Here is a 144,179-nt window from a genome sequence, read left to right as displayed (position 1 = left end):
GTGTACCTGTGGATGTATTTCAAGGCCTACCTTCAAACTCAGTGCCTCTTTGCTTGACATCATGGGAAAATCTAAAGAAATCAGCCAAGACTTCAGAGAAAAAAAATTGCAGACCTCCACAAGTCTGGTTCATCCTTGGGAGCAATTTCCAAATGCCTGAAGGTACCACGTTCATCTGTACAAACATCTGTACAAACAATAGTACGCAAGTAAAAACACCATGGGACCACACAGCCGTCATACCGCTCAGGAAGGAGACGCGTTCTGTCTCCTAGAGATGAACGTACTTTGGTGTGAAAAGTGCAAATCAATCCCAGAACAACAGCAAAGGACCTTGTGAAGATACTGGAGGAACAGGTACAAAAGTATCTATATCCACATTAAAACGTTAATATCGACATAACCTGAAAGGCCGCTCAGCAAGGAAGAAGCCACTGTTCCAAACCGCCATAAAAAGCCAGACTAAGGTTTGCAACTGCACATAGGGACAAAGATTGTACTTTTTTGGAGAAATGTCCTCTGTTCTAATGAAACAAAAATAGAACTGTTTGGCCATAATGACCATCATGTTAGGAGGAAAAAGGGGGAGGCTTGCAAGCCTCCGAACACCATCCCAACCGTGAAGCACAGGGTGGCAGCACAGGGTGGCAGCATCATGTTATGGGGGTGCTTTGCTGCAGGAGGGACTGGTGCACTTCACAAAATAGATGGCGTCATGAGGAGGAAAAGTATATGGATATATTGAAGCAACATCTCAAGACATCAGTCAGGAAGTTAAAGCTTGGTCGTGAATGGATCTTCCAAATGGACAATGACCCCAAGCATACTTCCAAAGTTCCAAAGTTGTGGCAAATGGCTTAAGGACAACAAAGTCACGGTATTGAAGTGGCCATCACAAAGCTCTGACCTCAATCCTATAGAAAATTTGTGGGCAGAACTGAAAAAGCGTGTGTGAGCAAGGAGGCTTACAAACCTGACTCAGTTACACCAGCTCTGTCAGGAGGAATGGGCCAAAATTCACCCAACTTATTGTGGGAAGCTTGTGGAAGGCTACCTGAAACGTATGACCGAAGTTAAACAATTTAAAGGCAATGCTACCAAATACGAATTGAGTGTATGTAAACTTCTGACCCACTGGGAATGTGATGAAAGAAATAAAAGCTGAAATAAATCATTCTCTCTACTACTATTCTGACATTTCACATTCTTAAAATAAAGTGCTGATCTTAACTGACCTAAGACAGGGAATTTTTACTAGGATTAAATGTCAGGAATTGTGAAAAACTGAGTTTAAATCTATTTGGCTAAGGTGTATGTAAACTTCGGACTTCAACTGTATCTGATGCTACAGAGAATAATGTTATCTGTTTTATTTAATGCTAATGCAATGTAAGTCTATGTATTTTACACATAGATAATCCATCCACCTGACAGATGTGGCAAATCAAGATGCTGATTAAACAGCATGATCACTACACGGGTGCACCTTGTGCTGCGATCAATAAAAGGCCACTCTAAAATGTGCAGTTTTGTCACACAACACAATGTCACAGTTGTCTCAAGTTTTAATGGAGCGTTTAATTGGCATGCTGACTGCAGGAATGTTCACCAGAGCTGTTGCCAGATAACGTTGTTTTAGAGAATTTGGCAGTACTTCCAACTGGCCTCACAACCGCAGACCACGTGTAACCACGCCAGCACAGGACTGCCACATCCAGCTTCTTCACCTGCGGGATGATCTGAGACAAGCCACCCGTACAGCTGATGAAACTGGATTTCCATAACCGAATAATTTCTTATGCTCATCTGTATGCTTATCGTCCTTATCAGGGTCTTGACCTGACTGCAGTTCGTAGCCATAACCGACTTCATTGGGCTAACCTTCGATGGCCACTGGCACACTGGATAGGTGTGCTCTTCGCAGATGAAACCCGATTTCAACTGTTCTGGGCAGTTGGCATACAACATGTATGGCGTCGAGGGCTAGCGATTTGCTGATGTCAACATTGTGAACAGAATGCCCCATGGTGGCAGTGGGGTTATGGTCTGGACAGGCGTAAATGACGGACAACACAATTGTATTTTATCGATGGCAATTTGAAGGCACAGAGACCGTGGCGAGATCCTAAGGCCCATTCGTCCGCCACCATCACCTTATGTTTCAGCATGATAATGCATGGCCCCATGTCACAATGATCTGTACACAATTCCTGCACGCTGAAAATGTCCCAGTTCTTCCATGGCCTGCATACTCACTAGACATGTCACCCATTGAGCATGCTCTGGATCGACGTTTACAACAGCGTGTTCTAGAGGTCGACCGATTAATCGGCATGGCCGATTAATTAGGGCCGATTTTTCAAGTTTTCATAACAATCAGTAATCTGCCTTTTTGGATGCTGATTATGGCCGCTTCCATTGCAATCCACGAGGAGACTGCGGGGCAGGCTGACTACCGGTTACAGGAGTGCAGCATCAAAAGGACCTTGTGGCTGCAAGGAGCCAAGGTAAGTTGGTAGCTAGCATAAAACTTATCTTATAAAAAACAATCAATCTTCACATAATCACTAGTTAACTACACATGGTTGATATTACTAGGTTAACTAGTTTGTCCTGCGTAGCATATAATCTAAGCAAAGTGTTAATTTATTATCGAATCACAGCCTACTTCAATTTCACCAAACGGGTGATGATTTAACAAAAGGGCATTCGTGAAAAAAACACAATCATTGCACAAATGTACCTAACCATAAACATCAATGCCTTTCTTAAAATCAATAAACAGAAGCATATTTTTTTTAACCTACATATTTAGTTAAAACCTCTTGGCGCATAGATCCCTTTAGCGGGATCATTTTCATCAACAACCGCTGAATTGCAGAGCGCCAAATGTTTTCAAAATTACTAAAAATATTTATATTCATGAAATCACAAGTGCAATATACCAAAACACAGCTTAGCTTGTTGTTAATCCACCTGTCACGTCAGATTTTGAAAATATGCTTTACAGCGAAAGCAATGCAAGCGTTTGTGTGAGTTTATCGATCACTAGACAAAACATTACAAACACCTAGCAGCAATGTAGATTGGTCACGAAAGTCAGAAAAGCAATAAAATGAATCGCTTACCTTTGATGATTTTCGGATGTTTGCACTCACGAGACTCCCAGTTACACAATAAATGTTCCTTTTGTTCGATAAAGATTATTTTTATAACCAAAAACCTCCATTTGGTTGGCGCGTTATGTTAAGAAATCCACAGGCTCGAGCGGTCATGAAGGGCAGACGAAAATTCCAAATAGTATCCGTAAAGTTCGTAGAAACATGTCAAATGTTTTTTATAATCAATCCTCAGGTTGTTTTTAAAATAAATTAATGTTAGCAGGCAATATTAACGAGGGAAATTGTGTCACTTCTCTTGTGTTCAGTGCAAGCAGAGTCAGGGTATATGCAGCAGTTTGGTCTGCCTGGCTCGTTGTGAACTGTGTCAAGACCATTTCTTCCTAACAAAGACCGTATTTTATTTGCCAGAATTATGACATATATAAATCTGGCAATTAATCGGTATCGTCTTTTTTTGGTCCTCCAATAATCGGTATAGGCATCAGCGTTGAAAAATCATAATCGGTCAACCTCTAGCATGTTCCAGGTCCCTCCAATATCCAGCAATTTCACACAGCCATTGAAGGGAAGTGGGACAACATTCCACAGGCCAGAATCAACAGCCTGATCACCTCTATGTGAAGGAGATGTGTTGCACAGCATGAGGAAAATGGTGGTTACACCATATACTGACTGGTTTTCTGATCCATGCCCCTACTTTCAAATATGTTTAACCAACAGATACATATCTGTATTCCCAGTCCTGTGAAATCCATAGATTAGCGCCAAATTAATATATTTCCATTGACTGATTTCCTTATAGAAACTGTAACTCTGTAGAGACTTTGAAATTGTTGCATGTTGCCTTTATATTTTTGTTCAGTGTACTATGATGTCTTACGAGGGTCCTGAACCTCCCTATTTGTAACATTTCTACTGATATTCCCCTAAATGATATTTCCCACTGGTTGACCGTGGTTTTTTAGATCCCCCTGACAATACAGTTTGGACCTTGGTCAGGGAGGTGACCAAGAACCCAAGGTCACTTTGACAGAGCTACAGAGTTCCTCTGTGGAGATGGGCAAACCTCCAGAATGACAACGGGTAGGGTTTCAGACGGAAGCCAATCCTCAGTAAAAGGCACATGACATCCCGCTTGGAGTTTGCCAAAAGGCACCTAAAGGACTCTCAGACCATTAGAAACAAAGATTCTCTGGTTTGATGAAACCAAGATTGAACTCTTTGGCCTGAATGCCAAGCGTCACGTGTGGAGGAAACCTGGCACCATACCTACGGTGAAGCAAGGTGGTGGCAGCATCATGCTGTGATGATGTTATTCAGTGGCAGGGACTTGTCAGGATCGTGGTGAAGATGAACGGAGCAAAGTGCAGATGAAAACCTGCTCCAGAGCGCTCAGAACCTCAGACTGGGGCAAAGGTTCACCTTCTAACAGGACACTAAGCACACAGCCAGACAACGCTGGAGTGGCTTTGGGACAAGTCTCAATGTCCTTGAGTGGCCCAGCCAGACACCGGACTTGAACCCAATCTAACTCTCTGGAGAAACCTGAAAATAGCTGTGCAGCAACGCACCCCATCCAACATGACAGAGTTTGAGAGGATCTCCAGAGAAGAATGGGAGAAACTCCCCAAATACAGGTTTGCCAAGCTTGTAGCTTCATACCCAAGAAGACAACTTGTTTTTTATTTGTCATTATGTGACATTGTGCGAAGATTGATAATAGGGAAAAAACTATTCAATCTATTTTAGAATAAGGCTGTAACGTAGCAAAATGTGGAAAAGTCAAGGGATCTGAATACTTTCCGAATGCACTGTATGTACATATGGGTAGGATTAAAGAGACTAGGCAACAGGATAGATAATAAACAGTAACAGCAGTGTATGCAATGCAGCCAGTCAAGATGCTCTCAATGGTGCAGCTGTAAACTTCTTGAGTATCTGAGGGCCCATGCCGAATCTTTCCAACCTCCTGAGGGTGAAGTGTTGTCATGCCCTCTTCACAACTGTGTTGGTGTGTGTGGACCATGATAATTCCTTCGTGATGTGGACACCGAGGAGCTTGAAGCTCTCGACCTGATCCACTTCAGCCCGGTGGATGTGGATGGTGGCATGCATGGTCCTCCGTTTCCTGTAGTGCACGATCAACTCCTTTGTCTTGCTGACATTGAGGGAGAGCTTGTTGTCTTGGCACCACACTGACAGGTCTCTGACCTTCTCCCTGTAGAAGAGAAGTGTTGTCAGTGATCAGGCCTACCACCGGCAAACTTAATGATGGTGTTGGAGTAGTGCGTGGCCATACAATCGAGGGTGAACAGGGAGTACAGGAAGGGACTAAGTACGCATCCCTAAGGGGCCTCCATGTTTAGGCCGGCCCGTCAGGAAGTCCAGGATCCAGTTGCAGAGGAAGGTGTTTAATTCCAGGGTCCTTAGCATAGTTTTGAGCTTGGAGGGAACTATGGTGTTGAACGCTGAGCTGTAGTCAATAGAGATTGCTCATCTGTGGATCTGTTGGGGCGGTATGCGAATTGGAGTTGGTCCAGGCTTTCTGGGATGATGGTGTTGACGTAAGCCATGACCAGCCTTTCAAAGCGTTCCATGGCTACAGATGTGAGTGCTATGGAGCGATAGTAATTAAGACAGGTTACCTTGGTGTTCTTAGGCACAGGGATTATGGTGGTCTGCTTGAAACATGTAGGTATTACAGATTGGGTCAGTGAGAGGTTGAAAATGGCAGTGAAGACACTTGCCAGCTGGTCAGCGCATACTCTGAGTACGCGTCCTGGTAATCCGCCTGGCCCTGCCGCCTTGTGAAATTTAACCTGTTTAAAGGTCCTTCTCACATTGGCTACGGAGAGCATGATCACACAGTCGTCTGAAACAGCTGGTGCTCTCATGCATGGTTCAGTGTTGCTAGCCTCGAAGCGAGCATAGAAGGTATTTAAGCTCGTCTGGTAGGCACACGTCACTGAAAATGTTAATATCATCCATTATTTTCAATGTGCAACTTGTTATGGCACTTGGGTTGCTATGACATTTGGTTTGAAGTGACTGAGAATTTAGTCATGCTTTTTAAAGCATTCTTCCATAGGCCCTTCCACTGTTTCACTAGCAGAGATGCTATTGCTGACTGTGGGGTAATTAAATAAATAATATTGTTGGTCATTTTCTCTCAAGATCAATGGATGAGTCACTTTTTGTTAATAGAAATAGCCATATTTCAAAGGTTGATGTACCGCCCCTTTAAATGGCAGTCGTTTTTACCACATAAAATAGTCCAGAATTAGTATTTACTTCAACATTTAAAAAAACTGAATGGTACTACAATATAATGGTACTACAATACAGTACAATGGTACTACTTAACAAGTGTGTTTTTTATTTACAACTACAGTACAATCAAACATTTTTTTTTTTGCGTGTGCTAGTGATTATGTTTTCAGCCATTTTGCACATGGTGATATGCATGTTCATGGTCTTTTTATAAGGTTGAAGGGACCAATCATTGGTAGTGGTGAAAATAGGGGAAGGGCTCAGTGCTTGTCATTTTGATCAGTCTGTTGAGAGTCTCAGTCCCAAAGCATCTTCATAGCTCCTTCATACAATGTCCATGCCTAAGGAATAGTATACACAGCTCACCTACTACAATTTCCACCTTTTATATAGCACCTTCATTATTATTACTCACTATTACTAAGCCTGCACCTGTGAAACTGAACACAGACATTTTTTTATCAGTTGTTAGTGAATGACTGTGAAGTAGTGTACTCTTCTAGTAAAGTGTTCCTCAGGGCTCTGTTCTTATTCCTATACCATTTGGTTCATTATGGCGATCAGGGGCCCCAGGAGGAGGCTGTAAGAGCCCAACAGGGCTGCGGTGCATCCATGAGGTGTGGGCGACATATCGATGGCAGCAGTTATATTGTTCTGGTTTGCTGTGGTATAATCAGTGGTCTGCAGGGACACATTGGTTGTGGTAGTCGTGGCGGTTACTGGAGTAGAGTGTGCGGACTGCGTACCAAGGGTTGTGGCGGTCGTTGTTGTATGGTTGGAGACAGATCTGGTAGGAGGTCCCATGGTGACGTTACTGCTGATGTTGTGATTGGAGGTTGTCATTGGAAACGTGGTGTTCTCTGAGGGTTGGTTGCTGACTGGGTTTGATGAGATGGTTGCTGGTACTGTCATAATGTTTGATGGGGTAACAGTTGTGCTGGTAGTTATGTTGGTAGCCTGTCAAAGATCATAGGAGAAAGATATATTCGATAACATATTTTATCTCATGAAACAAACGAGCAAAAAGCTAATTGAAATGCTCTGCTATAATACCCTTATATTCAGTATGTCCTGATACATGAACGGTCATGTATCTAAATGTAATGTCAGTCATGTATCTAAATGTAATGTCAGCCATGTATCTAAATGTAATGTCAGTCATGTATCTAAATGTAATGTCAGCCATGTATCTAAATGTAATGTCAGTCATGTATCTAAATGTAATGTCAGTCGTCATATGGCGTAACATACCTCATGGCCAATAGACGTGAAATCTACAAATGTTGATTGACTATGTCATTAATTATTACGGCGATTCATTCCAAGAAAAGACGTACTGATGAAAGTGTATTAAACTATTTCCCACGTGAATCATTCATTATTCCTGACTGTATCATAACCGGCCGTAATTGGGAGTCCCATAGGGCGGCGCACATTTGGACTAGTGTCGTCCGAGTTAGGGTTTGGCCGGGGTAGGCCGTCATTGTAAATAAGAATTTTGGTCTTAACTGACTTGCTTAGTTAAATAAAGGTTAAATAAAGCATTTTTTTTTTTTAAATCCACTATGGTGATGTGTGAGACAGGGTTGGACTGTGTTAAGACCACTACACACTTCGTGGAAATAGAGCGAATGAGTGTCGTATATATGGTCCGTTCCCAAATTGCAAACAGAGCGAAGGAGCGTCGTCTTCCCCTGCAAAACACTGTGTGAAAACGATGCTCCGTCGCTGTGTTTGCGTAGTTTGTGTAAAGTGGCCTTTAGCCAATGATTGACTCCAATTGTCTGATAGCAGAGATTAAGTCCTCCCACACTGTTTCCGAGAGCTCGACAATGACTCATGGCCATGCCACAAAAGGTCAACCACCCATGACTCTACTTAACTGCACCAGCCACACTTACTTTGCATATGGCTTCAGTTCTAGTGGCTGATATTTGCAGTCTGTACTCTGTGTTACATAAGTGTTCCCTGTCTCCTCGGCTTTTCATCTGGTCTAATCTAGTAGTCGGTTTTGTTTTTGCAGATAAGTCCTATCTCTTTGTTCCCCTCACCGGAGCTTTCCCATACACGAACAGACACCAGAGGGAGAGGATAGATTGTTGACAGGGAATTGTTGTCTTGATTGGTTATTAATAGCGTTTAATCCTTCAGAGCTATCAATTATTTAGCGATCATGCAGAGGCCTAGATTTGTTCATTCTTTCTGATTGATTAGAATCCCTTAAATGCTATAGTTACCAAATACTGTTAATTGTATAAATAACAGAACAAGCACTAGTGTCCAGAGTTCTTTTTATGTGCTGTCTAGCTCTGGGTTGAACACATATCTCTATGGGATGAACACATGTTTACTGCAACCCAGATCATTAGGTAACCTAAATATTGCTGATATGCATGATATTAATATTGTCATGTTTATTTACAGTGCATTCGGAAAATATAAAGACCCCTTCACCTTTTCCACATTTTGTTACATTAAAACCTTATTCTAAAATTGATTAAATAGTAAAAAAAAATCTACATCATTCGGCACCCAATACTCCATGATGACAAAGCGTAAAAAGGTTTTTAGAAATGTTTGCAAATTTATAAAAAATCAAAAACAGAAACCTTATTTACATAAGTATTCAGACCCTTTGCTATGAGACTCAAAATTGAGGTCAGGTACATCCTGTTTCCATTGATCATCCTGTTTCTACAACTTGATTGGTGTCCACCTGTGGTCAATTCAAATGATTACACATGATTTGGAAAGGGACACACCTGTCTATATAAGGTACCACAGTTGACAGTCCATGTCAGAGCAAAAACCAAGCCATGAGGACGAAGGAATTGTCTGTAGAGGCTAAGATCTGGGGAAGGGTACCAAAAAAAATTCTCCAGCATTGAAGGTCCCCAAGAACACAGTTGCCTCCTTCATTCTTAAATGGAAGAAGTTTGGAATCACCAAGACTCTTCCTCGAGCTGGACACATGACCAAACTGAGCAATCTGGGCAGAAGGGCCTTGGTCAGGGATGTGACCAAGAACGCAATGGTGACATTTTGACAGAGCTACAGAGTTCCTCTGTGGAAATGGGAGAACCTTCCAGAAGGACAACTATCTCTTTAGCACTCCACCAATCAGGCCTTTATGATAGAGAGGCCAGACGGAAGCATCTCCACAGTAAAAGGCACAGGACAGCCCGCTCTGAGTTTTCCAAAAGACACCTAAAGGACTCTCAGACCAAGAAAAACAAGATTCTCTAGTCTGAGGAAACCAAGATTGAACTCTTTGGCCTGAATGCCAAGCGTCACGTGTGGAGGAAACCTGGCACCATCACTATGGTGAAGCATGTTCGATGGCAGCATCATGATGTGGGGCTGTTTTTCAGCGGCAGGGACTGGGAGACTAGTCAGGATCGGGGGGAAGATGAACGGAACAAAGTACAGAGAGATCCTTGATGAAAACCTGCTCCAGAGTGCTCAGGACCTCAGACTGGGGCAAAGGACCCTAAGCACACAGCCAATACAATGCAGGAGTGGCTTCGGGACAAGCCTCTGAATGTCCTTGAGTGGCCCAGCCAGAGCAGGACTTGAACCTGATCAAACATCTCTGGAGAGACTTGAAAATAGCTGTGCAGCCACGCTTCCCATCCAACCTGACAGATCTTGAGAGGATCTGCAGAGAAGAATGGGAGAAACTCCCCAAATACAGGTGTGCCAAGCTTGTAGCGTCATGTCCAAGAAGACTCGAGGCTGTAATCGCTGCCATAGGTGCTCAACAAAGTACAGAGTAAAGGGTCTGAATACGTATGTAAATGTGATATTTCAATTTTTGATTTGTAATAAATTTGCTATGGGGTATTGTGTGTAGATTTTGGCAATGATCATGCTAGCACATACCCGTAGACTGCCAGTCATTGCATTGGCTCGAGAAACTACCTCTAACTTACGTCATATTTGAAAAAATATGTTATTTGTCCTTTATTTAACTAGGCAAGTCAGTTAAAAACCAATTCTTATTTACAATGACGTCCTAGGAACAGTGGGTTAACTGCCTTGTTCAGGGGCAGAACGACAGACTTTTACCTTGTCAGCTCGGGGATTCGATCTAGCAACCTTTCGGTTGCTGGCCCAACGACATTAAAAGGGTATCCACGAGTTCATCTGACTCTGGGGAAGTAGGTAAAGGGGCCTCATTGCCAAGAATCCCAAAGTGTCATTGAATAAGTAGGGTCAGTAGGACTTAGTATATATTTATGCTGTCATGTCATTCATCAACATTATCTATAATAATACATTTTTGGCTACTGAACACATTGGCCCTCTGTATCTCTGTCTTGCCTGGACAGGATTCTGGGTATGATTTCCAGGACAAACCTTACGTAAAATGTGTGCTCACATGACTGTAAGTCACTTTGGATAAAAACATCTGTCATATACAGTGGGGAGAACAAGTATTTGATACACTGCCGATTTTGCAGGTTTTCCTACTTACAAAGCATGTAGAGGTCTGTCATTTTTATCATAGGTACACTTCAACTGTGAGAGACGGAATCTAAAACAAAAATCCAGAAAATCACATTGTATGATTTTTAAGTAATTTATTAGCATTTTATTTCATGACATAAGTATTTGATACATCAAAAAGCAGAACTTAATATTTGGTACAGAAACCTTTGTTTGAAATTACAGAGATCATACGTTTCCTGTAGTTCTTGACCAGGTTTGCACACACTGCAGCAGGGATTTGGCCCACTCCTCCATACAGACCTTCTCCAGATCCTTCAGGTTTCGGGGCTGTCGCTGTGCAATACGGACTTTCAGCTCCCTCCAAAGATTTTCTATTGGGTTCAGGTCTGGAGACTGGCTAGGCCACTCCAGGATCTTGAGATGCTTCTTACGGAGCCACTCCTTAGTTGCCCTGGCTGTGTGTTTTGGGTCGTTGTCATGCTGAAAGACCCAGCCACGACCCATCTTCAATGCTCTTACTGAGGGAAGGAGGTTGTTGGCCAAGATCTCGCGATATGGCCCCATCCATCCTCCCCTCAATACGGTGCAGTCGTCCTGTCCCCTTTTCAGAAAAGCATCCCCAAAGAATGATGTTTCCACCTCCATGCTTCACGGTTGGGATGGTGTTCTTGGGGTTGTACTCATCCTTCTTCTTCCTCCAAACACGGCGAGTGGAGTTTAGACCAAAAAGCTCTATTTTTGTCTCATCAGACCAAATTACCTTCTCCCATTCCTCCTCTGGATCCAGATGGTCATTGGCAAACTTCAGATGGACCTGGACATGCGCTGGCTTGAGCAGGGGGACCTTGCGTGCGCTGCAGGATTTTAATCCATGACGGCGTAGTGTGTTACAAATGGTTTTCTTTGAGACTGTGGTCCCAGCTCTCTTCAGGTCATTGACCAGGTCCTGCCGTGTAGTTCTGGGCTGATCCCTCACCTTCCTCATGATCATTGATGCCCCACGAGGTGAGATCTTGCATGGAGCCCCAGACCGAGGGTGATTGACCTTCATCTTGAACTTCTTCCATTTTCTAATAATTGCGCCAACAGTTGTTGCTTTCTCACCAAGCTGCTTGCCTATTGTCCTGTAGCCCATCCCAGCCTTGTGCAGGTCTACAATTTTATCCCTGATGTCCTTACACAGCTCTCTGGTCTTGGCCATTGTGGAGAGGTTGGAGTCTGTTTGATTGAGTGTGTGGACAGGTGTCTTTTATACAGGTAACGAGTTCAAACAGGTGCAGTTAATACAGGTAATGAGTGGAGAACAGGAGTGCTTCTTAAAGAAACACTAACAGGTCTGTGAGAGCTGGAATTCTTACTGGTTGGTAGGTGATCAAATACTTATTTCATGCAATAAAATGCAAATGAATTACTTAAAAATCATACAATGTGATTTTCTGGATTTTTGTTTTAGATTCCGTTTCTCACAGTTGAAATGTACCTATGATAAAAAATTACAGACCTCTACATGCTTTGTAAGTAGGCAGTGTATCAAATACTTGTTCTCCCCACTGTAGTATTATTATTATATACTACATTTGGGTTTGTAATATAATACTGTAGCCTTCATTGTGATTAAAAATTAAAACAGAACACATTTGACTAAGCAAAGAAACATCAGCTCGTGGACAGCTCATTTTTGTTTGCCTTGTTTTACATAAGCAAAGTCAATGTGAATTGAAAAGGATTATGGTTAGCTACTGCAAACATACATTTAAATAGACAAATTCCATATATTTTGCTACGTAATAGAATAGCCCTTGCTTGAATCTGTGTGCCCAACCAGTGCCTTTAAAGGAGAACAAAGATACAGTACACAGCATCACCTACCTCAATGAAAACCAATGGCAGAAAGGCCAGAGAGGCAAACAGTACAAACTTCCCCATCTCTCTCCCAGTTGGTCTTCAGTGGTTTCTCTCTGGCTATGTGGCAGAGTCTGACCTTCTCTCTGGCTTTTTATACTGCTACCAGTTTCCCAAAAGTAATAATGTTTCATAGTCACGGACGGAGAGGCAATTGGGGACGTCTAGCGTCACGATAATCAAGTAGTAATTGGACTGACGCCAGTTCGCTCCATTAGGGTTTGGATACAGAGAGAGCAGATACTGAAATGTGCCTGATATGTAAAAAAAAGTAAGCAAATGAGTGATGTGTCGTGAACATAACATGGCATAGCCCAGGGGGGTAGCTGAGGTTGAGGACACTAAAGAAGATGAATGTGATTTGACTAGATAAGCAGCATCTCCCCTTCTACACGGTGAGCATCTGTACCACAGTTTTAGTCAGACCTGGGTCTCTCTCTTGCAGTCATGAAACTTTCTGTGGACTGAAGAGGACATAACAGTATATATGGAGTTATTGTTTTGGTGGTAGTGGAGGTTCGGATGAGACAACTGTTAGATTTGGACTTATACCCCTTTCATACACAGACAAAGTTTCCACAAATGTACCGTGCTTGCTTCTTTTTACCTTCTTTTTGGTATATCTGAAAGAGGTAGGGGATAATAAAAAAAACATGTCAAATTAAAATCCACATAAAGAACTAGTCATGATTCCTGCATTTTCACAGACCCTGTAACCAAAAAACAGGTATCGGGTCTGTGTGAATGGTTCCTAGCTTTTTTGCAGGTATATTCATTAACACTTATATTGTTTAACAGCGCCCTAATTTTAACTGCAAACAGCCCCCGTGGTTTAACCACACCCCCCACCCTTCCCAATTTGCCAGTTACCCACCGATATGTTTTAAATGGGTATACATACCGGCAAGAAAGGGGTAAATAAGAGGCTGTTTGAAAGCGGGTCATATAAACATTGGCGCCTTACATTTTTCTACAGGTAATACAGCACATCTTCTGTCTGAAATGGGAATTAGACTCGGATGTATGTAATACCTGTTTCCAGAGAAGCCACAGTTCTTCGTGCACACCGCCAGGTGTTACTTATTGTTGTGCCAGGCAGGGAAGCGGGCCCCTACTGTGCAGGCCAACAATCTGTCTGATGTGTTCGACCTCTAATAAAAAGTCGGCAAACTCCATCACTGACCGACCTCTGTTCTCTTTCTATTCAGTGTTTAACCTTAAATCACCTCCATGAAAAACCAACAATGACTGAGCCTGGATTTGAGAGAGTAGATCAGATAAGCCAGACCACATGAACTGGAATGTGACCACAAAAACAAGTAATTAAAGAGCAGCAGTAAAATAACAATAGCGAGACTATGTACAGGAGGGTAACGGTACTGGTTAGTTGAGGTAATATGTACATGTAGATAGAGTTATTAAAGTGACTATGATAACAACAGAGAGTTGCAGCGGTGTAAAAGAGGGGGAGAGGGGGGGGAGGCAATGCAAATAGTCTGGGTAGCCATTTGATTAGGTGTTCAGGAGTCTTATGGCTTGGGGGTAGAAGCTGTTTAGAAGTCTCTTTGACCTAGACTTGGCGCTCCGGTACCGCTTGCCGTGCGGTAGCAGAGAGAACAGTCTATGACTAGGGTGGCTGGAGTCTTTGACTATTTTTGGGGCCTTCCTCTGACACCGCCTGGTATAGAGGTCCTGGATGGTAGGAAGCTTTGGCCCAGTGATGTACTGGGCCGTAAGCACTACCCTCTGTAGTGCCTTGCGGTCGGAGGGCGAGCAGTTACCATACCAGGCAGTGATGTAACCAGTCAGGATGCTCTCAATGGTGCAGCTGTAGAACCTTTTGAGGATCTGAGGACCCATGCCAAATCATTTCAGTCTCCTGAGGGGGAATAGGTTTCGTCGTGCCCTCTTCACGACTGTCTTGGTGTGCTTGGACCATGTTAGTTTGTAGAGGGGTAAGGGGACTAGGCAACAGGATATAAGATTGACCGAGTAGCAGCAGCTTGCATGTGAGTGGGTGTACGGGTGTGTAGACTCAGTATACATGTGTGTGCATATTATGGGTGTGTGAGCAAATGTTGGCATGAGTGTTTTTGTGTGTGTTGGAGTGACATTGTGTGTGAGTGTGTAGGGCCCTGTGAGTGGGGATAGAGACAGTCCAAAGATTGAAATAAAAGGTCAGTAAAGATACATGGTTAACTCAGTCTGTGTAGCTATTTTTTTTATCTATTTATCAGTCGTATTGTTTGGGGATAGAAGCTGATCAAGACCCTGTTGGTGTCAGACTTGAAGCTCTTCCGTGTCATTTCTTTTTTTTTAATTTTCTATTTTTTAAAATATTTTTTTACCCCTTTTTTCTCCCCAATTTCGTGGTATCCAATTAGTAGTAGTTACAGTCTTGTCTCATCGCTGCAACTCCCGTACGGACTCGTGAGAGGCGAATGTCGAGAACACAACCCAACCAGCACAACCCAACCAAGCCGCACTCCTTCTTGACACAATGCCCATCGAATCCAGCCGCACCAATGTGTCGGAGGAAACACCGTACACCTGGTGACCTGGTCAGTGTGCACTGTGCCCGGCTCGACACAGGAGTCGCTAGTGCGCGATGAGACAAGAATATCCCTGCCGGCTAAACCCTCCCTAAACCGGACGACGCTGGGCCAATTGTGTGCCTGGTCACGAACCCAGAATCTCTGGTGGCACAGCTAGCAATGCGATGCAGTGCCTTAGACCACTGCGCCACCCGGGAGGCCCCTCTTCCATGTCATTTCAATGAAATTACGTTGAACCAACGTGGAATAGACGTTGAATTGACTTCTGTGCACAGTGGGCAAAGCCTTTGTAGGTGAGCCTTATCACCTGTCTTATCATACCACACACATTTCCTGTTATAGGGCACTTTTAAGTCTATCAGAGGGATAAGCCACTGCTCGTACCATATTATTGGTAGCCATTGCTACTGGTAATATGCCACTGATTATACTACAGTAGATGTCAATCGGTTAGTGTAAATCACAGTTTTATTTTAAAATATACAGCGTTAAAATGTTTGTGTGAATTGACCATTGTATCTAGTACTCTCTGTAGCTATTTCATATATTGGATTCTCTATTGACGGCAGATGAATACCGGGTTTATCCTGTCAATAAGCATCAGAATCAGAATTTACTGTAATTGAAACAACTTCTGCTCTTTGCTCTGGTAGAGAGGGGAGGGATTGGTACATTAACTTTTGTTTCTTCCATAAATGAAACTTCACCATGTGAAAACACCCCCAGCAATAAGAAAGAAGATGCCAAATGATAATGCAACAAGTACATTGTTAACTTAATAGAGTCATAAAGACTGGTTGGTTTGTCTTAGATCTGACAGATTAGAGTAAGTTTCGTTTCATCAAGAACAATCCCCAAAGCTTCCCTAAAGGTGTGGCACTAGAGTTCCCTCTACATGGACATGCTGCAGGTAACTCACATGAAACACGAACAAATATCACTTGAGGCATTTTCAAAATGTACATGTACCTTTAAGTCATTTAGCAGACACTCTTATCCAGAGCAACTTACAATTAGAACGTTATGTATTATTTTAAAAGCATAATATTAGAACAACACTACAAACATATTTTACATACATGGACTACCAATTGGGATCATTTTGACCTCGAGAAGAAACAAAAAGCCACAATCATAGCAAAAATAGCAACTTAATTCTCACCAAAACATCATTAGACATGTGCATAATGTTATCTGTGTTTTTCTTTTAGTAAAAAGAGGAGGTTGACATGAAATGAACTGTGACTTGGCAAACCGAACGTCGCTCCTGACCAGTAACTCTCATTACTCTGCATTAAATATAGGTTCAGGCTTGGATAAGCAGGAAGTTCTTCAGGATACGTCCTTGCTTTTGTGATGTTTCGCACTGATAAGAAACATGTCACCTACAGTAGGGTATAGTCTAAGTACCTGGAAAGTCAACAACTCAAGACTTGTGTCCTTAGCCACAGTTTAGCATTAGAATTGTTTGACTGGAAACCAGTGGTTTAAAGTACTACTTAAGTCGTTTTTTTAGGGATATGTACTGTACTTTACTGTTTATATTTCTGGCAACTTTTACTCTTATTTCACTACATTCCTAACACAAATATTTACTTTTTACTCCATAAATTTCCCCTGACACCCAAAGTACTTGTTACATTTTGACAGGAAAATGGTCCAATTCACACACTTTATCAAGAGAACATCACTAGTCATCCCCTACTGCCTCTGATCTGGCCGATTCACTAAACACAAATGCTTCGTTTGTAAATTATGTCTGAGTGTTGGAGTGTGCCCCTGGCTATCCATAAATAATAATAAAAAAATAAAAAATTGTCTGGTTTGCTTAATATAAGGAAGTTGAAATGATTTTTACTTTTGATACTTTTAGACTTTTAATCTAATATTTTACTAGGTGACTTTTACTTTTACTTGAGTCATTTTCTATTAAGTTATCTTCACTTTTACTCAAGTATGACAATTGAGTACTTTTCCAACCACTGCTGGAAACCAATGAGAGTGGTAAGAACTGGCGTAGATGGCTGCCATTTTACGATCCCCTAAACAATTGTGCTATTGTGTGTATGTTTTTCGCGTTATTTGTAACTTAGTTTGTACATAAAGTTTCTGCCACCGTGTCTTATGACCAAAAAGAGCTTCTAGATATCAGGACAGAGATTACTCACCTCGTACTGTAGGAATACTTGTTCTTTAACGAGTTGGATGGGAAGGATTTACTTCAGGCACCCGACAAGGCCCTCATCCCCGTCATTCGCAGGAAAACGAGACAGAGATATCGGGGGACGAAGGTCTGGGTGCCTTGTAAAGATCCGACGGTGAGTGGGTAATCTTCCTTTACCATCGGTCCTATTAGCCAATGTACAATCAATGGATAATAAAATAAACTAACTAAGATCACGTATATCCAACAGGACATTCAAAACTGTAATATCTTATGTTTCACCGAGTCGTGGCTGAATGACGACATGAATAACATACAGCTGGCGGGTTTTACACTTTTTCGGCAGGATAGAACAGCGGCCTCTGGTAAGACAAGGGTTGGCGGTCTATGTATACTTGTAAACAACAGCTGGTGCATGAAATCTAAGGAAGTCTCAAGGTTTTGCTCGCCTGAGATAGAGTACCTCATGATAAGCTGTAGACCACACTTTACCAAGGGAGTTTTCATCTATATTTTTTGTAGCTGTCTATTTACCAACACAAACCGATGCTTGCACTAAGATCACACTCAATGAGCTGTATACGGCCATAACTTAAATCAGTTTTATCTCATTTCTACCAGCATGTTAAATGTGCAACCAGAGGGGGAAAAAAACTCTAGACCTCCTTTACTCCACACACACAGAGACGCATACAAAGCTCTCCCTCGCCCTCCATTTGGCAAATCCGACCATAATTCTTTCCTCCTGATTGCTGTTTACATGCAAAAACTAAAGCAGGAAGCAAAAGTGACTCGGTCAATAAAAAAGTGGTCAGATGAAGCAGCTGCTAAGCTACAGGACTGATTTACTAGCACAGACTGGAGTATGTTCCGGGATTCTTCTGATGGCATTGAGGAGTACACCACATCAGTCATGGGCTTCATCAATAAGTGCGTCGACGATGTCGCCCAAAGTGACCGTACGTACATACCCCAACCAGAAGCCATGAATTACAGGCAACATCCACACTGAGCTAAAGGGTAGAGTTGCTGCTTTCAAGGAGCAGGACTCTAACCCGAAAGCCTATAAGAAATCCCGCTATGCCCTCCGACGAACAATCAAACAGGCAAAGCGTCAATACAGGACTAAGATTGAATCGTACTACAACGGCTCCTGTTGCTCGTTGGATGTGGCAGGGCTTGCAAACTGTTACAGACTACAAAGGGAAGCACAGCCGCGAGCTGCCCAGTGACACGAGCCTAACAGACAAGCCAAATTGCTTCTACGCTCGCTTCGATGCAAGTAACACTGAAACATGCATGAGAACACCAGCTGTTCCAGACGACTCTATGATCATGCTCTCCGTAGCCGATGTGAGTAAGACCTTTAAACAGGTCAACATTCACAGACCGAGCCTCCCGGGTGGCGCAGTGGTCTAGGGCACTGCATCGCAGTGCTAACTGCGCCACCAGAGTCTCTGGGTTCGCGCCCAGGCTCTGTCGCAGCCGGCCGCGACCGGGAGGTCCGTGGGGCGACGCACAATTGGCATAGCGTCGTCCGGGGTAGGGAGGGTTTGGCCGGTAGGGATATCCTTGTCTCATCGCGCTCCAGCGACTCCTGTGGCGGGCCGGGCGCAGTGCGCGCCAACCAAGGGGGCCAGGTACACGGTGTTTCCTCCGACACATTGGTGCGGCTGGCTTCCGGGTTGGAGGCGCGCTGTGTTAAAGAAGCAGTACGGCTGGTTGGGTTGTGCTTAGGAGGACGCATGGCTTTCGACCTTCGTCTCTCCCGAGCCCGTACGGGAGTTGTAGCGATGAGACAAGGTAGTAATTACTAGCGATTGGATACCACGAAAATTGGGGAGAAAATGGGATAAAAAAAAATAATAATAAATAAAAAAAACATTCACAGACCGCAGGGCCAGATGGATTACCAGGACCTGTACTCCGAGCATGCTCTGACCAACTGGGAAGTGTCTTCACTGACATTTTCAACCTGTCCCTGACTGAGTCTGTAATATCGACATGTTTCAAGCAGACCACCATAGTCCCTGTGCCCAAGAACACCAAGGTAACATGCCTAAATGACTACCGACCCGTAGCACTCACGTCTGTAGCCATGAAGTGCTTTGATAGGCTGGTTATGGCTCACATCAACACCATCATCCCAGAAACCCTAAACCCACTCCAATATGCATACTGCCCCAACAGATCCACAGATGATGTAATCTCTTCAATTGCCTTGACACCGGTGCCCCCACACATTGACTCTGTACCGGTAGCCCCTGTATATACTGCTGCTTTTAATTAGTTGTTATTTTTATCTCTTACTTTTTTAGGTATTTTCTTAAAACTGCATTGTTGGTAAAATAAAATGTGATTTTGATTTATTACACCCAACACTGATCTTTCCCACCTGGACAAAATGAAGACCTATGTGAGAATGCTATTCATTGACTACAGCTCAGCGTTCAACACCATAGTGCCCTCAAAGCTCATCACTAAGCTAAGGACCCTGGGACTAAACACCTCACTCTGCAACTGGATCCTGGACTTCCTGAAGGGCTGCCCCCAGGTGGTAAGGGTAGGTAACAACACATCCGCCACGCTGATCCTCAACACAGGGGCAGTCAGGGGTGCGTGCTCAGTCCCCTCCTGTACTCCCTGTTCACTCATGACTGCATGGCCAGGCACGACTCCAACACCATCATCAAGTTTGCCGATGACACAACAGTGGTAGGCCTGATCATCGATGAGACGGCCTATAGGGAGGAGGTCAGAGACCTGGTCGTGTGGTGCCAGGATAACAGCCTCTCCCTCAATGTGATCAAGAGAAAGGAGATGATTGTCGACTACAGGAAAAGGAGGACCGAGCACATCCCCATTCTCATCGACGGGGCTGTAGTGGAGCAGGTTGAAAGCTTCAAGTTCCTTGGTGTCCACATCACCAACAAACTATCATGGTCCAAACACACTAAGACAGTTGTGAAGAGGGAACGACAAAGCCTATTCCCCCTCAGGAGACTGAAAAGACATGGCATGGGTCCCCAGATCCTCAAAAAGTTCTACAGCTGCACCATCGAAACCATCCTGACTGGTTGCATCACTGCCCGGTATGGCAACTGCTCTGCCTCCGACCGCAAGGCACTACAGAGGGTAGTGCTTACGGCCCAGTACATCACTGGGGCCAAGCTTCCTGCCATCCAGGAACTCTATACCAGGTGATGTCAGAGGAAGGCCCTAAAAAGTGTCAAAGACTCCAGTCACCAAAGTCATAGACTGTTCTCTCTGCTACTGCACGGCAAGCGGTACCAGAGCGCCAAGTCTATGTCCAAAAGGCTTCTTAAATATCATATAATATAATTTCATGAAATCACAAGTCCAATACAGCAAATGAAAGATAAACATCTTGTGAATCCAGCCAACATTTCCGATTTTTAAAATGTTTTACAGCGAAAACACAATATATATTTATGTTAGCTCACCACAATAGCCAAACACAAAACACCATTTTTTCACCGCATACATAGCTTTCACAAAACCCACAAATAGAGATAAAATGAATCACTAACCTTTGAACAACTTCATCAGATGACAGTCTTATAACATCATGTTATACAATACATTTATGTTTTGTTCGAAAATGTGCATATTTATAGCTACAAATCTGGGTTTTACAACGCAGCCATCGTCACAAATAACACCAAATTGTCCGGAGAAATTTTACACAGCGACGTAATCTAACCAAAAAACTCATCATAAACTTTGCTGAAAAATACATGTTGTACAGCAAATGAAAGATACACTTGTTTTTAATGCAACCGCTGTGTTAGATTTAAAAATAATAACTTTAGTACAAACCACAGCATGCAATAATCTGAGACAGCGCCCAGCCATTCTCCGCCATGTTGGAGCCAACATATTCCACAAAAATATGAAATAACATCATAAATATTCTCTTAACTTTGATGATCTTCCATCAGAATGCAGTGCAAGGAGTCCTAGTTCCACAATAAATCGTTGGTTTGTTTTAGAATGTCCATTTCTTCTGTCGAATTAGCAACTTTGGCTAGCATGGTGGAGCGTACATGTCCATGAACGCTTGGCGCATGGAACGAAAAATTCCAAAAGTCATAATAAAAGTCGAACAAACTGGTCAAACTCAGTTGAAAATCCATCTTTATGATGTTTTTCTCATATGTATCCAATAACGTCCAAGACGGAGCAATTCGTCGTGTCTACCTAACGCATTGCAGAAAATAATATGGTGCTCCCAAGTGCGCAGCAAAATACTGCCAATATGGTGGACCTGTCACTCCAAAAGCTCTCATTTGGTCTCACATCAAGCTAGACACCCCATTCAACATTCTACTGCCTGTTGACATCTAGTGGAAGGCGTATGAAGTGCATACAGATCCATAAATATAAGGCAATTGAATAGGCAAGGCCTTACACAGAGACCCATTTTTCAGAATTTTCACTTCCTGTTTGGAAGTTTGCTGCCAAATGAGTTCTGTTTTACTCACAGATATAATTCAAACAGTTTTAGAAACTTCAAAGTGTTTTCTATCCAATAGTAATAATAATATGCATATCGTATGATCTAGAACAGAGTACGAGGACGTTTAATTTGGGCACGATTTTTTCCCAAAGTGAAAACAGCGCCCCCTATTAACAAGAGGTTAACAGCTTCTACCCCCAAGCCTTAAGACTCCTGAACAGCTAATCAAAGGGCTACCCAGACCCCTCTTTTACACTGCTGCCACTTTCTGTTTATTATCTATGCATAGTCACTTTAACTCTACATACATGTACATATTACCTCAATTACCTCGACTAACCGGTGCCCCCGCACATTGACTCTGTACCGGTACCCCCTGTATATAGCCTTGTTATTGTTATTTTACTGCTGCTGTTTGATTATTTGTTACTTTTATTTTCTATTTTTTATTTTTTACTTATCTATTTTTTACTTAACGCTTATTTTTCTTAAAACTGCCTTGTTGGTTAAGGGCTTGTAAGTAAGCATTTCACTGTAAGATCTACACCTGTTGTATTAGGCGCACGTGACAAATAACATTTTATTTGGTTTGATTTGATTTGAAGACCCCTGTTAATATGCCCCAAATATCATGCATATTAATTAAGAGAGTGGGAGATTAAACTTGGTTTGGTCCATGGAGAAATCATTACAACTCATTTCCCTCCATTTCTCACCTGTCGCGGTGGAACACCCAACTGCCCCAAGGACACAGCAGAGTCAAAGAGGGAAATGCCTTTTTTTCCGGTAACACCCTGTACTTACACCAAGTGTGAAGGCACTGTTGGACAATGCAAAGGCTTTGTAAGAGATCCTTATCACCTGCCTTATCATCCCACACATTTCCTGTTCTAGGCCACTTTTATGTCTATGAGAGAGATAAGCCAAGGCTCCTATCATAGTAGAAGCAATAATTGTAGCAATTGAAATAGCCACGGGTGCTACTACTGATACAGTAGATTTCTAATGGGTTAGTGTAGATCATGGTGCTAATTTGAAATGTCTTCTTTTTGAGTAAATGGGTAAAATTGTAGTAGCCTACTGTCTGCATCTATGTTATATTTTTGATTCTCTGCCCTACACGCTCCTATTTACAGCGTATGAATGGTAGGTTTATCATGTCAATAAAGCTATCAGAATCTAGCCTAATTAAAACAATGTACTGCTCTTTGCTCTGACGCAGTGAAATGCAGAAAGAAGTTTCTTCCATAAACACAACTTCACCTTGTGGAGAAAAAAAAAACTAGGAAACATGGAAAAATGCCAAATGCAATAAGTACATTGTAAACTGAATAGGATCATATTGGTTTGTTTGTCTTAGATGTGGCAGATTGCTCGGAGTAAGTTTCGCTTTATCATGAACAAGCCCTAAAGCTTCCCTAAAGGTGTGGTAGAGCTCCTTTTACAAAGATACGTTGCATGAACTCAAGTGAAATACAAACAATATCACTTGAAGCATTCTCAAAATGTGTGTCACTTGATGTGATTTGTGTGCACAAGTTCCTGCAAACCGTGAGAGTGGTGGGGCAGGTCAAATGCAAATTCTGCCTTTTTAAAGTGCTGATTTGCATGGCTAACTATTGTTACTAACAAGGTTAATGTTTTATTTAACTAGGCAAGTCAGTTAAGAACAAATTATTATTTACAATGGAGGCCTACCAAAAGGCAAAAGGCCTCCTGCGGGGACAGGGGCTGGGATTAAAAATAAAATAAAAATATAGGACAAAACACACATCATGACAAGAGAGACACCACAACACTACATAAAGAGAGACCTAAGACAACAACACAGCATGGCAGCAACACATAAACACAGCATGGTAGCAACACAACATGGTAGCAGCACAAGGCATGTTACAAACATTATTGGGCACAGACAACAGCACAAAGGTCAAGAAGGTAGAGACAACCATACATCACGCGAAGCAGCCACAACTGTCAAATCAAATCAAAGTTTACTGTTGTTGCCAAATACAACAGGTGTAGACCTTACAGTGAACTGCTTACTTACAGGCTCTAACCAACAGTGCAAAAATGGTATTAGGTGAGCAATAGGTAAGTAAAGAAATAAAAACAACAGTGAAAAATAACAGTAGGGAGGCTATATACAGGCACCAGTTAGTCAGGCTGATTGAGGTAGTATGTACATGTAGATATGGTTAAAGTGACTATGCATATATGATGAACAGAGAGTAGCAGTAGCGCAAAAGAGGGGTTGGCAGGTGGTGGGTGGCTGGACACAATGCAGATGCCTTTTTGTCAGTAAGAGTGTCCATGATTGAGTCTTTAAATTAAGAGATGGAGATAAAACGGTCCAGTTTGAGTGTTTTTTTGCAGCTCGTTCCAGTCGCTAGCTGCAGCGAACTGAAAAAAGGAGCAACCCAGGGATGTGTTTGCTTTGGGGACCTTTAACAGAATGTGACTGGCAGAACGGGTGTTGTATGTGGAGGATGAGGGCTGCAGTAGGTATCTCAGATAGGGGGGAGTGAGGCCTAAGAGGGTTTTATAAATAAGCATCAACCAGTGGGTCTTGCGACGTGTATACAGAGATGACCAGTTTACAGAGTATGGAGTGCAGTGATGTGTCCTATAAGGAGCATTGGTTGCAATGCTGATGGCCAATGGTAATCTGTTTATAGTCACTGTGAACACTTTCTGTGCACTTGCAATGGTTTCTCTATTGTACTTAGTTAAATCTAAAGAAGTAAAAAGTAGAACAAGTTCTATTTTATTTTGAGAATGTATTTCCAGTTGAAGTCGGAAGTTTACATACATACACCTTAGCCAAATCCATTTAAACTCAGTTTTTCACAATTCCTGACATTTAATCTTAGTAAAAAATTCCCTGTCTTATGTCAGTTAGGATCACCACCTTTTTTTAAGAATGTGAAATGTCAGAATAATAGTTGAGAGAATTATTCATTTCAGCTTTTACTTCTTTCATCACATTCCCAGTGGGTAAGAAGTTTACATATACTCAATTAGTATTTGGTGGCATATCCTTTAAATTGTTTTACTTGGGTCAAACGTTTTGGGTAGCCTTCCACAAGCTTCCCACAATCATTTGTGTGAATTTTGGCCTGTTCCTCCTGACAGCTGGTGTAACTGAGTCAGATTTGCAGGACTACTTGCTCGCACATGCTTTTTCAGTTCTGCCCACAAATGTTCTATATGATTGAGGTCAGGGCTTTGTGATGGCCACTCCAGTACCTTGACTTTGTTGTCCTTAAAACCTGTTTGGGATGCAAGCCCGACCTCGGACCGAAAATGACACCCCTGCAGGGCGCGAAATTCAAAATCTATTTTTTAAAAATATTTAACTTTTACACATTAACAAGTCCAATACAGCATTTGAAAGATAAACATCTTGTCAATCCAGCCAACATGTCCGATTTTTTTTATGTTTTACAGAGAAAACACCACATATATTTATGTTAGCTCACCACCAAATACAAAAGTGGACAGACACGTATGAATTATGATTATGAAGTATGAATTATGATTGAAGTAGCATGCACAACCAACCGAAATAAACTAAAACCAACCTAAAGAGCCCAGAAAAAACGACCTCAGATGACAGTCATATAACATGTTACACAATAAATCTATGTTTTGTTCATAAAAAGTGCATATTTTAGCTATAAATCAGTTTTACATTGATGCTACCCAAAAATGCTAATACATAGCTACAGTCTGAATCCAGCCGGGAGTAGCCAGAGAAAATACATACACCAACGTCGGCTACTAATTACACCTCATAAAACATTTCAGAAAAACATATGGTGGATAACTAATGAAAGACAGATATCTTGTGAATACAGACAACATTTCCGATTTTTGAAGTGTTTTACAGCGAAAACACAATATATCGTTATATTAGCTAACATCATAAGCTAGCATAAGGCAGCATTGATTCTAGTCAAGCGCTAGCCTAGCACAGTTAGCAGAGTTAGCATTCAACAGTTCGACATATATATGAAAAAGCATCCCAAATTGGGTCTTATCTTTCTTGGTACTCCATCAGAATGTTGTAACGGGGTCCAATGTCCAGTAGAGTCTTTAGTTGGGTTCCAGAACGAATTATTTCCCTCTTTGGTTAGCTAGCACGATAGCATTGCTGCGCTAGAAAGCTTTTCTTCAAAAAATTCTTCCGTCGTTTCACATCTAAAGTCCAGAATAAATTGCAATAATATAATTAAAGTATATTGAAAAAACATACTTTAGGATGATTTTGTGACATGTATCAAATAATATCGTAGTCAGGCATCATATTCAACGTTATCTACCTTGTTCCAGAAGCCGAGATCAAATTATCCTTCGCGCCCGGATTTTTATTTTAACTGCGCAGGTCTCACAAGAAGTTGTGTTATTCAGTCCAGGGACGAGATATTCGACTCCTTTCAATTCTCACTTCCGCATTACAGTCTGACGAACGCCTCTGACGTGTCCCTATGGTCACAAGTCAAATGGCCTTTTATAGAGAAGGTCTTAAAGAGACACATCGCATTTTACTACCTCATGATGCCATCTATTTTGTGAAGTGCACTAGTCCCTCGTGCAACAAAGCACTCTCACAACATGATGCTGCCACCCCCGTGCTTCACGGTTGGGATGGTGTTCTTTGGCTTGCAAGCGTCCCCCTTTATCCTCCAAACATAACGATGGTCATTATGGCCAAACAGTTCTACTTTTGTTTCAGACCAGAGGACATTTCTCCAAAAAGTACAATCTTTGTCCCCATGTGCAGTTGCAAACCGTAGTCTGGCTTTTTTATGGCAATTTTGGAGCAGTGGCTTCTTCCTTGCTGAGCGGCTTTTCAGGTTATGTCGATATATGACTTATTTTACTGTGGATATAGATACCTTTGTACCTGTTTCCTCTAGCATCTTCACAAGGACCTTTGCTGTTGTTCTGGGATTGATTTGCACTTTTCGCACCAAAGTACGTTCATCTCTAGGAGACAGAATGGGTCTCCTTCCTGAGCGGTATGACGGCTGCATTGTCCATAGGTGTTTATACTTGCTTACTATTGTTTGTACAGATGAACGTGGTACCTTCAGGCGTTTGGAAATTGCTCCCAAGGATGAACCAGACTTGTGGAGGTCTACAATTTTTTCTGAGGTCTTGGCTGATTTCTTTAGATTTTCCCATGATGTCAAGCAAAGATGCACTAAGTTTGAAAGTAGGCCTTGAAATATATCCACAGGTACACCTCCAATTGACTCAAATTATGTCAATTAGCCTATCAGAAGCTTCTAAAGCCATGACATAATTTTAAAGGCACAGCCAACTTAGTGTATGTAAACTTCTGACCCACTGGAATTGTGATACAGTGAATTATAAGTGAAATAATCTGTCTGTAAACAATTGTTGGAAAAATTACACAGAGTAGATGTGTGTGTATGTAAACTTCCGACTTCAACTGTAAATACATTTGAAGTCGGAAGTTTACATACTTAGGTTGGAGACCATTAAAACTAGTTTTTCAACCACTCCACAAATTTCTTGTTAACAACTATAGTTTTGGCAAGTCAGTTAGGACCTCTAATTTGGTGCTTTAGGTGCCAAGGATTCGGACTTGTTGCAGCAGTGTGTAGAAGGGAGATCCCAAGATGTGAGAAAGTTGCAGGAGTGCATAGTCAGAGGGAGTGTACAGTTTGGATAGAGAAAGCACTGTGTGTCAACTGTGGGGATGCCCATGCAGCTGGGGATCCGAAGTGCCCTGTGAGAGAGAGAGAGGTTGAGATTGCCAGAGTTTGAGTGGGGCAGAAAGTTTCCTATGCTCAGGCAGTGAAGAGAGTAGGAGATAGCCCATGGGTGAGTGAGTCGACTGGGAGGCCCCCAGTGAGTATGCCTGAGGGGAGCGAGCCAGAGAGGATGAGTTTTAGTAAAGTTGCATTTCTTGAGTTTATAGCTATGGTGATCAACTGCACTGCACTGATGGAGTGGAAAATCACAGAAGATAGATTATGTAGTTGCAGAGAAATATTTAGATGTGAGATATTTTCGTCTAGAAGATCTACAGGAAGTTTCTTCCTCCCAGGCAGACCGGCCTGGTGTAGGATCGTTTAGGGCCAAAGTAATGGGATATATGCTATAACTTGTGACATTAATAGAATAATCATTTTATTTATGGATAGTACTGCTGAATTTAAGTGTATATGTCTTTATTCCACTGTCTTATTGAATGGGATGACACATTTTTGTAGGACAATTCTGAGCTTGTGAATTATTATGTTAAATTCAAAATATGGACTGCCCCTCCCATCATTGCTCTCTATGCTTTTACTATCCCCTAGTGGATAAATGTACTACTGCAGTACCATAGAAGCCGGAAGTGACGTGTTTGACAAGCTAACGCGGTCGTCTTGTTTGAAAGAGGTTGTTGAGTCGTCTGAACAACACATTTACAAATAAACCAGACACGTAGCTACGATAAATCACAGCGGAAAATTGTAAGGACACCATTTTACACCGTAAGTTGATGTATTTTTATTTCACTTGCATGATTCATAGTATTTCATTCATTCTTTAGCAAGCTAACACGTTAACTAGCTAGCTATGGCTAACATAACAATCACTCCACTTGTTTAATTTAGCTAGGCGGGACTCGACGCTATCCAAGTCGAGACAGTTCATGATCTTCTTTAGTATGCAAGTAATTTACACACGTTTCTATTTCGTGAATAACTAGCTAACGTTAGCTTAGTAGCCCTTTAGTGGGACTGAGAGTCTCAATCCTTTACAAATAAGAGTCGTTGAACTAAGTCGTCTTCGGTACTCAATAGTGTGCAATTGCAGCCAATCGGCAGGAACGCCCCCCCCTCCAACGTTCCATAATGACCCCCCGTCCTCTCCGCGTATATCATTAAAAAAAGGTTAAAACGGTGTGTGTTATGAATTTGTGAGATTATTTTGATGTGATATGAAAGTACAGGGATGTATGTTTCTGGAAAAAGTACCGCATTTGGAATCGAGTCACGTGTAATTTAGATGGAGTATTTGGCTGTTTTGGTTTCCAGAGCCAATTCTCCTTTAAACAGAACATGCAAGGTCCTTGGACCATAATGAGTAACATTAAGCTCATTTAGTCCATTATTGGGCTAGCAAATTAGTAGCTAACGTTAGCATAACAAGGGTGCTGTTATTTACATTGGCATAGTCCTCTTTAAAGGGAACTCTGTGGTAAAAAAAATAGAAGCTTACGCTTATTCTCTTTGTATTCAAGCTGGCCTTGCCTTTAATTGAGGACTCAACTCTTTTTCCAGTTCACTTCACCTATTTTGTGATCCGAGTCATCTTTGCATTCACATTGCTCTGTTTAGAAAGGAACCCAGATCTTTTTCCAACATTCACTCAATACACTGGGTTTTTTACAAAGTGCAGGGCAAGCTATTCCATCAGAATGTGTTATTGGACAGCTAGGTATACCATATACCTACTTACATTTTGAAAGCTAATCGATTGCATTTAGTAGAAAGATGAGTCGTAATTGTAATCAGAAGATATTTTTAACTTGTAAATATTATTGGTAACAGAATAAATAGCAGAAGAATAACTGCAGATTAAATAATGCTGTAATAGAAAATTGTACACCCAATGTAGGCTACCGTCCCTTTAAGAGCTGAAATGGATTTTGTACCCTATTTTGTGATTCTCACCAAATATGTTGTCTTTTCACACTATTCAACCCCCACAATTGAGTAAACAGCTTATGAACCTCTCTTAGCCTATAGATCACATATTGCAAACATAATCTGAACTGAAAACTCCTTGCATTTTAGAATTTCTGTGCATCCTTGACAATTGCTAATCATGTTTTTTCTGCAATACTGCTCATCATAAATTTCTCTCTTTTATTGTGGCACTAACGTGAGGAGCTATGGCAGGGGAACGGTGCTGCAGTAGTCTAGTGTGTGGTGCTATAGCAAGGGAAACAGTGTTGTAGTAGTCTAGTGTGAGGGGTTATGGCAGGGGAAACGGTGTTGTAGTAGTCTAGTATGAGGGGTTATGGCAGGGGAAACGGTGTTGCAGTAGTCTAGTGTGAGGGGTTATGGCAGGGGAAACGGTGGTGTGGTGCTATAGCAGGGGAAACGGAGTTGCAGTAGTCTAGTGTGTGGTGCTATAGCAGGGGAAACGGAGTTGTAGTAGTCTAGTGTGTGGTGCTATAGCAGGGGAAACGGTGTTGCAGTAGTCTAGTGTGAGGGGTTATGGCAGGGGAAACGGTGGTGTGGTGCTATAGCAGGGGAAACGGAGTTGCAGTAGTCTAGTGTGTGGTGCTATAGCAGGGGAAACGGTGTTGCAGTAGTCTAGTGTGTGGTGCTATAGCAGGGGAAACGGAGTTGTAGTAGTCTAGTGTGTGGTGCTATAGCAGGGGAAACGGTGTTGCAGTAGTCTAGTGTGTGGTGCTATAGCAGGGGAAACGGAGTTGTAGTAGTCTAGTGTGTGGTGCTATAGCAGGGGAAACGGTGTTGCAGTAGTCTAGTGTGTGGTGCTATAGCAGGGGAAACGGTGTTGCAGTAGTCTAGTGTGTGGTGCTATAGCAGGGGAAACGGTGTTGCAGTAGTCTAGTGTGAGGGGCTATAGCAGGGGAAACGGTGTTGCAGTAGTCTAGTGTGTGGTGCTATAGCAGGGGAAACGGAGTTGCAGTAGTCTAGTATGAGGGGTTATAGCAGGGGAAACGGTGTTGCAGTAGTCTAGTGTGTGGTGCTATAGCAGGGGAAACGGTGTTGCAGTAGTCTAGTGTGTGGTGCTATAGCAGGGGAAACGGTGTTGCAGTAGTCTAGTGTGAGGGGCTATAGCAGGGGAAACGGTGTTGCAGTAGTCTAGTGTGTGGTGCTATAGCAGGGGAAACGGAGTTGTAGTAGTCTAGTGTGTGGTGCTATAGCAGGGGAAACGGTGTTGCAGTAGTCTAGTGTGTGGTGCTATAGCAGGGGAAACGGTGTTGTAGTAGTCTAGTGTGTGGTGCTATAGCAGGGGAAACGGTGTTGTAGTAGTCTAGTGTGTGGTGCTATAGCAGGGGAAACGGAGTTGTAGTAGTCTAGTATGAGGGGTTATGGCAGGGGAAACGGTGTTGCAGTAGTCTAGTGTGAGGGGTTATGGCAGGGGAAACGGAGTTGTAGTAGTCTAGTGTGTGGTGCTATAGCAGGGGAAACGGTGTTGTAGTAGTCTAGTGTGTGGTGCTATAGCAGGGGAAACGGAGTTGTAGTAGTCTAGTGTGTGGTGCTATAGCAGGGGAAACGGAGTTGTAGTAGTCTAGTGTGTGGTGCTATAGCAGGGGAAACGGTGTTGCAGTAGTCTAGTGTGAGGGGTTATGGCAGGGGAAACGGAGTTGTAGTAGTCTAGTGTGAGGGGCTATAGCAGGGGAAACGGTGTTGCAGTAGTCTAGTGTGTGGTGCTATAGCAGGGGAAACGGTGTTGTAGTAGTCTAGTGTGTGGTGCTATAGCAGGGGAAACGGTGTTGTAGTAGTCTAGTGTGTGGTGCTATAGCAGGGGAAACGGTGTTGTAGTAGTCTAGTGTGTGGTGCTATAGCAGGGGAAACGGTGTTGTAGTAGTCTAGTGTGTGGTGCTATAGCAGGGGAAACGGTGTTGTAGTAGTCTAGTATGAGGGGTTATGGCAGGGGAAACGGTGTTGCAGTAGTCTAGTGTGTGGTGCTATAGCAGGGGAAACGGTGTTGTAGTAGTCTAGTGTGTGGTGCTATAGCAGGGGAAACGGAGTTGTAGTAGTCTAGTATGAGGGGTTATGGCAGGGGAAACGGTGTTGCAGTAGTCTAGTGTGAGGGGTTATGGCAGGGGAAACGGTGTTGTAGTAGTCTAGTGTGAGGGGTTATGGCAGGGGAAACGGTGTTGTAGTAGTCTAGTGTGTGGTGCTATAGCAGGGGAAACGGTGTTGCAGTAGTCTAGTGTGAGGGGTTATGGCAGGGGAAACGGTGTTGTAGTAGTCTAGTATGAGGGGTTATGGCAGGGGAAACGGTGTTGCAGTAGTCTAGTGTGTGGTGCTATAGCAGGGGAAACGGTGTTGTAGTAGTCTAGTGTGAGGGGTTATGGCAGGGGAAACGGTGTTGTAGTAGTCTAGTATGAGGGGTTATGGCAGGGGAAACGGTGTTGCAGTAGTCTAGTGTGTGGTGCTATAGCAGGGGAAACGGTGTTGTAGTAGTCTAGTATGAGGGGTTATGGCAGGGGAAACGGTGTTGCAGTAGTCTAGTGTGTGGTGCTATAGCAGGGGAAACGGTGTTGTAGTAGTCTAGTGTGTGGTGCTATAGCAGGGGAAACGGTGTTGTAGTAGTCTAGTGTGAGGGGTTATGGCAGGGGAAACGGAGTTGTAGTAGTCTAGTGTGTGGTGCTATAGCAGGGGAAACGGTGTTGTAGTAGTCTAGTGTGAGGGGCTATAGCAGGGGAAACGGTGTTGCAGTAGTCTAGTGTGTGGTGCTATAGCAGGGGAAACGGTGTTGTAGTAGTCTAGTGTGAGGGGCTATAGCAGGGGAAACGGAGTTGCAGTAGTCTAGTGTGAGGGGTTATGGCAGGGGAAACGGAGTTGTAGTAGTCTAGTGTGTGGTGCTATAGCAGGGGAAACGGTGTTGTAGTAGTCTAGTGTGTGGTGCTATAGCAGGGGAAACGGAGTTGTAGTAGTCTAGTGTGTGGTGCTATAGCAGGGGAAACGGAGTTGTAGTAGTCTAGTGTGTGGTGCTATAGCAGGGGAAACGGTGTTGCAGTAGTCTAGTGTGTGGTGCTATAGCAGGGGAAACGGTGTTGCAGTAGTCTAGTGTGTGGTGCTATAGCAGGGGAAACGGAGTTGTAGTAGTCTAGTGTGTGGTGCTATAGCAGGGGAAACGGTGTTGCAGTAGTCTAGTGTGTGGTGCTATAGCAGGGGAAACGGTGTTGCAGTAGTCTAGTGTGTGGTGCTATAGCAGGGGAAACGGTGTTGCAGTAGTCTAGTGTGTGGTGCTATAGCAGGGGAAACGGTGTTGTAGTAGTCTAGTGTGTGGTGCTATAGCAGGGGAAACGGTGTTGTAGTAGTCTAGTGTGTGGTGCTATAGCAGGGGAAACGGTGTTGTAGTAGTCTAGTGTGTGGTGCGGGAATAATGACAAGTGAACCTGGGGAGCTTTGTGTTCTAATTGCCCTAAAAAAGAAAACCGTACGGAACTCTGATCCCTGAAAAGAGCTGCAAAAGCAAACCAAAATGAGACCATCTCGAGAGGTGGTCTGAGTTCGGTTCGGTCTGAATTCGGTTCGCTTTTGTGACTCTTTTGAGGGGCCGAGTTCTAACACTGCACAAAAATTAAGCGAACTGTCTGAAAGAGACCAAGTGTGAAAACACCCGTGGTCATATAGCAGACCACACTTATCCAGAGCCCAGTTTCATACTTTATGTACTGGTCCCCCATGGGAATCAAACCCACAACCTTGGCGTTTCAAGTGCCATGCTCTACCAACTGAGCCACACGGGTTAATGCCTCCCCCAAATATCTTTCACTTGGTTTAACAAATCTTTTAAGTAAAGCAGTATCCTTTTGATTTTTATATTTGATAAAAGCTTTTTGTGCAAATGAGTGCTTGCTTACCTGTGAACTCCATTGTGCCACACCCCCTCCCCATTCCCTTCCTCCCCTTTGAGTCCCTCTTCCCCTCCCTAGGTCCCATATGGCTACACCCTTACCTCAAAAGGGGCCTGGTCTGGCTGGTATGCTCTCCCAGCAGCAGCAGTCCCACCTGCCGTCAGGCTTAGGCTCCGGCCAGCCTCCCATGCTCCCTCAGGGAGCCCTGAGAGAGATCTCCCCTGTGTTCCTCTGTCGTATCGGCCAGGAAACCGTCCAGGACATCGTCACACGCACCATGGAGATCTTCCAGATCACACGAGCCACACAGGTAATGCCAGTGTTTCCCAAAGGTTCGACACATTCATTTGATACGTTATGCTTTCACATCATATGTATTCAAATCCGCGTCTCATTTAAATGTCTGCTGTTATGGGGGTTTGGGGAGAAATATTTCGGCTGATGAAATGAAGGTCTGTCAGTCTCATCGAGTGCCCCCCCCCCCCCCCATAGAGATTCAAAATAATACTGTTTATAGTGTGTGTATATATAAATACAGTACCAGTCAAAAGTTTGGACACCCCTACTCATTCAAGGGTTTTTCTTTATTTTTACTATTTTCTACATTGTAGAATAATAGTGACGACATCAAAACTAGGAAATAACACATATGGAATCATGTAGTAACCCCAAAAATATACTTTATATTTGAGATTATTCAAAGTAGGCATCCTTTGCCTTGATGACAGCTTTGCACACACTTGGCATTCTCTCAACCAGCTTCATGAGGTAGTCACCTGGAATGCATTTCAATTACAGGTGTGCCTTGTTAAAAGTACATTTGTGTAATTTATTTATTTCTTAATCTGTTTGAGCCAATCAGTTATTGTGACAAAGGTAGGGGTGGTATACAGAAGATAGCCCTATTTGGTAAAATACCAAGTCCATGTTATAGCAAGAACAGCTCAAAAAACAATGCAAAACGACAGTCCATCATTGCTTTAGGACATGAAGGTCAGTCAATGTTGAACATTTCAAGAACTTTGAAAGTTTCTTCAAATGCAGTCGATAAAACCAAGCACTATGATGAAACTGGCTCTCATGAGGACCGCCACAGGAAAGGAAGACCTCAAGTTACCTCTGCTGCAGAGAATAAGTTCATTAGAATTACTAGCCTCAGAAATTGCAGCGCAAATAAATGCTTCACAGAGTTCAAGTAACAGACACATCTTAACATCAACTGTTCAGAGGAGACTCCGTCAATCAGGCCTTCATGGTCGAATTGCTGCAAAGAAACCACTACTAAAGGACACCAATAATAAGAACAGACTTGCTTGGGTCAAGAAACACAAGCAATGGAAAATAGACCGGTGGAAATCTGTCCTTTGGTCTCAGTCCAAATTAGATTTTTTTGTTCCAACTGCCATGTCTTTGTGAGACGCAGAGAAGGTGAATGGATCATCTCCACATGTGGTGTTCCCACTGTGAAGCATGGAGGAGGAGATGTGATCGTGTGGGGGTGCTTTGCTGCTGACACTGTCTGTGATTTATTTTGAATTCAAGGCACATTTAACCAGCATGGCTTCCACAGCATTCTGCAGCGATACGCCATCCCATCTGGTTTGCGCTTAGTGGGACTGTCATTTGTTTTCAACAGGACAATGACCCAACACACCTCCAGGCTGTGTAAGGGCTATTTGACCAAGAAGGAGAGTGATGGGGTGCTGCATCAGATGACCTGGAATCCACAATCACCCGACCTCAAACCAATTGAGATGAGTTGGATCGCAGAGTGAAGGAAAAGCAGCCAACTCCAAGACTGTTGGAAAAGCATTCCAGGTGAAACTGGTTGAGAGAATGCCAAGAGTGTGCAAAGCTGTCATCAAGGCAAAGGGTGGCTACTTTGAAGAATATAAAAGATATGTTTGTTTTAACTTTCTTGGTTACTACATGATTTCATGTGTGTTATTTCATAGTTTTTATGTCTTAACTATTATTCTACTATGTAGAATATAATAAAAATAAAGAAACCCTTGAATGAGTAGGTGTGTAAACTTTTGACTGGTAGTGTGTGTATGTGATATATACACACAGAACTGTTCAAAAGTTTGGGGTCACTCGTTTTCCATGAAAACATACATGAAATCAGTTGAAAAATGAATAGGAAATATAGTCAAGATGTTGACAAGGTTATAAATAATGATTTTTAATTGAAATAATAATTGTGTCCTTCACACTTTGCCTTCGTCAAAGAATCCTCCATTTGCAGCAATTGCAGCCCTGCAGACCTTTGGCATTCTAGTTGTCAATTTGTTGAGGTAATCTGAAGAGATTTCACCCAGTGCTTCCTGAAGCACCTCCCACAAGTTGGATTGGCTTGATGGGCACTTCTTAGGTACCATGCGGTCTTCCCTAAATAGTTCTTGCATAGTTTGGAGCTGTGCTTTGGGTCATTGTTCTGTTGTAGGAGGAAATTGGCTCCAATTAAGCGCCGTCCACAGGGTATGGCATGGCGTTGCAAAATGGAGTGATAGCCATCAAGATTCCCTTTACCCTGTACAAATCTCCCACTTCGCCACCACCAAAGCACCCCCAGACCATCACATTGCCTCCACCATGCTTGACAGATGGCGTCAAGCACTCCTCCAGCATATTTAAATGTTTTCTGCGTCTCACGAATGATGTTCTTTGTGATCCGAACACCTCAAACTTTGATTCGTCTGTCCATAACACTTTTTCCCAATCTTTCTCTGTCCAGTGTATGTGTTTTTTTGCCCATCTTAATCTTTTCTTTTTATTGGCCAGTCTGAGATATTTATTTTTCTTTGCAACTCTGCCTAGAAGGCCAGCATCCCGGAGTTGACTCTTTACTGTTGACATTGAGACTGGTGTTTTGCGGGTACTATTTAATGAAGCTGCCAGTTGAGGACTTGTGAGGCTTCTGTTTCTCAAACTAGACACTCTAATACTTGCCCTCTTGCTCAGTTGTGCACCGGGGCCTCCCACTCCTCTTTCTATTCTGGTTAGAGACAGTTTGCGCTGTTCTGTGAATGGAGTAGTACACACCGTTGAACAAGATCTTCAGTTTCTTGGCAATTTCTCACATGGAATAGCCTTCATTTCTCAGAACAAGAATAGCCTGACGAGTTTCAGAAGACAGTTATTTGTTTCTGGCCGTTGTGAGCCTGTAATCGAACCCACAAATGCTGATGCTCCAGATACTCAACTAGTCTAAAGAAGGCCAGTTTTATTGCTTCTTTAAATCAGAACAACAGTTTTCAGTTGTGCTAACCTAATTGCAAAAGTGTTTTCTAATGATCAATTAGACTTTTAATATGATAAACTTGGATTAGCTAACACAACGTTCCATTGGAACACAGGAGTGATGGTTGCTGATAATGGGCCTCTGTACACCTAAGTAGATATTCCATAAAGAATCTGCCGTTTTCAGCAACAAAAGTAATTTACAACATTAACAATGTCTACACTCTACTTCTGATCAATATGATGTTATTTTAATGGACAAAAAATTAGCTTTTCTTTCAAAAACATGGAAATTTAAGTGACCCCAAACTTGAATGGTTGTGTGTGTGTGTATTACACACATACATACACACACTGCCGTTCAAAAAGATACACAACTTTTTAGTGTCATTCTGTGTCCCCCCCCCCCCCCCCCCCCCCCCTTTCCCCATCAGTTGCCTAACGGGGTGACCCAGAGCCAGGCTGTGTATCAGGACCGCTTCGGGAAACTCCAGGAGCACCTCCGTCAGCTGGCCCTGCTTTTTCGCAAGCTCCGCCTTCTCTACGAGCGCTGTGTTGAGATGACCTCTGACCTGCAGGAAGAACCCTCAGAGGTAGGGCTCAATTAAATCTATGTTTAAAAAATCCTCCATTACCCTTTCCCTCTACTGAAGCCTATCCAAGCTGTACTGGGCTGGCTTGGTTATGCATTCACTGTAGTTGCTGGAACCATGCTGGTATGGATCAAATGAAATATCCGAGCCAGCACCGTACGATTCGGGTCGGCCCTCTAGTGTGAATCAGGCACGTTTGTCTTTCTGGCTCTACACAAGCTCTACCTGTTTTTCTGTCTGTACTTTGCCACCTTTGCCAGTATATTGTCCTGTAGTTGTTTTGATGTGTGCCAATGATGTGATGAACTTAGTGTGTCACACGTCTGTCTTTCCAGCTGGTGCCATATGTAAGAGAGGAGATGGCCCCTGTGAGAGTCGAGCCCTGCAGTCCGGCTGTAAGCCAGGAGAGACAAGAAGTGCTGGAGGTTTGTGACGTGTCCACTTCGTCTGTATGTCACTGATTCACTATCGTTTGTTGGATGACAACCAATAGTTAGTACAGAGATGTTACAGTTCCTTGATTCTGATTGGGCCCGGTGTGTCATGGTCCCTCCCACAGAAGATGAGGCAGAAAAACCAGGAGATGAAGATTCTGATGGATCAGATGAGGAACCTGCTATGGGACGTCAACGCTATGCTGACACTCAGGAAATGACATCACAGATGAACTCTCCCTCACTGCACTTCACGATGCCCCTCCTACTAGGGGCCGTGGGTTTTTCCTGACCCGGAAAACTAGGCCCTAGTACCTCCAACCATTGTTGTACTTGTGTGAGACAGACTGCTAGAAGCTTTTGGTGATCTACCTTTACAGTATGGTGCTTTCAGAGACATTGAATGAACTGAGTTGACGTAAATGTTTTGTACTGTCAGTATTTTTCTTTTTTTTTACTCCGATATTGTACATTTCCTGCCTTTTTTTGAGTGGTAAGCACTGACTCGGGACCAGCTAAATAAACTTGAATTCAGTGTTGTGAATTTCACTGCACAAAAGGCTGATCTAGTATCAGCTTAATCTGCCCTTATTCTTTGTGTCCCAACTAGTGACTGTCACCTGTAAACTGAGTTGAAGACAATGGGATCTCATCACAACTTAGCCACTGGCAGCTATTTATCTCAGGTCTGAGTGTGTCTCAGCATTGTTATTGAGGTTAGCTTCCTGAGTGCTGGGCAACACCCACCTGCTTACCTCTAGGGTTGAGAGCCTTGCATGCTGACTGCTGAGGAAGTGTCAAGCGTGTGAATCTATTTTTGTACACCGCGCAGGATCTCGGCGAAAGCACAAGCAATAGGTTATGGAGTCTTTTTCTATAAAATAAATACATTGTAAAAACACTTTTTTTTTTTTTGGTTGTTGTGAGAAATGTATGCTTTGCCTTTTGATACTTTTAAGGGTTTGGTGAATGCAGTTGAATGAATGCTTTGTGATGTCAGAAGTCTACATGTGTGTTGAATACTGCCGTTTTTATTGGTCTGACAGTTACGTGATGTGAAATGAACCAATCGCTGTGTGACATTCTCAACTCACCGGTGTACTGTAGAAATACACCAGCTGGAGTGCACTGCACCATTAACTGTCCTCTTGGCGCCTTCCTTTGATATGAAATTCCCTTCCACTCCATTCAAACAGCAATGGGAGTGAGTGACATCTTCAAGTGTTCATTCACCCGTCAATGGAGAACCAATCAGAGGACATAAGGCTTCCTCCATATGTTTACTCCTCCAATAGCCTGTTGTCTCAGACCCCTGGAGGCGGAGTGTCTCTTTGCTTTAGGTCCCCTCCCTCATTGTATCACCAGACCAGGCCTCCACACAGTGTTTCTGTCTCGGTCATGCACGTTCCAGATCCTTGTACTTCTTGCGCAGGACCGACACCTGGTCCTTGAAGAGCAGGGGGTCCAGGCGGAACTGGGAGTGGACCAGGGGCATGTAGCCGAACCATCTGGCAAAGCTGTTCACACACTCCTGTCTCTGGGTAAAGTGCTCTGGGTTGGCCCACGGAGCGCTCATCTTCGTACCCTGGGAGGATGAAAGACGTGGAGAGAGAAGCGGGTGAGTTTGAAACCCAGGTCGTTGTACACACAACATTAATGTACAGACGGGTTGTACAAATGGAATTATGTTTCTGTATACCGTAGACAATTACTGGTGTCACAATTTCTCAATCTTATCTATAGGCTGATAATGATGTTGTACAGTATATTGCCTGTCAAACTATGGAACTGCTACAATTACGATGACAAGTTGATCTCACGTCTGATACAAATAGGCTTGTTATCTCCAGTCTGACAGAGTAGGACGAGATAACCGCCACTGTGACATAGAGGCTGACACCAACGCTCTGGGATAATCTCATCTTTACAAAAATAAAACGGAGCAAGTTATTGTTACGCAGCAATAACCGGCTATCTGTGGCGTGGGATTTAATGATTATTGTTGTGTAAAAATCCATCTTATAATAGGTTGAACTCTGTCTGACCCTTGTTAATAAGCGGTCTATCAAGTCATTCTGGCAGATTTTACAATTTGAGAAAAATGTAATGTAACTAACTTTTTTGGACAAATGTTATGCTTTATACACAGTGTCACAACTACAGCAATAAATAACTCATTGGTCAGACATCTCTGATGGGAGTGGCCTCACCTGTGGGCTGGGCAGCTCATTGGTCAAATTCACCATCGACGGGTGTCTCCTCACCTGTGGGCTGGGCAGCTCCTTGTACTGCTTCCTCTGGGCCACTTTGATTGGTGGCAGGTGGGTGACGGAGGAAACCAGGAAGTTCATGAGGATGTCCTCACAGTTGGACGTGCGGTCCACCAGCGCCCGCAGTGAGGGGGGCAGGTAGTGGGAGAACAGGTAGTGATAGTACCTGATGGAGAGGAAATGGAAGGGTCAGAGGTAACAAAGTGATCACTAAAATGGCAAGGAAATAGTTGTTGGTTGGGATATTGAAACTGTACATTAAGCCTGGTAATGCATTCTTCTAAGGGCAAAATGGATGGGCTTCAAGTAGTAGCCACAGCTCATAGACCATCTGTTTAACGGTCTTCGTTGTTCACTATGTTTTTCTGTTGTGTGTCAGTCGATCAACTGATCAGCTGTACACGGTGGTAGTCATAGAAACAGAATCCATAGAAAGGGCTTGGAACCTCTAACCCTGGCAAATTGACTGGTTGACTTGAAGGGGGAGGCCCGTTCCATGGATTCTATGCTTACAGTACCTGTGGTAGAAGGCTGCTCCCGTCAGAACGATGGAGTACTCGTTAGTCCACTTGGAGGTGTACCCCCACGCATGCTTGGCCGGGTCCCAGAAGTGACTCCTGGGAGGGTAGCCCACGATGCGCTCAGGAAAACTCCTCCACACCAAGAAGGCAAAGTTCACCTGCGGGGAAGAGTGAATACAGTTACATGGGTAAAGGGGCGGCAGGGTAGCCTAGTGGTTAGAGCGTTGGACTAGTAACCGAAAGGTTGCAAGTTGAAATCCCCGAGCTGACAAGGTACAAATCTGTCGTTCTGCCCCTGAACAGGCAGTTAACCCACTGTTCCTAGGCCGTCATTGAAAAATAAGAATTTGTTCTTAACTGACTTGCCTAGTTAAATATAAAGGTAAATTTGTAAGTCGCTCTGGATAAGAGCGTCTGCTAAATGTCTTAAATGTAAATGTAAAGTGTGTGTTTTCTACCACAGTGTGTTGTTGTATAGGAAGGTCATACCTCACTGGTCAGCAGGACTGTATCTTCATCCAGACTCAGTACTGCCTCTGTCTCTATGGCCACGTTGGGCAGGAAACGACTGCTCGTCTGGAGAGAGGGGGATTGAGAGAGAGAGATGGTCATTTCCGTTCCTTGTTAAGTTTGACAGTGGTTGGTTTGTGTTTGGGAAAATGAAGGAATGGCGGGGACACTGTCCGCTCCATTGAGGTCTGTGGTACGGGGAGAGAGAGGATGAGTCAATGTCACGGATGTGTGAATGACAAGCAGTGACAAAGGAAGGATTTTACTCCCATAGATTCAGTGTGTTTGGGGGGGGGGGGGGGGGGGGGGGGGGGGGTAGACCTACAGAGAGAGGCAGACAGGAATGACTTTCATATTGCCCCTCCTGTAGCCCTACTTGGGGTTTGGCGACGTCATTGTCACTCACCTTCCTCCTACCGTCTGTCACAGTGAGGGGGACAGGCATGGGTGGCCATTTACTCCTGTGGGGCGGCGGCTTCTCACTGTTCCACAGGATGATGATCTAGAGGGGGAGGGAATAGAGTGTGACACAATAAGCATAAGGGTTAATAGGCTTAATGAAGCAATATGGAGCGGTCTATTTGCTACCTATGACGCTAAAACACTCACCTGTGAACAGTATTTGGACTTGGAGACCACCTGAAGCAGCTTCATGATTGGCTGAGACTGGGAGACCAATGGAGAGATGGCATGGATGATGGCGGTGAACTCTTGACCTGGACTGACCCCTGCAGGGAGGAGGGAGGAGTATCTACTTTTACTATCTACCCTGTACAGCGTTCCATATTTGAAAGTAACATATTTACTGTAGGAGACAAATATTAGATTTGCTTTATATACTTATGATTATAAACTTTATGAAATGTATATTTTTGTTTTATCCATAGGAGACCCTATAGATGAGATATAATTATATGGATGAGCCAGTCTAGTCAGGTAGGTCTGAACTAGTCGGAACCGGTCCAGTCTGGTGTGGTTCCCTACCTAAGCTCAGGTAGTAGAAGGGGAAGTGGGCCAAGTGAGTGGAGTACTCTGGCAGGACGAGCAGGCCTCCTGGTAAGGCGTTCCACATGTACTTATTTCTGGAGATGTGGGAGAACACCCGGTCTTTGATTATCTGAGAGAGAGAGAGCGATGACAAGGTGAGAACGTTTGACGGGAGAACGCCCTGATGTACCCATTAGTTCAAACCTGAATTATCTATGTCCATATGGGCTGGCCAACTTTGTGTGTGTAAAACTGAAGTAATCACCTCAAGAATACAAACACAGCAATCTTAAGTACATGCACTTCCTCACTTTGACCAGCCGGTGCCAGTATAAGAACAAAACATCCAATCCAAAACAATCCCATACAAATGAACCTGAGGTCAATCCATTCTCCCTTAGTTCCTGGGTCGCGTTCATTAGAGCACATCGCAACAACAACAACAAGCGTTGGACAATGGCCAGGTACTGTTTCAGTCCGTTTTCTACCGTTGGTGCTTAATTAACAGGACTCATCACCTACCTCCAGTGTGGTGAGGACTATCTTGTCCACGGAGGAGAAGTAAGCCTCCCACAGCATCTGGGTCCGCTGCCTCAGAGCTAAGACCCGCTCATTTCCCACCGCACGCACTGTAGACGGGACCTGGGAGAGAGAGAGAGGAAGACGAGGGGGAAGGTGGAAGTTGAGCAAGGAGAGGAGGGAGGGTGCAAGTTGAGAAAGAGGAGGGTTGAGAGAGCAAAGGTGAGCGAGATAGAAAAAGAGAGAGCAGAGCAGGTCGACGTATTCAACACGATAAAACAATCCGAATCTTCAGAATGAAATGTGCTTCATACAACGACACTGCTCTCTACACTGCCTGGTAAAAGAATACCATTTCTTACAGTATAATGTTCCATTCCATAAACCTTTTGAACAGCCCCTAGCAGTTCATACTCGTCTCAACCCACCGACGGTCAATAACCCCTTACTATGGAGGAAGACGGGGAAAGTGGTCAGGAACTAGCTCTGTTATCTCAACCCATCCAGAGTCAATGGTATTGTTCTGCAAGAGGGAGAGCTTGGGTTCAGGAATGGTGCACGGCAGCTATCCTAGCTCACCTACATCTGTGTTATAGCACACGGTTTAGCTGAAACCAACATTTCAGGCAAGTTCCATGTCCCATGATGCTCTAGTAGAGGAAAGTGAAAGGGGTCGCTCCATTGGCACCAAATGAAAATAGCCCAAATTCACCCCGTTCATTCTCCTAAACTAAACACTATGAATGTGTCGGCTAGCTGAGGAAATAGGAAACATACCGAGTAGACTCAGCTGACCTGTAACACCAGGTGATTACTACGGATAAAAAAATCTGCTAAATGGCTATGTGATTTGATTAGAATTAAATCAAGTTATCCTAGCAGGGAAGTCTGCATCTTCTACGGTGATGTTAAAAAGGCCCGTCAGGTAGCTTGTTGACTCCACCTAGAACACCATATAACAGCTCTTCTAATGATAGGGACCTGAGGAAGCAAAGGCCCTCCCGCCTCCTTTCCTATCTCCTATATCCTCTCTCTCACTCGTTCTCTCTCCTCCAACTCTCATCTCTAGATCTGAAAGAGAGATTCACCTCTCGATGGTCTCCTGACTCTCTGATGTGCTTGGACCCATTCAACCTCCTGTCACCAGCTTTATTCACTCAAAACTCAATTTCCACGTCCCTAACCACCGGGGCATGTGTGTGTGATTGCGTGTGAGGAGTGTGTGTACATGTGAGCGCACGTGTTTATGGGCCTAACGTTGTGGTCAATTCCATTTTTAATCTGTCAATTCTATGATTTTAACATGTCCTTTCCAAAATGTATTTTTTTATGGGAGGGGGGGGGGGGTTATTGGTTAGCGGAATGTCAGGTTACTTCCTGTATCAACTGGGTTCAAACAGAATTGATTCCAGACCTGTCGTGAACGTACGAGACGAGCGTGCGTGTGTGTGTTACCTGCAGTAGCAATCGCTCATCTCCTTCTATGACAGCCTGGTTCCACTGGATGACATCAGAGAAGGGCAGCTCCCAACCATTACTGAGCAACACTGGAATGCACGCCGCCTAGAGACGGCGAGAGAGAATAGACGGGATACTCTGTTCTAAGCAGATGTACACGTAAGAGAATCTATCAACTGGGAAATGGGTGGGCCAGTGTGACAAGAACATAAACGAACAGGGTCAGTGGTAATGATACTGTTGTTCCTCTGCTCTGCTTGTGGTCGACGGGCCATTTTTCAATATAAATATGTCTAGATTTCCAGTCTTCGCCTCTGACACATACCACCATAGTAGCAGCTGGTACTTCAATAAGGCAGTCTGAGCAGATAATGAAATCGATGACTTGTGTGTGTGACACTCTCTTGGGGAGGTTGCATGAGTCACAGCTACTATCTTGCCAGTCCCAGGAGCCCCTTAAGGCCCTAGAGAAAAAGAGATCACATTTCTGCTACGTCTCTCACACACACAGATTTAACAGACCCCTAGTCTGCTAATTACCTACACTACACAGAGAGGATGGCGAGAGAGAGAGGAGGGGTATAATACATCATATTTTTTTAAACTGAGTTTGATGTTGCCGTATCCCCTTGTTTACTGACAGCCGGATTTTTGAAGATGTTCTACTTTTCTTTTTTCAGCTCCCTCCTTCAATCTTTCTCCCTCCCTCCCTCTCCAAGCTGCGGTCCTGGGTGTTGATGGTTTTATTTACTTTTCTAATTAAATCACAAGAGAGCAGCCAGAACCCGCTACAGACTAAGATCAGACGACTCCGACTGAGATTCCCCCTCTGGCGGTTTGAAGCTCCGCTAGTTGCCTCACCAGAGACCGGCCCTCACCAAGGCAGCCATGCAGACGACGCTAGGATACGCTAGGCTACGCTCCAGGTAACCGGGTCAAGCCAGATGTTGAGGCCTCCGGAACTGACGTGAAGCCTGGGGCTCGCCTGAGCCACTTCCCCAGAGACATGGTGCTGTGAAGCGGACTGACTAAGAAGTATTCCCCTGCCTAGATCCCAGTGCAGCTCAGCATGTGGGCATATGTGTGTTGTTGTTTCTTGGTTGTTTACATTGGGAGATGAAGAGAGGAGCATCAGGGTTAGTGTGCGTTTGTGTGTGCGCGCACACACCAAGAGTTGGAACGCAGACAATAAGTTTCCTACCACACTGGTAATTGCACGTTCTTTTTTGGGCTGGCACGAAAAGTAAAAGGAGATGTGACCAATCTCAGACTGGCCTGAATGGAAAAGCAAAGGAGAGGGAAGAGAGATGGAGGGAGGGAGAGAGCGGGGTAGGAATGGAGTTAGCTGTGTGAGAGTGAGCTTCCTTGCCAAGCCCTGCGTTCAGTGGATTTGCCCATTCAGCTTAGATCAGCAGTGTGGCAGGCTGGCAACCCTATGAAAGCTTCCGGACCATTGAGAGACTCAGTGAGAGAGAAGGAAAGAGAGGGAGAGAGGGCCAGGGAACACAAGAGTCTGGGAGGTTCATTGGTCGGTAAAACCATGAACACAGCTCCATCACCAAAACATCTACATGGGTGGTAATTCCACACAGTTTGTACCAGATCATTATTTCCTTAACTACATGGTTTATTGAAGCTGAGTTTGATGAAAGATAAACCCTTTCAATGTTATATTTACCAAATACACCCCCCCCCCCTTTTTCTTTTTGCAAATCAGTCAACACCACCATCATGGTTAACGCCTTCAAACCTTAAATTGTACACGTTAGTAGAGCAGTTAAGGATCTTCATACGACAGTGTGGCTATGATACTAATAGTGTGACTGCTAACACAAATACACGTCATTGCATAAGCTTGATAGTTCAGAGGTGTACTCGTAGCTTGGTCCCAGGAGTTATAGGAGTTGGCAAGACAGCACCAACAAATCACACATCTGCGATCCCGCCGGTGTATTTTGAGCAGTATTTGGGCATTCCTCTAGGACGTTGCTAGGGTGTTGAGATCCGTGTTTAGCATCCTACCTGTAGAGACTCTAGGAAGCGAAAGGAGCCCAGGCGACGCCCCCGAGGAACCAGGCAGAAGGTGGAATTGTGGAGCAGCTCCTGGTAATCAAACCTGAGGCGAGAAAGAGAGATGGAGAGTTAGTGTTGGAGGACAAACAAATTCTGCTCGCACTTTTACAGCGGGAACAGCATTCACTTTTACAAAGGCTCCATTTCTACCATGAAGACGAGAGGTTCTAGAGACAAAAGACGATTACGGTAGGGTCAAGAGAGACCTGTTGACATTAGTCTTCTGTTAAAAGACCTACTCAACAGTGTTTGGGCACAATTCTGGCTGGGGAATGAGACACGCACAAGCAAACACGCCCACACTCAATATGCTCTCTTGACCTCGGTTATGAAAAGCCAACTGACATTTACTCCTGAGGTACTGACCTGTTGCACCCTCTACAACCACTGTGATTATTATTTGACCCTGCTGGTCATCTACCGAACAAACATTTGAACATCTTGAAGAACAAGCTGTACTCGTATAAATCAACAGGTAGCGTAGTGGTTAGAGTGTTGGGCCAGTAACCGAAAGGTTGCTGGTTCGAATCCCCGAGCTGACAAGGTAAAAATCAGTTGTTCTGCCCCTGAACAAGGCAGCCAACCCACTGTTCCTTGGGCGCCGATTATGGCAGCCCCCCGCACCTCTCTGACTCAGGGGTTGGTTTAAACGCAGAAGACACATGTCATTTGAATGCATTCAGTTGTACAACTGACTAGGTATCCCCCTTTCCCTATGCAACTGACTAGGTATCCCCCTTTCCTTACCCTAATCTCCATCAGGCTCAGCCAGAATGGGACTGGCCACCCCTCAGAGCCTGGTTCGTTCCTGCCTTTCTAGGTAGTTTTTCCTAGCCACCGTGCTTCTACATCTGAAATGTTTGGAGTTTTATTCTGGGTTTCTGTATAGCCCTGCTGATGTAAAAAGGGCTTTCTAAATACATTTGATTGATTGAATAAGTGGACATGTTACATAATATAATTCGGTATTTGTGTTTGTGTTAGAGAGTCCAACAGGAAGACATGGCCACATTTTAGCTTTGCCATTCCATTGCCACGGACCGTTTGCATGACCTACGTGAACTGTGTTTTGGGAAGTAAAAAACTTCTATGGTTTGTGTTTTAAAAAGGACAGTCGGTCACACTGAAAGACATTCTATCAAATCCAACTGTAACTGCAACTTAACAGTACCCATATTCTGTACACATTCCTCTCAGGACTTGACGTGAGGCTGTTGGTAGAAAACCATGCTATAAAGTGGCAATACTGCCAACTAAGATGACCTGGTACATTTAACTATTTATGTTCATCATTTCCAAGCATAAGTAAGGGTAGATGGTTTACGTTAAGGTTAATGGTTTGTGATTATAATTGAGTTAGTGGTCAAAAAGTGAAATGCGTCGTTCTCTCTGGTATAGGCAGATGGGGAGGATAGCCTTGGAATGGAACGTGTGGCTTTAAATCAGATCCAATCCAACTTTATTTGACGTGCATTATACAGATCTCAAAACATTTGACACAACGAGTTGCTCCATTCCAGCAACGTACACTACATGTTGAACATCTCATTCCAAAGTCATGGGCATTAATATGGAGTTGGTCCCTCCCCCTTTGCTGCTATAACAGCCTCCACTGTTCTGGGAAGGCTTTCCACTTGATGTTGGAACAGGGATTTGCTTCCATTCAGCTACGAGCATTAGTATTATTATTCATTCCAAATGTGTTCGATGGGGTTGAGGTCAGGGCTCTGTGCAGGCCAGGCAAGTTCTTCCACACCGATCGACAAACAATTTCTGCATGGACCTCGCTTTGTGCACGATCAGGAAAGAACCTTCCACAAACTGTTGCCACAAAGTTGGAAGCACAGAATCGTCTAGAATCAATGGAACTGAGGGTCCAAGCCCGAACCATGAAAAACAGCCCCAGACCATTACGTTGCTTCCAGAGGCCGTTTGAAACTCGGTAGGGAGTGTTGTAGTGTATTTGATCTCTATGTATGTTTATACTTGTGGTCATTCTGGCATCTGAATGGGTATCATTCCTACAGTGTTTTGGGTGTGAAAGGTCATGATTTGTTCAGGCACCAGCATCCCCTCCGGGTTCTGGTGAGTGTGGTTTTGTGTTAAGAACTGGTATGGGGCCAGTTGTGTTGTTATGTTCGTAATTAAGATGGTTAGGGCTGTGGGTAGGGCGAATTGATCATAAATCAGTTAAGGGTGGAAATGAACTGTTCAGGTTATGATGGGAGTTGACGGAGTGATCTGAAATCGGTGCACAATAAGCATTAGAAATGCCCCCGGAGCTACCAAAAGAACCCAATGTTCCCAACCAACTGTGGCAAGCTGCCAATGTTTGGAGTGCAGTCTGGTACAAAATGGGTACCGTGCATCACCCAGGTGGGTCCTTCACAGGTCTGAGCAAGGTAGCTCAGGTGACCTCCCCACAAGCCCAACCCTCTAAATGTAAAATACGTTGAACCCCCCCCCCCCCCCCCCAAAAAAAAACTCAGAAATGTGAGCCTTTATCAAGCCAGTGGAACCTTTTTAACGGCCCGCCACGTTGCTCACTGCTCTAAGTAAATAAACATGTTTCTTATGAAAGAGTTCCTATATCCTCGCCTCTCCTGCTCTGTTGGCAACAGTCTTGTTTACACGCTCAAGGGGCGTCAGCACAAAATATGGCCGCCGCTAATCTAGCCCGTCTCCGTCTCGACTGTACCGACCATTGTTTATTTACCACTCTGTGAGGGGTGAGACACAGGCGCTGATGTTAGCATTGATTGGGATCTGGGTGTGAGTTTCTCGGTGAACTGTTGTATGAGTGTCACTATCGAGTTTGTGGTGTATACATACATACAAATCACACACACACACACACGGAAATGTGCACACACAAACTAACACTTGTAGCCCAACACACATTCACATAATGTATGCAAACATCCACCAGCAAGCACACACACACACACACACATACAGTATGGAAGCACATACATACACACAAGATTTCACCCTCACACACAAAAAGCACAAACACAACCACATAATGTACACAAACACCCTAGAGAATTAGGGTAGTGAAAGGGTGCATTGTTTTCCGTTTGCCACTGCAATGTTGTGCTGTTTTCCACCTGTTGACGGAGCTTAGCCAGTTCTGCAGAACTGCAGTGTGTGTGTGTGTGTGTGCGCGTGCATATGTGTGTACGTGCGTCCGATAGTTAGTGGATACGAGCTAATGTTATTTCTCATGCAAGTGTGTATAACGTCTGTTTGGATGTACTTGTATAGGCACTTACCCATTAGAGAGAGACAGAGAGAGCGAGAGCTCTCCCCAGCATGTGGTGGGAGTGGAGTGAGCCTGTCGCTGGCGACCTACTTCATCCCACTCCGGGTCATGCTGATTTGTTCGCTGATGTTTTTTAATGAGGGAATTTACTTAATGCAAGGGAACAAATAAATCATTTAACAGCAGTTTGTTTCCAAGAACAAATGAACAGGCCCTCTCTCGCTCTCTGTTATTCTCTTTCTCTGTCATTCTTTCTCTCTGTCGTACTCTCTTTTCCTTTTCTATTGAATGAGTGAGTAAATGTGTGTGTTGGTTCTTCTATCCTTAAAATCCCCCAAAGTCCCCACAAGGATAGTAAAACAAGGGAAATTCTCCCTCGTGGGGACATTTCCCACATCCCCATGAGGATAAATGCTATTTTAAGCTCAGGTGTTAGGTTTATGGTTACAATTAGGGTTAGGGTAAGTGATTAGGTTTTGGTTACGGGTTAAGGTTAGGTTTCGGGGTTAGGGAAAATAGGATTTTGAATGGAAATCAATTTTAGGTCCCCACGAGGTTTGAAGAACAAAACGTGTGTGTGTGTGTGTGTGTGTGTGTGGAGCAGGGCCAGTATTAACAGACTGTTTCTGTCTGCTAACGGGACATGGAGCATGTCTCCTTTCTGTTCTCCATCGTCATGACCCATTGAGAGGGTGTGTGTACGTCTGTGCGTCCGTACGTGTTTGCTTGCAGGGGTACGTTAAGTGTGTGTGTGAGCCTTTTTCAAATGCCTATCCATGGGTGTGGGATACACAGTAAGTTACCGTGATCTAATGTTCTTTATGTGTGTGAAACGCATGATAGCATTTGTCTACCAGTGTGTGTGCACTTGGGATTGGTCCACTTGAATGCATGAGCTTCCACCCACTTTGAAATAGCCTTGAACCACCCATATGTAGCGATTGTAGCGTTCTCTCTCGTTCATGGGGCCTATGAGATCAATGGCGATCTTCCCCATGGGTACTCCCACGCGGACAGTCCTCATAGGTGCTTGGGTCTTCCTCGGAGGTCTGGCTTTAGCGGCACAGCTGGTACATGTACGACACCATAGTGTGACATCCTCTCTCATTCGGTACCAGTAGTATCTTGTCTGCGGCCGGGCAAGCGTGCGTTCCACGCCAAAGTGCCCGGTCTACAGGGCTGTCGTGCATCTGTTTCACGATGTCCGTCCGGAACACACGAGGTGGGAGTATCTGTGGGTAAAACCCTGCGCCTTCGGTACAGTAGAAGCGACGTAAGAGAATGCCGTCCTTGACATAGTCTCTTCCACTGGCTCCAATATGCCTTAGTCGCTGGCCCGAAAGGCGACCCCCCCCCCCCCCCCCCCCCCCACCCCACCCCCACCCAATGATGGGCGTTCCTGTACTTCCTCGAGCCATCCCTTGACGGGGCCCATGTCAGTCAGCTATCTGAGCTTGACATCATTTCTCAATAGTCCATCCATGGAAGAGAACAGTGTCACTTGTGTCGGTGAGGCAAATATTTGCCACGTCCAACGTGTCATCTTCACTGTCCCGATGACCCGACTCCACGTCGAAGGCAGCTCCAGAGAGCGCAGGCTGTAGGATGGGGTCTTCTCCTACCCCCACTGAGCTCCATAAAGTAGCTTCCAGAGCGTAATCAGCTATGCTGGGACCAAGGTCATACTGCACTTCCTGGTGCCTAAAACAGTCATTGTTCTGGGTAGGGTCCTGTATAGTGCAGGGGCAAGTCTGGCGGCAGGGCCTCTTGGACAGGACGTCAGCATTTTCATGGTGGCGTCCTGGACGATGTATGACCTTGAAGTTATGCTTCTCGAGGAACCTTGCTTGTTGACCTTCTGGTTCCTTCCTCCTTATGAGCCACCAAAGGCTGCTGTGGTAAATGTGCACAATGAATAGTCTTCTGAGCAGGTATTGACGGAAGTGTGTAGTGAACTCCACTACTGCCAGTAGTTCCCTCCGTGTAGTACAAGAGTTTTGCTTGGTGGAGGACAGCCGCCGGCTCCCATACGCTAGTACGCGTTCCTGGCCGTCCTGTATCTGGGACGAGACGGCTCCGAGGCTGAAGTTGCTGGCATCTGTATCAGGGATGAGGTCGCCGCTGTCGAGTGGATAGCCCAAGACGGGCGTGGTGGTGAGTAGCTTCCTTAAAACGCCACCTGGCACTCTGGCGTCCACCGGAACCGAGCATGCGTCTTTGTAAGCTCATGAAGGGGCTTGGCTACATCAGCAAAATCTTCGACAAATTGTTGCTAGTCCGAGGCCAGAATGACGAACTGACGGACGTCTGAAACACAGGTAGGCTGGGTCCATTCTTGGACTTTCAGAATTTTCTGTGGCGATGCCGTGTTCGGAAACGATGTATCCAAGGTAGGTTACCTGTCGGCGGAAGAGACAGCACTTGGAGGGTTTAAATTTCAGGTTGGCTTGGCGTAGCCGACAGAACACTGCCAGGCATTGGAGCATGTGACATCCCTTCCCAGGATGATGATGTCATCTAGATATACTGCACCAGCAGTTGAAACGTCGCTGGTGCGTTACAGAGCCCAAAAGGCATCACATTCCACTGAGGCCCTTCCTGCTGCAGAAAGCGGCTGCCTTACGGGCCCTGGGAGTAAGCTCTACCTGCCAGTAGCCTGACGCTAAGTCCACGCTAAACCATTTGGCTGTCGACGGGGTATCTAGAGTGTCTTGGATACGGGGAAGTGGATATGCATTCTTAACAGTACACTCATTTAGAGTCCTGTAGTCCACACATTGATGGTATGTCTGGTACTTTTTGCGTACCATGACTGTTGGTGAAGCCCAGCTACCGTAGCTTGGAGAGGCTACTCCAGTTTCAAGACTTTCCTGGGACTGCTGGTCTGCATTGAGCTACTTTTCGAATGCCATCCACCATGGTTGCTGCTTCACAGGTGGCCCAGGCAACGTCTGAATGTCATGCTGTACAAGACCAGTGCGACCAAGATCAGTGGGTCCAGTAGAGAAGACGTCCAAATAGGCACTAAGGAGTTGAGCAAGCCTACCTTGTTCGTCTGCACTTGCGGCAGAGCTCTGCGGCAGAGCTCTCCGTATACACTGACTGTAAGTGAGAAGAAACCGCTGGGGAGACGAGACTAGTTCAGTGGGCTGAACAACAGCTGCTCCCCGAACAGATTCCGGCGATAGCGCCCTTCTTTACTTTCACTGACTCTGTTCCTGGGTTGTAGAGCCTGATGGGGATTTGATTATTGGCCTATGCTTCTCAATGAATCCTTTAGTTGGGCTCAGCACCACGTCACCTCTGACAGGTTCACTGAAGTGTGTGTTCCTCGGCACGATGTACTCACACCCTGATTCGAAAACGGCTGTGCGTGCTATTCTTACGACATTCACCTTCGTTCTGAAGTAGGGCACCTGTTCACCAACTAGCACAATCCTAAGGCTGCCGAAATCATGGCTTCCCCGTGACTGCTCCAGGAATGGGTGACCGAGGATGGCATCGGTGTTCTCTACGCCACGTCTGCAATGATGAAGTTAATACTCACTGTGCGGGTACCGACCTGAATGGGCAGGTGAACTTCTCCAAAGACTTTGACATTCACAGGACCAATGCCCTGCTGAGAATGCAGTCGATAGCTGGAGTTGGAGGTTTAACGTCTGGGTGAATGGTGTCGTAACAGCGCCAAGGCAGCACATTTCTCTATGCCCCGCTGTCAAAAAGAATATATACCTCTTTCCATGAGCCCTAACCATCAAACTGACCTGGTCGTAGTGTGGGGATCCTCTCCTTCTGAGTAGCGTATTCATCCTCACTGTCAGATGAGATATCATAATGTACACGCCGGGGATGCCTGAATGTGAACTGGATCTTGCTCGCCTGGGGTGAGACTGTTCGTTTTCATAACAGTACATTTCATGACCTTCAGTGGGCAGAGCATCAAGCCAGATACATCGATGGGTGTCCTGCGACTGTGGGGTGGTTTTACACAGGATGCATGGCTGGAGTGGAGGGCAGAGCTGCTGGCATCCCGCATGGGTAATGGGAGGAAGCAGCATCTACAGGTGTACTCGCTGCATAGAGTCTGTGGTTGGCAGAGTTGAAAGGGTTAGTATACAGCATTTCAGTAGTTGGTTGAAACACATTTCCAGAGATAGCATTTTCAGGTGAGCATCTAGCATGCCAGCTGGTATAGTTTTGGTTGTGACTTTGCTGTGATTCGATTCCACTGTCACCCACATTTCTGTTTTTTAATGCGACTTGAATGGATTCGCTTCTCTCCTTGGCCGTTGAGGAGACGTCTTTGACTCAAGGCACGAGTCAGCCATATTAATTGCGGCTGGCTGCATATTAGCTACACCTGAACTTGGCAAAAATGGATTGCAGTTGATGTTAGCATTTGCAACATCAAATTCGTTCATCCAGTTGGCAAATGAGATTTGTGAATGCAAGTCTTCATTCACTGTAGTTAGCGATATGATTGGGTTTGAGTAGCACGTCGAATCCTCAGGCGAATTCGTTCTCGTAATAACAGATTTCATGCGTGTAGCCGCCATTTTACAACTTTAGTTAGAACGTCAGCCACTACTAGAACAATGATGATTAACTTCGTTAGCCGTTACCTCGTGAAAATCTCAATCTTTTCAATATTTTTTCTCTCTCTTTGATATTCCGGTATAATGTGAATAACTCAACGATGCTGGCAGGATAAATCCTGGACAAGCCCCCAGTGTTACCTTTCCTGCCTCGCCTCCAGACCGTAGTCGGGACGGCTTAGGGGAGCCTTCACTTGCTAGCTCCAGGGCCATTTGTGGATCTTATCCGCTGCTAATGACGAGTTAGTCTGACGTAGTTGACATTTATTAAACTTGTACACCATGTGGAGGTCGTCTGAATGACAAAATCAACTCGTGGTCTGACGGAGCTAAACGAGCGTGGCTCACAGTTCGGCTACATCTCCGCCACCACAACAATTGCATCAAAAAACGAACGTTAACTCACGACGTTACCCATAATGCACTTGTGTTTTAAAGCTTGCCTACAACATCTCCATCCATATGAAACAGCCTGCCCGTTCGTTGATTATTGTAGCCTACATCCTTCTCATTTAGCCAACGTTATTCTGTTATTTGAATTCCATTTTGCATTGATTAGAAATCTCACAATTGCTACACATGGAGCCTCGGACTGTAGCGCTGCTCTGATTGACAGCAACAACAAGCTTGTGAAACGTGTGTAGGCTACTGGTGGTTCTTTTCTTATGGGGTGCGCTCGTAAAAAACGTCAGATTTATTTATTACAATAGGCAACAACAACAAAAAGAACCAAAAAAAATGTACTCTCCCAAGTAATGGAATACTAACAGCTGTTCGGATATTAGAATATTTGGATAACTGCCCATCCCTATTACATGTTGGGCACCTTTACTACTCTTGGAAAGCAGGTCCATGTGGATTGCTGATCAAATCAGATCTTATTTGTCACATGCACCGAAATCAACGGGTTGTAGACTTTACCATGAAACGCTTGCTTACAAGCCCTTCCCAACATGTAGCAGGAGTACCAGTACCAGATCAATGTGCTGGGGTACGAGGTATTTTAGGTAGGTAGCTACATGAAGGCAGGGTAAAGTGACTAGGCATCAGGATAGATCATAATAAGAGTACAATAAAGAACGGAGTAGCAGCAGCATGAGTGTGTCACGCCCTGATCTGTTTCACCTGTCTTTATGATTGACTCCACCCCCCTCCAGGTGTTGCCCATCTTCCCCATTATCCCCTGTGTATTTATACCTGTGTTCTCCGTTTGTCTGTTGCCAGTTAGTCAAGTCAACCAGCAATTTTTGTATTCAGCTCTTGCTTTTCCCCAGTCGCTCTCTTTTCTCATCCTCCTGGTTTTGACCCTTGCCTGTCCTGACCCTGAGCCCGCCCGCCTGACCACTCTGTCTGCCCCTGACCCTGCTTGCCGTCCGGTACCTTTGCCCAACATCTGGATTTCTGACCTAACCCTGAGCCTGCCTGCTGTCCTGTACCTTTGCCCCTGTTGCTGTAATAAACATTGTTACTTCGACACGGTCTGCATCTGGGTCTTACCTTTGTCCTGATAGTGTGTTTGTGCTGTCAGTTAGCGTGTGTGTGTTAGGTGTGTGTGTGCGTGTGTAGTGAATGTGTGTGGGTTCTGTGTGAGAGAGTCAGCGTAGTGTGTGAGTGTATATAGTGTATGTAAATATAGTATCGTGAGTGTGCATGGAGTCAGTGCAGATAGTCCAGGGAAACCATGATGTCAGTGGAGGCTGCTGAGGGGAGGACGGCTCATAATAATGGCTGGAACAGCGCAAATGGAATGGCATCAACACCTGGAAACCATGTGTTTGGTATATTTGATACCATTCCATTCGTTCCACTCCAGCCATTACCACGAGCCGGTTCTACCCCAATAAAGGCGCCACCAACCTCCTGTGCATGATGTGTGTAATACAGAAAGTAAGCCTATGCACACACTGTGACATTGTGCACTGCACTGTGCCGTAATAAAGTGTCCTGGTGTGAGGTGTGTATTCTGCTTGCCCTCTCTGTGTGTGTGTGTGCGTGCGTGCACGTGTGGTCTGCAAAAGCCTCACAGATGCTATTCCGATCCCCTGTGTCCACGGGGGGCCGAGGTTATTAAACATTAAACATAAAATGAGGCGGAAATCCATGAAAAACAGGGTCTACAGACACACTGTTCCCACACACATGCGCACACACATCTCCTTTTCCATGTCGCTGTCCTCTGTCGGTATCTTTTACTCTCTCATAAACACACACACATCTCCTTTTCCATGTCGCTGTCCTCTGTCGGTATCTTTTACTCTCTCATAAACACACACACATCTCCTTTTCCATGTCGCTGTCCTCTGTCGGTATCTTTTACTCTCTCATAAACACACACACATCTCATTTTCCATGTCGCTGTCCTCTGTCGGTATCTTTTACTCTCTCATAAAGACACACATCTCATTTTCCATGTCGCTGTCCTCTGTCGGTATCTTTTACTCTCTCATAAACACACACATCTCATTTTCCATGTCGCTGTCCTCTGTCGGTATCTTTTACTCTCTCATAAAGACACGGGCGCTCACATCCACACACAATCTAAAAATGGTTTCTATCTATATATATTTTCTCTACTAAACAGACAGACCACACACCAGACAGACCACACACACAAACGCACACACAAACAAACATGGTACACAGATGGTACCCGTGCACACAGCACGGCAGCTTCTGTCAGCATGCTGAGGCCCAGGGCTCACTGTTGTACGGCTATCACCAAAAGGATGTTTAAAAAGTCTGCAGCGCAGTGACTCACTATGTGTGGGTCGTGTACGAATGAAGGTCTGTTTGTTAAGTGTGAGCTTGCGCATGTCTCCCTCCTCCCTTATCTTCCCTCTCCCTCCTCCCTTATCTTCCCTCTCCCTCCTCCCTTATCTTCCCTCTCCCTCCTCCCTTATCTTCCCTCTCCCTCCTCCCTTATCTTCCCTCTCATCTTCCCTCTCTCTTCGCCCTCATCTTCCCTCTCTCTTCGCCCTCATCTTCCCTCTCTCTTCGCCCTCATCTTCCCTCTCTCTTCGCCCTCATCTTCCCTCTCTCTTCGCCCTCATCTTCCCTCTCTCTTCGCCCTCATCTTCCCTCTCTCTTCGCCCTCATCTTCCCTCTCTCTTCGCCCTCATCTTCCCTCTCTCTTCGCCCTCATCTTCCCTCTCTCTTCGCCCTCATCTTCCCTCTCTCTTCGCCCTCATTTTCCCTCTCTCTTCGCCCTCATTTTCCCTCTCTCTTCGCCCTCATTTTCCCTCTCTCTTCGCCCTCATTTTCCCTCTCTCTCCGCCCTCATTTTCCCTCTCTCTTCGCCCTCATTTTCCCTCTCTCTTCGCCCTCATTTTACCTCTCTTCTCCCTCATTTTCCCTCTCTCTTCGCCCTCATCTTCTCTCCCACTTCTCCCTCATCTTTCCTCTCTTTTCTCCTTCATCTTCCCTCTCTATCTTCTCCCTGAACTTCCATCTCTCTTATCTTCCCTCTCTTCTCCCTTATCTTCCCTCTCTCTTATCTTCCCTCTCTTCTCCCTTATCTTCCCTCTTTCTTCTCTCTCTCATCTCCCTCATCTTCCCTCTCTCTTCTGCCGTATCTTCCCTCTCTCCTGCCGTATCTTCCCTCTCTCTTCTGCCGTATCTTCCCTCTCTCTTCTGCCGTATCTTCCCTCTCTCTTCTGCCGTATCTTCCCTCTCTCTTCTGCCGTATCTTCCCTCTCTCTTCTGCCGTATCTTCCCTCTCTCTTCTGCCGTATCTTCCCTCTCTCTTCTGCCGTATCTTCCCTCTCTCTTCTGCCGTATCTTCCCTCTCTCTTCTGCCGTATCTTCCCTCTCTCTTCTGCCGTATCTTCCCTCTCTCTTCTGCCGTATCTTCCCTCTCTCTTCTGCCGTATCTTCCCTCTCTCTTCTGCCGTATCTTCCCTCTCTCTTCTGCCGTATCTTCCCTCTCTCTTCTGCCGTATCTTCCCTCTCTCTTCTGCCGTATCTTCCCTCTCTCTTCTGCCGTATCTTCCCTCTCTCTTCTGCCGTATCTTCCCTCTCTCTTCTGCCGTATCTTCCCTCAATCTCTTCTGCCGTATCTTCCCTCAATCTCTTCTGCCGTATCTTCCCTCAATCTCTTCTGCCGTATCTTCCCTCAATCTCTTCTGCCGTATCTTCCCTCAATCTCTTCTGCCGTATCTTCCCTCAATCTCTTCTGCCGTATCTTCCCTCCATCTCTTCTGCCGTATCTTCCCTCCATCTCTTCTGCCGTATCTTCCCTCCATCTCTTCTGCCGTATCTTCCCTCCATCTCTTCTGCCGTATCTTCCCTCCATCTCTTCTGCCGTATCTTCCCTCCATCTCTTCTGCCGTATCTTCCCTCCATCTCTTCTGCCGTATCTTCCCTCCATCTCTTCTGCCGTATCTTCCCTCCATCTCTTCTGCCGTATCTTCCCTCCATCTCTTCTGCCGTATCTTCCCTCCATCTCTTCTGCCGTATCTTCCCTCCATCTCTTCTGCCGTATCTTCCCTCCATCTCTTCTGCCGTATCTTCCCTCCATCTCTTCTGCCGTATCTTCCCTCCATCTCTTCTGCCGTATCTTCCCTCCATCTCTTCTGCCGTATCTTCCCTCCATCTCTTCTGCCGTATCTTCCCTCCATCTCTTCTGCCGTATCTTCCCTCCATCTCTTCTGCCGTATCTTCCCTCCATCTCTTCTGCCGTATCTTCCCTCCATCTCTTCTGCCGTATCTTCCCTCCATCTCTTCTGCCGTATCTTCCCTCCATCTCTTCTGCCGTATCTTCCCTCCATCTCTTCTGCCGTATCTTCCCTCCATCTCTTCTGCCGTATCTTCCTGCTCTCTGTCTTCTCCCATCTTCCCTCCCTCTCTTCCCTTCTCTGTGGTCACGGGCCCCATATGAAACATTGATACGGTAATGAAGCAGAATAAAGGGGGGAGTATTGAGCCGATACAGATGGACACACATGGAGGGTGCACGGCCAGTTGATTGACAGCGGCTGCTGGTCAGTTAATACCACATGTCTTACTAGCAAAGTGCAAAGGTCAGATGTCAGTGACGTGTGTGTCTGACAGGCAGTATGGATTAGCTAAATAATCAATACTGTCCGTGCTCTGTTCACCTCAGCGAACACAAAACAAACTGAAGGGCTAACCCTGAGAGACACACACACACACACACACACACAGTACTTCTACATCCATTATACAGTTCATATGGACTTTGACGTTAATCCTAACTCATATAACAGTCATAACACTGTCCCTGCCACACTGCAATAATGGCAGAATGTATTAGTGATGATACAGTCTGACGAGTATTACTCATACTCCAACCATGCACTGTCTGTTCAGCCTACATATGTCACTACAGCCTACAGTGCTGCCTCCATCCATATTCCATACTGCAGTAGACTGGACATCTCTGCTCCCAGAAAGAGAGAGGGGGGGGGAAGACAGAAAGAGAGAGCACAGGATGTGGCCAGCTGTTAATGCCTCTTGGACAGCCCCACACACAGAGGAAAGAGAGACAAATAGGGAATGAGTGATAAAGAGAGGGAGAGAAATAGGGGACAGAAAGTAAGAAAGACAGAAACAGACTTCGTGGGAGAGACAGAGCAACGAATAGAAAACGAGAAAGAGAGAGGAATATGATGTGTGTGAGAAGGAGACATTTTGTAGCAATTTATATCTGATGGCTATGGGCCAAGATCAGGGTTACACCCTACACAGAACATGCCTAAGATAACACAGTTGGAGAGACCGAGAGAGAGATGGAGAGGCAGAGAGATGGAGAGGCAGAGAGAGAGATGGAGAGGCAGAGAGAGACCGAGGCAGAGAGAGAGAGACCGAGAGGGAGACAGTGGAAGGTTTTTATAGGCAGTTAAGGTTTCAATGTGCAGAGAAATAAGCTCTCCAAGTATCCTCTTACATGAGCGAGAGAGAGAATCTCCGCTTCCACTGCAAACGGAAAATGCCAATAGGTTGCTGTGCATTGTCACTCAGACGTGTGACAGACGCATGTTTAGGCTCAGTGTGTTTGTTTATATGTGTCCGTGCATCATCTCCTGCTGTGTGTACGCCTTCGTGTGTGGGCACGTCACGGTGTGTGCAGATGTTGAATCCGATCTTGTATACAGTATGTCTGTATCTTCTATGGATGCCCCCCCCCCATCCCCATCCCCCGTACGGCAGTTGCAGCAGCCAGACAGATAAGCCTGTCTCTCCTGTTTTCCCTCCCTCTGTTCCTCCCTCCCGTCTATCTCTCTGTCTGTCTGGCTTCCGTCCAAGTCCTCCCTTGACACACACGTTGTCGCTGTGATTGATATATTACTCATCTTCAGACTAAGACGAGGCTAACAACAACAGCAAGCCAAAATATCAGAGCTTAGACAGTATCTTCTTTATCTATTTTTATTCATTTGATTCCCTTACCTAAAAAGGGAAATTATCATAATGATTTATTTGCACTGAACAAAAATATAAACGCAACAATTTCACAGATTTGACTGATTTACAGTTCATATAAGTAAATCAGTCAATTGAAATAAATTCATTAGGCCCTAATATATGGATTTCACATGACTGGGAATACAGATATGCATCTGTTGGGTCACAGATACCTTAAAAACCAGTCAGTATCTGGTGTGACCATAATTTGCCTCATGCAGCGTGACACATCTCCTTCACCTAGAGTTGATCAGGCTGTTGATTGTGGTCGTTGGAATGTTGTCCCACTCTTTAGAATCTCGTCACTGTGTGAAGTTGCTGGATATTGGCGGGAACTGGAACACTCTGTCGTAGACTTGGATCCAGAGCATCCCAAACATGCTCAATGGGTGACATATCTGAGTATGCAGGCCATGGAAGAGCTGGGACACTTTCAGCTTCCAGGAATTGTGTACAGATCCTTGCGACATGGGGCCGTGCATTATCATTCTGAAACATGAGGTGATGGATGATTGGCATGACAATGGGGTTTTAGAATCTCGTCACGGTAACTCTGTATTCAAATTGCCATCGATAAATACAATCGTTGTAAGTAGCTTATGCTTGCAAGTAACCATAACCACACCGCCACCATTGGGCAGTGTGTTCACAATGTTGATATCAGCAAATCGCTCGCCTACATGATGCAATACACACGGTCTGCCATCTGCCAGGTACAGTTGAAACCGGGATTCATCTGTGAAGAGCACACTTATCCAGCGTGCCAGTGGCCATCGAAGGTGAGCATTTGCCCACTGAAGTTGCTTACGATACCGAGCTGCAGTAAGGCGAAGACCCTAGCGAAGAAAACGAACACGCAGATGAGCTTCCCTGATATGGTTTCTGACAGTTTGCTCAGAAATTTGCCGGTTGTGCAAACCCACAGTTTCATCAGCTGTCCGGGTGGTGGGTCTCAGACGATCCCGCAGTTGAAGAAGCCGCATGTGGAGGTCCTGGGCTGGCGTAGTTACACGTGGTCTGCGGTTGTGAGGCCGTTTGGACGTACTGCCAAATGATCTAAAACGACGTTGGAGGCGGCTTATGATAGAGAAATGAACATTCAATTCTTTAGCAACGGCTCTGGTGGACATTCCTGTAATCGGCATGCCAGTTGCACACTCCCTCAAATCTTGAGACATCTGTAGCATTGTGTTGTGTGACAAAACGGCACATTTTAGAGTAGCCTTTTATTGTCAACAGCACAAGGAGCACCTGTGTAATGATAAATGGTGTTTAATCAGCTTCTTGACATGCCACACCTGTCAGGTGGATAGATTATCTTGGCAAAGGAGAAATGCTCACTAACAGGGATGTAAACACATTTGTAAGAAACAATATTTTTGTGCGTATGGAAAATGTCCGGGATCTTTTATTTCAGCTCATGAAACATGGGACCAGCACTTAACATGTTGCGTTTATATTTTTGTTCAGTGTATTAATTGAACACGGATAATGATCAACATGTAAGCAGGAATGGAGATATAGTGTCAAAGTTAGCTCAATTCCGTGGGTAGTCTCTAGGATATCTGCTATTGATGCGTTTGAAGCTGTGGTATTTCTTGATAGTGCCTGCTATTCCCCCGTGATTCGTTTATCTAAGAGCTATGCTAATTGCTCTGTTTCTCTGTGTTGTTTTTTGAACATAAAAACGTAGCCAATTTCCACGAGGGATAATAAAGTTATATTGGATTGGATAGTATCCACACATATATTATACAATATAACATTGTCTATATTAGTGGCGGATGTGCAAATGAATGTAAAATGTGACCCTTGGATGTATATGTACTTCATTACTCCTACACATGAAGTGAAGCCTTTTGAGACTGTGTTTAGCACTGCATAAATGTACCCATTTTGTCATTTGAATACAGTGCATTTAGCAAAATGTAAGTGCAGGAACTCCTGCATAAAAAAAGAAGCTATATTGTACAGGCAATGTATGACAACATGAATTGCACAAATGTTTTATGTCAACCTCTGAACTAAATACTGTATATGGTAGAGAGCGATTGACCACTGTTTGTCAGACCTATGTCCAGCCCAGTGGATCCCAGCCTGTATACCCATAATTTAGGATATTATAGAGGTCTTGAACTACAGCTGCTCTCTAGTAGAAACCACACAGAGCTTAGTTCATATCCTCACTGCTATTTGTTCTGGACATAGTACTTGCATCCACATATACACAAATACACAGTCCATCCTGTCATTACACACAATCCACTCTCTTCTCTCTGTGTGTGTGTGTGTGTGTGTGTGCATCAGTGCCTGCATCTTTTAATGCCTGTCTCCATTTCTTTCTGTCTCTTTTTCATTCTCCTCCATCTCACTCGCTCTCTCTCTCTCCATCTCACTCTCAATTCGATTCTGTAGACTTTACTGACATGGTAAGTTAAATAACTTACATTGTCAAAGTACACGGTCCCACCATTGTTGTTATACAACAGCAATAAGGCATCAATAATACTAGCAGTAGTGGAAATGGTATTACCATTAACAGCAACTACAAGAACAATATTAATGAGAATAATGAATGAGACAATTGGAAGCTGGGGATGATTAGGTGGCCATGATGGCATGAGGACCAGATTGGGAATTTAGTCAAGACACCGGGTTTAACACCCCTACTCTTACAATAAGTGCCTTGGGCTCTTTAGTGACCACAGAGAGTCAGAACACCTGTTTAACATCCCATCCAAAAGACAACACCCTACACAGGGCAATGTCCCCAATCACTGCCCTGGGGAATTGGGATATTATTTTTTTTAGACCAGAGGAAAGAGTGCCTCCTACTGGCCCTCCAACACCACTTCCAGCAGCATCAGGTCTCTCATCCAGGGACCGACCCTGCTTAGCTTCAGTGGCAAGCCAGCAGTGGGATGCAGGCTGGTATGCTGCTAGCCCAGATAGCATTTGTGTCATGCCTCCTGGGTGGATGTAGTGTGAGTACCGTGGAGTTGTGCTCATCTAACCATGAACGTTGGCCTATCACGCGCGAGCATGTGTTTTAATGTCACTCATTTCATTGGTGGGGGCTGGGCCAGTTGCTCTTCTCACAGCCGGTGCATAGCTCTGCCTGGTGGGCTGTGGCTCCTCCAGATGTGGATTTGCGGTGGGGGAGAGGGGGATGGTAGGCCTCGCCTGGGGGGGTCTGAAGCTGGGCTGGTGTGGTCTGTGCTGCGCTGGCTGTGGGGGGCGTTAAGGTTGGTGGTGCTGTGGCTGGGGGGGTCCAGGGTGCTGGTCCGGGGTGATGTCTCTGCAATATCGAGGGGGGGGATTGCTCCTCTGTTGGGGAGGGGTCAGTCCAGATGGAGGGTGGGATGGCGGGCCAGGTGTACATTAGGTCGCAGGGTACAGTCCCGGGAGAGGCTGGCGTTTATTCTTTGGATTGTGGCAGGGTGGAAGTCCTTCCTCTGTAGAAGGGTGGAAACCACAATCCTTGAGTTGGGGAAGATTCCGGAGGCCTTCTCAATCACTCCTTGTAGTGAAATCGCCACCCTCTCCTGCTGAGCACGCAGGTCGTTGCTTCCGGTGTGTTTGATTATGTGGCCTGGCGACCCTGGGAGCTGGGCCTTTTCAAGCGGCTCCATGACACTCTGCGTTGTTGGGCACCACACCTTTTGTGTCTAGGGAAACGTTTATTCTCCTGATCAAACTTCCCATTAGAGTTCATCAACAGGACGATATCAGCCAGTGTGTCTTCTGGACTAGAGGGGATAGAGTTGGGGCTGGTGGGTGTTCGGGCCTGTGCTGGTGTCGCAGTCAGCGAGATGATGTTCTGTGAGCTGGGGTGAGGCGCGCAGCAGGCAGGGCTTGGGAGGCCTGATTGGTTGGGGTGGGCTCCTCTGCTGTGTGAGGGCAAGTCACAGAGTGGTGATCTAGCTGCTCCTGCAGCCTGTCCTCTGTTCTCTTTCTCTCCAGCAGCTCCTCTCTTAGTGTTGTCAGATCGTTATTGCTGCTCTGCCTGTCTTCGTGGAGCTCTCTCTCCTCCTTTGTTCGATCAGCCAGCTCTCTCTTGAGTCCGTCTCTCTCTTGCCGAACCTCTTTCAGCTGTGCTGCAAGGCTGCTGTCCTGCTCTATCCTCACCTTGGTTAGGAGCTCCTCTAAGGTGTGGACGTCTGGTGGCTGTTTGCTCACGCTCACCCTGAGCAGGACCACCTCCCCCTCCAGTTTGGTGAACTCATCCCTCATGGCAGCTCATGGTGGTGAGGAGGGCATGAGCCTGTTCTGCACTGAGGGGGGGGTCGCTCTCCTCCTGGAGCGTGTCCTCCACTATGGTGGGAAGAGAGTGAGAGATGAGATGTGCCTTTTTGGGTGGCGAGAGTGGGGGTGAGGGTGGTGCTGGTTGAGTCTCTCTTGTGGGAGGGCGTGCCACTGGTGGGTGTTCTTCTCTCCCTCTGCTCTCTCCTTAACCCATTACAGTTGAAGCCCTGTCTAAGCTGGGGGAAAGGGGGTGGGGTTCTACTAAACTACATGGATTTCTTTTAAGAAGGTCATACCAAGGATCATTTTGCTAAAAACAATAAGGGGTTAAATACACTTTATATACACAAAATATGGGGACACCCATTCATATTAATGGGATTGGCTATTTCAGCCACACCCATTGCTGACAGGTGTATAAAATCGAGCACACAGCCATGCAGTAGAATGACCTTACTGAAGAGCTCCGTGACTTTCGACGTGGCACCGTCATAGGATGCCACCTTTCCAACAAGTCAGTTCATCAAATTTCTGCCCTGCTAGAGCTGCCCCGGTCAACTATAAGTGCTGTCATTGTGAAGTGGAAATGTCTAGGAGCAACAACGGCTCAGCCGCAAAGTGGTAGGTCACACAAGCTCACAGAACGGGACCGTCGAGTGCTGAAGCGCATAGCGTACGAACCATCTGTTCTCAGTTGCAACACTCACTACCGAGTTCCAAACTGCCTCTGGAAGCAACGTCAGCACAATAACTGCTTGTCGGGAGATTCATGAAATGAGTTTCCATGGCAGAGCAGCAGGCACACAAGCCTAAGATCACCATGCGCAATGCCAAGCGTTGCCTGGAGTGGTGTAAATCTCGCCGCCACTGGACTCTGGAGCAGTGGAATTGCGTTCTCTGGAGTGATGAATCACATTTCACCATCTGGCAGTCCGAAGGACGAATCTGAGGTTGGAGGATGCTACCTACCCGAGGAGGAATAATGGTCTTGGGCTGTTTTTCATGGTTTAGGCCCTTAAGTTCCAGTGAAGGGAAATCTTAACGCTACAGCATACAATGACATTCTAGTTGATTCTGTTCTTCCAACTTTGTGGCAACAGTTTGGGGAAGGTCTTTTCCTATTTCAGCATGACAATGCCCCCGTGCACAAAGCAAGGTCCGTACAGAAATGGTTTGTCCAGATCGGTGTGGAAGAACTAGCCTGAACAGAGCCCTGACCTCAACCCCATCAAACACCTTTAGGATGAATTGGAACGCCGACTGCGAGCCAGGCCTAATCGCCCAACATCAGTGCCCGACCTCACTAACGCTCTTGTGGCTGAATGGAAGCAAGTCCCCGCAGCAATGTTCCAACATCTAGTGGAAAGCCTTCCCAGAAGAGTGGAGGCTGTTATAGCAGCAAAGCGGGGGAGCCAACTCCATATTAATGCCCGTGATTTTGGAATGAGATGTTCTGACGAACAGGTGTCCATATACTTTTGGTCATGTAGTGTATGTGTAGTTTGGTCGTTTGAGGTAGTTGCATGAACTCCCCTTGCTTTTTCTGGCTCGCTGGTTACCATGCTGGCAAGGTTTTTGTTGTGTAACGTTAGCTAAGCGACAGAGTCAACTTCATTTGAGGCGCAGTGTTACTTTTTCCCCCCTATTCTGATTGAATAGTTGTAGTTCATTATTTATTGTCTTGAACTCTTTTTAGACGTGAGTGTTTATCTCATTTTAAAAACAAAAAAAAGAGCGAGAAACAAATCAGGAACTCACGCTGAGCATCTCTCTCTCCCTCCCTCCCTCAGTCTCTCTTTGTTAATTACAGTGAGGTGTGGATAAAGGGGCTAAGCTCTATAATCTGGACTGATATGACCTGACCACCAGTTGATCCCTTAGCACTATTACCACCTCCTCAACCCAGCACTAACATGGACACACACACACGAATGCACACACACAAATATTAGGGTGTGTGTACTAAGGTGGGGAGCAAGGAGAGGGAGATACAGAGCCGGCATGAACATGGGGACCGGGAGAAAGGGAAGAAAGACAGCAAGATGGGGGGGGGTGCATGTATCACAGGTGGCTGGTGTCACCTTAATTGGGGAGGATGGGTTCATAGTAATGCAGGAACGGAATAAATGGAATGGCATCAAACACATAACAAACATTCACTCCATTCCAGCCATTATTATGAGCCGTCCTGCCCTCGCCAGCCTCCTGTGGTCTGTAACAGGTGGAGAGGGGCAGAGAGATACAGAGAGATAGATATTGTGAAAAGGGAAGCAGGTTGACGTTTATTGGGATTAATCTTGTCCTGGACGCAGAGCTCCCGATTTCCACTACATGGGCCAGCGGTCAAAATAGGCTTTACTGTATATTGTAAAAATTTGGGTTAGGCATAAGGTTAGCAGTGTGGTTATGGTTAGGTTGAAAATCAAATTTTGTGACTACCCTGCAAAGCTGCCTCCAGTACATGAGTCATCCCAATAAATTCCAACCAGCGAAAGGTTGTGCTATTTTGTAATTTTTTTAGCATTTTGTGTAACTTATTTTTAACTTATTGTGTACATAATGTTGCTGCTACCGTCTCTTATGACCGAAAAGAACTTCTGGACATCAGAAAAGCGATTACTCACCGCGGACAGGAAGAAACGTTTTCCTTTAACGAGTCCCACGAGAAGGATATCCTGCTTTCACTGGAACAGGCCCAGATCCACGCCTTTTGCGTGAAGAAAAGACGGCGGAAAAGAGGCAGCAGATTGGGATTCTGAGAATCCGGAGGCGAGCGAGGAAACTCCCATTGCCTTCCATTCTTCTTGCTAACGTGAAATCGTTGGAAATAAAATTGACCTATGATTAAGATTATCCTACGAACAGGACATTAAAAACAGTAACATATTATGTTTCACCAAGACGTGGCTGAACGAAGATACGGACAATATAGAGCTAGCAGGATTTTCCATGCACCGGCAGAACAGAGACGCTACCTCTGGTAAGACGAGGGGTGGGGGTGTGTGTCTTTTTGTCAATAACAGCTGGTGCACAATGTCTAATATTAAATAAGTCTTGAGGTATTGCTCGCCTGAGGTAGAGTACCCTATGATAAGCTATAGACCACACTATCTACCAAGAGAGTTCTCATCTGTATTATTCGTAGCCGCCTATTTACCACCACAAAGCAAAGCTGGCACTAAGACCGCTCTCAACCAACTCTATAAGGCAATAAGCAAAGAAGAAAATGCTCACCCTGAAACGGCGCTCCTAGTGTCCGGGGACTTTATTGCAGGCAAACTTAAATCAGATTTACCTAATTTTTACCAGCATGTCACATGTGCAACCAGGGGGGGAAATCCTAGACCACCTTTACTCCACACACAGAGAACCATACAAAGCTCTCCCCCGCCCTCCATTTGGCAAATCTGACCATAATTCTATCCTCCTGATTCCTGCATATAAGCAAAAACTAAAGCAGAAAGTACCAGTGACTCGCTCAATACGGAAGTGGTCAGATGACGTGGATGCTACACTACAGGACTGTTTTGCTAGCACAGACTGGAATATGTTCTGGGATTCATCGAATGGCATTGAGGAATACACCACCTCAGTCATCGGCTTCATCAATAAGTGAATCGATTACGTCGTCCCCACAGTGACTGTACGTACATATCCCAACCAGAAGCCATGGATTACAGGCAACATCCGCATCGAGCTAAAGCCTAGAGCTGCCGCTTTCAAGGAGCGGGAGGCTAATCCAGATGGTTATAAGAAATCCCGCTATGCCCTCAGACGAACCATCAACCAAACGTCAATACAGCATTAAGTTTGAATCCTACTACACTGGTTCTGATGCTCGTCGGATGTGGCAGGACTTGAAAACTATTACGGACTACAAAGGGAAACCCAGACGCGAGCTGCCCAGTGACGCGAGCCTACCAGACGAGCTAAATGCTTTTTATGCTCGCTTCGAGGCAAGCAACACTGAAGCATGCACGAGAGGACCAGCTGTTCTGGATCACTGTGTGATGACGCTCTCGGTAGCCGATGTGAACAAAACCTTTAAACAGGTCAACATTCCCAAAGCCGCTGGGCCAGACAGATTACCAGGATGTGTACTCAGCATGCGCTGACCAACTGGCAAGTGTCTTCACTGACATTTTCAACCTCTCCCTGACCGAGTCTGTAATACCTACATGTTTCAAGCAGACCACCATAGTCCCTGTGCCCAAGGAAGCGAAGGTAACCTGCCTAAATGATTACCACTCCGTGGCACTCACGTCGGTAGCCATGAAGTGCTTTGAAAGGCTGGTCATGGCTCACATCAACAGCATCCTCCCGGACACCCTAGACCTACTCCAATTCGCCTACCGCCCCAACAGATCCACAGATGACACAATCACACTCAACACTGCCCTTTCTCACCTGGAGAAATGGAACACCTATGTGAGAATGCTGTTCATTGACTACAGCTCAGCGTTCAACACCATAGTACCCACGAAGCTCATCACTAAGCTAAAGACTCTGGGACTAAACATCTCCCTCTGCAACTGGATCCTGGACTTCCTGACTGGCCTCCCCCAGGTGGTAAGAGTAGGCAACAACACATCTGCCACGCTGATTCTTAACACCGGGGCCCCTCAGGGGTGTGTACTTAGTCCCCTTCTGTATTCCCTGTTCACCCACGACTGTGTGGCCAATTAAGTCTCCAACACCATCATTAAGTTTGCTGACGACACAACAGTTGTAGGCCTGATCACCGACAACGATGAGGTGGCCAATAGGGAGGAGGTCAGAGAACTGACAGTGTGGTGCCAGGACAACAACCTCTCCCTCAATGTGAGCAAGACTAAGGAGCTGATCGTGGACTACAGGAAAATGCGGGCCGAACAGGCCCCCATTAACATCGACGGGGCTGTAGTGGAGCGGGTCGAGAGTTTCAAGTTCCTTGGTGTCCTCATCACCAACGAACTATCATGGTCCAAACATACCAAGACAGTCGTGAAAAGGGCACGAAAAACGATTTGGCAATGGTCCACAGATCCTCAAAAGGTTCTGCAGCTGCACCATCGAGAGCATCCTGAACGTTAGCATCGTTAGTCATACCCACCTGGTATGGCAACTGCTCGGCATCTGACCGTAAGTCGCTACAGAGGGTAGTGCGTACAGCCCAGTACATCACCTCCCTTTTGTACACTGCTGCTACTCGCTGTTTGTTTGTTGCCTATGCATAGTCACTTCGCCCCCACCTACATGTACAGATTACCTCAACTAGCCTGTACCCCCGCACACCGACTCGGTACCGTTGCCCCCTGTATATAGCCTCGTTAGTCTTATTGTTACTTTTTATTTTAGTTTACTTGGTTAGTTATTTTCTTCTTCTTCAACTGTACTGTTGGTTCAGGGCTTGTAAGTAAGCATTTCACGGTAAAGTCTACACTTGTTGTATTCGGCGCATGTGACAAATAAAGTTTGATTTGATTTGAAAGGGCTGGAGGGAGGGCAAAAACAAGTAGAAGAAGAGAGAGAAAGCTATGGTAGAGATTAGGAGGTCTGCTTGGAGGGAAAAAATAAGGGAGGAGGGGAAGAGGGACTGAAAGATTGTTTCATTAACAACTGTTTTGGCAATGGGCAGTGTTTACCACTCATTCCAATAGTGTGCTGGAATGTAATCAAATTGAAGGGGGGAGAGGGTGAGAGAGAGAAGTAGAGAGGAGAGAGAAATAGGAACCCTGGCCAAAAAGGTGGTGATGCAGCCAGTCAAGATGCTGTCAATGGTGCAGCTGTAGAATGTTTTGCGGATCAGAGGGCCCACAAATCTTTTCAGCCTCCTGAGGGTGGAAGAGGCATTGTCACACCTTTTTCACAACTGTGTTGGTGTGTTTGGACCATGATAGATCCTTAGTGATTTGGACACGAGGAGCTCTCGACCCGCTCCACCTCAGACCCGTCGATGTGAAAAGGGGGCGTGCTCGGCCCTCCGTTTCCTGTAGTCCACGATCAGCTCCTTTGTCTTGCTGTTGTTGAGGGAGAGGCTGTTGTCCTGGCACCACACTGACAGGCCTCTGACCCTCCTCCCTATAGGCTGTCTCATCGTCGTCGGTGATCAGGCCCGCCACCGTCGTGTCGTCAGCAAAATGAATGATGGTGTTGGAGTTGTGTGTGTAGCGCGGGGGCTGTACTGCCTGTTTGCCTCCCTCCATTTCCTGTTTTCATTTTCCGTGAGACTTAAACACTCTCCCTCGCATGTCCATCACAGACTTGGAGACTACAAATGAAAAAGCAGACTATCTGTAGTTAAAAAAAAAAACTGTTATAGGGAAAGGAGGAAGAGATGGAGAGGTTGAGAGATTTAGAAAATAGGCTGTCTGTTGGCGTGAAGGAAACGGAGTTGAATAATTTATAATGACTTTACACACCAACGACAGTTGGTGCAGCTCGCTAATAAATAGGTGTCGCGTGCTCACACGTTAAAACGCCGTGGAGTGGCTGTGCGTGTGCGTGTGTGTGCGTATTTTTCTGTCTAGCCTGTGTGTGTGTCCAACATCTTGCGAAATAGTAAAGCCAGACGCTTTTTAGTCTTTAGCCAGAGTCCCTCATCTGGAGAGGAACCAACTGCTGTCTGCCACCCTCCCTACACACTCCATTCAAAAGCACTCATCCTTGAAGCCACACCGCAGCAACCATAGAAACGTCAACAGGCTTCTCGTCATTAGCAGGCCACCTATAGGCCTAACCCAACAGAGGAAAATAGTAGATAAATAAACATTGGCAATAATAGATCAGTCAATGACTCCACGGGGATTTAAAGACTATTCATTAGACCTACTTTGGCCTTAAACAAATAAAGATACATTTAGGACAATATGTGAGCAGCTGTACCAATGGTCATTGACGGAAGATGGAACGCCCATCCACAGGTGCAGGTACGGTATACCAGAGTTGACTGACTGCCGCTTTGAGGTTGTACACGATGGAAATAAACCACGACCGCTTGGCACACAGTGCCAGTCAAAAGTCATCAAGGCAAAACGTGGCTACTTTGAGGAATCTGAAATATAAAATATATTTGGATTTGTGAAACACTTTTTTGGGGGATACTACATGATTCCATATGTTATATTTCATAGTTTGCATGTCTTCACTATTATTTTACAATGTAGAAAATAGTCAAAATGAAGAAAAACCCTTTAATGAGTTGGTGTGTCTAAACTTTTGATTGGTACTGTAGGTAGTACTATTTTGACCATGTATTCATTACGAAAAAAATTATAATTTCAACATCCCTGTTAGGTACTTAGTGATAACATGGTAAATGTTTCTACATTATTTACAATGTGAAAATACCCATCAATTCTGTGTACTTGTACTCCAATTCATGTCAAATGGGTCAAGTCAAGCATTGTAAACTCTTGAAACAAACAAAAAAATACACAATTCACTTCCTGACTCGACTTGACCCCAACGATAATGACACAGAAAATAGAACGGCTGCATTTTAAGGAAACAAAATAAAGCTACTATTCATTCCAATTCCTTTTTCATCAGTAACATCTGTGATTTGACACGGGTCCCCAGATCTTCAAAAGGTTCTGCAGCTGCACCATCGAGAGCATCCTGACCGTTTGCATCACCACCTGGTATGGCAACTGCTCGGCATCTGACCATAAGGCGCTACGGAGGAAAGCCTATAGGCGGTGTCAGAGGAAAGCCTATAAAATTGTCAGAGACTCCAGTCACCCAAGTCATAGACTGTTTTCTCTGCTACCGCACGGCAAGCGGTACCAGAGCGCCAAGTCTAGGACCCAAGTCTAGGACCTACAGCTTCTACCCGCAAGCCATAGACTGCTGAACAATTAATACAATCGCCATCGGACTATTTACATTAACCCCCCCCCCCCCCTCTCCCTTTTGTACACTGCTGCTACTCGCTGTTTATTATCTATGCATAGTCACTTCACCCCTACCTACATGTACAAATTACCTTAACTAACCTGTACCCCCGCACACTGACTCAGTACCTGTACCCCCCTGTATATAGCCTCGTTATTGTTATTGTGTTACTTTTAATTATCATTTTTTACTTTAGTCTACTTGGTAAATATTTTCTTAACTCTTCTTGAACTGCACTGTTGGTTAAGGGCTTGTAAGTCAGCACTTCACGGTAAGGTCTACACTTGTTGTATTCGGCACGTGTGAAGAATATAGTTTGATTTGATTTGGTTTTTGCTTTGATTTGGTCGTTTGAACCTAGTGGACTCTCTCTATCCCTCACCCAATCTCGCTCTCTTGGGCTCCCATCCTCCCATTTAATTGCGTGCCGTTTGATTCAGAATCGTGTCCAGTTGTCCACCGTTGATGAGCTGTCGCTTTTCTGAGAGGACTATGCTCCTAATGTGAGAGAGTTCAGCCTCGTTTCTCGATCTCTTTATACATCTCAGTCAGCTACCCCACAAACCAGGGCCAGTGCTCATCAACCATCTCAGAGTAGGAAACTCATAATGAGTAAGATTACATGATCTCCCGCTGCTTCTTCAACAGAGACTTACACCCAGCCACTTTAACGTCTATATTGACTCTGAGTTGTTGTCTCAATGAACAACAACTCAGAGTCAATATAGACGTTAAAGTGGCTGGGTGTAAGTTAGAGAGCTAGGCAGCTGTATCTTTCCGGTAGTACAAAACAGATACAAACCATACTAAATCAATAGTCCTGAATTGTGGACCATTGTCCAATTTCATCTGTAGTAAATATCAAATGGACAAAATAATTATTATTACCGGAGCAATATATACTTTAACTTGTTTTCCTGTTCTCATTTCACCTATTATTGCATGGACAAATTAACATCCTATTGGATAATGGATGCAAACATGGGAGAAGCAGAGAAAGGAAGAGGGGAGGAAGAGGGAAAAAAGGAGGGAGGTCAAAAAGAAAGTATGTGATGGGCACGAAGCAGATGGGTTGTCGTCTAGGGGTCATCAACATGAGTCATTCCTCTGGGTTGAGAGCGAGAGAGAGAGAGCGAGAGAATACTCTGTTCTCAGCAGATGTACACGTAAGAGAATATATCACCTAGGAAATGGGTGGCAGATCATCTACACGACTGCCTGTATTTTATGATGCTGACAGAGCCCCCGCTGCCAAGCTTTAATCAGTTAGGGCCCTGACACACTCCCCTGGGAGGTCGGGAGTGTATGTGTGAGTGTGTGTGTGTCTCATTGCGGAAGTGTGCGTGTGTGTGTGTAGATCAGTACAGATATGTGTAAGTGGGCTTCCACAGATCTGTGATTGTGGAATCATCTGAGCTGCTGTGTGAAGATAGAGCAGTGTGTGCGTGCGTGGATTATTCGGTGAGACGCCAACGTAGAAGACAAACTAGACACTGCTGCATTGTGGGTCTTGATTAAATCCTTAAAATATGCAAGTAATCTACATAAGAACTTCCAGAAATAAGGTGGAGTCTTTTTATATCAGACAGATTGTGTTTTTCTTTGCCATGTAACCCCTACGATCTCATATTTCCCCAACTGCAGCACTACAAACTCTTGGGAGTAACTAATCTCTCCGTTTGCCATTATAAAGTACACTGTGATTATGGACCGTGTACACAGTATGTGGCTAAGATGAAAAACGACAAATAGTTGAGACCTTGGAATTATAGGGTCCAACGTGCTATTTTACATTTGCAATGGGAAATGGAAAAACTAATTGTAACTTGAGTGTCACATATGAACAGTTTTTTAAAAAGAAAAGTACACAAATACACCAGTGGACTTAGAATTCTATTTCCATGGATCCCCTATTGGCGTATTCTAAGCTTCCTGTTTTGAATGTTAATGCAGCCTAGTTGACATGCTCGTGGAGTTGCCAGATCATTGGCTCGGTCAGGTGATGGTGATTACCTTTGCGCCGTAGGGGACTTGGGGTATCATTGAGTTCTGCTTTAGGTAACGCTGTCTGAGGTGAACCTCCAGGCTTGTGTGTTCCTTCTTGAATGTGTTTTAATGGCCTTCTGCTGCGTCTGTGTGTGTTGGGATCATGTGGAATCGGTGTGTCTGTTGAGCGTGATCGGACAGATAAGTTGCAGAGACTAGAGGTCACGGCAAGGGAAGCAGTATCACGGAGCCTGTGTGTCTCAATGTTTTTGTTTAATGCCCTTTCTGCTTGCCCAAACACTTGAACACCCTCCTCCGAATCACAATGATACCCTTTATATTCGCTGACAAGAGTAGGCCGATGTACATCACACTCACACACATGGATCAAAATAGACCAATTTCACAAGGCATCGGACACCCATCATATGGCATCCTACTCCGCGTGACTGCTGTGATTTCAACATGCATCACACATCCCACCCTCTCCATAGGAACGTGTGGAATGTGTAGCTCTCCCTTGGATCACGCTGCTCAGTGGAATTCCTATCCTGTGTTATAGTGTGTGACCTGACCCTGTGACCGCCCCCTATAGAGGAGAGACTGGTACTGTTTATTTAATGGGCCGTCCCTTTAAGGGCCAGCTACTGCCCCATTACCTGCCCTGTATCACTGACCATTCCTTTAACAAAAATATCATTATGCCCACATTTTGGTTGCTTGAGGTTAATTGCCAGCTACTAACTTATGACCATTAACTGACCTATAACCAGACTGAACCTTAAAGGGCTACTTACTGCTCCTATCACTGTACATTCCCTTTAAGGGCCGGTAACCGTCCCATTGCCAAATACTGTGGGAATGGGGTTAGAATGGTCTGTGAAGGTCGTGTGAGTTGACAAGGTGCTGTCTCTGTACACACACACACACACACCTTCTAGTCAGAGCCACATCATGCAGCCTGCAGCCTTATTGAGGAACTGTCCTGTTTTTGGGCTTTTCCACAGAGTGGCCTTTCCAACACACACAGAGCCCCAGTGTGGCCAGACTGGCCCTGGTCCAGAGGCTGTCTAGAACATCCATTCAGCCCAGAGACTGGTTGTAAACACCAAGCACAACAACAACTGTCTTTACCCACTTCACTTTATCCACCCCATAACGTTTAGCCTTACATAGCACCAATACACAAACTACACAACAATACACAAACTACACAACAACTGTATACCAACCCCTGACCCACTATTACACAATCATTTGACACAGACTATTGCCTTTTACCCACCCCTAACACAGAACTACTGGTAATATGGCACACAGACAACTCACCCTCTCTTAACATAGGACTTAAATACTAATACAGACAACTACCGCCTGCCTGTACCCATTTCCTCAACTCCTAACTCAGCCTACACAGCACCAATACACCAATAGCTTAGAGACTTCATTATCCCCAAAGGGCCATTTGCATCGCCAAACTTCCTTCTACGAAACAATGGAACACAAACAAGTCAACAGCTACTGTAACTGCCTCTGCAAAATCAGGCTTCAGCAGTCAAGAAAATAACTTGCCAAATATCAGATCCTTCACAGTACGTCCACAGGATGACTAAACAACATCTTGTTTTGGGAAGGGAGTTGCTGCTTTCAAAACAGGAAGAGAGTTACTGCTTTCAGTACATGAAGAGAGTTACTGCTTTCAGTACATGAAGGGAGTTACTGCTTTCAATACATGAAGGGAGTTACTGCTTTCAATACATGAAGGGAGTTACTGCTTTCAATACATGAAGGGAGTTACTGCTTTCAATACATGAAGAGAGTTACTGCTTTCAGTACATGAAGGGAGTTACTGCTTTCAGTACATGAAGGGAGTTACTGCTTTCAATACATGAAGGGAGTTACTGCTTTCAGTACATGAAGAGAGTTACTGCTTTCAATACATGAAGGGAGTTACTGCTTTCAGTACATGAAGGGAGTTACTGCTTTCAGTACATGAAGGGAGTTACTGCTTTCAATACATGAAGGGAGTTACTGCTTTCAGTACATGAAGGGAGTTACTGCTTTCAGTACATGAAGGGAGTTACTGCTTTCAATACATGAAGGGAGTTACTGCTTTCAGTACATGAAGGGAGTTACTGCTTTCAGTACATGAAGGGAGTTACTGCTTTCAGTACATGAAGAGAGTTACTGCTTTCAGTACATGAAGGGAGTTACTGCTTTCAGTACATGAAGGGAGTTACTGCTTTCAGTACATGAAGGGAGTTACTGCTTTCAGACATGTCAAACATTTTATGAAAAGGTTTCCATCCGACAGCATGCTAAGAATGTGATATAGGATACGTGTGATGGTATGTGTGTTAATCTTGTGCGCAAGACTGCTTGCAGATGTGTGTGTGTGTGCAAAAGGTGAGGGTATATAATCCTGCACAGCTAAACTCTGTTTGATTGATATATCTTCATTTAGCTAACCCCATCCTGTCTCCGCCACGCTCGCACACACACACACGCATGCGCACCCACACACACTGCATTGAATAGAGCACCTCTTCAGGGGGTAAAAGGTGACATTGAGAGCAGACAGAGACAGAGCTCACACATGCCAATTAACCAAGCCCCCCTCTCATTATCACCATGGCTACCGTGCCAACCCGCAGCCACTCGAACATCTGTCCCAGTCTGATGGCTAAGTGCTTGTCTCTGACAATAAGCTCACACCTAGAGACACACACACACACACACACACACACACACACAGGGACAAATGTCAGATGGGCTGGTCCATTTTTACCTAGTGGACCTGTCTAACTTCGGGTTTTTGCACAAAATTATGATTCTTAAAATAAAATGGTCCGGTGTGGGGGCCTGGAGAAAAATAAAATGGTCCGGTGTGGGGGTCTGGAGAAAAATAAAATGGTCCGGTGTGGGGGTCTGGAGAAAAATAAAATGGTCCGGTGTGGGGGCCTGGAGAAAAATAAAATGGTCCGGTGTGGGGGTCTGGAGAAAAATAAAATGGTCCGGTGTGGGGGTCTGGAGAAAAATAAAATGGTCCGGCGTGGGGGCCTGGAGAAAAATAAAATGGTCCGGTGTGGGGGTCTGGAGAAAAATAAAATGGTCCGGCGTGGGGGCCTGGAGAAAAATAAAATGATCCGGTGTGGGGGTCTGGAGAAAAATAAAATGGTCTGGCGTGGAATATGACAGCATCTGGGATCTCCGTCCTTCAGTCTATAACTACCAAGCTTTTTAAAAATGTAAATACAAGCGGACAGTCATTTATTGGGTAAACAACCGGCGTTCCGGTTCAGGGCACACTTCCACAACACCCTGAAGAAGGCACCATGATGCCGGAACGCCTGTTGTTTTCCCAATAAATGACTGGCCGCTTGTATATAGAGTACGAGTCTCCGTACTCATTTTTTATAGACTATAGTTTACTCGCCGTTAGTCAGCACTTCTACCAGCTGTTTGGGCTGTGCGTCAGCTCATGCTTTTTATTACACTTTTACATAGAGAGACACAAACACGCATTATCTGGATGTTTCACACAGACAGATCTTCCTGCCAAACACAAACACGGGTGCACACGTGAACGCAGTCCTCCTTGTTGCATGGTGCTGTAATTAGTAGCACAGTTAATTAGACCGAGGAACCAGAGTGAGGAACGCTCCTGCTGGGCTGCACTCCTCCACCACATCTCCAGGGAGGATGATCTCACGCAAATGCACATAAGCGCACGCGTGCGCACAGACGTCACACAAAGGCATACACCGTTCGTATCCGCACAAATGGAAACACACACACACAAGCGCTCACACATGCACACGAATTAAAGAGCACCCGTGTTCCTTCTCTCTATTCCACACACTCATCTTTTTCTCTCTCTCTGACACACACACACACACACACACACACACACACACACACACACACACACACACACACACACACACACACACACACACACACACACACATAAAAAGCCCTCAGTAGCATGTCAACTCCAGTGTGCAGTATAACATAAAAACGTCTGGCAGAGAGCATCTCTCGTTCAGCTTTCAGTGGCCTTCTCTAGCTAATAGCACCTCTTCAGATGTGGCACTTCAATCAGACAGACACAAACACATCCTTGAGACGATATCCCAACAACACCCCACCCTCCCTGCCTCTTTTCCCTCCTCTCGAGTGTTTCTCAACCCGTCCAGCTGTCTTTCTTTCAAACGAGGTGGAGCGGAACCGTGACGACTGGCTCTTCAAACTACTTCAAACTAACCCCTCATAAGCATACGGCACCGGTCTTCAGATTTGTTTGCTAGATTCCGGTTTACCTTGCTGAACCCGGCTCTGGTCTGGTGCATGCCTAGAATTCAGAAGCGCTGCTTTGGGACTTGGCGAGGGGGGGGGTAGTCAGAAGTGACTCATTAGTTCTTTCCTCTTTCTTACTTTCTCTTTACTTTTACAAGCCCCCTGACAGACGTTGAAATAGGAAGGGGCAATGAGTCAGGAGAGCGTGCCCAAACAGATCTGGTTAAGATTAGCGAACACGCACACACAGAGACACAAATACACACACACACACACACACGCATGCATGCACGTACATACGCATGTGCACATGCAAACACACATGGCTGTTAATAGCTAGCGCAGTAAAAACACCTAGCGCAGTAAAAACACCTAGCGCAGTAATGACAGCTAGCGCAGTAATGACAGCTAGCGCAGTAATGACACCTAGCGCAGTAATGACACCTAGCGCAGTAAAAACACCTAGCCCAGTAAAAACAACTAGCGCAGTAATGACACCTAGCGCAGTAAAGAAACCTAGCCCAGTAATGACACCTAGCGCAGTAATGACAGCTAGCGCAGTAAAAACACCTAGCGCAGTAATGACAGCTAGCGCAGTAAAAACACCTAGCGCAGTAATGACAGCTAGCGCAGTAAAAGCACCTAGCGCAGTAAAAACACCTAGCGCAGTAAAAACACCTAGCGCAGTAATGACAGCTAGCGCAGTAAAAACACCTAGCGCAGTAAAAACACCTAGCGCAGTAATGACAGCTAGCGCAGTAAAAACACCTAGCGCAGTAAAAACACCTAGCGCAGTAAAAGCAGCTAGCGCAGTAAAAGCAGCTAGCGCAGTAATGACAGCTAGCGCAGTAAAAACACCTAGCGCAGTAAAAACACCTAGCGCAGTAAAAGCAGCTAGCGCAGTAAAGACACCTAGCACAGTAATGACAGCTAGCGCAGTAAAAACACCTAGCGCAGTAATGACAGCTAGCGCAGTAAAAACACCTAGCGCAGTAATGACACCTAGCACAGTAATGACACCTAGCGCAGTAATGACACCTAGCGCAGTAAAAACACCTAGCGCAGTAATGACAGCTAGCGCAGTAATGACACCTAGCACAGTAATGACACCTAGCACAGTAATGACAGCTAGCGCAGTAAAAACAACTAGCACAGTAATGACACCTAGCACAGTAATGACACCTAGCGCAGTAATGACACCTAGCGCAGTAATGACACCTAGCGCAGTAATGACAGCTAGCGCAGTAATGACACCTAGCGCAGTAATGACACCTAGCGCAGTAATGACAGCTAGCGCAGTAATGACACCTAGCGCAGTAATGACACCTAGCGCAGTAATGACACCTAGCGCAGTAATGACACCTAGCGCAGTAATGACACCTAGCGCAGTAATGACACCTAGCGCAGTAATGACAGCTAGCGCAGTAAAGACACCTAGCGCAGTAATGACAGCTAGCACAGTAATGACACCTAGCACAGTAATGACACCTAGTGCAGTAATGACAGCTAGCGCAGTAATGACAGCTAGCGCAGTAAAAACACCTAGCGCAGTAAAAACACCTAGCGCAGTAAAAACACCTAGCGCAGTAATGACAGCTAGCGCAGTAAAAGCAGCTGGCGCAGTAATGACACCTAGCGCAGTAATGACACCTAGCGCAGTAATGACACCTAGCGCAGTAATGATACCTAGCGCAGTAATGACAGCTAGCGCAGTAATGACAGCTAGCGCAGTAAAAACACCTAGCGCAGTAATGACAGCTAGCGCAGTAAAAGCAGCTGGCGCAGTAATGACAGCTAGCGCAGTAAAAGCAACTAGCGCAGTAATGACACCTAGCGCAGTAATGACAGCTAGCGCAGTAATGACAGCTAGCGCAGTAAAAACACCTAGCGCAGTAATGACAGCTAGCGCAGTAATGACAGCTAGCGCAGTAAAAGCAGCTAGCGCAGTAAAAGCAGCTAGAGCAGTAAAACCAGCTAGCGCAGTAAAAGCAGCTAGCGCAGTAGAGACAGCTAGCGCAGTAATGACAGCTAGCGCAGTAAAAGCAGCTAGCACAGTAAAAGCAGCTAGCGCAGTAAAAGCAGCTAGCGCAGTAATGACAGCTAGCGCAGTAATGACAGCTAGCACAGTAAAAGCAGCTAGCGCAGTAAAGACAGCTAGCACAGTAAAAGCAGCTAGCGCAGTAAAAGCAGCTAGCGCAGTAATGACAGCTAGCACAGTAAAAAAACTAGCCTTGTTAAAACTGCAGGTAGAGTGAGAATAACACCACCCATGTTGGCCAGCTGATACAGAGATAGTGTTGTTTTTCTGATACATCTCTCTCTCCCTCTCTCTCTCACACACGTTCTCATTCTCTAATCAGAGGGTCAGGGTGATAGGAGAGACTCAAATGGTGAGGCGCGACGGAGGCTCGGGGGGGGGGGGTGTTTGACTGTTTGTTTACTAGTAATTGGGCCACAGACGTACGAACGGCCATCTCAGATAACACATGGGGTGAACGAGGGAGGGGGGAGGCGGGCAAGGAGGGATGGAGAGGGCGAGAGAGAGGGATGGAAGATGAGGGATGAAGAGAGAGAGAAAGAGGTAGATGGAGGGATGATGAGATAGTGGGATGAAGGAAGGAGTGAGGGACAAGGAAGGAGAGAGAGAGAGACGGTGGAGAGAGGGAGGGGGAGGATGGGAGATGTTTGGCTGAGGAGGAGAGAGAATGAAGGATGGGTTGGGAGGAAGGGGAGTGGATGAAAGGGAGGATGGATAGAAGAGAAAGACCCTGGGGGGAAATGGTATCCGATAATTAAAGAACTGTTGTCTTGCAGAATGTGCTAGTCTTTATACTACGTGCTACGGAGTACATTCCCAATTAAATATTACATCCGATGATATGAACACAAAAGAGCTAACGATGTACGTGCCCTTGCTTGCTAAGCGTATTACTGTCAAAGTAATGAATAACATAACTCATACCCACCAAATATGCACATTCATTATGACGCCATAGTCTGACAAAGACGACTTATATGGATACTAGTAGACCAAAGCTTTTACTCACTGACCCGTGTGTCCAAATGTAGCTCTTTAACACTGACCCCAGACCAGTGTGTGAGGGTTACACAAACATGACCCAGCATAGCCTCCTTAACCCTTGCTGCATAAAGAACACAGAGTTCAAATACATACAGGAGGGGGTGGATCTCAATAGTCTAAAGTGGCTTCCTCCCCCCGTCTCCTCTCCTTGATCTGGACTCATCTGAGAAGCAAGGCTAGGTCAAAGCAATGTGAAGGAAACCTAGGATGACTCTAGTGTGTCACTTGTGCAGTTTGTCTTTATATTCTTCGCTTTTTTTAAAACAAAGTGAGGAAGCTACTTTCTACTATTGAGATGTAGGACTTCAACAGCGCTCTGGATACAACGGAGGGAAATTCTTTACATTCCTCCATCGCTGCCCATCACTCTTTCCCACCAGAGCTTTTTTCTTATGTTTGTGAAAATTACTGCACCATGTCATTCTCCTCGACCCCACTCTCAATTTACTGTCTCGGCTGATGTTCGCAAAAGGCGCTCGAGAATGAGAGCGTAATTTTTATTTGGTTGGGTCTCTAAAGCTCTTGGGAACATGTACAAAGAGGAGAGAAGCTTGAAGTTCATCCAACTCCCGCCTTCTAGCTGACAGATGAGAGATTAGTGGTTCATTAAGTTAGACAAGTTGACGGGCATGCACAGAACCAGCCCTGAGCCAATGAGAGTTGAGTCTTGCAGGGGGCAGAACACCCAGAACCAATATAAATACAATTATATTATCTAGCCTGTTGCCTAGTCACTTTATTCCTAGTTATATGTACTAGAGGTTGACCGATTATGATTTTTCAACGCCGATACCGATTTATTGGAGGACCAAAAAAAGCCGATGTCGATTAAATCGGCCGATTAAAAAAAAAAAATGTATTTATTTATTTGTAATAATGACAATTACAACAATACTGACTGAACACTTTTATTTTAACTTAATATAATACATCAATCAAATCAATTTAGCCTCAAATAAATAATGAAACATGTTCAATTTGGTTTAAATAATGCAAAAACAAAGTGTTGGAGAAGAAAGTAAAAGTGCAATATGTGCCATGTAAAAAAGCTAACGTTTAAGTTCCTTGCTCAGAACATGAGAACATATGAAAGCTGGTGGTTCCTTTTAACATGAGTCTTCAATATTCCCAGGTAAGAAGTTTTAGGTTGTAGTTATTATAGGAATTATAGGACTATTTCTCTCTATACCATTTGTATTTCATATACCTTTGACTATTGGATGTTCTTATAGGCACTTTAGTATTGCCATTGTAACAGTATAGCTTCCGTCCCTCTCCTCGCCCGTACCTGGGCTCGAACCAGGAACACATCGACAACAGCCACCCTCGAAGCATCGTGGCATCCATAAGTCTAAATATTCCTGTTACATTGCACAACCTTCAATGTTATGTCATAATTACGTAAAATTCTGGCAAATTAGTTCGCAACGAGCCAGGCGGCCCAAACTGTTGCATATACCCTGACTCTGCGTGCAATGAACGCAAGAGAAGTGACACAATTTCCCTAGTTTAATATTGCCTGCTAACATGAATTTATTTTAACTAAATATGCAGGTTTAAAAATATATACTTCTGTGTATTGATTTTAAGAAAGGCATTGATGTTTATGGTTAGGTACATTCGTGCAACGATTATGCTTTTTCGCAAATGCGCTTTTGTTAAATCATCTCCAGGTTGGCGAAGTTGGCTGTCTTTGTTAGGAAGAAATAGTCTTCACAGTTCGCAACGAGCCAGGCGGCCCAAACTGCTTCATATACCCTGACTCTGTTGCACAGAACGCAAGACAAGTGACACAATTTCCCTAGTTAAAAGAAATTCATGTTAGCAGTGTAACAGTCCTGACCTATTTATGTTAGTTTTTTATGTGTTTATGGTCAGGGCATGTGTTTTGGGTGGGCAGTCTATGTTATCTGTTTCTATGTTTGTTTCGGTTTGCCTGGTATGGCTCTTGATTAGAGGCAGGTGGTTTGCATTTTCCTCTAATCAAGAGTCATATTTAGGTAGGGCATTCTCACTGTTTGTTTGTGGGTGATTGTCTCCTGTGATGTCTTCGTTATGTTAGATGTATTCACTTTTGGAGCTGTTTGGCTGTTCGTATGTTTCGATGTCCGTTCCTGTTCGTGAGTTTACGTTTGTCCATGTAAGTTTATGTTCAGGTTGCGTGTACGTCGTTTTCTTATTTTGTAGTTTGTTAAAGTGTTTGTTTCGTGTCATCAGTTTTCGTTATAAATAAAGATGGCATATTTCCCTGACTCCGCATATTGGTCTGAAGATCCTTCTCTCCTCACCTCATCTGAGGATGAGGAAAGCGACAGCTATTACAGAATCACCCACCAAAATACAGAGACCAAGCGGTATGGGAATGCTCGACGGAGCAACAAGGACTTTTGGACTTGGGAGGAGATCCTGTCTGGTAGAGGACCCTGGGCGCAAACTGGAGAATATCGCTGCTCTCGTGAGAAGAGTGAGGCAGCCACAGCCCAGGAGCGCTGGTATGAGGAGGCAGCTAGGAGACGTGGATGGAAGCCGGAGAATCAAGCTCGTAACCGGAATTATGAGGGGACTCGTCTTGCACGGAAGCCCGAAAAGCCCGTGAGTAACTCCCAAAAATTTCTTGGGGGTGGGCTAAAGGGTAGTGGGCCAAGGGCAGGTAGGAGACCTGCGCCCACTTCCCAGGCTAACCGTGGAGAGCGGGAGTACGGGCAGACACCGTGTTACGCAGTAGAGCGCACGGTGTCTCCTGTACGTGTGCATAGCCCAGTGCGGGTTATTCCACCTCCCCGCACTGGTAGGGCTAGATTGGGCATTGAGCCAGGTGTCATGAGGCCGGCTCAACGCGTCTGGTCTCCAGTGCGTCTCCTCGGGCCGGCATACATGGCACCTGCCTTACGCATGGTTTCCCCGGTTCGCCTACACAGCCCGGTGCGGGTTATTCCACCTCCCCGTACTGGGCGGGCGACCGGGAGCATTCAACCAGGTAAGGTTGGGCAGGCTCAATGCTCAAGAGAGCCAGTACGCCTGCACGGTCCGGTATTTCCGGCGCCACCTCCCCGCCCCAGCCTAGTACCTACAGTGCCTATATTACGCACTAGGCTACCAGTGCATTTCCAGAGCCCTGTTCCTCCTCCACGCACTCTCCCTATAGTGCGTGTATCCAGTTCGGTGCCTCCAGTTCCGGCCCCACGCACTAAGCCACCTGTGCGTCTCCCAAGTCCTGTACACACTGTCACTTCTCCCCGTACTAGTCCTGAGGTGCGTGCCCTCAGCCAGGTGCCACCAGTGCCGGTACCACGCACCAGGTATAGAGTACGCTTTGAGAGTTCAGTGTGCCCTGTCTCTGCTCCACGCACTAGTAGGAAGGTGCTTATCATTAGCCCGGTGCCTCCAGTTCCGGCACCACGCACCAGGTCTACAGTGCGCCGTATCCGGCCAGAGCCATCCGTCTCCCCAGCGCCATCTGAGCCATCCGTCTCCCCAGCGCCATCTGAGCCATTCGTCTCCCCAGCGCCATCTGAGCCATCCGTCTCCCCAGCGCCATCTGAGCCATCCGTCTGCCAGGAGCCTGCAAAGCCGCCCGTCTGCCATGAGCCTGCAAAGCCGCCCGTCTGCCATGAGCCTACAGAGCCATCCGCCAGACAGGAGCCGCTAGAGCCGTCAGCCAGACAGGAGCCGCTAGAGCCGCCCGCCAGACAGGATCTGCCAGAGCCGCCAACCAGACAGGATCTGCCAGAGCCGCCAACCAGACAGGATCTGCCAGAGCCGCCAACCAGACAGGATCTGCCAGAGCCGCTAACCAGACAGGATCTGCCAGAGCCGTCAGAGAGCCATGAGCAGCCAGAGCCGTCAGAGAGCCATGAGCAGCCAGAGCCGTCAGAGAGCCATGAGCAGCCAGAGCCGTCAGAGAGCCATGAGCAGCCAGAGCCGTCAGAGAGCCATGAGCAGCCAGAGCCGTCAGAGAGCCATGAGCAGCCAGAGCCGTCAGAGAGCCATGAGCAGCCAGAGCCGTCAGAGAGCCATGAGCGTCGAGAGCCGTCAGCCTGCCATGAGCGTCGAGAGCCGTCAGCCTGCCATGAGCGTCGAGAGCCGTCAGCCTGCCATGAGCGTCGAGAGCCGTCAGCCTGCCATGAGCGTAGAGAGCCGTCAGTCTGCCATGAGCGTCGAGAGCCGTCAGCCTGCATGGACCTGCCAGAGCCGTCCAAACAGGACCTGCCAGAGTCCTTCAGCCGGGATCTGCCCCTTGTCCCGGTGTTGCCCCTTGTCCCGGTGTTGCCCCTTGTCCCGGTGCTGCCCCTTGTCCCGGTGCTGCCCCTTGTCCCGGTGCTGCCCCTTGTCCCGGTGCTGCCCCTTGTCCCGGTGCTGCCCCTTGTCCCGGTGCTGCCCCTTATTCCAGTGATGGTCCTTATCCTGGTGCTGCCCCTTGTTCTGGTGCTGCCCCTTGTCCCGGTGCTACCCCTTGTCCCGGTGCTGCCCCTTGTCCCGGTGCTGCCCCTTGTCCCGGTGCTAGCTGTTTATTTAGGGGAAGGTAGTGTTAGGGTGGTCAGTAGAAGGGGTAGAAAGAAGAGGGGAGTGACTATGGTGGTGCGGGGACAGCGTCCTGAACCGGAACCACCACCGTGGTCAACTGCCCACCCGGACCCTCCCCTGGACTTTGTGCTGGTGCGCCCGGCGTTCGCACCTTGGGGGGGGGGGTACTGTAACAGTCCTGACCTATTTATGTTAGTTTTTTATGTGTTTATGGTCAGGGCATGTGTTTTGGGTGGGCAGTCTATGTTATCTGTTTCTATGTTGGTTTCGGTTTGCCTGGCATGGCTCTTGATTAGAGGCAGGTGGTTTGCATTTTCCTCTAATCAAGAGTCATATTTAGGTAGGGCATTCTCACTGTTTGTTTGTGGGTGATTGTCTCCTGTGATGTCTTCGTTATGTTAGATGTATTCACTTTTGGAGCTGTTTGGCTGTTCGTATGTTTCGATGTCCGTTCCTGTTCGTGAGTTTACGTTTGTCCATGTAAGTTTATGTTCAGGTTGCGTGTACGTCGTTTTCTTATTTTGTAGTTTGTTAAAGTGTTTGTTTCGTGTCATCAGTTTTCGTTATAAATAAAGATGGCATATTTCCCTGACTCCGCATATTGGTCTGAAGATCCTTCTCTCCTCACCTCATCTGAGGATGAGGAAAGCGACAGCTATTACAAGCAGGCAATATTAACTATATTAACTATATGCAGGTTTAAAAATATATACTTGTGTATTGATTTTAAGAAAGGCGTTGATGTTTATGGTTAGGTACACATTGGTGCAACGACAGTGCTTTTTTCGCAAATGCGATTGTTAAATCACCCGTTCAGCGAAGTAGGCTGTGATTCAATGATAAATTAACAGGCACCGCATCGATTATATGCAACGCAGGACAAGCTAGATAAACTAGTAATATCATCAACCATGTGTAGTTAACTAGTGATTATGTTAAGATTGATTGTTTTTTTATAAGATACGTTTAATGCTAGCTAGCACCTTACCTTGGCTCCTTGCTGCACTCGCATAACATGTAGTCAGCCTGCCACGCAGTCTCCTCGTGGAGTGCAATGTAATCGGCCATGATCGGTGTCCAAAAATGCCGATTACCGATTGTTATGAAAACTTGAAAATCGGCCCTAATTAAAATCGGCCATTCCGATGTTATATATACCCCGGATATATATCCAAGTTATCGTTAATCATTGTGCATTTATTATTGCGTTTTATTACTTTTCTATTATTTCTCTATTTTCCTTCTCCCTGCATTGTTGGAAACAGCCCATAAGTAAGCATTTCCCTGTTAGTCTATCTGTTGTGTGCAAAGCATATGACAAATAACATTTGCCATCATTTGAATAGGTCTGATAGAAAAAGTATGGCCCGGTCGGTGGGAAAACAACCCCAAGCCCCTTCTATGTTGGCAGATCTGAAAGAATTGGATAGATGTAAGCACGGTTGCCTATACCTTTCAATTCTTGCAGATCTGCAAAGGGACAAGGGCTAGGGAAAGGAGCTAGGTGTTGATTTTTGACTGGGACAATCTGACTTGGTAGGACACAACCTGGCAGTCTAAGGCTACGCCCTCAACGACAGAAATCTGTGAAAGTTAGATAGGACTTCTAAACGTCATTCATTTCCCACCTAGCCCTATCAGATGAGAAAACAGAACATCAAGAAGAAAGCCATTTTCTTTCAGCCGACTCTGATTTAGCTACAGTCTGAGAGCTGCTGCTGCTGCTGCTAAGCAAAGAGAAGGTTACCACAGAGACGATTTGCATGTAGCATTTTTCAAATGTCTCGCCTCAGTCAGAGCCAGACCATAATAAACAAAGTCTCCGACGACAACCACAAAACACCCATAGCCTCACTGAAGCTAAAGCACTATACCACGGTCCGTTTCATTCAAGTGGCCATGGTGTCTTTCTTGATAAATTCATCCAAACCCATTTTTTGCTATTGACAGGTATGGCTTCCCATAACATCAAACGGCGCGTGAAATTGACATCAAAGGAAATGGAGACTTGAAGTTTCACCTGGATCAGTTTTTTTTAACAGGTTTGTTTGTGCCGATCCTTAGCAAATCAAAATGTTTCGCTAGAACTAACATTTCCAAAAAAACTCTGTTTCTACCACTCCTAAACTGGATTGTCAGCTTTACTGGTTTCCTTTGCACCCAACCCTACATTAGAGGAGTGGGGTTTGGGTTAAACATTTCTCTCGCCGGGGTCTCCTCTCCAGTCAAGAGAACAGGGAGATCAGAGCAGGAGCATTAAGGACAAACTTCAATTAGCGCTAGGCACAGACCGGGTTTAAAGAGCAGGGAAGTACTGTAGCTGCATCTTTCCCAGCAAGGATCAATGCTGCATTAACGTAAGGAGAAGAGGAGGAGGAAGACAGTATTTATTTCTCTCTTTCTGGCACATTCATCTACGCCTACTTCTCTCGCTCACACTCTTTCATTTTCTCTTTCATACACACACTTGCACATCGTATTCCTCTATTTTATCTCATTCTTTCTGTCACACACACACACACACACACACACACACACACACACACACACACACACACACACACACACACACACACACACACACACACACACACTCCTTATCCCTCTCCCTCCCTCTATAGGTGTCTACGGACAATGTGCAAACATGGCCGACGGAGCGTAGCACAGTGTTGCAGTGTCGTTTTTCGTCATAAAAGGGGTGGCTCCTTGTAATACGCTCTGCATTCAACTCAATTATTTCCCTACCTGGAAATTGAGACCCGACATATCATTCCTTGCGAAGACTGAGGGGCAGTATTGAGTGAGTTCTGCAACGGAAGTCCCGCCCCGGTGTCTACATCACATCTTTTCCGGTATCCCTTCTTGTATAAATACAGAAGCGATGGACATTCTGCTACTTAGCCTCTACTACTTGCAAGCTTCCTTTTTTGGGCTTTTTGAACACAGATACTGATATCAAAGAAACATAGAGAAAGATTCGGGACCGGTATATTCGGAATCTGAAAAGGGTGAAGGAGAGGAATGGGGCTGCCGCAGGTGTGTCCCCCACCGATTGTCAGACAATTGGATTGGCTTCTTGTTCACGTGAAACATCGTCAGAAAGACACCAATACGCCAGATACTGTATGTACTCGTCATGTAACCGAGTCCTTTTGTACAGTCACTGTGTATGTTTGTGGTCTTATCTTTAGCAGACCTAGTTAGAACATGTGAAATCAGCTCTTTTCTGGATGGGAGAAATTGTGTGGGAAATATTCAGTGCCTGCGTTCGAAGATTAGCAGGGCTAATGTGTGTGTTAATTAGATCGAGATGTTTATGAAATCCGTTATTTTAGGGAAACATGTTTTTAGATTGGTTGAATTGTATTCTAACATATTCGCCATCTGCTTGTAGGTGTTGGAGGAGGGTGGAGTTTTGGACAGTCCAGAGATGGAGCTGAGCTCTGAGGGCCCATCTACAGGTGGTTCATCGCCCCTTGATTCATCATCTCCCCGGCCTGGTTCATCACATTTCCCTCTTGCAAATGTATGTCTGCTTATTTGTACTTGTGGCAGAAAATATTACTGTTTTGAATCAGTCACTCAGTACAGCTGTACTGCTTTGTACATGAGCTATGTGGATTAGGTTAATGTCTTGAGGGGAGGGGGGGGGGGGGTCCTTGTTGTCTACAGCTGGACACACCCATTTACTATGGCAGGAAGGTGAAAAGCCACTACACAACACAAGGTTAGGTAAATGTCTTGAGGGTCTAGCCTCACAATTTTTTGTAAATAAAAAAACTACAAGGATGAAGTCATCATAGTACTCTTTATTGTGATTTGTCCAAACAGCAAAACCAAGTGTGAGGCTCACAACAGGAGTCAAACCGTCATCAACCAGAAGAAGAGAACGTATGTGTGCACCTGTTTTCTAAACCACACTCCAACATTTACAGTAGGGTGCCAACGTGTGATCGGAGCATCCTGGAAAGACACCTGGCCTGCTGGTGTGAGGAAGTAGTCCTCGAGGTCCTTGAGGTCTATAGCAACTCTGGTTGCCGTGTCTGTCGACATATTTCAAAATAGGAAAAATGCCAAGGGGGGGTGAATACTTTCGCAAGCCACTGTATACCTCGTAATGATACTCTGCTGTGTGCTGCCACGCGCCAAAAACCGATTGGTCACAGACAGCATTTCTGCAGCATTTACAGGAGAGCTGTGAGTTCTCCCATGCGAGAAGCGAGGGGCAAGCCGCTGAAGCAAGTCGTCAAACCGACATCCGGATGTATTGAAAATGTCTTTCCTCGTCAATGCTTCGCAGAGGTTGGACAAGAGACGTGTATTCCCCATTGTCCTCTCTTGTAGTATTCAGTGGAAGAACTTGCCATTTTCTCAGTCCTTTTTTTCTTCTTCTCCTCCTGAGTAGTAGTTGCAGTTCAAATCAAAAAGAGACATGTTTGTTTCTGTGGCTAAAAAGTAGTGGCATAAAGCATAGAACAGCAGACTAGCCTGACATGGAGCTAGCATCTGTAAACAGGCACATAACACGGAAGTTCAAATGTCGGCGCTAGCCAGAGTCAAATAGAGTGGCTCGGCCCCTCTTGCTTGGTAAGCTACTCTTGTTCCCAAGCCCCCTAGTGGATATACACTATACAAGGCGGACTTCCTCTGAGTGGAACCCAACGGATAGAGTCTGCTGGCCCATCAACACACGTAGCTCAACTGAGTGGAGCTCGTAGCCACCTTTTGGTGGATTGGTATCCCCACTCCTGACAGACGGACGTACAGGCAGATAGACGTTCCAGATAACAGGCAGGACACCAGCCAATCAGCAGCGAGCGCAGCTATTCCCTTCCCACCCTACTGTAAGTATGAGTCACTAACTAAGACTGTATCTCTCTCCTCTGGTATTTCCCAAAGACATTCTTATTTCATCTTCTTGATTCATCGCATACAACTGCGGTGCTTCCAGTGACGCTAAATGCTACTGGCTCAAACATCAGGTTTGAATAGGTGATTTGCTGATAAGAGAACCAGGAAACAATCTATGCTCTATGCTGCACTAACAACATTACCTAAATGCTTACCACTGCAGTAGTGGCAAACTGCTGCCATGTTGTCCTAACGCTATGGCTGTCTAATCCATTCCGCAGGGAACGGATCCATGCAATATAGATTCCCAGATTCCATTCCAGAGAGGGTTTCTCAATAGATCCGTGGGCTTATTGGATCTATGTGATTCGCTCTAGTTCATTCGTCTCTAGCGCACAGTGAAGCTACTGAATGAATATAGACTCGCTGTGCTGACGGAGGGAGCCTGGCTCTGTCTGTCAGCTTACACCCTATTAGGAGCAGTGATGGAGTGTGTGTTTTTGGGGTTTTGGGTTTTCCTAGGAAAACAAGAAAAAAAGTGGGGACATTTCGTCGGGCCACACAAGGAAAAGGGCAATTTTAGGCTTAGGGGTTAGGTTAAGGAGTTAGGGAAAATAGTATTTTGAATGTGAATCAATTGTTTGGACCTCAAAAGGACAGTAACACAAACATGTGTACGCACATGCATATTTGTCTGTCTGTGTGTGTGTGTTTGTTCACCTACATGTGTATTTTCCTGCTTAGGGCATATGTGTGTGTATGCACACATTTATATCTACCCATATGTGTATGTGTGTGTTTGCAGAAGCGATAAAGTCCATTCCTGGAATGGCTCTGGCCTTGTGACCCTGCCGTCCAGCCCTCCAGCCACACTGAGGTTTGACTGGGGCCAGTAGAGTAGTCTAGCTAGTGGACAGGGAGAGGAGACAGGGCTAATGCATTTACTGGAGTGGAGACAGCTCACTCCTTGCACCTGATCACATTACAGCCATAGAGAGGAAAGAGAGAGAGAGACAGAGAGAGTGTGAAGACGAGAGGGAGAGAGAGGAATTAAGAGAAAGGAAGACAGGGCAGACATATATCTAGGGAGAGACAGCAGGGGGGAATAGATGGGGTAGATAAAGAGAAAGGGAGGAACAAAGAGTGCAAGAGAGAACAAGAAAGAGAGGGAGATGGGGCAGAGAAGCTGAAAGCCGAGAGAAATAGCAGGGGAGAGCGTGAACAGCGAAATAATAGAAGAGGGTGTCAGAAAGAAAGAAAGAGAGAGAGAGAGAGAGAGAGAGAGTCATTGCGACAGAAAGAGAGAGGAGCAGGCTCTGGTTACTGCAGCCCTGCCAGCCTGACTACACCGGACAGGCTGGTGGGTCCACGGGGACAGGGGTGACAACCAGGGGACAGCTGGAAACACAGGGACAAGGATGGGCAAACTGGCCAGAGTGTGGGTAACCTGAACTGGGGTGTGAGAGTGGGATATGAGGGGTGGGTGTGGGTCCGGAGACATGGGTATTGGGTGAAGGAGCAGCAGTAGTAATAGTAGTGGATACCGAGCTAAGGATAGTCCTAGGAATGGAGCTATGAATGGAGTTGGCTAGGAAGTTGATCGTGGAGACTGCTTGTAATGTAGGGCGTAGGGTCAGAGGGAAGAGTGTGTGAAGAGTGAAGGAAATGGCTGAAATGGGCTAGGTGGTGTGTAGAGGCAGTGGGAAGGACAGAGTGTGTTGGCTGGGTGTAGTATGTAAAAAGGCAAGAGGCAGAGAGTAAAGCAATTCAAATGTTCTCTGAACACAACATGCAAACTGAGGTACAGGGATCACAGTGTAACAAAGCATATAGGTCTAACTCCGGGTTCATATACATACCGTAGCAATGTGTGGTCCCTCTATAGGACAACATGAAGAAAAACATACAAGTGCTAGTTTGAGCACAGAAGCGTAGCCTAGCTTGGGCCAGTAACCCGAAAGGTCACTGGTTCAAATCCCAAAGTTGACTAGGTGAAAAAAAAATCTGTCAATGTGTCCTTGAGCAAGGCACTTAACCCTAATTGCTCCAGGGTCACAGTCAATAATGGCTGACCTCTGGCCGTGACCCCACTCTCAGAGAGTGTCTCAGGGGGAGTGGGATATGCAAAAACAAAAAACAAATCCAAATCACTCATGTATATAATACACACGTCTACATGAAATAGGGCAAATGTAAGCACCCACCTAACTATTATTAATAATAACATCCCAAGAGCCCATATAGCCAAGCGTCAGAATAGCATTTAAACAGTATATACCTCGTAGACAGTTTCAGAGCGAGCAGCTGGGAGCAGCATCCAGTCGGTCTCATTTATCATAGGTGTAGCAGAGACAGGGGACTCAACACCAAACCGGCCTCAGCTAGCTCCCAGGCTATCATTAAATAAGAGATGAACAGTAGAACTCAGGCTAGCCACATACCTACACTGACATCCCAACACACACATAGCACACGTACACATGCATACTGAGGCCACTACCCCGTTCACCACACACACACACACTGCTGCTACCGTCTATTATCTATCCTGTTGCCTAGTCACTTTACCTCTACCTATACGTACATAGCTACCTCAAGTACCTCGTACCCCTGCACATCGACTCGGCACTTCCTGTATGTACCCATGTTACTTTAACATGTTATTGTTATTCGTTATTAACTGAATTTATTTCTCCTTGTCACCTATTTTTTTTATTTTATTAACTCTGCATTGTTGAAAAAGGGCCCGTAAGAAAGCATTTCACTGTTAGTCTACACCTGTTGTTTACGAAGCATGTGACAAATACATTTGGATTTTATTTGACTTATTCATGGTGTTCAGTATATTCCTAAATTGCCTCTGGAAGGTATCTGGGCCAGGGTAGATTGTCTGGGTTTGGCCCACAGTAGTAGACACCACCACACCCTTTCATATAAGAGTGGTTTTTTATCGGGTGCAATTCTGTCAAGTGCTAAGGAGTGTAAGGATACGTGGTTACTGTTGATCCTAGGGGTCCTCCGTAGCTCATGTCGTGTTGAGCAGACGCTAGCTACATAAATCAGTTAGGATTATGCTAACGTGGTTGTCAGTCATCAGTATGGTATGAGGTGAAGATGAAGATGAAGTCGTCGCCTTATAAAAAGCTGCCCACTTGTCTGTGGACTAACAGGTGTTGACTGAAGTCAGAGCGCAGCTGAAGTGGGCTCAACCAACCTCAAAAGGAGGCAGGTAAGGAGGAGTATTCTGAAACAGAAAGTGGAAAATCACAGTATAAAGTCAACCCAGTTTGGGAGGTTAAATCCACCCCTTTCAAATCCCAATTGAACCCTAACACCAGACTATATGAGTGAATAACCTCTGAACCATGCCCCTAGCCGTCTGTCAACGACTCAAGCCACCCAATGGGACATTAAGACCAATGGTTTAAAGCAGTCCTTTCCCTCATAGACGAAAAAAAGACTAATGAACACACCTATACGTGTCTACTTAATAAATGTATTCTATTTTTGTCTTGACATTTCTGAAAGACACGACTTGCTGAAGGTCAACTTCACCTAATTGTATGGAACATTAAACATATAGTGTAAGGAGCACTTAGTTTCACATGTCCCCTTTCCCCTAATCCCTACCATCCATAATGTCTGGATACAGAGTTGTGGGTTCACAAAGTCAAGTGGAGGCTATCAAAAATGGGTAAACAAGCGAAAAACAGAGAGAGAGAGGGGAAGGAGAGTCTTATCAGCAGAAGGCAGGAGTCTCCCTCTCTCCATCTCCTCTAGTCTCTCCCATATTGTCAAAGGCTTTCAGCTCCAGTTGGCTCGGACAAAAGGGAGTTAGGATGCCGGGGGCTTTTCCCGCTATGATCGCCGTGGCTCTGGCCCGGCAGAATAAACGGCCCGATTAGGCCGGTGACTGGCACCCATTAAGGACATCCACACAAGTAGAGCCAGGGCCCCCGTGTGGGCTGGTGGTAAGACAGCGTGGGCCTCCGGGGCCAAACGGCTCCACATCAGGAACCTGAGAGGCACCTGACAACCTGACAGGCTGGACTCTCCCACTCAATATACACAGATCCAAAGGAGAGGGACAGCTAAATGCAAAGAGTGGGGGGGGGGGGGGGGGGCTGCTTAAGGCATAAACAATTAGCTAAGGACTGTGAGGCAGTAGAGCTAGTAAGTCGTTCTTACCAGAACATTTAAAAAGGTAACAAAATATACAAACGTGGGACTGCAAACAAGTCACTTTTTTTGTTTTGTTGCCAAGCATAACTGATTCTGTTTAGCATCTCAAAAGAATGTGTTTACCACTACAGTGTAGCCAGACAAAATAGACAACCATCTGAGAAGCAACCAGACATAGTAACACGCAACCACCTGGCATCACCACTGGGTGCTATGAGGTCAGCTTACTGATAGGGGGCAGTAGAGCAATAGAGAGATCACTGGTCCACCTCTCTTTTTAGTTGAATTAAATGAGACCCTCTATGACTCAGAGAGAGCAAGACCTTCTCAATCCCTCCCATGAAATTTGGTTGGCGTGTCTTACGCCATCTTGTAAAAAGGCAGGGGGGGCAATGCGTAAACGCATGAGTGTGGGAAGAGTGGGAAGTGTAGGCAGGATGTGTGTGTGTGTGTGTTTATTGCTGTCAGTACAGCAATGCTGTTAAATAAAGTCAATCTCAGCCTCCAGTATTTATGCTGCAATAGTTTGTGTCGGGGGGCTAGGGTCAGTCTGTTATATCTGGAGTATTTCTCAGGTCTTATCCGGTGTCCTGTGTGATTTAATTCTCTCTCTTTCTCTCGAAGGACCTGAGCCCTAGGATCATGTCTCAGGACTACCTGGCCTGATGACTCCTTGCTGTCCCCAGTCCACCTGGTCATGCTGCTGCTCTAGTTTCAACTGTTCTGCCTGCGGCTATGGAACCCTGACCTGTTCACTAGACGTGCTACCTTGTACCGAACCTGCTGTTTTGGACTCTGAATGATCGGCTATGAAAAGCCAACTGACATTTACTCCTGAGGTGCTGACCTGTTGCACCCTCTACAACCACTGTGATTATTGTTATTTGACCCTGCTGGTCATCTATGAACGTTTGAACATCTTGGCCATGTTCTGTTATAATCTCCACCCAGCACAGCCAGAGGAGGACTAGGCACCCCTCAGAGCCTGGTTCCTCTCTAGGTTTCTTCCTAGGTTCTGGCCTTTCTAGGGAGTTTTTCCTAGCCACCGTGCTTCTACATCTGCATTGCTTGCTGTTTGGTTTTTTTGGCTGGGTTTCTGTACAGCACTTTGTGACATCGGCAGATGTAAAAAGGGCTTCATAAATACATTTGATTGATTGAATGTTAAAAAGAGGGAGGGGCGGTGATTAAAAAAAAACAAATCAAAAAGTGGGAGTAGACTGATGGGGAGAAGTACTTGCAGTAAGAGTAGAGTTCAAGAGGAAGACAGGAGGACTAAATAAAGAAAGGGAGAGAGAAGGGAGTGCAGGAGTGTGGGAGAGACACAGGAAGAGGGGGAAAAGAATGAGGGAGAGAGCTAGGGATGGAGGTCAAGAACAAAATGACAGCGACAGAGGGAGAGAGATGGGAGTGTGGGAGAGGGAGAGCAGGACCGGAAGAGGAAAAATGGAAGGAAAACAGGAGAGAGAGAATGATCTAGAAGGCTCGGTCTCAATTCACCTTTTTTTAAACAGAGACACAGAGGAGTTTGTTCTGGATTGGAACACGAGCCGCACACACCACATGCTCTCCAGGGGTACAATTTCACAGCCCCTAATTACAGTGGGGTGTAGGATTTCTTATTAGGGCCTGCCAACATCCCAATACACACACTATTATACATGCACACAAACACACGAAGGCATACACATACGCACTCACAGAAACACACCTATTCAAACAAAACACACTTACACAAGCATGCATTCAAGTACACACCCATGGTCGAACTGCAGGAACACTAACTACACTATAACTACAGTACAATTCAAGCCTCTTATTATGTCAGGGCCATGCCTAGTTTCAGTTCATTTATAGAAAAATCACAACTATTTCAGATCCATAATTCCTATAACGCAATATGCATGTAATAATGATGATGTTGTCCTTTACTGTACTATATAGACTACAGGGACAAAAGTATGTGGACACCCCTTCAAATGAGTGGATTCTGCTATTTCAGCCACATCTGCTGTTGACAGGTGTATAAAATCGAGCACACCGCCACGCAATCTCCATAGGCAAACATTGGCTGTAGAATGGCCTTACTGAAGAGCTCGGTGACTTTCAACGTGGCACTGTCATGGGATGCCACCTTTCCAACAAGTCAGTTCGTCAAATTTCTGCCCTGCTAGAGCTGCCCCGGTCAATTGTAAGTGCTGTTATTGGGAAGTGGAAACGTCTAGGAGCAACAGCGGCTCAGCAATGAAGAGGTAGGCCACACAAGCTCACAGAACGGGACCGCCGAGTGCTGAAGCGCGTAGCATGCAAAAATCGTCTGTCCTCGGTTGTAACACTCACTACCGAGTTCCAAACTGCCTCTGGAAGCAACGTCAGCACAAGAACTGTTCGTCGGGAGCTTCATGAAAATGGGTTTCCATTGCACAGCAGCCGCAAACAAGCCTAAGATCACCATGCTCAGTGCCAAGCGTTGGTTGGAGTGGTGTAAAGCTCGACGCCATTGGACTCTGGAGCAGTGGAAACACCTTCTCTGGAGTGAAGAATCATACTTCACTGTCTGGCAGTCCGACAGACTAATCTGGCTTTGGCGGATGCCAGGAGAAAGCTACCTCCCCAATGCATAGTGACAAATGTAGTTTGGTGGAGGAGGAATAATGGTCTGGGGCTGTTTTTTCATGGTTCGGGCTTGGCCCCTTAGTTCCAGTGAAGGGAAATCTTAACGCTACAGCATACAATGACATTCTAGTTGATTCGGTTCTTCCAACTTTGTGGCAACAGTTTTGGGAAGGTATTTTCCTATTTCAACATGACAATGCCCCTGTGCACAAAACAAGGTCCATACAGAAATGTTTTGTCGAAATCGGTGTGGAAGAACTTGACTGGCCTGCACAGAGCCCTGACCTCAACCCCATCAAACACCTTTGGGATGAATTGGAATGCCGACTGTGAGCCAGGCCTAATCGCCCAACATCAGTGCCCGACCTCAGTAATGCTCTTGTGGCTAAATGGAAGCAAGCAATGTTTCAACATCTAGTTGAAAGCCTTCCCAGAGTGGAGGCTGTTATAGCAGCAAAGGGGGGACCAACTCCATATCATATTAATGCCCATGATTTTGGAATGAGATGCTCAACGAGCATGCATACACATACTTTAAGCCATGTAGTGTATTTATGTAAATATATTACTGTATATTCCTGTACTGTATCTACAGTGTACAAAGGTTACTGTATATTCTGCACTGCAGTAGCAAACAGTGGTCTTCTTATTAATATATTTTTATTCCTCTCTTCTCCCTCTCCTTGAGTACTTTTTGGGTCATGAATAATGGCCTATGCTCTGACACCGTCTTCCACATGGCAAGGCCGTCGTCATGGGAACATCCATTTAAGCTGAATGGAGAGGTACATCCTTTTGCCATTACACCCCCCTCCCCCACGTCCCTGATATGTATACCTCAGTGCTTCAACTAGAACTAAAGCAACTCTGTAAAGTATTCTACTAGTACGTGTTTATATATATATATATATTTGTGTGTGTGTGTGTCCTGAAAGTCCCTGCTTCATTTCCACTCCTCTCTTTTCACACACTCCCTCATTTAGATTCACTGTACAGTGCAGGTTTTTCTTTCCTTTCTCAGGGAATCCTCCAAAGTAAGAAAAAAGAGAAACTAGGCCATTAAGCTGCGGTAAAGCCTCTCCCTTGCCTGAAGTATCCCCCTCTCTCCCTCCCTCCCTCTTTCTCTCGCTTTGTCACCCTCCCTCCTGGCCTCTCTTTCTTCCTGGGTCGTTTCCCTGCCTGAAGTCCTACCTTCTCCTCTTTCTTCTTCTCCTCATCTGTTACCCCTTCCTAACTTTTCTTCTTCTCTTTCCTGCTGTCTGCCTCTCTCCCCCTCTTCGTCCCTCCCTCTATCTAACCGCCATGTCTTGCCTGTCCTGTACTCCCCTTCAGGTCCCCCCCCCCCCCTACCCTATCTAGTCCCAGGTCCTCCTGGGTTAATCTCTTGGTGGACCAGATGCATGGGCTCATTAACCTGGTACAACCTACTAAGAGGCTGCAGCCTGCCTGAGCCCACAGCCAAGGAGGACAGGAGAAACAGAGAGAGGAGGAAAGGCATTTGGGGGGAGGTGGCATTGAGAGAAAGAGGTAGAGAGAGATGGAGAAAGAGAGCGAGAGAGCGAGAGAGGGACAGAGGGCCATGGAGGGTGGGAGTCGTTACCTTTATTCTCAGGATCCTTCAGCTTCATGGGACGTTTATATATATCGTCATGCTTTCATTTCATTCATTCTGACTCCATTTCCATGCATGGTTCTCATGTTATTCCCGAAAAGCCCGCCCATTCCTCGGGATATGAGAGTCAGAGAGAGGTCAACGTAATGCCCAGCCCCCACCATCACCCGCCTCCAACATCCTTCTGCACCCCTTCACAACTCACACTCGAGCCCCCAGTCCCATCCGTCGGTAACCCATTTCCAAAGAGTGAGAAGAAAAGTGCTAACCCCCCCCCCCCCCCCCCCCCCAAAACATTGTTTTTCTTCTTACATACTGCTGTCTCTCACCCCTCACCCCTATCTAACCCCTCACCACATCCAAATCTAAACTGCCATCATATAACATAAGCCCCCACACCCCCTGATGTCTGAGCAGACCGTTTGTTATGTGTGGAATAAATGAGCTCATTCATACAGTATTGAGTGGGAGCTCCGTCCCCTTTCCTTCACCACTGGCCCAATGTCAACAATCCAGAAAGGTAGCTATGTCCTGGCCAGATTACAACTGCTATTGCTGGGTAAAACAAGTCCCTCCTCTCTCTCTCGAGGTAACCGACCAGGACCAGATTACTAGTGTACTTTGTTGGAAGCTACATGAAAAGATAGCCTCCCCCTACTCTTACCTAATTAACTGCTATTCATATTCCAGTCAACTTTCCCTCTCCTCAATCCCCCTCTTTGCATCGTGACACAGCTCCTCTCCACATGGATGAATAAATACACTTCTCAGGAGGTTTCAGAACCTTTTCTATTGGCCTTTGGACAATCTATTGGTCTTCGGATGTTGACTTGCTTTCAGGGGTGTAAACTCTTCACCAAGCCCTAACACAGCCAGGACCACACTCTATACTTTACATCTAACACAACACGCAACCAACACTCAATAATCCTAACATGATCACTGAAATAGTGACTGTAAAAGCCACAGAAAACAACCAGAAGGAGACGTTTAGATGAGAGAGAGAAAATCAAACTCATAAAAGCCCAAAATCTAAGGGCCGCAATAAACGCCCAGAACAAGTAAAAACAAAGCAATACAAGTACAAGCCCAAAGTGTATTCCTGATGAAACCACCTCTCAATAATAACCTTCCCTAAGGGGAGAATCCTAACTTCCACTTAAGTCGAATTTTCACTTAGTCATGCATTGATGTCAATGAGTGACTAACTGAATTGGAAGTTATGTACCTAAGGGGCAGAAGGACGAATCCTGACTTACTTCTCATACTCCAGGTTGTCATGGTCACAGCGGGCATCTTTGTGTTTCTCCCAGTCCTTCCCGTGACGGCATGTGGTGAGAGACACGATGTCTTTCCCGTTATGGATGTGATGCAGGGCGTTACGGGTGTCTGACCCGATGCCCGTTAGATACCGCTTCCCTTTGAACATCAATAGGTACTTCCTGCGTGGGGGCACCGTGTTTCGCACCAACCAGCCCCTCTCGCCCCCCTTCTGGGGGTGCTCCTTGGAGAAGAGGGGGATGGAGACGTCGAACCCGGGCCTGAAGTGTTCTGTGTTGAGGCTGGCTTTAGCCAGGATGGCCTGGCCAATATTGAAGCCCAGGTCCTCATTGTAGTTGGGCCAGGTGCCCGAGTACAGATTAAAGACAAGGTGGTTCCGTCCCTCGTTCCAGAGCGGGTAACCTTTGATACGATCGTCCAGGTTGGGCACGAACTGCCCCGAGAGCTGGTCTCGATCCAGAGTGTCAATCCCCAAAACGAAGAGACACGCCTCGCGAGGGTCCGTGGTGTAGTACCGCGACTCGCCTATAGACGTCAGTATCTTACGATAGCTCTCCGACACGCGCTCGCCCTTCTCCGAGGGGTAGACGTATACTCTAAACCCGTCCCGCCCTCTACGTCGACATCTCGTAAAGTCAAAGCAGGTCTCCATGCGGCAGCGACTGTCTTTATAGATGCCCGTCCAGGCTTGGTGACGCTGGTGGGGGGACTCGGCGGAACCCGGCCCTGTCTGGAGTTCCTCCAGCTGGGCATAGCCTGGCAGGAAGGCCCGGTCGGTCCAGTTGGGCCAGGGACGCACCGCCTCACCCCTCGGCCGCCCCAGCAGCTTGAAGAGACGGACCTGGACCCCGCCGCCCCAGTAGAAGAGCAGCAGCCAGCAGCAAGCACACAGCCCCAGCAGGACATACTTCTTACGCGCCTGCATGGGGCCCAGAGTGTCTCTCGTTCTCTTCCTCTATCACTCTCCTTCTCTCTCTCTGCCCCTCAGTTCTAAGCCTCACAGCGGTGGGCGAGTTGTTTCGAAGGTCTAACAAGGAGGGTCCAATATAGAGCGGTGTGGTAACTTGGACATCGTCACTTCCAAGTCTGGTCCCATCCAGGTTGAGCCCATTGAGGATAAATAAATGGATGTTGAAGCCACTCTCTCCGGTTTCTCTCGCTCAGATTCGGGTGCTGTTAGCCTGTCTCTTGCTAGACAGTCTCTGTGGTGCGTGTGTGCACTTCCTGCACTGCCCGATGCCGAGGATGATGAAGGACGATGTCTCCTCTCTCTCAAGCCCTCCTCGCCGCCTCATGGCGCGCGCTGTCTCCCGGGTCTCTCCTGAGGACGCAAATAAACGAGATCACAGCTCAGTACACAACCCGAGGAGCACTTAACAGCACAACCAGAGCCCAGCAGCACTATGCACATTAACAAGTCAAGGAACACTGTCTCACACCATTATGTAACGCACAACGCTTGTACCAACATGCCAATATACTGTGTAAACCAAAACATACACTATCAGCATGAAGCGTGTACACACTCAGCAATAAATTAGCACAGCGGTGGTCATTTCTATCACATAAAAATTCACTATAAAACCCCCTGAGCTGAGCTGAAGGTGAAATCTAGTCTCTTCAAACACAGACCTCGCTCAGTTCAGATAGCAGACAGTTCTGGTGAGACAGACATAAAAAAAACATTGACTCGCAATGTTTAAACATACCACCACTCTATATTCGAAAATAGTCAAAGTCGTTTGAATCTTTGGTCTGGTTATGCTATGGTTATGCTATTGACGTCCAGTCCTGGAACCGTGGCGTTTTGGTTTCAGTATGCCGAACATCAAGCAGCCAGCTCTGATATTACCATGTACTTCAAGCTCTGGTTGAACAGCGTCAGATACAGTTGAGATGCAGTGGAGGGGAAAACGGGGAGCCGTTTAGCAACTGAAATGGAGATTTGTAAAGTAAGGGAAAATAGAGCCACTTAATGGCAGTGTAATCCTGTTCATCTTGGGGTGGGGAGAGAGTGGCTTTTTGTTACATTTGAAAACATCAACCCGCTATGTTTGCCAAAGCATCCCCCCCATAACTCCCCAGTGTGTGTGTCTGTGGTGTGTATGGAACACCTCACAGAGCAGACCAGTGTTCCTACTGCCAGCCGCCACACAAAGGCAGCTTTCAGGTCTCACCTGCTCTCCCTCACTTTCTATTTTCCTCCCCATCTCTACATCCCTCCCTCTCCCTCTCATTCTTCTCCATCCATGTAGAATTGGTGGCCCCCCTTCATTTTGCTCCTGTTATCATGCTCCATACAGACGGGGGATATTGATCGACAAATGCATTGTCTTAGTAGACCAGTGGATTGTGACACTACAGAATTACCTTTGAATGTAACTTGAATGACTACTGAAACGTACATGTCCAACTCGTGTCTGTGTTTATGTGCAACCATGTGTGAGTCAGGCAGTGTATGTATGCAGAACTCGTGACTATTTGTGTGTGTATGTGTCCGTGTGTATGTATGTGCACATCAGGTAGTCTCAGATAGTGAGCTCACTGAGAGCCATAGAGATTCTGGGTGTTGGTTTTTGGCTCAGCCAAGCTCCTCTCCCACAGCACAGTGGCAAGCAGACAAAGTTGTAAGGAAACAGACACGAGGGATCCCATTACATAGTCCTCATCAATAATTTACCAGCTCCTTTAGTTAAGACATTGATTTTCCTTTCTGCTTTATATCCCCTGCCTCTCCTGCTGAAGTAAAACTCAATCTACCTCAGCATACTCTCACGGCTAAGACATATATCCAGTCTGACAGGAAAAAAAGGCAACCTGAGCTACGGGTTGGAACCGGTTCAGGGAACAGAACCAAAAAGCGATTTTGAAGAACGGAAACAGAACCCGGAACGAAAGTGATCTCGAGTGTCCCGGAACAAAAACGTTATTCTGAAATCTTGAGAATCGGTTAATAATGTCCATTTTTTGTTCCCAAGATATCGGGGTTTTGCTCAGAACGATTGGAGAAACATTTTGGTTCCACCCCTGACCCGAGCACTATAACGTCTCTGATGATTTGTAGTTTAGGGGGATGGTAATGAGGGTGATGGAAAATGACAAGGATGGATTCTCACTTTCTTCTCCAACTAATACCGAGATATTTTCACAAAACGAAAGACACCAAAAAGTTTAATCCCACACTGCCACCAAAGAACCAGGGAAATGTCAACTATTCCCTCCACATCGATCAGTAATCCCCCATTACCAATTGTCAACATTATGCAAGGCAACGACAGAACCCCAATCGCCATCCTGTTTGTTGTACTGTGTACACGAAAACAGTAGCGTAGCAATAGATGGTATTCACCATAGTAACACAGAAAACCCATTAGCGCTCAATGTAGGCCAATACAAACCCAGGGCATGTCTGGGCTTAGGTTAGCCAGTAACAGCCTTTACACAAGTGTACACACACACACCTTGGAGAAGGAGTCACGCAGCCTGCTAAGAGAGTCTGTGGCTCCACTGTCACAGATCAATGATAAACGGATCAGTACGGTGGGGCCTAGCACTGAGAAAGGCCACATGGCCTGTTGAGGAGCTTGAGGGAAAGTACAGGATTCAGACAGAGGGGAACCTTTAGGGTTCTGGTTGGAAGCTCTTAGACTGTGTCCTTCCTTCCTTCCTTCCATCTTTTGTATGGTTGATCACTGGTCTGACAGGAAGCTTTGACACATATGGTAAAGAAGGGTTATGGATTTGTTTTTAGTTCCACCACCAATATGTTGATGTCAGACTCAAGAAGGTATCTGTGAAGTATTTCAGCTTAGCCTTGAGATATGGGGTGAAAGAAGGCGTGGAAGCCGTCTAACAACCAAATACAGGCGAAGCAGCCTCGAAAATTCTTCAGTAACTCGTCACACTAGAAGGCATGAGACTTGAAAGAGTAAGGTATATCTCTGGGGGATACTTGAGATGACTGTGACTTGCCTTTTCAGGTAAGTGGTGAATTCAAATAAGGACTTTTGAGATGTGTGAGGATACTGCAATGCATTGTCGGAAGGTTAACACACAAGGAAGTCGATGGGTCAAAGCAGTAGGGAGTGAAATATACAGCGACTCCTTCCTCGGACTAATCAATGTTCAGTTTATTGCATTGAGCATTACAAGCCCCAGCGTAAACTTTACAGGTGCCTTGTGAAATCTCTTTATTAGCAAGACAAACAAACTCCGGGTTCCCTTCCTCACCCTAACCTCTCGACCTCCCATGCCTACACTGCATCCTCATCTCTGGGTTTGTTGTTGTTGGTTCACAAGCTTCAGTCAGTGTGGGTGACAGCTGGACCCGGCGGCCTGCTCAAACCTCATCCATCCATCCCTCCTCTGCCTCTCTCAGGACCTCAAAGACTGCCTCCCCTCAACTTTGCCTGCTGTTCCCACGAGACTAAACTCGTCTCTCTGCAGCTATTGAAGGAAATGCAATTGACTCAGCAGTAGATGGAATTGTGTTTACAGCAACCGTCGACCGCTACTCAGATGCAATAATATAGAAATGTAACAGGGTGGGGAATATGTATGAAGGCACTGATACAACTGAAATGAGCTTGTGTTGGACTCTGAAGGAAGCAGCCATTTCCTCTGTGCATGGGGAAATGGCACTATTATGTCGGAGGTGATTTGCAAAGACTATAAATAGACACTCGATCAGCAGCATCTGACTTTAAAATAGTAACTCAATTCTTTCCGAACAAAGTTGGCATGCCTGAGTCAGTGTCTATCTGTGTGATAAAGTTACACAGAGACTCAAATCCTGAACTGCTACTTGTTAGGCTGTTTAATGCCAACGTGTTCAGTCAGTAGGCTCTGTGTGTGTGTGTGTGTGTGTGTGTGTGTGTGTGTGTTTTTGTGCACACACAAAACTTGCTTGACTAAAGCTGGGCACACATTAGTCCAGGGAATTTGTTCCAGAAGAAAAACAAATCTTGCGTTGAGGTGAGAGGCGAAGCCAGACTAAAATTGAGCTCTGGACTCTGTCATTAGAGGCCAGAGAACCGTAGCGGCAATTCCAAGGGGAACTCCTAGTCCTAGCCTTATTGTGCCATACAATGTGTGCTTGTGGGGACGTGTGTGTATGTGGGGAAGACCTGACCAGGAATGACTGAGGTTGTGGTCGAGGTTTGACTGCGGTCATCTCAGATAGTGCTTTTGGGAAAAATGGAAGACAGGAACAGTCCGACCAACGCCCAAACATTAAGGGCTTCTAGGTGATTCTATTTGCTCTGGGGTTTTTTAACAATGGAGGCCGCAAATACACATGTTTTATTCATGACCAAGGCTGTTACGAAATTGGGTTCCTTTCTGTCTACAGTGAGTTAGCAGTGTGGAATTGTTCCATTTAGGAGAGATTACCTGAGGACCGTAATGACCATAAACCTAATTAAGCTCTGGTATTTTTATGAGGAAATTTTTTTGATAGCTGTGCGTTTCTACCCAATACAACCTTGTTGCCCTATGTGGTGAGAGTCTGTGAGAGACTCCGACATGGTTAATAAGATGTTTACCTCTAGCCTGAATGACCCATGCCTAGCCTCCCACCGCCTTCAATTCCAAACTCAATGATAATTACAACCTGGCTTGATTAATTGTGTCTCAATAATATGCTGCTCTCACTCCGACGCCACAAGGGCTGATTAAGCAAACATACAAGATGGGTTGGAACAATTAGGGCTGCTAGCTCTGCATCGACTAGTGCTGCTCACACAGCAGAGCATGTAGGATATGAAACACAACTTATCATGCTATCTACAGGGCAAATGGTAAGGATTCAGACCCCTTGACTTTTTCCACATTTTGTTACATTACAGCCTTATTCTAAAATTGATTAAATTGTTTTTTTTCCCCCTCTCAGTCTACACACAATACCCCATAATGACAAAGCAATATTTCTTTGTTTAAATTTCAGCAAATATAAGTGTTCCGACCCTTTACTCAGTACTTCGTTAAAGCACCTCAGGTTGGATAGGGAGCGTCGCTGCACAGCCATTTTCTGGTCTCTCCAGAGATGTTAAATCGGATTCAAGTCCGGGCTCTGGCTGGGCCACTCAAGGACATTCTGAAACTTGTCCCCAGTCTAAGGTCCTGAGCACTCTGGAGCAGGTTTTCATCAAGGATCTGTGTGTACTTAGCTCCGTTCATCTTTCCCTCGATCCTGACTACTCTCTTAGTCCCTGATGCTGAAAAAATATCCCCACAGCATGATGCTGCCACCACCATGCTTCACCGTAGGGATTTCATCAGACCAGAGAATCTTGTTTCTCGTGGTATGAGAGACCTTCAGGTGCCTTTTGGCAAACTCGAAGAAGCTGTCATGTGCTTTTTACTGAGGAGTGGATTTCCATCTGGCCATAAAGGCATGATTGGTGGAGTGCTGTAGAGATGGGAGAACCTTCCAGAAGGACAACCATCTCCACAGAGGAACTCTGGAGCTCTGGGTTCTTGGTCACCTCCCTGACCAAGACCCTTCTCCTCCGATTGCTCAGTTTGGCTGAGCGGCCAGCTCTAGGAAGAGTCTTGGTGGTTCCAAACTTCTTCCATTTAAGAATGATGGAGGCCACTGTGTTCTTGGGGACCTCCAATGCTGCAGAAATATTTTGGTACCCTTCCCCAGATCTGTGCCTCGACACAATTTATTTAATCCATTTTAGAATAAGGCTGTAACATAACAAAATGTTGAAAAGTCAAGGGGTCTGAATACTTTCAAATGCACTGTGCATGGGGCTCAAGCAAAAGATTCCCCCTATATGCAGATCTGGGATCAGATTATTGTGAGAAAAACTTTACTACGGGGATGAAAGCAAAACGTAATGTTGGATCAGGTCTAAAGGACAATTTCAGTCCAGGGTAATTTCAGTCCAGGGTAAAATAAAATGCTTATCCATGTGGTTGGACTTTAAGGAGTGATGTGTAAGAGTGGCCTGGACAAAAGATAATATTTTTATGCCTATGAGATGCCAGTGTTTTATGGGGGGTGCCGTGATTTGTTATGGCAGTGGCCAGCAATTCTATAATTCAAACATTGATCCATCCACTATGATACCTATCAAGAACCAGCCAGCCTGCAGCCATGATGTACCTCGTCCTTCACTACACAAAATAAGGTAATATATTAAGTGTGAATGATGCCATGAGTTCGGCATCCTTGTCAGAGCAGCAGAGATCCGAGTCACTTTCAATCACCTATCCACATCTCTAGATACCATGGTATCACATTCAAGCTGAGTCATACAGTATAGACTAGTCCAGATTGAATAAATCATCATGACGATTCTTTCAACGCCTTTACTAGACCACGGTCTCCTAATACGGATAAATAATAACTAGTATCTAGAATTCTGAAAGAGAATCTAGAGTCTGCTATATCAGTTTTTGGACTTACAAATGAATGACATATGCATATTGTTTCTTGTTGTAAACAATGTAAATGCAAACGAACACTGTATAGCCTCATGGTTCAAACTAATTTAGATATCAATCCTTGCAGTCTATGAATTTGAGTGTGGTTGCATTTCTCTTTGCCCATCCCTCAGCTAGCTTTAAAGCTATTGCTGTTCGGTAACAGTGGATGTGAAGTCATTCCACAAAGTTATTTATGGGACGTCAGTTTGGACCACGTACCCGTCCTTGGCTGCACTTCATCAGTCAATACCATAAATTAATTATTGTCAGGGGATGTCACCAGTTAAATTTGCCAACCAAATGCTTCACAACTGAACTGGTTGTGACACTTCACTTGCAATTGGGGATACTGAGCTGTATAGCTCTGTCAGTGTATCCAATCTGAGTGTGCAAGAAAGGCATCTCGGAGGGTCCACCCTTGGAAAAACAGGGTCATCCATCATCACAACTCAAAATGTGCCAACGGCATTTCTTTGACACACACACACACGGTCATGCATAATGTTATGTTAATAGATTTAACATGTCATTTATGAATGCCATCGTTCTATTGCAACAAATGCAAAATTACACCCATATTAGATGATTTCTGAAGCAGAGCATTTCACCTTCATCATGTTCTACATATTCTCAGAAAACTAGTAAACAGCGTAAGAGTAAAGCAAAAATATATATATTGTCACATACACGCAGTGAAAGTTGTTGTTTTACAGGGACAGCCATGGTAGTACGGCGCCCCTGGAGCAAATTAGGGTAAAGTGCCTTGCTCAAGGGCACCGATTGATGTTTCACCTTGTCAGTTCAGGTATTCGAACCAGCGACCTCTCGGTTTCTGGCCCAACGCTCTAACCGCTAGGTTATTGTGTTGTTACCTGTACTTATTGTGGTCCTACGGAAATGACAGGCAGACAGTCTCATCCACTTTCAAAAGCAAGTATTTAGTCCTTGTCGGTAATCTTCGTGAGTTGTCAGCAATAGTTGTCAACAAAACATGTCACTGCTTGCTTGCTTCTGTTCTCTTGACGCTCCTCTAGCTACAGCGGCACGTTGGGTTTGCATACAATGTCAGCGTCCTTTCTATCCGCACGAGGGTAGATCAATACATCGATGTAGTTGATGCACTGGCGGTCCTCTCGATTTACGAGCTCTATGACATGATTGTGTTACGCGACTGACACGCGCAAACATACACACCGGGCGCGTCCATAAAAACAATAATCACCAAGGCGATTCCCTCCGCCCATGTCTGCGATTTACAATCACAGTTTTCTCACTCTCCACAGTGGCATCATGTGGGTGTTCGCACTACCTGGAGCCACATTCAACGGCACGCTTTCTCCGCAGAGAGGAAATTAGCACATTATTTCATATGATTCACTCTCAGTGAATATTCAACGTGGCAGCAGTACTTTAGCCTATATGAGAAATAGACTGCAGCCTATCCCTGGGTCACGACAAGTGTCATTCCCGTATTGCACTCCCTTTATCTGAGCGTGAGTGTGTCGAGGGCGTTGATGCATTTTCGGTAGAAGCTATTGAAACAATGCGTAGGGGAAATAAACAATCGAGGTGGCTACAACTAGACCAATCATTCAAATGCGCTGCCATCGGTTGGGTTCATAGGCTACTCGTAGAATGTGTCAACAGTGACAGTATGAGACTGAGCCGAGTATGCAGACTCCGTAGGCTATGCTAGTACCCTTAGGAAATTAATATTGAACAGTAGGCACAATGCCCTTGGACACTGAGCACGACATCGCATGCAGGATCACCACATTTCCTATAAACACTTGTCCATATACAGTACTATGTGATTGAGAATAATCCCATTACTTCCGGAGTGCAACATGCAGTCATTGATATAGGCTGTTGAACAGACTAAATACATAGTACTCTATCTCCGGGTATGGGCTGCCTACATCACCAGTGCGCTCCGCCTGCTTTCTCCCGACAGAGAACTCACCCTCACGGGGGGGGGTGCAAAACAATTCGCAGTTCCCCTCTCAGCCGATTTCCTTTTCACTCCTCGGCCAAGCATTTGCCAATCACCTCCGCATGCACGCATACGTTATCTTGCAATACCGGAATATGGATATCTGCGATAAATTGTCCATTTTTTAACATACACAACGTTCCAAAGACAACCCGCCCCCTGCGTTTGTGATTGGTTCTCGCGGCGCCGAGGTACCTCATTCGGGCAAAGCTGTAGGCTATTTAAAGAAAATACACACATCTGGCCAGCGGTTCCGCGCAACTGGAGGACTTTGGAACCTCTGAATTACGCACACAGAACGGCTTCGACTTTGAAGTGAACCCTTAAATATCGTGACCATGGGTCTACAAGGTTATATTTGTGCAAAGCATAGCTCTGAGATATTGAGCATCAAAGTTATCACATCCCAGATTTTGTAGTGAAATCTTATTTCATAACCCATTACGGTCCTCACCTTATTAAATGTACCTTAAGTGCAGAGCATCAAACTCCTGAGACGTTTGTAAATCCTTTTTTTTAAGGGGGTGCAAACGCACCTGGGTTCAGCCATAAAAGTCTACCTGGCACGGAATGTTAAACTTATTACATACATGTAATGATTAAATAAAGAGAATACCCCTCATTCTTTCTAATCCCATCATCAAATATATGAATTAATGTTCATCACACATTTGTTAAAGCGATAGTTCATAAAAATGACAAATACACTATATCCTATAGAGAACTAGCAACATTGCTAAAACTTAGCTCTGGATCAGTAAAATGGCACATTTTCTGGTCTCTGACATCCAAAGTCAGTAAATTACTTGCTAGTTATCAATACAAATGTGGTATGTTTGTAATTTTGGTGAAATACTCCTATGTAGGTTTTCGTATTTATATAGAAAAAGACAAACACAGCAATGTCTCTCCAGTTGGTCTTAACCATGCTCAAATGCACATGTAGCCTATGTATTTACTTTTACCATAAAGAGCTTAAAGGAAAATTCCACCCAAGAACGTTCTTTTGGTATTTGTTTCATTACTCCATTGTTGATATAGGCCCCAAATATTTTGTATGTCAGCAATCAAGTTAGAATACCTTTCAAAATACAGAAATACAGCCGGTATGATGCACTTTGCATCATATGATGCAAAACACGTACCATGCATCATACTGTCTGTATTTCTATTTCTTTAAAAGTTATATATCTTGAAAACTTGATTGCTGACATGCAAAACATTTTGGGACTATATCAACAATGGATTAATGAAACTAATACCAAAATATTGTTTTGGGGTGGAGTTTTCCTTTAAGTGATGGCCATTCTTCTGAAAAAGTGGTGACAAAAATCGAAGTAATTGCAAAAGACAACCAGAACCTATAAATAAACAAAGACTTGGAATAAGGCTCTATCGGCAAAATATATGGTTTTGAGATAATAAAGTATTTTTCAAGTCAAGTCAGATCTCAGATCTATTTTGTGACGTGTTCCTCTTTCATGACTCAATAAGTACATAACTTTTATACAATAATTTTGTATTGACAACCCAGCATTGTGTAAATGGATTGTAGATAGAACCTTATAGTACCAAGTCCAAAGGTTTTTGCGCAGATTTTTTTCATTGGGATGATTTACATTTTCACATATCTGATCAAAAAACATGAGCTGGCACACACCCAGAATAATAGTTTGTGTGGAGGTGCTGACTAACGAAGCTAATAAGCTATACACTATCAAAAGAAAGAAAGTCGCACACTCCATGTGTAATCTCCCAGCAATTTAATGGGTATTTACCAACGTTTCGGCATCACTGTGCCTTCCTCAGGGTGCAGGGTTCAGGGTTCTTCACCCTTATTTTATTTTGATAGGTTACATTTTCACATATCTGACATATCTCACATGTGAAGTACCTCCTAAAGAGCAACTCTTTGTGAATAAGTCAAAATAGATAGAACCTTATGGTCCCAAGGTCTCGATAAGTCGGCAATTGATTGGGTTCAAGATTAACTTTGCTTAAAACTCTAAACCCATTATATCACAGACAAATTCATGCTGAGTTTGTCTGTGATATAATAATCTAGTTTGAGCAGGAAGCTAAGAAAAAACAACTAGCCTATCTCACGCCATTTCAATAACACTCAAAACTAATTCAGTAATTCAATATTTTATCACACTTGGTGTTCATTTCAACACACACAATTCATAATTTAGGCTATTACCTAATTAGGTCTACCATGTTACAATGTAACATTTTCTGTACGCCTACGGTACAAAGTGCTACCAATCAAAATGAAGAGAAAGCAAGTGGTTGTATGCTCATGTGAGTATGATCAAGTCGTCAGTATGATCAAGGTGGTCTCTTTGTGAACAAAGCCTAAACAAACGCTGGTAACTTTCTATGCACCTAGTGCCTCCTTGTGTTCAAAAGATTTAACTACTCACAGTCTCTTTCTCCTTTGTGAGGCTGCTCCGTGTTTTCTGTCCTGCAACAAGCTCTCACAGTCTAACGTCAGAATTAGATGTTCATCCATGATTCTCAAACATCAAATTTCAAAGTTGTTCCAAATGTCAAAATTTCAAAGTGCTTGGTTACTCCTCTGTGTCGTTCCAAGATTAAGTTAGGCATTACCTCAGAATTCGTAAGGTTAGGTATTAACTCCAAATGGTTAAGGTAAGGATTAAGGTTTGTGATAGGCTTAAAAGAAAAACATCAAAAACAACTATCTATTGCCTATCCGCCAAATCTGCCCAGAACACTCTAGCAAAACCAAAGTCTACTTGAAGGTAACAGCGCTCACTGTCGCCCCTAGTGGCTGGTTTCCATGTCATCTCCCGATGTCCTCAGACATGGATGGACATCGAATACTGACTTGTTTCACGGGTGACCTGCTTGCTCTGTCAACAGCCTGCTCCTATGATGACATCATAGCTAGCCTATCTCCTATCTTCCATCTCTCAGGACTGAGATCCTTGTGCAACACCGTGCAGGCTGTCTGCGGATTAGCAACAGCATCTGTCACAGTTTCAATGTGATTCCTTGGATTCTTTCACTCCAACTGGAAAGAACGTACATTTAGGATTACCAAATGCACTGGCTGCATCTTACTCCACACAATAAACCTTTATGTGTTCAAGGTGTAGGCTGAACAAAATAAAAAGAGGATTTAAAAAAAAACATCTAAGGAACCTGAAATGAATTTGCACTGTTAGCAAAATAATTGCCTAGCATTATAATATTATTTAATCAGTAATTGTTATGATATGAATCATATTTCAAAGCACAACACAAATTATATTTCAAAGCACAAACGGCTTCATTTATATTAATGAGATTGGATTTCATTCCTTTGATCTGTAATTGATGATCTGCAAACATTCAGACACACTCCTCATCAGTGTCAGTTTAAGAATGGGAAAAAACATTAATTTTCTCAGTTGCAGTCTCTAAAATAGCAGAACCTTAGTAGCCAAGGGATATGTAGGAAGGCAGTCTTGCAAGAAGGTCTTCAAGTGCAGAATGAAGGTGAATTCTGTTTTCTTCTGAGCACACCCCTGTCAGTCTCTACCCAGTAGGATCTCGGTGTTGTGGCTGTTGTCAGAGTTTGTTCTGTAGTGATCCACACTTTCTGTCCAGATGTGAGCTCGTGTAGTGGTCTTGAGCAGTGGTGTTGGTTGTAATTATTTGCTTGCTTCCTCTTTCCTTCCTCATCCATTTTGCAGATAGCCTGCACATCCAGCCACTTGGAAGCAGTTTGGTAATTGTTTTTGGTAAGCTTGTGCGCAAATGTCTCCCCATGAGCAGTTGTGCTAGAGAGAATCCATGTGCCAACAGCGCTATGCTTTGGTCCAGGTCTCTTTTCCAGAGAGTTTTGATGCTCTGTACAGCATGCTCCGCGGTACCGCAGATTGCTTGTGATGTGGCATGAAGTTGTTCTCTTGAGCGCAAGCTTGCAAAATCTCTGCGGGGGAACTGCGGTCCATTGTCGGAAACTAGGGTCTCAACAACTCCATGGCGAGCAAAGGCTCCTTTTACACCGATTGCCCCGGCATCTCCCTGATTGCCTCGACCCTGTTGTGATCTGGATCCGGTCCTGAATTACAATTTTTTTTATTTAACTAGACAAGTCAGTTAAGAAAAAAAATCTTATTTACAATGACAGCCTACCTGTAACGTTCGTCAATAGGTGGAAGAGAGGAGGACCAAATTGCAGCGTGGTACGTTTCCATATTTATTGGAATACTTAACACGAACAAAACAATAAACACAAAATGAAACTAACGACGCTACAGACCTGAACATGTGAACATAGCGACAACGAACTCAACGAACAGGAACAATCACCCACAAACAAACAGTGAAAACAGTCAACCTTAATATGGTTCCCAATCAGAGACAATGACAAACACCTGCCCCTGATTGAGAACCATATTAGGCCAAACAATAAACCCAACTTAGAAACACATAACATAGAATGCCCACCCAGCTCACGTCCTGACCAACTAAACAAGACTGAACAAAGGAAATAAGGTCAGGAACGTGACACTACCCCAGGCAAACCCTAACCCGGACGACGCTGGGCCAATTGTGCGCCCTATGGGACTCCCAATCACGGCCGGTTGTGATACAGCCCGGAATCGAACCAGGTTCTGTAGTGATGCCTCTATTATGAGATGCGGTGCCTATGAGATGCAGTGCCTGCGCCACTTGGGAGCTCTAAAAGCAGAACCCCTGTGACCCAAGAGAATGATTTCATCCTTGACAAACTCGCACTTTTCATTGAGTGTGAGACATTCCTGCTGGGTCATTCAAATCAAATCAAACTTTATTTGTCACTTGCGCCGAATACAACAAGTGTAGACCTTGCTGTGAAATGCTTACTTATACAAGCCCTTAACCAACAGTGCAGTTCAATAAAGAGTTAAGAAAATATTTACAAAATAAACTAAAGTAAAAAATAATAAAAAGTAACACAATAAAATAACAATAGCGAGGCTATATACAGGCGGTACCATGTCAATGTGTGGGGGTACAGGTTAGTTGAGGTAATTTGTACATTTAGGTAAGGGTGAAGTTACTATGCATAGATAATAAACAGCGAGTAGGAGCAGCGTACAAAACAAATGGAGGAGGGACTGGGGGTAGAAGCTGTTAAAGAGCCCTTTGGTCCTAGACTTGGCGCTCCTGTACCGCTTGCCGTGCGGCATAGGCGGAAATCCCAGGGGGGACGGGGGGGACACGACCCCCCCATCCTGGGAAAAATATGACTTGTCCCCCCCAATATATCACTGTAAACATAACTATGTAATTTCAATAATATTATTAATACGCAATGAAAGCACTTGTGCTGATTATAGACACTTAATAGCGCGTTTTTAAGTTTCACAAGATTGCGACCCCCCCGCCCTTTGCCTCACGATGGTTTGATCCACTGCCAGTTCTATAGCTTGCAAGGTAATAGAGGGTTCGTATCTACTGTCCGAAAGGCACTCGATGTACGTAACTGACGTGAGGTAATTCAGTCAATTGCGCCATAGCAATGTATATATTTTTCTAATGTTGCAGGGTTCACACACTAGCTGAATTTGCAGAGCTAACGCGCAAACTAAAGCAAACATTAACTATCAAGCTAGCTAGTACCTATTCCATTTATGTGGCGTCGTCAAAGATGGAATATTTGCTATCGTCAGTTTATTCCAAGATTAGTATGCAGCTGTAGTGCTTCAAAGTCCCTGTGATAAGGTTAGCGATAAACTGAAGTCCAAACTAAACAGAACTACACTCTCTTATACCATTGTCTTAAATATATTTAATGGTCTCGTTGCAAAAGCTAAATTGTCGCTAGTGATTTTTATTTTTTTTTCACCTTTATTTAACCAGGTAGCAAAGGTTATAGCAAACACCACAGAAACGGAATTGGTGCTCGCTAGCTTTGCAAATTCAGCTATTGTTGGAAGCTAGCCAATATGAAACAAACTATGTTAAAATTACAGAAGGTTGCAGCATGTGTTGTGTAAATGTGTGTGTGTGCAGCTAGACCGGCCAGCCAGGTAGAAAAATGTCAGAAAAAAGTAGAAAGACGGACATCAGAGTATTTTTCAGTACACCAAAACGCAAAGTAAGAACTCTAGTAGCCTAATATCTCAAAGACGAGTTGATAAAATGTTCATAAGAAAGAAGTGAAATGCTAATGGAAATGTTTCACAATGATGTCATTAGGCAGAGCAGGCAACAGATGGCACACAGACAGCTGAGTTGGGGACAGATATGCAGGGACAGACTGACAGAGACAGGGAGTCTCAGGTAAGTTTGTTGAGTGTTTGTTTGGCAACATTATGAAAGGTTCTAAATTTGTTTGATTTGTAAAATAGGGACATAATTGGAAAATGCCATGGATACCCCCACTCTCAACTTAAACTGGTGACTAAACTAAGATTTGTTAAAGGCAATGGTATTGCTGTTGTGATTAATTGTGTAGTTTTGGGTACCGGTAGTTAGGAGTACAGCAAACACCTTATTTCTTTTCTAGGAGTCAGACTGTGAGTCAGTGAGGGTGGTGAAAGGGAAAGAGCCAAGGAGAGAGACTTCAGAGGACAGTGTCACAGCCACGGCAGGACCAGGTGTCACCCTTGTTGCCAGCAGCACCAGTATAGGGGACAGTGGCACAGCATCGTCCAGTTACCTCAGTGATGGCACAAAACCATATCAGCCACACCCACAATTTATAGAACCGCAAACTCTTGCCAACAGAGTGTTGACGTTTCAAGAGAGATGGTTTCGCGATTTCCCCTGGCTACATTATAATCCATCAATAAAAGGAGTGTTGTGTTTTCACTGTAGCCAAGGGTTTTCAAGCCAGCCATCTTTTGGCCAAAGAGCAGATGCTGCCTTCATTAGTGCAGGATTTAGGAACTGGAGAAAAGCCATTGAAAAATTCACAGCACATCAAAACTGCCAAACCCACCGCCACTTTGTAACTGTAACAGCACACCAGCTAAATCCAATCAGTGTCCAGTTATCCAGCGCGTGGGGTAAACAGCAGGAGGACGCAAGGCATTGCTTGATGAAAATTGTTAGTTCGGTGCGGCATGTAGTAAGACAGGGACAAGCCTTTAGAGGCCACATGGATGACAGTGGGAATTTATACCAGCTTTTGAAACTCAGGGCAGAAGAGGATGATCCCATTTTACTGAAGTGGTTAACAGAGCGTACCACAATGTACACAGGCCCCAAAGCACAGAATGAAATTCTGAACATGGCCAATACAGTCATTCGAGGCATTGCAGCTGAGATTAGGTCTCTTCCGATTGTACAATTTTCATTAATTGTTGATGGTACTCAAGATGTCTCTGGTGCTGAACAGGAGAGTGTCTGTCTGCGTTATGTTGACCATGACCTTGTCCCTCACGAGGACTCGCCTGTTGTCTCCGACACCCTGTCTCTGGTATGCAGGCTGCAGTCGAGTGTGTGCGGTCATCTCTTAGGGGCAAGAGAAATGACGAAAGCTACCTTGCACTGTATGAGAAAGCAACAACTTTGATTGACTCTATTGAATCCATTGAATCCATTGAGACGCACTCAAGACGATTTGCTGGCAAAGCAGTGGATCACTATAGGGCAGAATTTTTTAAGTGTTGGATGGTGTGGAGGTTCAGTTTGGCGACCGTTTTGACCAGGACAGTCTAAACGTCCTGCAAAAGTTGGAAAGAGTTGGATGAGTCTCTAGATCAGTACCCTGAGCTGAACATAGATTCTCTTTCAGTGCAGATCCCTCTCTTTCACAACAAATACCCCTGTAGCAGCAGTTGAGAGGCAGCAGAGGTCCTCAGGAGGCTTCCAGTGGAGGTGCGGGGGTTGTTTGACCAAGTTGAGGTGCTGATCAGAATTTTGTTTGTGGTGCCAGTGTGTTCATGTGAGGCTGAGAGGAGTTTCAGTGCACTGCGCAGGTTAAAGACTTGGCTACGGGCCAGCATGGGCCAAGAGAGACTGAACGGCGTAGTTGTCTGTAATGTACATAAAGACAGGCTGGACAGTCTCAAGAGGGAAAATATCTGCCAGCAATTTGTTGGATCCATTGAAACCCGCAAACATATGTTCGGTTCTTTTGTTCAGTAGTGTGTATAGCAGTGGTTCTCAACCTTTTTTGGGTACTGGAACCCCTGCATATTTTGAGGCAAGGCAGGCAAGGTTTTGAGCGGTCCTCAGGGACCTCCACCCCCTCTATATTATATGTAAACTTACTGGAAACCTTGTACTGACTACATTCATTACACTTTTTTATTTCACGGACACCTTGCAATTAGTCCGTGGACCCCTGTTTGAGAACCCCTGGTGTAATTGATATTTGTTATTTTGTTTAGTAGTTTTCAGTTTTTAGTACATGACAGTACACTTACAAATTATTATTATTATTTCATGTTATTTTATTTAAAATTGCATACTTTGTGTGACATACTTGTCCATAGCTGCTGTTTGAAGAGTTGAGACACTGACTGAAGGATATTTTGTTTGATTTATTTGGGTTTTTCCTTGAAGTAGTTATTTTGCTTTTAGAACTGTACTTATTTTAAGCTTTTTGTTCTTGTAAAGATATTGTAGTAGACTCAGGCCAGGTGCACATATTTAATGACTATATAAATGTATCACAAAGTCAAATTAAAAGGTCAATTCAATACGGAGACCAACTTTGTGATGGTTCTCAATGGAGATTCTTTACGATGAGATCACACCATGTTCATTGTATTTATGAAAACTACTCCCATACAGTGTACAGTACCATTGCCGCCTAATGGCCTTTCTTGATATTGCTGGTTGTAAGTACGAATACCTGCATACATACTGGACTGATAAGGAACACTGCTATAACTATTATTAGTAGTAGTATTATAATGATTTAAACAAGTTGGGACAACCCTTCAGTTAACTACTGTACCTAACAATTATCCAGTAGTAGGGATTATGGTCCCTCAATATACATTTAACATATTACAACGTAGGCTATGTGTTACAGCACTACTTTTGGTGTCCCCCTCAGGAATTGCTCCTGAGAAAATTTCATGTAATTGTCCCCTCCAAGGTTGATATCAGATTTTCGCCCCTGCCGTGCGGTAGCATAGAAAACAGTCTATGACTTGGGTGACTGGAGTCTCTGACAGTTTTTGGGTCTTTCCTCTGACACTGCCTAGTATATAGTTCCTGGATGGCAGGAAGCTTGGCCCCAGTAATGTACTGGGCTGTACGCACTATCCTCTGTAGCGCCTTACGGTCAGACACCGAGCAGTTGCCATTCCATGTCATTTCAGCAAGCCACGTCACCCACTATTTCAGATTGTTCTGAAATAGTTTCTGTAGTTAAAAACAGATAAGATTGGCATTCCTGAAGCAGTATTTTTGTTGAAATATAATTTGATCTCTGAGAAATTAAGCTAATAGATTGCACCCAAATAGGCCATTTTCATAAATAGGATTCATATAGTCTTGTCATGCCCTGGCCTTAGTTATCTTTGTTCTCTTTATTATTTTAGTTAGGTCAGGGTGTGACATGGGGGATGTTTGTGTGTTTTTGTCTAGTCGAGGGTGTTTGTATTGTCTAGGGGGTTTTGGTAGAGTTTATGGGGTTGTGTTCAGTGTAGGTGTTTAGGTAAGTCTATGGTTGACTAAATTGGTTCTCAATTAGAGACAGCTGTCTATCGTTGTCTCTGATTGGGAGTCATATTTAGGCAGCCATAGGCATTAGGTAGGTTGTGGGTAATTGTTTATGTTTGACGTTAGTAGCGTGTGTCTGCACTTTCGTTTGTAGCTTCACGGTCGTTTTTTTGGTATAGTGTTCGTTTTTCATCTTCTCAAATAAAAGAAGATGTATCTATATCACGCTGCGCCTTGGTCCTCTCTTTCACTGAAAGACGATCGTGACAAGTCTTCAATAAATATAGTACCTAACGTCTGATTTGGACCATAATTCTTCCTTACAATGAGTAAGACGTGAGGAATCCAATAAAATGATCAAAAGTCACCCACAGAACCCCACACCTCACAACAATCCCACCCCAACAACTAGTATACTGTACAGTATCAGTTCTCTACGTCTGACAACTAGTATGGTGCTGCTGCTTGGAGTATTGCTTCTTCAACCTTTATATGAATTTATCCCTGTGAATCTGGTGATGTTTTTTCCCTCTGTTCAGAGAAATTAGCCACTGAAGTCACTTGTGTTCTTTACCATAAATTGGTGTGAAAGTACAAAGTTTTGCCCACTAGATGCCGCTGTTCCTGTTACTGTCACCACACCCTTTTATCCATGTTGCTAGTCTCTTGTGTTTATTCAATGGATCACATTTTCGTTGCAACTTCAGGTAGAAAACCAATTGCTTTTGCTCATGTATATGACATCCATGTTCTCCATCCTGCCCAGGTCTCTATATACGTTGTCTCTCAAATGGATGGAACACGTTGTGGAGCTCTACCTTGTATGACTCTTGGAGTTTCCCCAGTCCTTGAAAGTCCGACGGATATACGGCAGTGAAGTCGTGTCACTTCTTTGATTCTGTGTACTAACTGTAGGGCCTCTGTGGCTGGGAAGCGTAGGAGTGGTTGTGTCAATCCTGCTACGATGTACACCTCTTGTTCTGTTGTGCTATTTTGCTATCAACTTGCTGTTAAAGCATCCATTCACAGCAAGCAGATTGTGCCCCGGCTCATATAGAATCTTGGTTGGTCTCACCAGACTGTCATCATTCTGTTGTTTGTAGTATATGTCCGTCACAGCTACTCCTGTGTCAAGTTTGAAGCTGATGTCTTCCCCATTCAGATGAATTTCCTCCATCCACTGCTGTGTACCTTCCAAGGACCCTTCACTTAGGAAAGCATGGGCTTGTGCTTCAGTGGTGGGCTCCGCCTGTTGTGACTGTGTATACAGCTTGAGCAGCACAGCTGCATAATGTCCCTTCTTGCAACACTTTCTACAGTCAGCCTCGTTGGCTGGACAGTCCTTCCATCTATGTTCTCGTCCTCCTCTACTTCTTTTGCACTCCTTTTCACTTAGATTTTCACGTCTTGTTTTGCCCTTTGTATGTGGTCCGTGCACTTTGTTGGAATTTTATTCCATTTCGCTTTGATGGGATCCACATTTTGTAGTGGTTACTCCTCTTACTGAATTGCTGTGCGGTAATGTTTGCTGTTTCTTTACAGTTTCACTTTTGTCTGACTCTTTGAATAGCTTTTGCCCGTGTCACGTCTGAGTCGAACTGTAGCTTTTCTGACAGCCTCTGACAGTCTATTATTCCAACAACAATTCTGTCTCTTATCAGTTCTTCTTTGAGCATTCCACCGTTACCATGCTCAGCCAGCTCGTGTACAGCTGTGATGAATGCCTCTGCACTCTCTCCCTCATCTTGACATCTCATGTTGAATGAAGCTCTCTCAACAAAAAATAAAAATACATTTCTACACTGTGCTGCTCAAATGCTTTTTCTGCATCATACTTACAGTGTATTCGGAAAGTATTCAGGCCCCTTTACTCTTTCCACATTTTGTTAAGTTACAGTCGTATTCTAAAATGGATGAAATTGCCCCCCGTCAATCTACACACAATACCCCATAATGACAAAGAAAAAACAGTTTTTTAGAAAATTTAGCAAATGTATTTGCCAAAGCTGCTTCAACAAAGTACTGAGTAAAGGGTCTGAATACTTATGTAAATAAGGTATTTGTCATTATGGGGAATTGTGTAGATTGACGAGGGAATTTAAAAAAAAAAATACATTTTTGAATAAGGCTGTAACGTAACAAAATGTGGAAAAAGTCAAGGGGTCTGAATAATTTCCGAAAGCACTGTATTTTTATCTGCATCAGTCCATTGATACTCCCAAAATATCATCAGCGGCATCCTCCATAGCATATTTAAGAGAGTTCACCTGATATTCCTCTGGTTTTGTATTCAGTCCTGATGCCATACGAAACCTCTCAAATCTCCTCATCCATCTTGGCCATTCTCCCGTGTTTCAGAAGTCAAAGGGCTCTGGATGAATTATAGCTAACGTGTTTTTACATCTGCATTGCTTTCTGTTTGGGGTTTTAGGCTGGGTGTAATGGGTGCATGCTGGTGGCAGGGAAGTCAGGCGCAGAAGAGTGAACTTGGTAAAAACGGAGCATAAAGAACTCCGGAAACCAATACATACAAAAATAATTTACAAGGGTGCAAAACCCGTCGCACACCAGAACATGACACCAGAACATGACTTGCACAAAACATACAACAAACAATCACCGACAAAGACATGAGGGGAAACAGAGGGTTAAATACACAACATGTAATTGATGGGATTGAAACCAGGTGTGATGGAAGACAAGACAAAACCAATGGAAAATGAAAAGAGGATCAGCGATGGCTAGAAGGTCGGTGACGTCGACCTCCGAACGCCGCCCGAACAAGGAGAGGTACCGACTTCGGCAGAACTCGTGACACTGGGTTTCTGTATAAGCACTTTGTGACATCTGCTGATGTAAAAAGGGCTTTCTAAATACATTTTATTGATTCATTGATTATATGTACAACTGCCACTGCCATTTTGATCTTTGTTTAGTTTGTTTTTCTCCTCCTCTCCTGTCCCTCTGTACTGCTCGGTTTCCACTAGATTCCAATGCCCAAAGTCAAAATTGGAAATATAACATTTCATGAAAACAATTAATTTAAGGTTAGGGTTAGGCATAAGTTTATCAGTGTGGTTAAGGTTAAAGACATGCTCTGGAGCTTTGACGATTACTAAGTATTTTTAAAACCTCCCGCTTTGGGCTGGATGTGTCAATTTATAGTTCATAAGCATAATCTATATGCACAATTACTGTTTTACCTTAATTAGATACAAAATCCCTAGTTTTTTCCCTACATTTTCTAGTTTCAGACAATCAGCTTCAGCCCCTCCCCATTTGAGTGACAGCTCGCAAGATGCACATGATTCACCCACAGCAGAGAGAGAGAGAGAGAGAGAGAGAGAGATGAGCAATGACTTCAACCAATAAGCTTCAGCCCCTTGCCATATGAGTGACAGCTAGCAAGATGCACATGATGCACCCACAGCAGAGCAAAGAGAGAGCAATGTAAGGGTGCACAAATCTGCACATATGTGAGATTGTACGCAATTTTCGGGGACCACTTTTGGCTACTTTCAGAGCTACTGGCTAAAATGTATACACAGTTATAGGAAAATCTCTTTCAGGTTACATTTAGGGTTAGGGTTCAAAGACAATTTTTAAAAGAGAAATTGTAGAACTGGGCGAGGTTTATCCATAATTATGACTTTTTGGCTATGGAAGCTAGTGAGACCGTGCTGCTCCGTTAGGGACCGGCGTTGCCTAGCAACCAAGACTCCACACACACAGTCAGCCTGTGAACAGACACATGCTGCTGCTGCTGGGCTTCCTCACGCGTTTGCACAACATCTCTGGTTCCCTTTCGCTTGTAAATGTCCACACTCACCGAGGATGACATTAGGTTAGCTAGTTTCAGGAGACAGATTGGCAATCAACGTCATAGTTTTTTACTTCTGACACCATGTAAGAATAAGGAGACGGGACACAATCACTGAGGTATAATAAGAATTGGAGACGTCTGACCATTATTTTCAAGGTAATCTACTTACGTTCGCATACGCCAATTTATGGACGTCTATATCCGGGTTGCGGGTTGCATCCAGTTTAAACGGACCAATATCACATGTGTACTAGGACTCAGTGCGCACAGGGAGCGACGCGAGCAGCGACAACATCATCACATCATCCATAAAAATGGCAGACATTGAATAGAAAATGTTAATATCTTTGGCTGTGAGTGGGCTTTTATTATTTTATTATTAATTATTTTAATAATTTTGTAATATCTTAAATAGACCAACATATAATTGGAGGACACAGGGTGTAATCTTTGCTTGTCATTTATTAGGAACTGATTTACACCACTATCTATCATGGAGACCAATACTCAAATAACTATCTCTATTTCTCACAGAACGGTTACCAACCTAGGACCGGTGATAGCGCCACCTATTGGTTAGATGAGCCAGCATAATTTATCACTTGATAACAAATTTAATGGAAGTTTTGTGCACAAAGGTGATGACTAAAGTGTCTTATTATGAATTTTTGAATCTGACTTCTCTATGTGGCCGTGTACGGAAATTGTCTTTCTGGGGCGGGCGTCAGTTAAACTGCAGTACCGAAGAAAAACTGTAGGAGCAGTCTAAATGGGGCTTCTAGACCGGAATCCCGGCCCCTTGGACACCATAGTGTTAGCCATGGGTGGATTGGCCGTCTGGCAATTCTGGAAAATGCCAGAAGGGCCGGCCATCTTCTATTGGGATGGGCTGGTCGAAATTGACAATAAATAATTAATGTATACACTGAACAAAAATATAAACACAACATGCAGCAATTTCAATGATTTTACTGAGTTACTGTTCATTTAAGGAAAATAGTCAATTTAAATAAATTCATTAGGCTCTAATTTATGGATTTCACATGACTGGGAATACAGATATGCATCTGTTGGTCACAGAGACCCCCCCCAAAAAAGGTCGGGGCTTGGATCAGAAAACCAGTCAGTATTTGGTGTGACCACCATTTGCCTCATGCACCGCAACACATCTCCTTCGTATACAGTTGATCAGGTTGTTGATTGTGGCCTGTGGAATGTTGATCTACTACTCTTCAATGGCTGTGTGAAGTTGCTGAATATTGGCAGGAACTGGAACACTCTGTCGTACAAGTCGATCCAGAGCATCCCAAACATGCTCAATGGGTGACATGTCTGATGAGTATGCAGGCCATGGAAGAACTAGGACATTTTCAGCTTCTAGGAATTGTGTACAGATCCTTGCAACATAGGGCTGTGCATTATCATGCTGAAACATGAGGTGATGGCAGCAGATGAATGGCAGGACAATGGGCCTCAGGACACACCTACTCATTCAAGGGTTTTTCTTTATTTTTACTATTTTCAACATTGTAGAATAATAGTGAAGACATAAACACTATGAAATAACACATATGGAATCATGTAGTGACCAAAAAAGTTAAACAAATCAAAATATATATTATACTTGAGATTCTTCAAAGTAGGCATCCTTTGCCTTGATTACAGCTTTGCACACTCTTGGCATTCTCTCAACCAGCTTCATGAGATAGTCACCTGGAATGCATTTCAATCAACAGGGGTGCCTGGTTAAAAGTTAATTTGTGGAATTTTCCTTCTTAATGCATTTGAGCCAATCAGTTGTGTTGTTACAAGGCAGGGGTGGTATACAGAAGATAGCCTTATTTGGTAAAATACCAAGTCCATATTATGGCAAGAACTGCTCAAATAAGCAAAGAGAAACAACAGTCCATTGTTACTTTAAGATATGAAGGTCAGTCCATCCGGAAAATGTCAAGAACTTTTAAAGTTTCTACAAGTGCAGTTGCGAAATCCAACTGCCATGTGTTTGTGAGACACAGAGAAGGTGAATGGAGCATCTCCACATGTGTGGTTCCCACCATGAAGCATGGATGAGGAGGTGTGATGGTGTGGGGGGTGTTTTGCTGCTGACACTGTTATTGATTTACTTAGATTTCAAGGTACACTTAACCTGCATGGCAACCACAACATTCTGCAGCGATACGCCATCACATCTGGTTTGCGCTTAGTGGAGCTATCATTTGTTTTTCAATAGGACAATGACCCAACACACCAGGCTATGTAGGGCTATTTGACCATGAAGGAGAGTAATGGAGTGCTGTATCAGATGACCTGGCCTCCACAATCACCCAGCCTCAACCCAGTTGAGATGGTTTGGGATGAGGATATTGACCTCATTCCGTCAGTAGAAGATGCCTGGTTACTCTTTAAAAGTGCTTTCCTCACCATCTTAAATAAGCATGCCCCATTAAAAAAAATGTAGAACCAGGAACAGATATAGCCCGTGGTTCACTCCAGACCTGACTGCCCTTGACCAGCACAAAAACATCCTGTGGGGTAATAATGCAATAACATCAAATAGCCCCCGCGATATACATCTTTTCAGGGAAGTCAGGAACCAATATACACAGGCAGTTAGGAAAGCAAAGGCTAGCATTTTCAAACAGAAATTTGCATCCTGCAGCACAAACTCCAAAAAAGTTCTGGGACACTGTAAAGTCCATGGAGAATAAGAGCACCTCCTCCCAGCTGCCCACTGCACTGAGGCTAGGAAACACTGTCACCACCAATAAATCCACAATAAATTACAAAAAAAAGTCTAGTCAGAACAGGTGTTTACTGCCATCTAATGGTTGATATTAACACAACACTCTTTTATCAGGGTGGGGTGGGAAGACAGCTGAGCTTAAACCGAAAGTACATCTGTTCTTATTCAGGTTCCATTTTGAGAGGATGGAGAAAACAGAATCTTGAGAGAAGAAAACAATAAAGTAAGTTATCTTCTTCAAATGTTGATATTTGGTTCCGTTGACAACCAAACACAATTTAACATCACTAAATATCATTACATTTGTATGGTCTATTTTAGATTAATTCTATGTTTAATTTAAGCAATAGCTTTTGATGTCAATAGCTGCAAATGCTATATAGCCCTAAATAGCATGATTAATGATATACAGCATGAGTGATAAAGAATGGTCACATTTAATTTGCTTTGCTAAACCTACTCTTTGTGGAATGACTTTGATAGCTACAGTAAATATTTTTTGTTATTAAATGGAAATCTCAACAACCATTGTCACGATAGCACATTGGTATCAGTCAGTGACAAAAACCACAGTTAAGCAGGGCTTGGTTAAAACCGGATGGGAGACCAAAGGTTAGCTGATGTGGATATAACATTGAAGATCTAACGTTGTTTTAAAGGTAAAAATTGAACATATTTTATACAAGGTTTGTCTGTGTTGTTAATACGCTCAATATGCCAGGTGACCTCACCTGGCTTAAATGGTGCCTCTAGAGACAAAACCTCTCTCATCGTCACTCAATGCCTAGGTTTTCCTCCGATGTACTCACATCCTACCATATCCTTGTCTGTACATTATGCCTTGAATCTATTCTTCCGCGCCCAGAAATCTGCTCCTTTTACTCTCTGTTCCGAATGCACTAGACGACCAGTTCTTATAGCCTTTAGCTGTACCCTTATCCTACTCCAACTCTGTTCCTCTGGTGATGTAGAGGTTAACCCTTTCCAGAAACAAGTCTCTCACCGTTTCCCTTTGTTATAGACCCCCTTCAGCCCCCAGCTGTGCCCTGGACACCATATGTGAATTAATAACCCCCACATCTATCTTCAGAGTTCGTACTGTTAGGTGACCTAAACTGGGACATGCTTAACTTGTTATGGCTGCAGGGGCAGTATTGAGTAGCTTGGATGAAAGGTGCACAGAGGTGCCCATATTAAACGGCCTGCTCCTTAGTCCCAGTTGCTAATATATGCATATTATTAATCATATTGGATAGAAACCACTCTGAAGTTTCTAAAACTGTTTGAATTATGTCTGTGAGTATAACAGAACTCATATGGCAGGCAAAAACCTGAGAAGTTCCACTTCCTGTTTGAATTGTTTCTGAGGTGTCAGATTTTCAACCAAGCTCTCAATTGAAAATACAGAGAGATATAAATGAGTTTTCACTTCCTACTTCCACTAGATGTCAACAGTCAACAGAACTTTGTCTGATGACTCTAATGTGAAGGGGGGCCGAAGGAGACAGGAATGAGTAATCACTTCCACGAGCTGATCAGGCATTCACCATGCGCCTTCACATGAGTAGGACGTCCGTTCCATCGCTCTTCTGAAGTCAATCTAATTCTCCGGTTGGAACGTTATTCAGATGTATGTTAACAACATTCTAAAGATTGATTCAGTACATCGTTTGACATGTTTCTACTGAATGTTACGGAACATTTGGACATTTCGTCACGTTAAAGTAGCTAATTGAACATAAATAATGGACCTTATCGAACAAATCAAGCATTTATTGTGGACCTGGGATTCCTAGGACTGCATTCTGATGAAGTTCATCAAAGGTAAGGAAACATTTATCATGTATTTTCTGGTTTCTGTTGAGTCCAACATGGCGGCTAATTTGGCTATTGTTCTGAGCTCCGTCTCAGATTATTGCATGATTTGCTTTTTCTGTAAAGTTTTTTTTAAATCTGACACAGCGGTTGCATTAAGGAGAGGTACATCTATAATTCCATGTGTATAACTTGTATTATCATCTACATTTATGATAAGTATTTCTGTTGAAACGATGTGGCTATGCACTATCACTGGATGTTTTTGGAACTAGTGAATGTAACGCGCCAATGTAAACTCAGATTTTTTGTTATAAATATGAACTTTATCAAACAAAACATGCATGTATTGTGTAACATTAAGTCCTATGAGTGTCATCTGATGAAGATAATCAAAGGTTAGTGATTCATTTTATCTCTATTTCTGCTTTTCTGACTGCTATCTTTCGCTGGAAAAAGGGCTGTGCTTATTGTGGTTTGGTGGTGACCTAACATAATCGTTTGTAGTGCTTTCGCTAAAAAGCATATTTGAAATCGGACACTTTGGTGGGATTAACAACAATAATACATTTAAAATGATATAAGACACATGTACAGTGGGGCAAAAAAAAAATGTAGTCAGCCACCAATTGTGCAAGTTCTCCCACTTAAAAAGATGAGAGAGGCCTGTAATTTTCATCATAGGTACACTTCAACTAAGACAGACAAAATGAGAAAAAAAATCCAGAAAATCACATTGTAGGATTTTTTATGAATTTATTTGCAAATTATGGTGGAAAATAAGTATTTGGTCACCTACAAACAAGCAAGATTTCTGGCTCTCACATACCTGTAACTTCTTCTTTAAGAGGCTCCTCTGTCCTCCACTCGTTACCTGTATTAATGGCACCTGTTTGAACTTGTTATCAGTATAAAAGACACCTGTCCACAACCTCAAACAGTCACACTCCAAACTCCACTATGGCCAAGACCAAAGAGCTGTCAAAGGACACCAGAAACAAAATTGTAGAATCTCATGAAAATTACAGGCCTGAGAACTTGCACAATTGGTGGCTGACTAAATACTTTTTTGCCCCACTGTATGTTTGAGGAATTTTAATTATGAGATTTCTGTTTTTTGAATTTGGCGCCCTGCACTTATGATATGACAGCAGCCACATATAGACAGGTGTGTGCCTTTCCAAATCATGTACAATCAATTAAACTTACCACAGATGGACTCCAATCAAGTTGTAGAAACATCTCAAGGATGATCAGTGGAAACAGGAAGTACCTGAGCTCAATTTCTAGTCTCATAGCAAAGGGTTGAATACAAATGCAAATAATGTATTTTTGTTTTGTATTTATAAAACATTTGCAATAATTCCTAAAAACATGTTTTTGCTTTGTCATTATGTGGTATTGTGATGAGGATTTTTATTTTATTTTATTGATTTATTTTAGAATAAGGCTGTAACGTAACAAAATGTGGAAAAAGTGTAGGGGTCTAAATACTTTCCGAATGCACTGTACAGTATATAGATTTGTGCATTCTCATGCAATTGGAACAGAGAAAATAGAGTACAGTATTTCAGATGTAAGGGATACTTCGGGATTTTGGCACTGAGGCCCTTTATCTACGTCCCCAGAGTCAGATGTACTCTTGGATACCATTTATATCTCTCGGCAGGTAGCCTAGTGGTTAGAGTGTTGGGCCAGTAACTGAAAGGTTGCTAGATCAAATCCCTGAACTGCCAAGGTAAAAATCTGTTGGTCTGCCCCTGAACAAGGCAGTTCACCCACTGTTCCTAGGCTGTCATTGTAAATAAGTATTTGTTCTTAACTGACTTGCCTAGCTAAATAAAGGTTAAATGAAGGGAGGTAGTTTTGCAAGCCAATGCTAACTAGCATTAGCGCAATGACTGGAAGTCTGTGTATCTACTAGCGGAGAGTGTGAATACATGGATGTTGAAGTATGTGCGGCTACTTCAGTTCAGTTACTCAGTCTAACATTTTTTCAAAAAGGAAGTGAATCTGTTGTTCTTGGTTATCAGTAAATTGGCTGATAGTTGAAGTGCGAAAACAAAACAGGATTTCTGTCCATGTTTGTTTTTATTTGATGGGTATTTGTTTGCTCAAGGTAGTATGTGTCGTTATTTTCTGTTTGGTTCTGATCCAGACATTGTGTCTCTGTAGTCTTTACAGTATGAGTTTTGATCCAGGAAGTGTGTATCACTCTCCATTGTGTGTTTTCTACTGTAGGTCTGATGAGAGAGGAGGGGAGTGGGGCACTGCCTCTAAAATGAGTCTCTCTGGGGTACATGACACTAAAGCTACGAGGTAGGACGTGTGTGTGTGTGTGTGTGTGTGTGTGTGTGTGTGTGTGTGTGTGTGTGTGTGTGTGTGTGTGTGTGTGTGTGTGTGTGTGTGTGTGTGTGTGTGTGTGTGTGTGTGTGTATAAGTGTGCAATTTAAAGAGTGACAAAATTGTTTCACATTTTCATAAGGCAAAATATATTAGAGACTGAAAGTATGTCTCTGTTGTGTTGAAGCCCAATCCATCAGGAGAGACCCAACTCCCCTGTATGCAGCTGTATGTCCATGAAATGTGACCATGTGATCTACCTCTCACGTTTTAAAGAGGAAAACCTTTCTAATGAAAAAAGGCAAGAAGCCAGTGGACTTGGTCCATGTCAATTTGGCCGAAATGTCAACTTGGTCAATTAGTCTACAACACTCTAACCCAGAACTCAAGTCTTGTGTAATTGGTCAGATGCTGGATTAAGTTTGGGGTCCATATGTGTTAAGAGAACAGACAGAACTATACAAGTGAACTGGAACGAAGAGAGAGAAAATGCAACAAAATACCTCTGGGTTTTTTATATCTGAAGAATGAGAAGTTTTGTGCTTTTTTCAGGATTGAACATCAGAGACCAGCCTCCCGCGTACCCAGCTGTGTGTCCACGAAGAGTGATAAATCTATGGATCCACCTATCATGTTCAGAGAAGGAGAAGTTTCCATTGAACAAAGGTGTGTTTTATTAATAGAACATAGAGTAGATAATGAACATGATATTTTCTATGTCATACTGATTGTCCTTTTTCTTGATGTTTCCTGCCAACCAGATGAGTCTCTGTGAGTACGACAAACTGACTGGTTTCTTTGTGCTTTTGACAGGTTAAAGCAGCAGAGACCAGCCTCCCCTGTACCCAGCTGCGTGTCCATGAAGAGTGACCTGTCTATGGAACCACCTCTCACATTTAAAGAGAAAAACATTTCTACTGTAGAAAGGTAAGAACCAATTGGTTGATGTTAATTTGGTCAAAATGTCAACTTTGTCATTGTGTTAAAAACACTACTGATTTATTGTTGCTCATTGGAGTATTTTGCTACAGCTTCTACTACCAAAGTTTTACTGTATTACAGTTGCTCTGGTCTCTTTGTATTTTTGTCAGGGTCCAGCAGGAGAGACCAGCCATCACGGCACCCAGCTGTGTGTCGATGAAGAGTGACCAGTCTATGGATCCACCTATTAGGTTCAGAGATGGAGTTGTTTCCATTGAACACATGTGAGATATCATTGTTTTACAGATTCATGTAAAGATATGCTGACAGTACGAGTCTTGACCACATCACATCGTTGCAATTATTTCATGCATACCCTCTTATGTATTACTGCTTCTGTGTGCATGCTGAATGTAAACTCATGTTTTGTCCACAGAGACCAACAGGAGATGTCAGAATCAGAGATTCTCAGTGGTCAGTCTACACAGACTCATCAAACAGACCTGTCCTCCATATTCAGTGTATGTGGTCCTATTATATACATTTTGTAAAGTTGATTGGTCAGTCATTCATGAATTTGTCATGTGAAATGTGTGATTTGATTCTGATTTGAACTTCTTCAGTTTGTCTATTTCAGTTGCTTGAACAGAATGTCGTGACATTGGTGAAGAAAGAGCAGAAGCGGTTCAAGACAATGCTGAGTTCAGATCTCCCTGAAGGCTTTGAGAGTCTGTTATAGGAATTAGTTTCCTGTATGTTCGTTAACCAATTTAATTATAACAAAGCAAACACTCTGTCCATTTCTAAGAATTTGTAAGATTCTTATTTGCATAAAATAGACAAAGACCAGTGTCCAAATTAATCAATAGCTTTATTCTCGAGAGCTCTACTCAAAATACCATGTACATTAGTTTATATACCACACATAGCGTCATGGCGTCCTAAATGTCCCTCCTTCTCTCCGACAAGAACAAAGCTGCTTCAAAAGTCCATTCCAACACACTAACGCACATACATTACACACTATATCTGGATTATCTCCTGAAGTCTCACCACACTTTATTACCACTTAGCTGACAGTTCCAGTCCCCCCCCAGATAAGGAAAATCTGGAGGGGCTCTCGCTGTCTTATTTGATCTCCACAGAGTTATAGCTGGGTCGGTTCAAACATAGGTTAATGATCTACTTTGCTTTCTTTCGGCACATACATACATTCCTCTCTTCCGCAATGGTTATCATTTTTAATTACCCCTTGTCCATGCTACATAACCTCTAATCCTAATGGTTAAGTTTCTGGGTAGAATCATTTAATCCTTTATCTTAAACCTTGATAAAATATCTTAACAGAGTCAGAGGGAGGATGAGGAAGTGGTGGATGCTCAAGATGAGAAGCAGGAGTGCAGTGCCAGAGAGGGGGCTCTGAAGAGTACACTTCACATCGTGAGGAACAAGAACCAGGAGGAGCTTGCCGACCCACTGGAGAAAAGTAAGAGCTGTATGCCTTTACTGTTGATTGCTCCATTACGGTGATGTAGAAAAGCTGTACACAGCATTATAACTCAATTATGTGTTGTGTGCATTAATTTAACTTATAAAGAAAACATTTGTGCATTTATACAGGCAGTTAAGAGAGGATATGATTACGTTGGACTTATTTATAACACAATCCTATGTAGACCTGTCATCTCGATAAGTTGACTTGGCATTTGAAAGAGGAGACTCAAGGCCATGCTGGGGCAAAGTAACACATTTCAGCCGGAATTTTTCTGGATGCATGCATTTACATTCAATATGCAAGATAGAAGAACAAGTTACATCTTAGATGCAAGGGCGTAGTAGCAAATGCATAGTAGAAAAGGATGTTTCTTCATTCAAGTTCGTATACACATTCTAAATTATGTATATGCATCATTACAAATGCTGGCTGATAAGAAGCTGATACAACTTTCAATTAAACAATGAGAAGAAAAGTGAGACTTATTGAGAGTTCTGCAACTTCTATCTCCATGGTGTCCGGACACAGAGTTTGTGCCAGTTTGTCATGAGGCCTCTGAGAACTGTGTCCTGTGTGATCTGAAGTACAGAGTGATGGAAAACACTTGTATATTTCAGACCTTTTAACGTTAGATATGTGTAAGCATTAAGCACGTTACTTAATGTATGCAAAGACACTGTATGTGGGTGATTCCTCACGGGCTGTGAATTTTTTGGTTGGTCATGTAATGTAATCCATAGAATGGTCCTTTGGAGGAAGGATTGTTGACATATATTTGACATTTTTTTGTATTTAAAAGCATATTTGAGAAAGAATTAATCAAAGTTGGCATATTTATGACATTTTGGCCCTACCCAGGAGCATTGCAATACACCATAACTGTTGATCTATATGTGGCACAAAATGTCATTTGAAACCTCATTGTGTGCTCTAAAATGAGTAAAACATTTAATTATGCAAAATGTAAATGTACATTTATTATATGGTTTCGGGAAAATTCAAATATACCCCCTTCAATTCTTCTCATATTTTAATATGTTGTTCTATGGACTGTGTTTAACTGACACAGAAAGTTACAGAGTGGGATCTCTGGGATTTTATTGGTTTTGACCAAAGTTATGCATTTTGAACTCCATTCTTCCAATTTTGAATATCCTCTGTGCTTCTTGTTTATTCAGGTGAGCTTGCTTCGATTTGCCAACGGGAACTCAAATCTAATCTAAAGACAAAATATCAAAGTGTATTTGAGGGTATTGCTAAGCAAGGGAACCCAACACTTCTCAATAAGATCTACACAGAGCTCTACATCACAAAGGGTGGAAATGGAGAGGTCAATAATGAACATGAGGTCAGGCAGATAGAGACAACAACCAGGAAACAAACAAGACCAGAGACTCCAATCAAATGTAATGACATCTTCAAACCCTTACCTGGACAAGACACACCTATCAGAACTGTGCTGACAAAGGGAGTCGCCGGCATTGGAAAAACGGTCTCTGTGCAGAAGTTCATTCTGGACTGGGCTGAAGGAAAAGCAAATCAGGATGTCCAATTCGTATTTTCACTTCCTTTTCGGGAGCTGAATTTGATGAAAGGGGAAAAACACAGTTTGTTTGAACTTCTCGATCACTTCTCAATGGAAACAAAAGAATCAAGAATCTCCAACTACGACAAGTACAAAGTTCTGTTCATCTTTGATGGTCTAGATGAGTGCCGACTGCCCCTAGACTTCAAGAGGAACAAGAGCTGTTGTGATGTCACAGAGTCGACCTCAGTGGATATGCTGCTGACAAACCTCATCAAGGGAAATCTGCTGCCCTCTGCTCTCCTCTGGATAACTACCCGACCTGCAGCAGCCAATCGGATCCCTTCAGGATGTGTTGACCAGGTTACAGAGGTGCGAGGGTTTAATGATCCACAAAAAGAGGAGTACTTTAGAAAGAGATTTAGTGATAAGAACTTGGCCAGTAGAATCATCTCACACATGAAGTCATCAAGGAGCCTCTACATCATGTGCCACATACCAGTCTTCTGTTGGATCTCTGCCACAGTTTTGGAGAAAATGGGTGAAGAAGGGAGAGAGTTGCCCCAGACTCTAACTGAGATGTGCACACACTTCCTGGTATTTCAGACCAAACAGACGAATGAAAAGTATCTTGCGAAAGAAGAGACATGTCCACACTGGAATAAAACAATCATTCTGTCACTGGGAAAACTGGCTTTTCAACAGCTTGTGAAAGGCAATCTAATTTTCTATGAAGAAGACCTGAAAGAGTGTGGCATTGATGTCAGGGAAGCCTCAGTGTACTCAGGAGTGTGTACACAGATCTTCAGAGAGGAGTGTGGGCTGTACCAGGTCAAGTTGTTCTGCTTTGTGCATCTGAGCATTCAGGAGTTTCTGGCTGCTGTATATGTGTTTCTCAGATTCAGCAATGAGAATGAGAATCTAATAGCCAAACCACAGTTCATCTTCAAAACATTTCTGTTCAGAAACATACCTGCAATTGACTTCCACAAGAGTGCTGTGGATAAAGCCTTGGAGAGTGAGGGTGGACACCTTGATCTTTTCCTCCGCTTCCTTCTGGGCCTCTCACTGGAGTCAAATCATAAGCATTTACGAGGTCTACTGACAAAGACACGAAGCAGCCCACAGAGCCATGAACAAACAGTCATGTACATCAAGGAGAAGATCAGGGAGAATCCCTCTCCAGAGAGGTGCATCAATCTGTTCCACTGTCTGAAAGAACTGAATGACCATTCTCTAGTGAAGGAGATCCAAAGTTACCTGAGCTCAGGAAATGTCTCCAGTGAAAAACTCTCACCTGCACTGTGGTCAGCTCTGGCCTTTGTGTTGATGACTTCAGAAGAGGAGCTGGAGGTGTTTGACCTGAAGAAATACTCCAAATCAGAGGAAGGTCTTCTGAGGTTGCTGCCAGTTGTCAAAGCCTCCAGAGTAGCTCTGTGAGTACATATTGTAGAATGACATATAAGTGTTAATCATTAAATATTTCATTTAGAAAAAAAAGATGCACTATTGAACATCATATGGAATAATACATTGATGTTCGCATCAGTATAACAAGAAGACCATACAATTCTAGGAGACGGAGGATGAATCTATATGTCGAGAGAATAAATCAAATACCATTCTTCTTCTACACTACTCATGTTAAATGAACACTGTCTATGTGAAATCATGTTGATCTCTCCGTCAGGCTGTCAGACTGCGGAGTCACAGAGGAAGGTTGTGCTTCTCTGGCCTCAGCTCTGAAGTCAAACCCCTCACACCTGAGAGAGCTGGATCTGAGTAACAATGACCTGAATGATTCAGGAGTGAAGATGCTCTCTGCTGGACTGCAGGATCCACAATGTAAACTGGAGACTCTGAGGTCAGTATTCCTATTTTTAGTCAACATGTGATAACTGTTCACTGGATCCACATGTGTTTACCAGGCTTACCTTTTTTTATTTGTCTCTATGCTCCAGCATTTTGGATTTAAGATATTAGGCAACAGTACAGAATAACACTTTTTATTTTAGGGGAATTTTAGGCATATCTATCTTACCATTTAGACATAAAATTACTTTTTTATGTACTGTATCTCCCCCCCATTTGAAGATGTCATAAGTATTTGGACAAATTCACTTTTGGTATATTAAAGTAGTCAAAAGTGTAGTATTTCATCCCATATTCCTTGCACTCGGTGATTACATCAAGCTTGTGACTCTACAAACTTGTTGGATGCATTTGCAGTTTGTTTTGGTTGTGTTTTGGAATATGTTATGCCGAATAGAAACCGAATAGTGAATAATGTCTTGTGTCACTTTTATTGTGATTAAGAATGTAAGATGTTCTGAACACTTTCATTCATGTGGATGCTACCATAATTATGGATAAACATTCATGAATAATGATTAATGATGTATGACAAAGTTACAGAGGCACAAATGTCTGAGGTTAGCATGTTTTGTTTTAGCCTCTAACTTCTCACTCATTATTATTCATGATTCATTCATGATTTTTTCGAAATCATGGCATTATTTGAATTAATTTAGTAGTGTTAAGAAACAAATTTATTCCATTCATCATTCAGTTTGGTAAAACATAACACAACCAAAACAAACTGCAAATGCATCCAATGAGTTTGTATAGTCACAAGCTAAACTTTTGACTACTTTAATACATACAAGTTCATTTGTCCAATACTTACAGTGGCTTGTGAAAGTATTCACCCCCCTTGGCATTTTTCCTATTTTGTTGCCTTACAACCTGGAATTAAAATGGATTTTGGGGGGGTTTGTATCATTTGATTCACACAACATGCCTACCACTTTGAAGATGACACATTTTTTTTATTGTGAAACTAACAAGAAATAAGACAAAAAAAACAGAACTTGAGCGTGCATAACTATTCACCCCCCCCCCCCCCCCCCCCCCCAAAAGTCAATACTTTGTAGAGACACCTTTTGCAGCAATTACTGCTGCAAGCATCTTGGGGTATGTCTCTATAAGCTTGGCACATCTAGCCACTGGGATTTTTGCCCATTCTTCAAGGCAAAACTGCTCCAGCTCCTTCAAGTTGGATGGGTTCCGCTGGTGAACAGCAATCTTTAAGTCATACCACAGATTCTCAATTGGATTGAGGTCTGGGCTTTGACTAGGCCATTCCAAGACATTTAAATGTTTCCCCTTAAACCGCTTGAGTGTTGCTTTAGCAGTATGCTTAGGGTTATTGTCATGCTGGAAGGTGAACCTCCGTCCCAGTTTCAAATCTCTGGAAGACTGAAACAGGTTTCCCTGAAGACTTTCCCTATATTTAGCGCCATCCATCATTCCTTCAATTCTGACTAGTTTCCCAGTCCCTGCCAATGAAAAATATCCCCACAGCATGATGCTGCCACCATGCTTCACTGTGAGGATGGTGTTCTTGGGGTGATGCAAGGTGTTGGGTTTGCGCCAGACATATTGTTTTCCTTGATGGCCAAAAAGCTCAATTTTAGTTTCATCTGACCAGAGTACCTTCTTCCATATGCTTGGGGAGTCTCCCACATGCCTTTTGGCGAACACCAAACATGTTTGCTTATTTTTTCTTTAAGCAATGGCTTTTTTCTGGCCACTCTTCCATAAAGCCCAGCTCTGTGGAGTGTACGGCTTAAAGTGGTCCTATGGACACATACTCCAATCTCTGCTGTGGAGCTTGTTTGGAGAGCTCCTTGGTCTTCATGGTGCCACTTGCTTGGTGATGCCCCTTGCTTAGTGGTGTTGCAGACTCTGGGGCCTTTCAGAACAGGTGTATATATACTGAGATCATGTGACACTTAAATAAAGTCCACCTGTGTGCAATTCAACTGAATATGTGACTTCTTCAAGGTAATTGGTTGCACCAGATCTTATTTAGGGGCTTCATAGCAAAGGGGGTGAATACATATGCACGTCCCCAAATGCAGAACAAATTCTAGAAAATGTACAGTATTATATAGAGCCCTTATTACATGGAACTTCCTTCCATCTCATATTGCTCAAATAAACAGCAAACCTGGTTTCAAAAAACAGATAAAGCAACACCTCGCGGCACAACGCCTCTCCCCTATTTGACCTAGATAGTTTGTGTGTATGCATTGATATGTTGGCTACGTGTGCCTTTAAAAAAAATGGATGTAGTTCTGTTCTTGTCTAATCATGTTCTGTATTATGTCATTCTGTATTATGTTTCATGTTTTGTGTGAACCCCAGGAAGAGTAGCAGCTGCTGCTGCTGCTTTTTGCATTACATGAAATCCAAATAAAAATCTATTTAAATTACAGGTTGTAATGCCACAAAATAGGAAAAACGCCAAGGGGGATGAATACTTTTGCAAGGCTCTGTACAGTATGACTTATTCAAATGGGCAGACTAGATACATAGAGTGCTTTCATTGCTAAATGGTAAAACAGATATGTATGGTAACACCGTCAAATAAAAGGTGACATTCTGTACTGTCGCCTCGTATTAAACTTTTTATCTCAAATTCAAAATACTGGAGTACAGAGCCACATTTAAAATGTTAGCTTCACTGTCCAAATCCATATGGTGTGGACTGTTTACTCCAGGGCTGCCCAACCCTCTTCCTGGAGATCTACCGTCCTGTGGGTTTTCAGTCCAACCCTAATTTAACACACCTGATTCTACGTATTAGCTGCGCAACAAGACCTTAGCTGAATCAGATATGCTAAATTAGGGTTGGACTGAAAACCTGCAGGACAGTAGATCTCCAGGAAGAGGGTTTGGCAGCCCTGGTTTACTCAATACAATCTAAATATGATACCTCACCTTCTTTCTTTTGACTGATACTGCTTTTTAAACAAGTCTGGTCAGTCTACTCAAATATTTGTAATATACATTTTTCTCTCTACAAGTAATACTTCAATAATTGTACATTTTTAATAATGATACATCCATATATTAATAGATATGGAAGGTTTAGGGACAGTGATATATCTGAAAAGGTTGAAAACAATATAATGTCACTTCACCACCAAAAAATACCAAAGTGATTTTGAAACGATTTAAAACTATTTGCAGGCTGTCAGGCTGTCTGGTCACGGAGAAAGGCTGTGCTTCTCTGGTCTCAGCTCTGAGGTCAAACCCCTCACACCTGAGAGAGCTGGACATGAGCTACAATCACCCAGGAGACTCAGGAGTCAGACTGCTCTCTGCTCGACTGGAGGATCCACACAACAGACTGGAGAAACTCAAGTAGGTAGAGGATTTATGTCAATCCATGTTCATATCAGATATGTTTGAGTTATCAGGCTAGTTATCATACTTTACTGTAAGCCAAAGATTCTTACCACCTCTTCGAAGCAGTTATATGTTGACCGTGTGTATGATGTGTGTGTGTGTGTGTGTGTGTGTGTGTGTGTGTGTGTGTGTGTGTGTGTGTGTGTGTGTGTTTGCGTGCACGTGTATCACTCAATGACTGTCTGTTCTTCTGCTCACCCCTACAGTGTGGAACATGGTGAAGAACACACAATGAAACCTGGGCTTAGAAAATGTGAGTGTTGACTGTTGTGAAGAATATGCCTATAAATGACTCTTTGTTTTTTATCGCTTTGGTGTAATTTTCACAAGTATGTGGTACCTTTTCACAACTCTCAAACTCTACAAAACTCAAAACAGGTCATCAAGAAGGAAGGTGTTTCAAAACTCCAAGCACAGTTCAATTGACAACACAAAATCATATTCACTTTTACACCAAACTTAATTCGTGTTTCACCGAGAAATACATGTTTCACATTGCAATACATGTTCATATAAAGTAATTGCCTTTCACAATTAAATGTGCACATTACTTTTAATATGATTCTCTTCTCTTTTGTTAAAATACATTTTACTATTACTTAACCCGACTGCTCTTAATTGATGATCACTTAAACGTTTGGTAAACCTATAGATTTTACATGGGCAGTGCAAGTGTATTGCCTAATGTGAAAACAGTGTAATGTAATGATATGTACACTACTGAAGCATACTACATACAAAGGGCAATTTTTAAACATGTATCTTACATTTTGTTCTATTGGATTAACTGGTTGTTAAAATAACTCAATTGAGAGGATATCATTATGTTATGTTTTGGTGATTAAACCAATGTACTCATTATATTTCACAGTACATTTATATTTTGGATCAATTGTTGTGTGGTGAAAGATGTCTACAACAAAATTATTGCACATTGAAAGGTTTTGAATGTAAGACCGGCTTTGTTACAAGTGTTACTAGTTTAGTCATTGAGAGTGAGAAATGTGTTTGTAACATTAGAAATGTATGTGTTCATGTGTGCAACCATGTTTGAGTGTGTGTAATTACTGGGAATAAGTGTGTTTTACATTACCATACAGTATAACATGTGATCATTCAATACGTCTCAAGTTACCTTGACTGTGCCTTTTTAATACCTAGAAACATCGACTTTAAATGTATGAATAAGTGAAAATTGAGTGAACATTCTAATGTGAATGATGATCATTTGTAATATTGTGTCTTGTTCCCATCCTTCAGATGCGTTTGAGCTCACACTGGACCCAAACACAGTACACAGAAACCTCTCTTGGTCTGAGGTGAATAGAAAGTTGACATGTGGGAATGGGAGTCAGCCGTATCCTGATCACCCAGAGAGATTTCAGGACCATCCACAGGTGCTGTGTAGAGAGGGTCTGTCTGGGCGCTGTTACTGGGAGGTAGAGTGGAGTGGGAAATGGGCTAAAATAGGAGTTGCATATAAAGGAATCAGCAGGAGAGGACAACATAATGACTGTGCGCTTGGAGCCAATGACAAGTCCTGGTGTCTGTTCTGCTCTGATAAAGGTTACACTGCCAAGCACAATAATGAGAGAACTTTCACCTCCTCCGGCTCCCACAGAGTAGGAGTATATCTGGACTGGGTGGCCGGCACGCTGTCCTTCTACATGTATGGTATCTCCTCTGATACACTGATCCACCTGCACACATTCCACACCACATTCACTGAGCCCCTGTATCCTGGGTTTGGGGTCAGTTGGTCCAAATCCTCAGTTTCTCTGTGTCAGATAGCCTCCTGAAGTCACACTCCTATTGAAACGGGTTATGCTTCACTCAAATCTAAAAAATAAATAAAGCCCTTTTGTGAAGAAAAAAAAAACGAATTCTGATTGGCTGGGCCTTGCTCCCCAGTGGGTGGGCCTATGCCCTCCCTCCAGGACCACTGTTAGCTGTGCCCCTGCCCAGTCATGTGAAATCCATAGATTAGGGCTTATGAATTTACTTCAATTGGCTGATTTCCTTATATCATCTGTATCTCAGTAAAATCATTGAAATTGTTGCATGTTGTGTTTTTTATGTTTTGCTATATATTTTTTGTAATTCGTATGACATGTTACGAATCTAATTCGTACAATATGTTGTGCTTACGATCCCGAACTGCATCTTTAACAGATGATTATTAGATATGTAAATAGATGACAGAATTTGTTTGTTGACCTTAGCATGTTTGTAAAATTGTTGACGCAACAATCCTGCTTCTGTGTGAACTCAATTACACTGAATGTAATGTAATTGTCACAGACTAATGAGGTTAATAAAACAGATGAAAGAAGAGATGTTTCAAATGTTTAATTGATTTGATAAGAATATGCATTTAAATTAATGGAGATGTGTAACTACAGTACCAGTCAAAAGTTTGGACACCTACTCATTCAAGGACATTTCTTTATTTTTTACTATTTTCTACATTGTAGAATAATAGTGAAGACATCAAAACTATGAAATAACACACATGGAATCATGTAGTAGCCAAAAAGTTGTTAAACAAATCAAAATATATTTTAGATTCTTCAAAGTAGCCACCCTTTGCCTTGATGACAGCTTTGCACAGTCTTGGCAAACAACCTGAGTATTGAATATAAACATCATTTGACATGTTTCTATGAACTTTACGGATACAATTTGGATTTTTTTGTCTGCCTGTTTTGACTGCGCTTGAGCCTGTGGATTACTGAAGAAAATGCGCGAACAAAACAGAGGTTTTTGGATGTAAAGAGACTTCATCGAACAAAAGGAACATTTATTGAGTAAATGAATGTCTGAGTGCAACCATATTAAGATCATCAAAGGTAAGGGATTAATTTTATCTCTATTTCTGACTTGTGTAACTCTTCCACTTGGCTGGTTACTGTTTGTAATGATTTGTCTGCTGGGCTATGTTCTCAAATAATCGTAAGGTATGCTTTCGCCGTAAAGCATTTTTTAAATCTGACACCGTGGTTGGATTCACAAGAAGTTATTCTTTAAACCTATGTAAAATATGTTTTGTTTTCTGAATTTTTATAATGAGTATTTCTGTATTTGAATTTGGCGCTCAGCAGTTTCACTGGCTGAAGAGGTGGGACGCTAATGTCTCACGTACCCAAGAGAGGTTAAGTAATGATGGACTGTCATTTCTCTTTGCTTATTTGAGTAGTTCTTGCCATAATATGGACTTGGTCTTTTACCAAATAGGGCTAGCTTCTGTACACCACCCCTACCTTGTCACAGCACAACTGATTGGCTCAAACACATGAAGAATGAGAGAAAGTCCACAAATTAACTTTTAACAAGGCACACCTGTTAATTGAAATGCATTCCAGGTGACTTCCTCATGAAGCTGGTTGAGAGAATGCCAAAAGTGTGCAAAGCTGTCATCAAGGCAAAGGGTGGCTATTTTGAAGAGTCTCAAATACAACATATATATTAAATTGTTTAACACTTTATTGGTTACTACATGATTCCATATGTGTTATTTCATAGTTTAGATGTCTTCACTACTTTCTACAATGTAGAAATAGTCAAATTATAGAAAAACCCTGGAATGAGTAGGTGTGTCCAACCTGGTACTGTAGGTGCTGAGGGGTATTTCTGTCTGTAATAAAGCGTTTTGTGGGGGGAAATTCATTCTGATTGGCTGGGCCTGGCTCTCCAGTGGGTGGGCCTGGGAGGGCATAGGGAGCCAGGCCCACCCACTGGAGAGCCAGGCCCAGCCAATCAGAATGAATTTCCCCCCACAAAGCGCTTTATTACAGGCCCATGGCTGCACCCCTGCCCAGTCATGTGAAATCCATAGATTAGGGCCTAATTTATTTATTTCAATTGGTTGATTTTCTTATATGAAATATAACTCAGTGATATCTTAGAAGCTGTTGCATGTTGCGTTTATATTTTTGTTCTTACATGCATGTAAAATGTGTATCACAATATACAGTACCAGTCAAAAGTTTGGACACCTACTCATTCAAGACATCAAAACTATGAAATAACGCATATGTAACCAAAAAAGTATTCAACAAATCAAAATATATTTTATTTTTGAGATTCTTCAAAGTAGCCACCCTTGGCCTTGATGAAAGCTTTGCACACTCTGGCATTCTCTCACTCCAGTGTAGAATTGGCCTTGCGTTTAAGGTTCTTGTCCTGCTGAAAGGTGAATTAATCTCCCAGTGTC

The 144,179-nt window shown here is 44.2% G+C and overlaps 4 protein-coding genes across 12 annotated transcripts; 3 read left to right on the top strand and 1 right to left on the bottom strand.

The window, feature by feature from the left end:
* Positions 1-28,327: 28,327 nt before the first annotated feature.
* zgc:114119 (Mediator of RNA polymerase II transcription subunit 30-like) lies at positions 28,328-38,712 on the top strand. Its single transcript, XM_055876066.1, has 5 exons — positions 28,328-28,460; positions 33,620-33,851; positions 37,219-37,377; positions 37,713-37,802; positions 37,937-38,712. Exons 2-5 carry the CDS (start codon positions 33,627-33,629, stop codon positions 38,030-38,032), a joined length of 570 nt encoding a protein of 189 aa, XP_055732041.1. The 5' UTR covers positions 28,328-28,460; positions 33,620-33,626; the 3' UTR covers positions 38,033-38,712.
* A 112-nt stretch (positions 38,713-38,824) lies between these two features.
* On the bottom strand, positions 38,825-113,141 carry ext1c (exostoses (multiple) 1c). 5 transcript variants are annotated; one of them, XM_055876063.1, is made up of 12 exons: positions 112,842-113,141; positions 100,964-102,306; positions 46,099-46,192; positions 44,074-44,181; positions 42,622-42,741; positions 42,097-42,229; positions 41,722-41,840; positions 41,519-41,614; positions 41,092-41,178; positions 40,600-40,760; positions 40,022-40,247; positions 38,825-39,396 (listed from the first exon to the last, which is right to left on the bottom strand). In XM_055876063.1, the coding sequence occupies exons 2-12, from the start codon at positions 101,908-101,910 to the stop codon at positions 39,208-39,210; spliced, it is 2,280 nt and encodes a 759-aa protein (XP_055732038.1). In that variant the 5' UTR covers positions 101,911-102,306; positions 112,842-113,141; the 3' UTR covers positions 38,825-39,207. The 5 variants fall into 5 exon arrangements, with proteins under 5 accessions (XP_055732038.1, XP_055732035.1, XP_055732040.1 ...); XM_055876060.1 differs by lacking the exon at positions 112,842-113,141 and adding an exon at positions 109,295-110,056; XM_055876065.1 differs by lacking the exon at positions 112,842-113,141 and adding an exon at positions 109,295-110,054 and having other exon boundaries at positions 40,076-40,247.
* Positions 113,142-116,480: 3,339 nt separating this feature from the next.
* On the top strand, positions 116,481-118,101 carry LOC129819638 (zinc finger MYM-type protein 1-like). The gene is made up of 2 exons (XM_055876059.1): positions 116,481-116,700; positions 116,927-118,101. Exons 1-2 carry the CDS (start codon positions 116,665-116,667, stop codon positions 117,935-117,937), a joined length of 1,047 nt encoding a protein of 348 aa, XP_055732034.1. The 5' UTR covers positions 116,481-116,664; the 3' UTR covers positions 117,938-118,101.
* Positions 118,102-123,799: 5,698 nt separating this feature from the next.
* On the top strand, positions 123,800-142,298 carry LOC129819636 (NLR family CARD domain-containing protein 3-like). Of its 5 annotated transcripts, none has more exons than XM_055876055.1 (13): positions 123,800-124,021; positions 126,781-126,834; positions 130,668-130,745; positions 131,322-131,435; positions 131,583-131,696; positions 131,861-131,974; positions 132,127-132,211; positions 133,038-133,176; positions 134,364-136,146; positions 136,401-136,574; positions 139,748-139,921; positions 140,173-140,219; positions 141,227-142,298. In XM_055876055.1, exons 3-13 carry the CDS (start codon positions 130,708-130,710, stop codon positions 141,763-141,765), a joined length of 3,321 nt encoding a protein of 1,106 aa, XP_055732030.1. In that variant the 5' UTR covers positions 123,800-124,021; positions 126,781-126,834; positions 130,668-130,707; the 3' UTR covers positions 141,766-142,298. The 5 variants fall into 5 exon arrangements, with proteins under 5 accessions (XP_055732030.1, XP_055732031.1, XP_055732033.1 ...); XM_055876054.1 differs by lacking the exon at positions 123,800-124,021 and adding an exon at positions 124,052-124,218; XM_055876056.1 differs by lacking the exon at positions 126,781-126,834.
* The last annotated feature ends 1,881 nt before the right edge of the window (positions 142,299-144,179 follow it).

This window comes from Salvelinus fontinalis, chromosome 22 (genome assembly GCF_029448725.1).
Source record: "Salvelinus fontinalis isolate EN_2023a chromosome 22, ASM2944872v1, whole genome shotgun sequence".
Lineage (NCBI taxonomy): Eukaryota > Metazoa > Chordata > Actinopteri > Salmoniformes > Salmonidae > Salvelinus > Salvelinus fontinalis.
The sequence above is the reverse complement of the archived record's forward strand: the minus strand, read 5'-3'. Positions and strand labels throughout refer to the sequence as shown.

What these genes read in the sequence shown, in the direction of transcription:
- LOC129819636 (XM_055876056.1), top strand. Translation starts at nt 130,708, where the DNA reads ATGAGTCTCTCTGGGGTACATGACACTAAAGCTACGAG. An exon ending in AACATTTCTACTGTAGAAAG is followed by an intron (nt 131,697 to 131,860) that starts GTAAGAACCAAT and finishes TATTTTTGTCAG; the next exon opens with GGTCCAGCAGGAGAGACCAG. An exon ending in GTTGTTTCCATTGAACACAT is followed by an intron (nt 131,975 to 132,126) that starts GTGAGATATCAT and finishes TTTTGTCCACAG; the next exon opens with AGACCAACAGGAGATGTCAG.
- LOC129819638 (XM_055876059.1), top strand. Translation starts at nt 116,665, where the DNA reads ATGCAGGGACAGACTGACAGAGACAGGGAGTCTCAG. An exon ending in ACAGAGACAGGGAGTCTCAG is followed by an intron (nt 116,701 to 116,926) that starts GTAAGTTTGTTG and finishes TTTCTTTTCTAG; the next exon opens with GAGTCAGACTGTGAGTCAGT.
- zgc:114119 (XM_055876066.1), top strand. Translation starts at nt 33,627, where the DNA reads ATGGCTACACCCTTACCTCAAAAGGGGCCTGGTCTGGCTGGTATGCTC. An exon ending in TGCAGGAAGAACCCTCAGAG is followed by an intron (nt 37,378 to 37,712) that starts GTAGGGCTCAAT and finishes CTGTCTTTCCAG; the next exon opens with CTGGTGCCATATGTAAGAGA. An exon ending in AGAGACAAGAAGTGCTGGAG is followed by an intron (nt 37,803 to 37,936) that starts GTTTGTGACGTG and finishes TCCCTCCCACAG; the next exon opens with AAGATGAGGCAGAAAAACCA.
- ext1c (XM_055876063.1), bottom strand. Translation starts at nt 101,910, where the DNA reads ATGCAGGCGCGTAAGAAGTATGTCCTGCTGGGGCTGTGTGCTTGCTGC. An exon ending in TGACAGACGGTAGGAGGAAG is followed by an intron (nt 41,179 to 41,518) that starts GTGAGTGACAAT and finishes CCCTCTCTCCAG; the next exon opens with ACGAGCAGTCGTTTCCTGCC. An exon ending in GGAGCAGCCTTCTACCACAG is followed by an intron (nt 40,248 to 40,599) that starts GTACTGTAAGCA and finishes CCTCTCCATCAG; the next exon opens with GTACTATCACTACCTGTTCT.